This window comes from Xiphophorus couchianus, chromosome 7, assembly GCF_001444195.1.
Source record: "Xiphophorus couchianus chromosome 7, X_couchianus-1.0, whole genome shotgun sequence".
Lineage (NCBI taxonomy): Eukaryota > Metazoa > Chordata > Actinopteri > Cyprinodontiformes > Poeciliidae > Xiphophorus > Xiphophorus couchianus.
In genome coordinates this window covers 32,354,854-32,499,032 of record NC_040234.1, presented here as the reverse complement: position 1 = coordinate 32,499,032, position 144,179 = coordinate 32,354,854, and the positions used below count along the sequence as shown (strand labels likewise).

Here is a 144,179-nt window from a genome sequence, read left to right as displayed (position 1 = left end):
AGCCAAATGTAAATGTTTTCCAACCCTGGTCCTCAAGGCACACCGCCCTGCATGTTTTTGGTGTTTCCTTGCTTCAGTCCAACTGATTTCAATTCATTGCTGATTAACAGGCATTTGCTGAACTGCAATCAATTGAATAACGCATATTTAGCAGGGAAAGGCAGTGTGCCTTCAGTACAGAATAATATGATTTCCACACAGAAATAGAAATGACTTTGAACATATTATATTTGTTAATATTATATATTCACATTATATTTTATAATGTGAAGTAGGATCTTTGAAGGATCCTACTTCAAATATCCTACTTTTTATGATGTAAAGCACTTAGAACTGCCTTGTTGCTGAAAGGTGTAATACAAATAAATTCTCTTTCACCAACTCCATCTCTATACTCTTAAGTTAGGTTAGCTTAAATAATGACTGGATGAGAGAGAGCATAAACACTCTTATTCAGTTTCAGATTGCAATGTGTCTGCTAAATGTGTCACAAAGTTTACCGAAACCTTCAACTGCATGTTTGACCGGAGAAACAAGTTATCTGTCTTACACTTTGAGCAAGAGGTATTCCTGTCATCTAAAAAATCCTCACTTGTTGCCAGAAAATCTTTACTGCTCATCTACCAGTGAAGAGATGAATGTGATGGAAAACAAAACTGCCTTAAACCAGAATGAGGAAACAGGCTCTAAATCAGAACAGACATTTTTACCCACCATGTTGTGTAAGATTGTGTCTGTAAGTAGAGATTGTTTAGAGTTGCTTTTGTACCATAATAAATTAAACTGTAACTAACATTTTGATGTGTAATAATGATTACAACTTGATTGATTGATTTAATTTAGCTGCAGAAATAAAATGATCCCTGTCTCCCTGATATACGACAGAGTGTAGGCATTCAGCTAACATAGCTCTGTTCTCGGAAACCAACGGTCCTAAGTTCACTTTTTCCTCTAACCTCAAGTTCTTCTTCTACTAGTTCTAAAGCATCATGGGATATAGAGTCCATTCTGTTAAAGGTCCACAATAGTTAGTTTTGAACCAGATACTAACTATCGAATGCTAACAAGATTTATGAGACAATTGCAACTAAAATAGTTACTTATATTAAATTATAATATCCCAAATAATAAGTCCTAAGCAAATCCTGCTTAAACCCAAAACAAATTCTCAACAGCCTGTGTCTTAAGATCCATCCTGCAACTTTCATCAAATGAGTGGCTTGTTAGCAGGTCTGTTCAGAGCTGATCCTGGTCTGTTGGAGTAAGGTGCATCTAAAAGCTGCAGGACTGTAGTTCTCGAGGACCAGACTTGAGCACCCTTGGTTTAGTATTTTTGTTAGCAGCTAAAGCTAGCCAAACAACTAGGTGTAGCACGAGGTGTTGGGTGGTTGACCTAACATTAAAACTGTAAGAAAGGCCATTTGAGTTAACATTATTTAGCTGCGGAGTCGTTTTCTTGAAGTTTTTGGCTTTAGACGGCATAATGGGAAGAGTGGCTGTGCTGGAGCAGTGGGTTGATCTGTGCGATCAAAGTTAAGCCAAAATGTTTCTGTCTCTATACATACAATAAATTATGACATATTTACTGCCTTTTTTCCTTCATTAGTACGTCATGTTGGTGACTGAAGCCTGTTATGATGACTTCAACACATTTCTTCAGAAAGATTGGCACCATTTTTAATGCTTTCTAGAATGTCTCTGTAAGCTGACTAATTTCTTTAATACCTACTGATTATGTGACACTTAATGTCTGAGTTGTGTTCATGGTAATTATTTCTTACTTTTTTATGCTTTATCTTGTAGGTGGTGAAAAATGCTCTCCAGGTTAAACCGGGTGGACAGTATTTTGAATGAATATGATAGTGACACACACAGGTGGGTCTGGTTGGTTTTGCTCACACTTCTTTTTAAAATATTTATTTATTATTATAATGTTTCTGCTATTTTTCCTGTTTTTCCTCCAGGCTGGTAAAAACAGGCTTTCTTCTGTTGGTTCATGTGCTTCTTCCTACGTCCAAAGGCCACAAGAAGATTTAAAAAAGGCTCATGTCAAACTGTGGATCATGTCAGATATGTGGTTATTGTAGTGCTCCTATTTCTTGTGTAGAATCACTTTCTCATTGGCTTAGTTTGCTATTTGCTATATATCGTTAATATTTTTTTATTATTCGTCTTCTTAGCATTTTGTCAAAGATGGGAGCCAGTATTGAAGCCTTCCTTACTGATGCGGGACCAGGACAGCCCTTCCTCCTGCATGTTGTTTTCACCAACATGCAAGAGTCGTGAAAACAAGACCATCCCTGACCATCCATGGCACACAAGACCTAACAAGCTTTCGATGAACTTTCAAAGCACACTTCACCTTCAGTGCAAAGTACCATGAATTCCTCTACAACTTCTTCACCTACAGTTTTCAACATTGAAGGGACTTTTACATGACACTTGAGGTGATGAATATTCTTGCTTTTATTTTGCCTGGCAGAGTGGACAGTCTTTATTATGATCATTTAAATGCATACTGGATCAATAAGATGATTTGTTTTATGTTCTTCCAATTAAGGACTTGCTTTATTACAGTCCCTATGGCAAGCAGTTTTCTGAAATGTGTGGGAAAGAAAACATGGCAGATTGGCCACAACATCAAACGCATAATGCTGTTGGATGTTGTTCTTTCTAAATATAAGTAGATTCAAACTGCAACTTGTGTTGGTGTTTTTGTAGATTCAATTGACATCTGTTTTTTAAAGTGAATTTGGGGATTATTGACTGCCAGTATTATTTTTTTAAAGGTTTTATTGGCTCTAATGGCCTTCATTTGATAGTAACTTGATAGTAAAATGGGTAGTGAGAGAAGGGGGAAAACATGCAGCAAAAGCCAGGAAGCAAACCTGCGACAGTCACACTGAGGACTAAGGCCTCCATATGTGGATTGTGCTTAACCCCTGCACCACCACAGAACATCCTACCAGCAATATTTTAAAATTCAGATTTCTATGTTGATCTATACTTAACACTTCTGTGTTAAATTAACACATTCATAGTGTTAACTTTTGACACTACACACTAGTGTTAGGTAAATCAACACGGATGTTTGTTGATTCAACTTTATCAGATATAATACTTTCGAAAGTACGATTTTAACAAAATCAAGAGTGGATCAATCTAGACACTTTCAAAGTGTTAATTCAACTTCCTACGAGTCAGATTAGCTGAGTGTTTTTATCTTTTTAAGGGTATTTTAACAATGAGATAAAATGTATTTATTTGAACAAATAATAAAGGGTTCCACAATAAACTAGGAATAAGAATGAAGTAAAATGATGTGATTGTATCAGAAAATAAAATGAAAAAAAATATGGTGACATTTATTTAGCGTATGTGTCACATTTACTGATGGTCTGTAAACATCCCAAATGTAGAAATGACCATATTTCACATAAAATAAAATTAAAAAAAAGTTATCACTAATTTTCTTTGCATTTTCTTTTCAGTAATCATTTACAATTTCTAGCCAGTAATTACTGACTGAATCACTTTCTCTATGATGCCTGACCTCAGTCAGTTTCCTGTAGATACTGAAATTCAATAAAGTTGGATACTATTGTGCCATTTTGTCTTAGTTTTTTTCTTTTGACTCAGTTGCCAGAAAAGCTGTGTTCTGATTTTATATGTTTGCTTAGAGTTAGTAAAAGTAATAATGTCTTAGTCTACTAAAATTAAAAATATATCAATCCTTGTTTACTGATTGGTCAAATTGTTTCATATTAATAGACAAACTTCAAGAACATGTCAAAACAGAGTAATGGATTAGTTTTCTCTGCTTTTTGTTATTAAACATGACGTAGCTGTGATTAAGTAACTGGTCTATGGTGGGTCGAATTGGAATCAATCCACGTGCTGCACCTGAAGTCTTATAAAAGTCGTTAAAGGTTCAACCTGCTACTGCTTTAGCGCCATCTACACGTGTAGTAAACTCTAGCAAGCGTCTAATAGGCGCCATCTAGCGTCCAAAATGTATAACACCAAAAACACCTCTAGAGTCGCTTATCAAACAAAAACTACTTTTACTCTTGGAAGTTCGCAACAAATGCAGACAAAGATGAATTGCACATAGACAAAAATAATTTAAAAAATAATATCCATTATAAAAAACCCTTTAAAATTACACAACAGTGGTTATTATTACTGCAAAACCAGAGTTTTTAAGTCAAATTGAGCCTTAGAAAATCCACTACAAATATTTGAAGCACACACACACACACACACACACATATATATATATATATATATATATATATATATATATATATGTTTAGATACTCATTCAAATGTTCAGAAAATTAACTCTTTAGATAAAATATCCAGAATCTCTCTATCCTTTACTTAATTTATAAAATGAAGATTATAGTTTAAAAAAGTTCTGAACTTATGAAAAACGTCCTGGGTCTTCATGTCCAAACAGTCTTCACTGCAGAAGTTGCACTCAATTCTCAGCAACAGGGTATCACTATGAACTTCCCTTGGTGTTATGATTTTGTGAGATACTGTAAGCTTCAATAACGTTAAAATTGATCTATACATCAATGAAATTAGTTTTTTTCTTTATTTATTCTTATATTTCTTTCTTTGCGCTTGAGAAAAGTTCCTTAGAACCTTTTCTAACAATAGTTTATCATTGTTGCCCTTTGGATGACAAATTACAATTCACATGTTGTGTCTGTTGCAAACCCCTAAAAATAACAGAAACGTTTTGATTTAACAGGGAGAAAAAAAACTAACCGACAGAATCATTACGTTTATTGTTTATTTCTTTATTTTTAATGAGAAAGATTAATTAGGACGAGAATATTAAAACGAAAAACTCTTCAATCTGGAGAGGTTTTGCACCTAAAGATGAACAGATTATAGACTGTAACACTGCTGTTCAGAGTAAATCGTTTTTGAAGCAGAACAGATGTAAAGGCTGAACTGAAAGACTTTGACTTTAGTAGACACTAGCAAACAGGTTAAAATATGGCTTAACAGCGAATTATGCATGTCACGTACATTTGAGGGAGGACTGGTTTGGCTGACATTTCTGCAGTGGAGACTGGATTGAGTGCAGATTACCACCTGCCCTGTTGGGACCTTCCTCTTCCGCCTGGTTACGGTTCTTTCTCGTAAGCATTTTGTTTATTAAACAACCTTAACTTGTCCTCACATGTTCTTCTTATAAGGCTATTACTGTATTATAGCCATGCAGGTGACAGCTATGATAATGCAAGGACTACTCTCTCTCTCTCTGTCTCTCTCAGCGTCTGCTGCATGTGTGGAGTGGAAGGAGAACGAGTGTGAAGTTTTCTAAAGGCTTGAACTTCACTTTTTACAGTGGTGATTCACTTGTTTCGCACTTTAACACATTCTGTTTTCACCTGGTGTTTCAATAGTGTCTTTTCCGGCAGCACCAAGCTTATAGCTCAGCGCGATGGCCGGAAAAAAGTTCCGGTGCTGCAGGTTTTAGGAGCTTTTCACGTCGACGTGGTATTAAAATACCAGTAGCGTGGATTTTTCGGTAGAGGAGTGTGGTTTGGCTGTTGGGGAAATTGTTGGGTGTGAAAGTGTGAAGGCGGCGTCCAGGATGAATAATAAAGTGTGTTGCTCCTCTCGAGTTTAATTAAAGACTTAACTCAGTTCTTCGGTTATACAGCCATTTATTGTGGACACATCTTACAACGTCCCAAAAATGCTGTCAGAACTTAAAACAAGAGGTAACACAAACCCAAATCAGTTCACAATAAACTGAGCACCCACATAAACAAAAAATACAAATAAACAAAACCTCATTAGCCGCACTGACTCCAGAGGAACAAAGCTTCAGCGTCTTGAGCTTGAATGCCCCACGCGGCTCCAAGTGCGCCAGCCAACGCTTCCCCAGGCAACACATGGTCCGCGGAACAAATAAAAGGTCCCCCCACATTTGAACGTACACTCAACCGAACCCAACGAGCACCAACACAAATTCACCAAAACTACCACACACACCAAACCCAATGTTCAATATCAAATAAACTTCAACCACTGCCACCCCAAACCAAGCATCAAAACAATAAACCAGATGCAGTTGTCCCGACAGCAGCTACACAGTGGTTATGTTTTTGGACTGGATTGACAAGGTGAACAGCGTAGTTGAGAGGGGATTTGTTTTGAGAAATACGGAAACTACTGTTTTCCCTTTAATGATAAAAAGATCATCCTGTCTAATTTGCCACCTTTCATCAGCGATGATGTGTTGCTGAAGGAATTAATGTCACGTCACGGTCAGATCGTGTCGACAATGAAAATGAAAATGCTCCCGTCGGGTTGCAAATCAGCAAAGTTGAAACACTTTTCAAATTTTACCACAAAGTCTTTATTGCTTTGTAATTTTCTTAAGAATGGTCCCATTTCCAAATAGGGTGTGAGACTGACATGTGGTCCGTCCTTCCCTTTCTGTTTACTGCAGTGAGGTCCTTCTCCTAAAATCTGACACCGCTACTTTTTTGTTTACTTTTGTGAAGAAGTTTACGCTGGTCTTCTTCATAGGTTTTGTGTCGATTCCTTCAGTAATTCTTGGGGGGGGGACAGGTTTTTCAGTCAGTTTGTGTCGTTTGACACAGTGTGAATGCCAACTACAGTTATGAAAATGTATCAAATGTTGCAATTCTAGTCACCAATTGAACCACGTCTAACGTTCTCCATGGTTTGTTTTGATGTGCAGCACTTCAGAAACCAAAAAATAAATTCCATAGAATTTAATTTGTAAGCTGAATTAAAAATAAAAGTAAATTTTGTTCTAAACTGGTTTTACTACAACCTATTTTACTACCTTTCTATTTTTGTTGTTTTGGTTCTTTTTTGTAATTATTAGATCATTAATTTATGACTGAAGACTCTTTGGTCACACTTTTGCAAAGAAAGAGAAGAAAAGCAGTTTGGTTTATTGGTGTCATAACATAAGAAATCACAACAAAGTAATCACACTTCACTACACATAAAGAAGGAAAATAAAACATGTGAACTGCATTAAAATTATATTATCATAAATTGATAAATGAATAAAGCACTGAAAGATGTTCCTGATTAACTTTGCACAAAGAAATCAACTTGCAATATTTTATCATTGCCTTTGAGATCATTTCTTCTTTTTAAGAACCAGATCGACTTGGTTCATGAGTTTGTCGACCTGATCTGGATCAGACTTGCTGTTCTCAAACAGAACACACCTGTTGTCACATTTTGCAAGTATTTCTTTCAGTTTAACCTGACAGTCATGAAGAAAATCCCTGAAGCTGATCTCAGCCTGCCTCAGGTCATTTCCACGAGTGAACAGGATCACAGTTTGCTTACTAACATTTTCCCCAAACATCTTCTCTAATTTTTTCAGGATATCTCTCTCACCATCTGTAAATCTGCTGACATGCATCACAAGTACAAACACACAAGGATCTGACTCACAGAGTTCTTTGCACTTTTTTACATGTTTGTCTTTAGCTGATTTTGCCATCTCATCGTCAAACATATCAGGGGTGTCAATAACTCTTACATTGAGAAAATTTATCTGAGCTTCTTCCTTCTGACACTCTTTGGTGACTGGGATGGAACTGATTTTGGATTCGAAGACTTTCTTTCCAATGATTGTGTTTCCACTTGCACTCTTCCCCGTTCCGGCCATTCCCAGCAGAACCAGGTTCACCTTAGTGTCGGGGTGTCTTCCTGCATAAATACATAAAAAGGGAGTAATCCAAAGTTTCTCACTGCTCACATGTCAAGTATCATCAAAGTCCAGTAAAGGGTTTGCCAGCATGAACAACCTGTTTAAGATCATACCACAGTGTTTGAATCAAAAGTAAGTCCAGATTTTGACCAGGTCACAATTTAGTTTTTTAAGCCATTCAGAGGTTGGAGCTTGATGATCACAATTTTGCATTTCTTTCTAAACAAAGATTGTACCATATTCTCTGGACTATAGAGCTCACCTTACTATAAGCTGCATCTACAAAGTTTTTAAAAAATACTGGAAATGTACATATATATAAGCTGCACCGGGCCATAAGCCGCATGGTTCAAAATGTGTGTGTGAGGGGGGGTGGGGGGGGTAGCGGCTTATAGTCCATAAATAGTTTGTTTCTCATTTCTTTAGATGAGCGCATGATGTGTTACTTTTTGAGGTCTTTTAGCTTCCTGATTCTACACGTCTGACAGGAATCAGGCCAGTGTTAGTGGTAAATTTAAAGTTTGCTTCCTAATCTGGTTAATAACGTTTCCTGATTAACCCAGGGAGGTAATGACCTGGTCAAATAGGACCACAGTGGTTTGGATTTCCTCTTCTTCCCTTAATAAATAGAATCTGGTGATGATTAAACTGTTATGGCATGTTGCAGCTTACCTTTGTTTCCTTCAACTGTCGGCAAAGAACTACAGCATAAGAAAAGAACCATATGAGTTAATGTTACATGCAGTTATTTTTATTGAAATAACATCAAATTAACACTACAACATCAGAATTAAATCTGCTATGTTTTATTTCTTATCAAACTGTATAACTGTGTATCCATGTTTCACCTTTACCTTGAAGCTGTTGATTTCTTTTTGAGCTCATTCAGTTTTGACTGCAACTGGTCGAAGGTGTAGAACTTGAACAGGTAATGAGATTCAGGTACCTGTTCATGCTGTCGTGGAAGTACAACAAACAAGTTTTCTGTTTCTACTCCAGTTGTCTTGCTCAGCTCTTCAATCTGTTCCCAGACACTTTGTTTTGAGAATCCTTTTTCTACCACCACCAAATGCATGTCATAAAATTGTTTTTCAGAAAATAGTGCCTTTATTTCTGAATGGGATGTTTTAAAATCCGGCGTACATATGAACTCAAGTTCCTTGGTTTCATAAACTGTGGTAGCATTGATTTCTCTTTTAGTCAGTGAAGACAGATCTTTCTCCAGGAAATTAGTTATCACAGCTTCCTTTAGAGACGTTCCTTTTCCCAAGATCACAACTGACCTCTTATCTGTGAAAACAATTAACATAAAAGTCTGTTCAGCAACAGCACATAAGATATAAAAGTCTACCAAATGAATTCACATTCTAAACTACTTTATCGAACCCAAAGGGAAATTAAATAAGTAAGTAATCACATGTTACAAGCAGCTCAGAATCCTGAAGAACTTACTGTCAGACATTGTTCTCTGGTGAAGTGCAGCACAATCAGCAGACAGACTCTGTGGAAACTACAAGCTGACTTGGGCTCTGCCTCTTATACAGCTCACACCATTAGGGGCGGGTCACAGTTTAAGGTATAAATAAAACTGCTCTCTCAATACAATTTAAACATTTGTCTGTGGCTTGTGTGGTGTCTCCAATAAAGGAAAAATGGCCAGACCGGGTGAGCGTGAACCTTTTGTTATTATTGATATTATTGACACACTCCACATCTAAACATCCAAACTGACCCTTTTTCCTCCGATAAACTTTAAACTTATGTCGTCTACTGTGTTGCAGGTTCTGCTTTAAGAATTGTGATGATTGGAAAAACTGGTGTGGGCAAAAGTGCTGTAGGAAACACTATACTGGGAGAGAAAACATTCCAGTCTAGACCTTCGTCTACATCAGTGACAGAGTTTTGTGCAAAAGCCATTAAATATTTGGAAGGCAGAGAAGTCACTGTGGTTGACACACCTGGTATCCTTGATACTGAAAGAGCTCCAGAAATGCTTAAAAGAGAAATTGTGAGTTGCGTTGAGGTTTCATGTCCTGGTCCTCATGTCTTCCTCCTGGTGATCCAAGTTGGTCGCTTCACCAATGAAGAGAAAAATGCCGTAAGAGGTCTGCAGGAGCTGTTTGGTGAGAGGGCCAACCAGTTCATGATTGTGTTATTCACTCGAGGCGGTGACCTTGGAGGCACAAACATCCAGGAGTATGTCTACCAGGGTCACAGTGATCTTCGAGGCATCATCCAAAGCTGTGGAAGCAGGTTCCATGTGTTTGAAAACAACAACCCAGACAGAGGCCAGGTCAGAGAGCTGTTCAAGAAGATTGATGACATGGTGGCAGCCAATGGAGGAAATTACTACACAAATAATATGTACCAAGAAATAGTGCATGTGAGAAATCAGGGTAGACGAGGGGAAATTGCGTACATATTTGCTGGACCGCTTATGAAACGGATCTTAAATTTTTTGAGGATCCTCCGGGAATAACTTAGTAATATCCTGTATCTTTTAAATTTTTAAAAGAGGTTTTTAAATAATATTTTTTGCCGCTATGAGAGGACCTGCTGATTTATCCATGTCTGTACTTATGACACTGTCCAATGTTTTCAGCTGTGAGATGTCACCTGAAGGAAAATGTTTGTTTTAATTCTGTTATCAAAGCTGATAAAGAAAAATAACAAATGAACTGGTATCTTTAAATTCTTCAGAAGTTACTTTTTATTTTCAACTTTTCATTTAATAATTTTTTTGTAACATTTATTCTTGTGATTAACCAATGAAAAGCTGCTGGTACGTGTTCTTATCCCGATGTAATATTATGTGCTGTGTTGCTGATTGCTGTGGGCAGATATTATGTAATGTTGATCTAATCAAACTATTCTCTGACTAAAAAAAGAAATTTGTCCTAAAAGATGTTTAAATGTGCAAAATAAAATACTTGACTTCATGTTCATTAATTTTTTTGGCTATTGAATGAACATTGTTTGTGACAATAGTATTACGTTTGTGACATAAGAGGGATCCAGGAAGTAGACGAGCGTGATGGGGTGTGTGTGTGTGTGTGTGTGTGTGTGGGTGTGTGTGTGCGTGTGTGTGTGTGTGTGTGTGTGGAGTTACTGGAGCTGAGTTTGTTTAGATCAGCAGTCTCAAACTGCATTCCTTCAAGGCCAGAATCTTGCAACTTTTAGATGTGTCCCTTATCCTATAGTAAATTATAAAACTGTCTCAACAACATGCAGTCAAGCTCTACAGAGCCACACTAGTGAGCTAATACAAAACAAGTGGGCAGAAACAGAGAGACATCTAAAAGTTGAAGAATGTAGTATTGTAAGACTTTTAGAAAAGGAACCTTGACCTTGGGACTGATAAACCAGAGGGGATCCTTGTTGTTTTGGCAAAGACTTGATTTCCGTTTTATTCTTTGTTATTCTTTCAGTTTTTGGGATAAAGCTGGCTGGATGCTCTCAGATTGTTGCACCAGGGAGTTCACACACCTGCTACTGCTAACCTCTGGGGAAATCACCTTTGATATTCCTTTTAGGAATAGAAAAAAAACATAAAAATAAAAGCCCATTATTAATAGGCTGTTATGGGCTGGTATTATTAAAGATGAGCTAGTTGGACCTTTTCAGGTTGAAGATAGACACAAAATTAACTCTCAAACCTACTGCCAGTTTTTAAAAGGCACTTTCTTCATGCAGACCCAGAATTTCATGCAGGACTATGCTCTATGGCATGTATCACAGTTATCCACTATGTGGCTAGGCAATATACAGTATATATATACACTGCTCAAAAAAATAAAGGGAACACTTAAACAACACAATATAACTCCAAGTAAATCAAACTTCTGTGAAATCAAACTGTCCACTTAGGAAGCAACACTGATTGACAATCAATTTCACCTGCTGTTGTGCAAATGGAATAGACAACAGGTGGAAATTATTGGCAATTAGCAAGACACACTCAATAAAGGAGTGGTTCTGCAGTTGGGACCACAGACCATTTCTCAGTACCTATGCTGTCTAGCTGATGTTTTGGTCAGTTTTGAATGCTGGTGGTGCTTTCACACTCGTGGTAGCATGAGACGGACTCCACAACCCACACAAGTGGCTCAGGTAGTGCAGCTCATCCAGAATGGCACATCAATGCGAGCTGTGGCAAGAAGGTTTGCTGTGTCTGTCAGCGTAGTGTCCAGAGGCTGGAGGCGCTACCAGGAGACAGGCCAGTACACCAGGAGACGTGGAGGAGGCCGTAGGAGGGCAACAACCCAGCAGCAGGACCGCTACCTCCGCCTTTGTGCAATAAGAAACAGGAGGAGCACTGCCAGAGCCCTGCAAAATGACCTCCAGCAGGCCACAAATGTGCATGTGTCTGCACAAACGGTTAGAAACCGACTCCATGAGGATGGTATGAGGGCCCGACGTCCACAGATGGGGGTTGTGCTCACAGCCCAACACCGTGCAGGACGCTTGGCATTTGCCAGAGAACACCAGGATTGGCAAATTCGCCACTGGCGCCTTGTGCTCTTCACAGATGAAAGCAGGTTCACACTGAGCACATGTGACAGACGTGACAGAGTCTGGAGACGCCGTGGAGAGCGGTCTGCTGCCTGCAACATCCTTCAGCATGACCGGTTTGGCAGTGGGTCAGTAATGGTGTGGGGTGGCATTTCTTTGGAGGGCCGCACAGCCCTCCATGTGCTCGCCAGAGGTAGCCTGACTGCCATTAGGTACCGAGATGAGATCCTCAGATCCCTTGTGAGACCATATGCTGGAGCGGTTGGCCCTGGGTTCCTCCTAATGCAGGACAATGCTAGACCTCATGTGGCTGGAGTGTGTCAACAGTTCCTGCAAGATGAAGGCATTGAAGCTATGGACTGGCCAGCCCGTTCCCCAGACCTGAATCTGATTGAGCACATCTGGGACATCATGTCTCGCTCCATACACCAACGTCACGTTGCACCACAGACTGTCCAGGAGTTGGCGGATGCTTTAGTCCAGGTCTGGGAGGAGATCCCTCAGGAGACCATCCGCCACCTCATCAGGAGCATGCCCAGGCGTTGTAGGGAGGTCATACAGGCACGTGGGGGCCACACACAATACTGAGCCTCATTTTGACTTGTTTTAAGGACATTACATTAAAGTTGGATCAGCGTGTAGTGTTATTTCACTTTAATTTTGTGTGTGGCTCCAAATCCAGGCCTCCATTGGTTAATAAATTTGATTTTCATTGATGATTTTTGTGTGATTTTGTTGTCAGCACATTCAACTTTGTACAGAACAAAGTATTCAATGAGAATATTTCTTTCATTCAGATCTAGGATGTGTTATTTGAGTGTGTTATTTTTTTGAGCAGTATATATATATTTTTTTTCTTATTTAACGAGGTAAACCCCATTGAGATCTAGATCTCATTTTGAAGAGGGACCTGGGCAAAAAAAAATTGAAATACATAGCAACCTGGTTACAAGATAAAAACAATTAAAATAAAGGCCTTAAAGATAAAATAATAATCAGGGGTGAAAGTAGTATTAAATTCTCGGTAGTATGAAAATCATCAGTGGTTCATTGTGCGAACAAAAACAAAAAACATAAATATTTTACTGTACTATAGGCTACCTGTATGGATAATGCAGAAAAATATTCTGCCATACGGGGTGGAAAATAATTAGCTAAATTTACATTTATTGATGTAATTACAGTTTGTCTAATTTGTTCTTTAAGTTGTTCACAAAACCTGAACTTTTACTTTTACTTGAATTTGTTTTGAATAAAGTTACTCAGTTACATTTGAAATCATACTCATTAATTCATAAGGATAAACATAAGAAAACACCAGAAAAAACAGCATTAATCTTTCAAAAGGGTTTGTATCAAAATATCATCAATGGGAAGACAGATGAGCAAAACCCATCAAGTATAGTTCATGTTAACTACTGAGAAAAATAAAACATCTTGCTGTACTGAAGGCATTAATTTAACTGTAAGGCAACAACTTTATGTAGCGCAGTTGGTAGCACTGTTGCCTTGCAGCAAGAAGGTCCTGGGTTCGATTCTCGGCCCGGAGTCTTTCTGCATGGAGTTTGCATGTTCTCCCTGTGCATGCGTGGGTTTTCTCCGGGTACTCCGGCTTCCTCCCACAGTCCAAAAACATGACTGTTAGGTATATTGGTCTCTCTAAATTCTCCCTAGGTGTGAGTGTGTGTGTGCATGGTTGTTTGTCCTGTCTGTTTCTGTGTTGCCTTGCGACAGACTGGCGACCTGTCTCGCCCGGAACGTTCGCTGGAGATAGGCACCAGCACCTCCCTCTTGACCCCACTAGGGAACAGAAAATGGACGAATGGATGGCAACAGCTTTACCATACATTGTAAACGTTAATATTTTAACAACAAATAAAAATGAGTGCGACAATGTCACAAATTACTACCTTGATCTTGAAAACTATGAGAAACTATTTACAGAAAGTGACATCTACTGATAAAGTCATGTAATATTTAGACAGACACACAGAGATAATGATCTTTACCTTTGTCAAACTGAATTATATAAGGCTCCAAAATCCAATAAAAATCATTCAGTAACAGACTAAACCTAAAAACTACGTTTTACATTTTACAGCTTGAAGTAATATAGTAATATATTGTAACATAAAGACTTGCACAACAGTAAGGTACCATTAACTTTTATTATTTCTAGAAACTCATTCAGTTTACTGGTGGTTTAATAGCACATCATTAAAAAACGTCTTTGTATAGCAAAAAAGCCGACTTGCTAATGAAACGTAACTAAGCAACTAAACTGTTGCTTATTGACACAGTTTAGTTGTTAATCTTAGAAAGAATTAATTTTCTCTTAAGAATTAATTCTAAAACAAAATGCAAGGATTCAAGGATTCAAGAATGTTTTATTGTCATACCACCTTGAGAGTTTGTGGTATAAATGTTTTACTTTTTTGTCCCAGTTAAAGAAATCCACTACACTAAAAAAATAAATAGATAAATAATTAAATAAAATAAATAAATAAACAAATGAACAATAAAGTAAATTAGGTAATATATATGTAGTTATGTGTCTGTGTGTAAATAAACAATGAGGAGAAGCTGCATTTGGTATATGGCTGTATAGAATGTGTATTCTTTGTCAAAAAAATTTTCAGAGGCTTTACAGTGTTCAAAGACTTCTCACTGAACACAGTCAGGAGAAAGAGCCTCAAACAGAACACAACATACATTCCATTCACATAGTTTGACAATCTACTTAGTTACAAAACTAATTTCAAGTACAGAATTGTCTTTCATGAGGGAAATTAAACATTCAAGGACGTCATGAGAGTGCAAACAAGAAACAATTCTATAACTTTATTGAAATACAGAGTTCAGAGAAACAGCCTCAGAAGACTTTCCCATGAACATGTGCATTATATAAGAATCATAATACCGTTAATGCATTAATTTGCTCATAGTCACTCATAGTTCTTAAGGTTCATAGGAACCTTAAAATGCTCTGTCATAAGGCCTCAATAACCAGAGAAATAATAGTAAAGAATTAAAGCAGTGAGCTGCTGCTGGAACTTTAAAATACTGCTACCCTGGCAAGAATGTCCACAGGAGAAAATTTGACACTCTTTAGCCAATAAAGCAAAGACAAAAGTTCAGTTCAGAGGTATTTTGCATATATAGCAAAAAAAAAAAAAAGAAAGTAAAATCCTAAATAACCTAAAGATGACACACACTGGGTAGCACTACAACAGACATTTGAGGACAATTTAAAAAGTTATGTAAAGCACTTGTATATACAGGATTAAAGAAGTGAACCTCTCAACAAATCCTAAAATTATGTTTTTAAATATTTGGTGCTTGCAGACAGCCTCTTTATGTGTTAAGTCACTCTGATTTTAAAGTTCGTGTGAACTAATGCAGGAAAATGCCCATCAACAGACAGCTACAAAATGGTAAGAAAAGAAAAAAAAACTATCATAACCCTCTATTACTTATTTGCTCATTAGTAAAGATTAAAGTAATTATTAAAAGAATGTTTGAACATAACTTAGGAGAATCATTAGAGGGACTTGCAGTTTTATTTTTTACATTGGTATCCACAAAGGACAGCAGCAGCACGAAATTGAAACAGCAAATGTAACATAAGCTGTACACAGGTAAGTCTCTCTTGCAAGTCATTTGTTGAGTTTTCACAAATAAGCTAAAGCTTTGAGTAAAAGATTTAGACAACCTGGTGTGATACAGTAAAAAAAAAATACAGTACCTAAAAATAAAGGTTACAGTTTATGTGCAATTAAATAAAATTGTTCCCTTAATAGCAGGATACAGAGGGACTTGTTCTTAATCCTGCTTTGACATTTATCTTTCTGTGGATAAAGATAAATTTTAGAGTTAAAAGCAGCCAGGATCACGGTCACCACCTCTAAATGTAAGGCTGTGTGTCCTATCGGTTACAGTAACCCTACCCTAGCTTGAATTGTAAATATACATATTTTCAAAAAATGCTTATGAAAATGTTTATTGTTTCAAACCAAATTGTCTGAAAATTCTCAGTTTACCATGTTTTCATATTCAGGAAGATTAGAAAGAAGTAATTTTTTAACATTAATTTAGAAATGGTAGTTGCGCTTTGGTGGAAGGATAATTCATTCTTTCAGCATGTAGACCACATAACTACCTAGGTTTTATTCAAACCTCCATCGGGGTGTTTTCTAAAGCAAAATTTGTGGTGCAGCACACCACTTTGACTCTTCTCCCTCATGTTTTCAACCACGTTTGTGACTCTTCATTGTTGAATTCCATACAAGAATCCATAACTTACATCTTAGGTTTTAATAAGTCTCATTGTCTTTCTTAGTTCAATATCTGAAAGCTACCAAAAAATACTTGATAGTATAGTAAAATGTCAAAGGATACATTTTACTATAAAGTTTTTATCACATGGCAATAAACTATTAAAATAGAGAACAAGTGATAACAGTAAGAATTTCCTAGCAGAATAATTTCTTGAAGTTTAAATGTGAATCTTTAACACAGAATGGTGAAACATTGATAAGTTTAAGCATATGATAGCTTATTCCAGTAAATGCAATAAAACTATGTTGAGGTCTCTAACCTGTGTAGTTAGATTGTCTGAGTTTAATGTTGGTTTTGTTAAACATTATTTATCCACACTGACAGGCATACCAAGGAGTATTTTACAAAATCTTTATGACAACAGAACTGAAACGCATTTAAAAGTGTATGCCTTTACTTTAAGATAAGATAATTCTTTATTCATCCCATTTCAAATATCCTGTGGGATCCACAAAAGTTACACATACACATGATCTAAGTGATCAAAATACAAACAATAAAAAAACTGCAAAGTGACCATAATGCAAAAAGTCTCTCTTGCAAGTCATTTGTTTTCACAAAAAAGCAAAAGCTTTGAGTAAAAGATTTAGATAACTTGGTGTGATACAGTAAAAAAATGAAGGGAACAATAAATACTAGCCCTTCAGCCTTCCTCTCACTGAAACCTATGTATTACATTTCTTCAATATCCAAAGATGTCATAAAATCATGGACACATCCCCTCCAGTCACCTTACTATAAGTCATAGTTTTAAAGATCTTTCATTTTTTAAATAAATGGGCTATTAATTTGGGAAGTTTTCAAGTTGTTGCTTGTTGTGTCAGACTGTCAGACTATCCCAGGGCAACTGTGGCTTCCAGTAGCTTGCCACCAACAGCCTGTGAATGTGTTTGTGTGAATGGGTGAATGACTAAATGTAGTGTAAAGCCCTTTGGGGTCCTCTAAACTTGACAAAGTGTTATACAAGTACAAGCCATTTGTTACCAGTTGTTGATAACATAATTTCCTCATCATTTCTTGTCTTGTTTATCAGGTCTGGATTGTTTGGGTTTCAGTCTCTCTCAATTTGATCTAAATTGTGACATTTCTGAGTTAATTCAACACAAAAGCACATTAAAACACATATTTGTTGCTGGACTTTACACTGTACAAACATTTTGGGTTTAATCAGTGTTCCTTGATGTTGTAAGGTGTTTCACTAGCTTAGCATTAGCTTAGGCTCTACTGTAGCTATCTTTATCTTTGTTTCTCCATCTCTGCTTGAGTCATATCCTTTCTCCTGCTCTATGTGTCAGATGTTTAGTGACTCCTCTACCTCCTTTAGTCATAATGGTGAGACCCAGAAAAAAAAAAGTTTTTGAATTTTTTTTTTTTTTCACTACATGACTCTTTGGAGTGAAAAAACATCACTACAATTGAAAAAGCTTCAAAACATGTTTTTATTTATTTTTTACAGTATGTCCTTTGGAGAGGACATTGGGACTCTATTGTGGCAAATATGAACACATTTCGAGGCCCAGGATGTCCTCTCTAAGGACCAACAGGATTTAACACAGTGGCATGTATGGTTTCAGAGTTATAAACAAAAAAACCTATGTCCTCCACAGAGGACAAAAATGTATTGCTGGGTCTCAGGAGGGTAATAAATTTACTCTTCTTGTATCCAGGGGCGGGGAAAAGTTAGGACAATTCCTAGGGACCCTGACCAACAGGGGGCCCTCCACCATCCATCCATCCATTTTCTTTCTTTTGGAAACTGATGATTTTATGGTTTAGGAACAGCAGGAGTCAACATGAACATTTTAACTATGAGTGAAGGCTTCAGGTTGATGGTTTGGGTTATTAAAAACAGGTTTGTTTCTGACATGAAAATATATTGTTTTATCTCCTTAAAGGAACATATCTGAAGTGTTTTATGGAACTAACAGGAGACGCATAGCTTTTAATAAGTGTGGGACTTCATCTCCTGGGGGAGCATTAGACAATACTTTAACCTTAAAACAAAAATAAATTACAGATCTGACACCAGACTCTTATAGCCCTGCTGAAAAAAGTGACTTCTAATATTTAATGACTATTTATTTCAGATATGGTTATATCGACATATCAAATAAAGATATGGATATATGAAAATATATCCCTATCTTTATTTCAGATATGGATATATCGACATATCAAATAAAGATATGGATATATGAAGATATATCCATATCTTCATTTCAGATATGGATATATCTGAAATAAATATAGCTATATAGGAAAACATAGGATCCAAAATAAATACCTCCAGATGTATTGTTCTGCCAATATGTTAGCACCTAGCTAGCAGAGAAAATTACAAACCTTAATGAGTCATTTACTTGGTCTAAATAAAGTCCAGTGTAATCAATTTGCCTGTCACCTTCTTCTTCCAATTTAATCTTTCTATAAATGCATCTGGACTAGCAAAGGGATTCTTTGAATAAATCACAGAGCTCTGTTCAGTCCATCTTCTGGCACATTGTTACTGATACCCAATCTAGAATTTTTTTCAATTTCAGGAATGATACAGATATCGATATTGGATCGGCAAATCTCTAGAAAAGACCTGAAATTGATGTTCACAGACAAACGCCATTAAATGTCTCTGTGCTTGAGCTGCTTTGCTATCTAGTAATGGAAGAAAAACCATCCATCACGAGTTCAGAGTCCATTTCAAACTGTCTTTATGGAGAAGAAACAAGAAATTTCTTTTATTTTTAGGATGTTCACTTCTGCAAGTTTCTTCAGCTACTGTCAGGTTTATGTTTGTTTTTCTTTTCCAGATCAGCAGAGATCACCTGATCTCCTATTAATCTGATCCACCTTGTGTTCAGATGTCTCCTCTTCATCCTTCACTCCTCCCATCCTGCTGAATCCTGATTTTTCCCAGTTTTTTTTCCTAAGGAAAACATCCCAACCTCCTAGGGAGGGGTGTAATCTCTGAGTCAGGCCGGCTGTCAGCTGTCCTGCAGATTGATCAGCTGTCCTCAGATCAGCAGTCTGCAGCTCCCACAGGAAGTGACCTCAGCACCACAACCGGTCCACTCTGCTGTCCAGGGTGGGCTGACGGGACATTTGGATAACCCTTCATCCTCAGAGACCTGATCAATCCCTCCATCCTTCTGTCATCCATCCATCAGCTCTGCTCCATTTTCAGCTCAGCCACCAAACTGATGGCACTAATAGATCTTAAAGATCATCTTCAGTATTCGTTTTATTTTTTTATATATAACATATTTTCACACGTTCTGACCTCTGTGTTTTCTCTCAGCCTGTCTAACTCCAAACAGCAGCTACAGAAGCTGCTTCCAGCCTGTGATGAAGGTTTTATTTCCTGGACATCAGGATAATCAACCTGCAGCTCAGCTCTAATCCTTCTGAAGTCCACTTTTAATTCAGACAGACAAATTTCCCACTAAGTGTCCTTTAATCTGAGAACAGATGTTGCTGTGTGTAAACCACAGCTGCTCAGGACCCGAGTATTCAACAGACCGGTCATGTGACCTCCGTGGTTAACAGGCAGGTCATGTGACCTCTGACCCAGAGATGAACCTGTTGATTTTGATTCTTTCAATCTGTTTCCTGATGAAAGAGAGATTTAAGATGCAACACATTGAAGGTTTGAATTAAATTCCACAGAAAACCTGTTTCACCATTTATTATCAAATTTATATCACATCTATTGATTCATAACCTTAACTGTGTTTTTTACAGACTGAGTTCATTTCAGTATCCATATCATCAGCTCAGGTGAGGCAGTAAATCAGTTCAACTGAAATCATTTGATCAATCTTAATAGCTTACTGATTACAATGAAAAAAGATGGATGTGACAGGAAATAATATGATTTTGTGTTATTAATGGTTACATCCAAACTGACATGTGGTCATCATCACTTTGCAACAAAATGGCTTCACCTGCAGGAAACTGTGCAGCTAAAACAAGTTCAAGGTGAGAAAGTTTCAGGACATTAAAGCTGCAGTATGTAACTTTTATAAACAATATATTTTTTACATATTTGTTAAAACTGTCACCATATTTTGACAGTATGAGACAGATAGTCTGTAAAATAATTTAGGTCCTCTGCCTCCTCCCAGTGGTTCTACTGGGAGAAATACACCACTCCTCAACAGAGGACTGGTCAATAAAACAATAAAACAGTTTCTGTCAACAACTGGAGATCAATTTAACAATTTTAGAGATCAGTTTCAATGTTTGGTTATTTTGCAGACTTTAAATAAATGCCTTTAAGTCGGAACCTGAAACCAGTGAAGACCTAATGACTGAGGTTTTTTATTAACTCTCCTTCTCATCAGTTTATTTTTTAAATCTTCTTATTTAAAGTTTGTTTCCAGTCAGCGTGAACAGAAACGTCCAGTTTCAGCAGGTTTTACTTCTTGTTTTGAACTTTTATGTTTTCACAGGAAGTCTTGGTTCCATCTCAGGTTATTCTGAATCTTCCTCCTTTACGTCACCAAGAGTGTTCAGCTTTATTCAACATTTCCCTTCATATCACAGGGGAGTTTTATTTGATTTTTTTCACTGTGATTCCAGTTTTATAGGAACTTTTAGAAGATTGTTTATCTTGGTGTTACAGGGTGTTACACCCATAAGGACAAACCTTTGCCCTTATGGGTGAATCTGTCAACAGGAAGCTCGGCGCTCATTAACGAGGCCTCCAGGAGTCGGCAGGGACTTACCTCCAGTGACAGAAGGTCGGGGTCCACTGCCCTCCTCAACGCTCCATCTGCTCCCTACCGGCGTTTGGCAGTCGTTTGGATCATGTGACACCTGCAGCGCCTGCAGCTCGCCGTGCATGGTGATGTGTTTGTGTCAGAGGAAAAGTGTTGGAACAAATAAAACATCCTGAACATAACCCAACATGATCATCATGATGATAGACTGGTGTGAGTGGAGGATTTTTCTCTTTAAATATGCCAGATAAATGTTCCTGACAGATTGGTAGCAACGTAAAACCAGCAAAGTTATATTTTCTATCAGGCAGAAGTTGCATATGTTGGACCTGTCCAAATCTCTGCAGAGAAACATGTAACATGCCACATGATTCATTCATTCATTCAGCCGGTGGTGATGAACACATTGCAGCTGCTCTGAGCCCCTCCAGCAGCACACAGATGGTCAGGATTCTGTTATTCAGAGAAAACAGGCAGAAATGTTTCAGGGAGAGATGAGATCTGCTGAATCAGCCTTCTACTGTGGAAATGATCAAATATCAATTATTGAAATATTGGTGTTTAGGTCGTATGACAGATGGTACGCAAATTGTAGTGATAAGAGAAGCAGAAGCAGCAGCAGAAGGGAAACCTAACCTGATTAAAAAAATGTTCAGAATCAAAAACAACTCTATTGTAATAATGTCAGATGAAAACAAAGCAAAGGTTCAACACAAACTGAGTCATATTATCATATTTAAAAAATAGATTCACGGTATTTTGAGAAGTTCAAAAGGAGATAATAAACAAAAATGACGAAGAAGGAGCTGGATTACTGTTCAGAAGACTTACTGCTTTGGGGAAGAAGCGGTTCTGGTTGTGTTGGGTTCCTGTCCTGGTGGATCAGAACCTTCTGCTGGAGGGATGGAACAGAACGAGGTCGGGTCCGGGGTGAGAGGAACCAGGAGGATCTGTAGAAAAGACTGACAGAAATGACAGGAACATTAATGTCAGCAGCATCTTTAACACACTGGTGAAGATCAGACATCTTACTGTCATGTTAGTTATATCAGACAACATTTACAAATACAGACGCTGTTAAAGTAAGAAGTTTATTTACAGCAACAGGAACAGAAAGGAGAACTGATGGCAGGAGGTGAGGATCACTTTCCTCACCCAAAAGAAAAGTGGCTGAAAATAATGTGATTTTAGGGGGAACATTGTAGATAAGATATAATATTATAGGTAACTTAGTATCATGATGCAGTAAAGGCAAAGCAACACCAGGGGGCAGTAGCACATCCTCATGAATCATAACTCACAACTTCATGAACTGATTGTTTAGTGCTCATTGATCATAAAACTTAATTTCTACAGTTTTTATGGATCAGAGTTCAAGATGTGATGAAAAAAATCCAACCTGGAGATCTGCAGATCGCTGCTCAGATGTTTGTAAATAATCAGGACATTTTTAACCCTCCTGTTATGTTAAATTTAAAAATAGTTGGAAGTATTTTTTTTGCATGAAACTTTTTCTATTTGTCTTAATAGGTACACTTTACATATAAATTGAAAATTTATTCATTTTACACATATGCACCACCCTACTTTTTACACAGATACTGTTCGGGTCCCAGCAGTCAAGTTGAAGGGTAAGAAAGATACAAAAATTTCCAATTCTATATGTTTCCTTGCAGCTATGAACCATATAGAACCATATTTCACCACACACACACACACACACACACACACACACATGCCCCCAAGCCCACACACCACCCATATAGATGCACACATGTATGCACACAAGCCCACTTTCTCGCTATTCTCTTTACATCACTAGGAAACTGCGAGAAAGCAGGTGTTCATACAACTTTTGATGGGAACCTTTTCTGTTCCTGTAGACAAACTCCACCCACACTCTGTGATTCTGTGGGACATTTTTAGCTCCAATTGCAGAGGAACCTACTGCAACAAAACTCTATACTGATTATTGTGAAAAATTGTTTGTTTTCTGGGCTTTTTTTTCTTTTTGAAGACAGATCTTATTCATCAAAGACCCAAAACTTTTAATGGATTTTTACACATTTGCTGTATTAAAAGAAATACATCTATTGTATATTTCGGATTCTTTTGGGCTCAATTGAACAAATTCATTTTCAGTTGAAAAAAGCTGGTTTAGGTCACTTTCTTTCAAAGTACTTGCTAAATTTAGTCAAGTTTAACACATTAAGTAAGAGCTAATTTGGGTGCAGCAATATCAGCTTTTCAGTTAAAGTCTCTGAAAAGATGTGCTTCTACTTATAGAAAGCTTTGCTGTAAAAAGATACATCCTTTATGATATACTCAACATTTTTCATTCTAAGACAATTATTTTGGCAATAATTTTACCCTGATTACAATAAAAAAGGCTCCACATAGGTCAACCACTTGCTATAGTAAAATGACCAAGGGCCACAAATGGGTCCCAGGCTGCACTTTTGGACACCAGAGGTAGAATATCTGTTATGATTATGCAAAAAGACAAATGTGATAAAATAAGTTTATGGATCCAGTTGAGGTTTTGGATCTCCATCAGCAGAAAGTTTCAGCTGAACACTGAGAAGCCCTTTGTCCACATGTTGACAGTTTAATTACAGCAGATCAGTGAGATTAATGAGGCTGTGAGCATCTCTCTGAGGAAAACATATTTCTGTAAATCTGTGAAAAACCCCGGGTGTGAATCTGGAGTGAGACCAGGATCATTACGGACCAATCAGAGCCTAAAACCGGCCGAGCTTTGGGATGGTTTCAGGAAACGTGTCGGGTCCTCCGAGGAGTGGCCGACATTAGTCATGTCGCTGCTGACAGTGGTGATTTATGCTCTGTGGTGACAACAGGCCATTAGAAATCCCTGAACACCGAACTGCGTTCACAACAAACAAACAAACAGCGACACCATCGCTGATGGTCGACTCGATGGAAACTCAGGAACCCAAAAAGAGATGGAGGAGCGTCAAAGAGTCGAACAGGAAGCTTTTGACTCACCCTGAACTTCACACTGAGCTCAGATGCTAACATGTTCCTGTTTCCACCTCAGGGTTTGAATCTAAACAGATCTAATCCCACTGATCTGCTAAGGAACACTGGAAAGTTTTAATTCAGGTTGAAAACCTCATACAAAGACAGTCTGGTAAAGATCTAAAGGATCAAATCTGTGATTTAACAGCTTTCCTCAAATTGTCCTTCCTCTTTTCATGATCATGTTGCCTGACCACATGAACCAATCAGCTGATCTTCATGGCAACCTGAGCCAATTTTAGAAAGGTTGCTCAAATCTAGTCACTTGTTCTGCCTAAATTACAATCAACACACATTGAAGCTGATTTAAGTGACGTCTTCAGGATTATGTGATTTAGGTGTGAATAAAAACGTGACCTGGTTTCCTGGATATCTCTCTTCTCCATCACACAGATATTTCAGGATATTTTCATCCTAAAGTGTCGACCAGACGTAAATTAGAGACAGAAGTGCTACATGCTTATAACACACTACAGAAGTCACAATCACTTGACAGTTTCAAACCTGGTTCCCCAACAGCCAAACTCGAACTTCAACTTATTGTAAAAGACAATTAGGATCTCTATTCATCTTTATTTCTTTCATTTTATTTCTTCCATCTGTCACAGACTAATGGCTGAGTGTTTAGCTTTCATGTTCCAGTAGTTTCACCCCCCTACCCCACTCTGGTAACTCCAGGTATGGGAGCTGCAGAAACTGCAGTATATCTTCTCTTATCAACGATTTAAGCTAGTTCTGTGAAATTGAGTGTTTAAGACATGGAACAATTACATTCAAAGCTAGCTTAGCAAAATTAGGAGGTTTACTTGAATTAGATCTTATCCAAGATCAAATCTGGTTAAGATGGAAAAACAGAAATAAAGGTCTAGTTCAAGTTCTCCTGTTTTAAAGTTGATCTGAGAGGAAGATCTGTGCTGCTGTGAGGATCTCAGATGGAGTCCGACAGGTTCGGGCCACAGAGACCCAGAGAGCAGACCGTCTGAGACTGACCACATGAATAATGGATGTGAACGCGCTCAGAGCTGATTCCAACAACCGTCCAGCATGAATACAGAATCACAATCCTGTTGTTTTTCTTGTGTGATGAAACTGGAGGGCAGAAGATGTGAGGAACTCGTTTCAGCAGATAAACAGTCGATGAAAGTCATGTGTTTGGAAAAAACTGGAAAAATGTCAGTAAAGACCTCAGAGAACCTGAGAGATTCATCATCCTGCAGGTTTTATTGGAGCTCCATTGACCTCCCCCAGGAGGAAGAGCGCTCCTCCTCCTCCTCATGTCTGATGTGCAGCAGATCGCTCCAATTATCTGCTTCCTAATTATCTAAAGTGATCAGATGAAGTGGATGTGATCACCTGCAGCACTGGGGGCGGTTCTGACCCACATAAAGACAGAACCTCTGCTAACCTGCAGCTGCAGCCGAGCAGGAACTCCTCTGATGATTAAACTCATCAACACGGAGAGGAAGAGGAGAACCGATCGGGCTCCACCGGTGTGACTTCGGTCTGAGCCGGTGGGTCCCTCAGAGGGCTGACGGGCCTCTGAGTGCTAACAGGATTACAGAGTTCACCTCTGGCTCTGCTCCACCAGAACCAACCGGAGTTGCTCTGTTTCTGGCTCTGATCCAGAACCTGCTGCTCCGCCGGGGCGGGCTCAGGAAACAACAGCTGGAAGGTAATTTGTTCTGTTAGCAGAGGGTAATTACTGAGCTAATGTTTACCTGGAGGAGACAACGGGGCCCTCAGGGGCCACACATCGACCCCGAGACCACAGAGAGAAGCTGGAGTCTCAGACTCACCTGAAGGGGAAACAGATAGACTCTGGGGATCCTTCAGGAAAGCAAAGTGACAGAAACTATTCAGCAGATCAGAGCTTTGCTGATATTAATGAGGATGTTATCTTATCGAGGCACATAGTGTCATTTCATAGTAACTATGTTACCTTCAGAGTTTATAAAAATTATATTTATATATCAAAGATCACTTAAAAGAAACTTTACCCCCCTTTGCCTTCTTCAGATCAAACAAAACTGGTGTCTAATGTTTGAGCATTAAAAAGTTTTTGTGAGCTGCTGCCATTTTCAAGATGATAACACGTTTCCAGAGGTCATCGAAGGTCAACCAGTCCGCCCCACATTTACAAAATAAAAAAAAAGTGTCAATCAACTGTGCTGTGAACGTTTTAGCTGCACAAACAGCACTATTAATTTATATTAATATTGTGTGATTTTGTTGTTGCAGCACAAACTAACATGCAGCACATTTGATTTAATTGACACCATATTTTGTTTGATTGTGCAAATATACACTGGCTGGTTGACCTTGATGACCTCTGGAATAATTTGCTAATATCTTTAAAATGACAAAAAAAACATTTTGCTGCACAAACATTAGACATCAATTTTGTTTAATTTGAAGAAGGATTTGAGAGTCAATTTCTCTCAGCTGAACTGAACTTCTGTGTTCAGGAAAATCTGCTGGTTGATCTCTGAGGAGAGAACACCAACCTGAGGAATCTCACCTCTGACCTCTCCAAAGTAAAGCATAAACTATCAGCTCTTGATCTGCTTCCACCTTCATGTGAGTTTCCAGATGTGATCCACCTCATTCTGCAGGATGCTACCGATCAGACCTGCTGTGATCCAACACCGGGAGCCGACCGAAGCGTCCGCATCCCGACGTCACGCCTCCAGCAGCTGCTCACCGTTCCGACACTCCGACAACACGGCAGCGGCACACAGCAGGATTATTCCGAGGTTTAATCCCGATTTTATCTCCTGGGTTTAATCCAGTCCTGCAGGTCGGATTATTTCATCTCTCCGTCTGTCCGTGTGTAAACTGTTGGTGTTCCCCTTCGGTTTGTCTTTTTGTTTCCCGTTTGAAGTTTATTGATTCAGCAGCCTGAGAACGGCCAGACACAGAGCTGATCTGTGGTTCCAAACCTGAGGAACCACAGACTGACTGAAGACCAAACAGGAGCAGATCTGACTCCATCCAGGTAGTTTGGACTAAAATATTCTTATGAAACTTCAGTGTCTCGTTTCAGCTGATGGTTCTGATCCAAAGTAGAAAAAGTGGAAACTGATTAATTCAAAATGAAATAAGTAAATGTTCCCAACGAGTTTTTTAATGTAAAGCTTATTTAGTCAGTCATTATTTGTTTCACCGGCTGAAAGAGGAACATTAATGTGATCAGAATCTTTAATATACTGATGAACACATCAACTCTACAGATGTCAGAACATCTGGACAGTCCGGTCCTCGTCCAGAAGACGCTCCTTGCAGCCATTTTTTCTTCTGATCTCGTTCTTCCAGTCGCTCAGCTCCTGACTAAAGGTGAAGGCAACAGCATGGACTGACTGTGACAGATCTGAGGTGAACGAATAAAAGACTCAGCGCTGAAGCTCAGATGTGTCCAATGAAGGTCTGATGTCTGAGTTAAAAGGTGTTAAAGTTCCACTTTATGATAAAAAAAATAACAACAACAAAAACTAAAATCCTGGAAAAATGAAAACAAAAATGAAACCCAGAAAGATTTTGTTTGTCTTAATTAGACTTTGTTACCAGTGTGAGTTTTGAACCTTTCTCTTTGAATGTTTCACATCAGAGTGTTGACCCTCTGTTAGACCTGAGTTTCCCCTCAGGTGTCTCCCCTGATCTCCACCTGCTGCTGGATCTGATGCTTTCATCACCACGGTAACGTAAACCCAGATCTCGGTCCAGCAGGTTTCTCTCTCACTGAGCTTCCCCTGACTCCCTCCCTCATCAGCAGGTGTCTCTCTCTGATTCCTGCGCTCCCCTGACCACCAGGTGATGCTAAGCCCAGAGCTGTGTCTTCCAGGTTTCTGTCCTCTGATCTGAGGTCAGCTCCTCCTGTGGGAACATCAAACATGGCCTCCTCTTGTCTGTGCAGCAGAGGGGAGGGTGGAAGTGGTGCACAGGGGGTAGAAATAACAGCGAGGAGAGCACCTCTTCATATAAATACCCCCATGCTCCCCCTAGAGCAGGGCTGATAAGAGAGGGAGGAAGGGGAAAGAACCCTCCTCCTGCAGGAATTCAAAGCAGCCTGGATTTAATTTGCATTCGGGGAACGATAGCGAAGCGCAAGGCAGCAGTCGGAGCGCATTGAGCGAGGCGGCGCGCCCGGCAGCGCTGCCAGACAGGACAGTCTGGGGGCCACCTGGTCCTCGCTTTAATCCGGCACTATTTCATTCGGAGCGTCAGGATCGTCCTCTGCCTTTGATGTGCGTTTGTCCCGTGGACACAAAATTAAAGACTCTCCTTCAAGCCGGGGCAAATTCAAATACCGTTACCTTCTTCTAAGGATTCCAAATGTGCTTAAATATGCCCTTTAATGGTGTATTTTCCTCCATCCGTCAGCTCAATAAATTAGTTCCCCCTGCGAGGAGAGGCCGCGGTGCTGCGCGGCTCTGATTGGCTGGGAAAGGCGCGGCTTCATTTATCTGTTGTTTCTTACTTTTAATGTGACGAAGGAGAGCTGGGAGAACCGAAACAGAACCTGAGTGCAGGTCTTCATCAAAAGACGCCTCACAGAGAACAGCTAAAGCCTTTAAATAGGCCATTTGAGATTAAATCAGAACCAGAACAGCAGAACTGACGTTGTGTTTTCTCTGCCTGGCGATGATCAGAAGTCTTTCTGTCAGAACTTTGAAGATGAAGGCGACTTTAAAGATTTTACTCTGAAGATAAAAAAGATCAGAGACCATCAGGATCCCAACAAACAGGATCAGATGAATCTTGTTTACAGCTTTCATTCAGGAAAACATGAACAAACTCACTTTATGTTAGATTCAAACCCTTCTCTCTGGACTGCAGACCATAAATAATCCATTTTACAATTTTACTTTTTAGTTTGCTAAGGTTGTCCACAAACAAACAATATGCAAAACAAAAAAAATGTATGAAAGAGAAAACCTGAGGATGTCAGATAAAAACTGATGATATTACACTTGTAGAATCAAACTCACGTAATAACGCCCAACATGACTACAGCAGTTCCAGCAAGCGTCTCCAGCCGCCATCCAGATGATTTTATGAGCGTCCTGCTGCAGCACACCTGCATTAATATCTGGTGAGCACATCTTCAGGTTCTACAGAGATGGAATTATGAGCTATTAATTTGATTCAGGTGTGTTTGACCAGGGATGCATTTATAAGCTGAAGATTTTAAGAGAAGGAATTCAGGTGAAATGTAACCGGAGAGCAGATGATGTACATGTGCATTAACACTAAAATTTCTCCAACCAAATGTCACTTTACTTTCTATCAGGAAGCAATGTTGTAGTCGTACAAATCTCTCTGTCTGTGTTTTGCTTGTGAAGGTTTAACTGCACTACAAACGTTATTCCAAAGGCAGAGTCGGTCAAAATAAACTCTTCCAGTCTAGTAATAAACTGATCAGTCAGATTGTAGCAGCAGTTGAACACACTCTCCTTCACTTAGCTCAGACACAGAGAAAATAAGTCTCAACTGAAACTAATTATCAACATAGAGGACAATTATTCTGAGGGAGCAGTTATTGATCTATTTAATTAAGTAATATGTGGACCTAATTCTGTTTGTGTTTTTCCACACCCTCCTGTCGGCTGCCTTCTGAATTATTTGCATTCATTGAGTTTTACAGAACAACTCAATGTGCCGAGCTTGGATCCGCTTTTAGGTTCTCTTCAGACAGTTGTGACAATCTGAAGCTTTTTTCTCCTGTATTTATTCACCCAGACAACAACAGAAACATGGAAATGCTCCGACTTTATGGTGCCAAAGTTATGACTGATCAGAAGATCTGAAACTCTTGGTTTGCAATAGAGGAAGTATCAGAAGATGTCATCGCGTGTTTATAAAATATTGTGTGCAATAATGAAGCTGCTGATGAGGCTGTTGAATACTTCAGTTTTCCAGGGTAAAAATAACCCACATAAATAAAAATACTTCACTGTCAGCTTCTAAATGTGTTCCTATTTTGAGGCCCTACTGATTTCTTGCATACTTTGTTAAAAAGGGATTCATGTCTTTTAACTTAATCACATTAAATCCAGAAGTTGGAAAGTAATAGACTAAAACACATTTACGATTTCTAAAGGAGTCAAAAAGGCAATACTTTTCACTGAAACAGCCTCTACATATCTTCCTCTTTTTTTTAAGTGGGTTTTTTTTGTGTGTCTCTGTGGGAAAACCCTTGACCTTTAACAATAAGAAGGAACTGTGGTCTAACTATATACAGCACTGCGTCTAAAAGAGTTTATATAGCAGCTGCTATGTGGTTATTGGGTATGTTGAGCAGCAGAAACCACATAATTATTGGTTTCGGTCGGGATGGAAACAAATCATTCTCTCCACATGCATTAAATGTGTTTAGACGTGTTTTTTATTTTTATTTTTTGTTATAGTAAAGTATAGATTCTATTAGAAAATGTATATAACTTTACTTTTAGATAAAAAAAAGGCTTGTCCTTTGCACTGTTTCCAAAGCAGACCCTCTCACTCCACACTTATTACCTTCACTTGATTCACTTTACTTTGACTTGAAGATTTTGTTGGAGTGATCTGACTATATCTTTCTACATACTGCATATGAATTTGATCTGTTTGTCCACTAAAGTAAATATTGACCTGATGTTAAATTAATTAACCCCCAGTGTTTTGTTTTTTCTGAAAGAACTTCACAGCTTAAGAAAGCAGAAAATTTGAACTTTAAAATTAAAATGAACACCCTTCAGGTGGAGCGTCTGCATGCAGGACTATGGATGAATCCCAGCTGGAACATCCCACCTTGTAGGTCCCGGGTCTGACCCAGAACCAGAAGTTTAATGTCTGTGATGTTCACTTCACAATCATCTCTAAATCCTCTTAAATCTTAAAGAAAGCAGCAGCTTCCTGCAGCAGGATGATTAAACTTTTCTGACCAGAACACGGCGATGAAGGCGAGCCTCCTCTTAATCGTCCCGACAACAGGAAACCCTTCCAGCTTCAGGAGGTTTTAAAGATTAGGAAGCTCCGCTGCTTCATTCAGCCGCGAATGAAAAGCGAAGATAAGCTCCTGCAGTCATCTGAAGGAGGGGATCTCAGCAGGGACAAAGGTGAAGAGAGAAAACATGCAAACAACAAATCAGGAAAAGAGCATTTCAGAGGCATCACAGAGACACTGACAACATCATTACTGTTAAATCACAATCAGGGATGCAAAGGTCAGGATCTCCTCTCTGGAACAGAACCAGAACCACAACCACAGGATGGAGGAACCAACACTCTGCAACATCTCTGACAAAATCAGAAAAAAGTCATAAAACACTGAAATCTTAAATTCTAAAAGTCTCTTTGGTTTGAAAATGTTTATTTTATTTATGATCTCTACAGAAAAATAAAAAAAACATCTGAAAGGTGGTCAGACTAAAATAATGAACTTTAACTACAGGAATCTTGAAACACATGTTTTAGTTTACTGATATTTAGTCGGACTGTTGTTGGTTTTTAGATATTATTTTCTTTCTATATTTATTTTTACTAATTTATTAATCAGAACACATCAAACCAGAACTCAGTTTTTATATAGATACATTTTAAACAAAAAAAATGCTTTTAAAAACATTTTCTGACAAAAACTAAAAATGCCAAACAAAATACACTGAAAGTACTTTGATGATGGTGAGACTTTTAAGATATAGAAATATATTATGCTTACAATATATGTAAGAATATGTAATATATGTAACAATGATACCAAAAACACTTTTTGAAAATAACAACTTTTAAAAATGTTTATTTATTCATCTGGAGTAATATTTTAATCTTAAATGTAATATTTTTATGAGCTGTAAGCAGAAAATGATTATGATTGAAATAAACAAAACAGCCTCTATGTATAATTAACCTATTCAATGTGTTTACATTATGAATTATGTTCCTGAAATTAACGAATTTTCCAATAATATTCAAATTTTTTGAATGGAAATATAAGAATTTAAGAGTTAGAGAGTTGTGCTCTTCATTTTGTGTTTCCAGTTAGAAATACGAGGCTTTGGGTGCAAAGGAGAAGCAAAGAGTGGAAGACGGTGGCCGGAGATGTTTGCAGATGTTTTCTGAGCAGCTTCCAGCTCTTTCTGCTCTCGCTGTTTGCACCGACTCCCAGTGAAGAGAAGAAGCCGTCAGTCAGAGGCGTCTCTGAAATGAATGAAACAGAAAGAGATTCTTTAATATGACAGCAGCTGAGGGTCTTTTTTCCTCCACTAAAGTCCTGAATAATTAAAGAGCAGAGCTGCTGCCGACACTTCGCTTTAAACGGCTGCTAAATTAAACATGGACTACAGTTCTTACAGTGACAATAGGGAGCCGCGTGCTGCTCCGACTGATTTACAGGAACAAACACTTGTGAAAGTGCAGGAAAACAGTTTCATCAGATCAGGCCTTAGTGGAGGAATGTTCCCACACAATGGATCATTATCTGACGGCTGCATTCGGAAAACAATTCAGACAACAAGAAGGTTTCATTTGTCTTTGTTGTAACGGAGGTGAAAAATTAAGCACAACTAACGATTATTTTAGTATTCGTTAGTTGTGATTATCGATTAATCGGATAAGAAATTGACACATTCTGCAGATTTTTCATCTAATTGCTTCTGTCTTTTTTTATACAATATTAGAAATACATTTAAAGATTTAAGCAAACAAATAATTCAATGCCCTTTTGAATAAGAAAATAAAAATTGTACTGCCTACATTTTAATATCGTAAAATTTGCAACAACAAATGCATTTTCAGCTAATAAAATTCTCCTAACGTGTGTAGAAAACATTTACAGGGAAAGGTTTTAAATGCAAAATGTAAATAGTTTTAAATCAATCAAACAATCAATCAAGTTTATTTGCATAGCACATTTCAGCAACAAGGCAGTTCAAAGTGCCTTCTAAAGTTTTAATACAGTTTTTGCTTAATTATTGTTTTTAGTATATCGTTCAACCAGCAAATGGCCTTTATTGAGTCTGTATGATTACTTTAGTAATTGTTTCAGTACAATTAATTCTATGAATCATTTCAGTCCTACACAGAATCACTAAGATCTGCTGAAAAACATTGAATCACTCTCTAAAACAGGAGGTTTGTGTTCCTGTGGTTTAACTTGAATCCAGCTGTGATCCTGCTGATAATAACCTGAATTTATGGAAAACAAACATGTTTCCTGAAGTAAACCCAGAGATGGAGAGTTGGCATCCAGCTTGTAATCTGGGCGTTAATCCACCACCGTCCTGCTCTCTCTGTTTGTCTCAAGAACCAAATTAAAGTCACTTCAGCCCGTAAGCAGCTTTGAAGAGTGAAGCTCAAAATACCTTTCCTCTGCCGCCGAGCCAAGATCAGACCGCTAAAACCCGCAGATTAACTCCGGCTCATCTGGACGGCACGAAAGGTGCCCACATGTTGATGAGGTTCAGATCCCGGCGGCCCGGAGGTCAGCATCACCACATCATTAAGAGCAGCAGCAGCAGCTGGTCTGGGGACAAACAGATCCTTATCACCTCCACCCAGCAGCTCAGAACAAACCGGACTGGATCAGAACTCTGACTCAACAAACCTCTGGACATCCTGGAAATGATTTTATTGCTGTTCTCGGTTAGTCATGATACTTTACCACAGAAATAAACAGAGAAATCTGTTAATAGATTCTAAATGCCTGAATGGAGATCTCTTCTCACTTTTCATTTACGCTTTAGCTAAGCACATCGTCTTTTCTCAGTACTATATTCTATTTTTTTTCTTTCTGGTTCAGTTTGAGTCCAGGTTCAAGAAGGAAACACCAAATTTCAACAGAACCTCCACACAAAACCTCTTAAGATCTTCTACATGTCTTACACTAATCGTGTTTGGGTCGTCTCTGGATCAGTTCTGATCATTGGATCAGTTTGTACCAGAAATGGTTTATCTGTGGTCTGTTTTCTTCCAGCACTGATATAAATATTTTGTACCTTGACGATGATGGGAAGGAGAAGCAGCTGTCGTCAGGAACAAAACTGAAGCATCTTTTCTTCATTAGATGTTTTAATCCCTACGTCTGGCCTCACAGTTGCGGTGTTTCCATCAAATAAGAAACACAATTAAAATCAGATGTGAATAAATTTGTTCACACAATAAGTCAGTAAAAAACATCATCGTCCAACTACTTCCCGTTGCTTTCTTCATGTTTCTGCCAGTAGTAACATCCGGCTGTTGATCATGTGACTAGTCTGATGCGAAAAAAGTGTTAAATTGCATTTTTACGAAATACACAGATTTTGATGCAGCGAAAAAACCACCTTATCCAAGCGCAAAAACATTTCATTAAAAATTCTGCAGTTTTCCAAAGTTGGCATTAAGCAAATGTATTTTCATAGTTCCAGTTTCTGCATTTACATTGTCAATGGAAACGCAGCTCACAATTCTAGGTTGTCTTCTGTGGTTCTCAATAATGTCTGACCTCTGGTGTGGTTTCATCATCCGGCTGTTGTTTCTTCATTGTTGTTTTCTGTTTTCTGCAGATTGTTTGTTGCAGCAAAGATCCAAACAGCAGTTAATGATGGGAGTCTCAGCGGCGCCGTGGACACCAGATCCCGTCTTTGTTTCCTCTGCGGAGGCTTCGGGCTGGACGCTTCAAACTGGCATGAAAAATTCATCAGCTCCATTCAAACTTTTGCTTCTTTTTTATTATTTCTGCATCGTTAAAGGAGTTTTTATGAGCCTTTTGAGAAGAACCAGAGCCTCTGGCAGGTCTTTTTGTGTTTAAAACCAGAGTTGAATTTGATTTAAAGCTGAGTTGGAGACAACAACCCGAGCAGATCACACAAGCACAGAGAAACAAGTCTCAGAGGAATCAATATATGTCTAAACTAGCAAAGATTTCAGCTTCAAATGATCAGAATGAACTAACTTCAAATAAGATGAAGGTTTAAATCTGAACCATCTCGACCCGTCTGCAGCTGATGGAGTTTTCAGAACAACACGGATCCATCCTCTGTTATCCCGTCTTTATTTCCACTGGAATATTTTCCCATCAGCTCAACATCACCTGAGATTCTGATCCGAGGTCAGCGGCGGCTCCTGTTTCTGTCTCTGTTTGTGTTGGTGCCCACAGCTAGGAGGGGCCCGGGGCCCCCGAGGCCCTCAGGTGTCGATATCTGAGCGACAGGAAGTCGCTGTGTTTCAGGGCGAGGTAGAGGAGGAGGATGAAGGACAGCAGCTGCATAAATACTGCCATCCTCCTTTCCTTCCCATCAGCCACCTCTGCTGCGGTGATGCTGACACCTGATCAGGTCTGATGTCACCGCGAGCAACGGAGAGCCTGAAACAGAGACGGGTCGGAGCCGGTCCAACGGGACGCACCTCCAAGGGTTCAGGGACGAGCGAAACGGAGAAGCAGCTACATAAACAGAGAAACGATGGAGAACACAGCAAACAGCAACCCGGCACCAGGATCCAACGTTTCCATGTGTTCCTGTTGATCTCTAGGTGTTTTACTGGGATTCTTCCACACGTGTGAATTTAGTAAACGTGATCTCTGTATAAATCCAACTCTTCTCTGAAGGCCGCAGAGGTTTGTTAGAAACCATTAATGAACAAACAGCATCATGAAGGCAGAGGAACAGCAGACGAGATGGAGAACGTTGTGGAGGAGTTTAAAGCAAACTTAGAAGATTAAACAAAGCTTTGAACATCTGATAGAGCGCCGATCCATCATCTGAAAATGGAAAATATTTAGCACAACTCCAACTGTACAAAGATATGACATACCATCAAAGCAGACAGACTGGACAAGGAGATGATTACTGAATTTTTCAGACTATAAGCAACACTTTTTTTCAGTACCATGGCTAGTTTTGTGACTCATAGTCAGGTGTGACTTCTATGTTTTTCTTCCTCTTCATGATGCATTTTTTGACTGATGCATTAAATGTAAGTTGATACTGAACCAAGGATGAAATGTTGCCACCTGCAGCCATGAAAAAACGTGATCTGCACATGGATGCTTGAAGTACGTCCAGCAAGGAGAGGTCAATGGTGCCGATACATCTCCATGCTTTGATAATTGTCAAGGAGATAAATATGAAAGATTTCGCAGGCGGGGCTTCTTGGTGTTATCGCTTCATGCAATGTAATCGCCTCTCTGAGAAATGGATACTGGTGTGTCAGAGACTGTCAGCAGATTTCCAAGCCAAAGGCAACAGTTTCTGTAAGGTCATTGAAAAGAAAGTAACTAAACACAATGTGTTACTGGAAGCTTGTCAAAGGAGATCAGAAGATGGAAGAAATCCTGTCAGAAATAAAACTGAGCGACTGAGGTTGAGTTATTGCACAAAGAAAGGTTCAGATGTGTAAAGCGGCTCAGCGGGTCGAATACTTTTGTGATGCACAATAAATACTGACAGCAGGACACACAGAGTGATGGAGAGAAGCAGCTTCAGAAACACTGAAGTTTACAGAAACTTCTGCAGATGCCACTGAGATCTTTACTACTCAGACCATCAGAGTTTTTGCAAAGGCGACAGAGCAGAAGCACAGGGACATCGGGTTCCTGAGGGGCCCCTAAGGGCCCCAACAACACTCATTAACACCCAGATGAACATGTTTTTCTTTAATTACAAAGCGTTTTAGTTTCTGCAGGCAAGTTGAGCTTCGTCAGATAAACGATGAAACAATCTGAACAAAGTTTTTTTTCAATATTTATCCCATCTCTTGTTGTCCAGGGCATAAACACACATCAGGATGTTTTAATTTCATAATTAAGTGATTCTGAAGTCTGTCAGCTTCATGTGAAACCACCACAGAAACATTTCTGTGGGTTAAAAACAGACTGAATGATTCGATTTACAATTTCCTTCGGTCTGTAGGTCCTCAGAAAACATTTACTCCAGGAAATAGACATCTCCCCCAGTCTTATTATAGCTTGTTAGTTTTTAAGATGCAAACAAATCCTTTATTTATCCAGGTAAGGTATAGAATAAATAAGCAGTGCTCTTTAGATCTATTATTCTCTAACAGTGTTTAGCATTTAATAAACAATGTGAGCTGGATTTAGAGCAGAGTTCTGCAGACTGACTGTAAAATCTCTGACCTCTCACCAGAAGTCCCAGAAACACTCTTGTTGTTTCCGACTTTAATCACAATTTGATCTCCTGCAGCTTCCTGACAGATTAATCATCTCCTCGCAGCTTCAACACAAATTAACCACCCAGTCCTCGTGCTAATTTTAACCGTAATCCTGCCGTTGATGGACGCAGCCGTCGGACCTCTGAACAACTTGGAACAACTCGGAGGGTCCGTGCTGTTTGGATTATTTTGGATTAAGATGCAATTCCCTTTTTAATCTCCCTGCTTGAAGATTGAGCAGTGACACTTGGAAATCCTCGTCCGGATGCTCAAACTTTCTGATCACCGCTTTCACTCACCCCAAACCTTCTGTCAGAAGATTATCTGCTGTCGAGGATCTGAAGAACTGCTCTGAACATGAGCGTCTGCTGCTGCTTCTGGTCTTTGTCTGAGCTGATCTGATCTGATCTGCCGTTTCAGGAACTCCTCAGGGCTCCATCTCCATCTCAGGCTATTTTTATTCTAGCGTAGCCCAGGCCTGGTAGACTCAGCGGATCCAGAAAATTAATTCAATTACCTATGTAAGAGCAGGTGGATATAAAGGAATGAATGTTTAAGTAAATCTGTAAATGTTAACAAGTAAATTATTCAAATGAACACAAACCAGACGGTAAAGTTTGAAGCATTTAGATGTAGTGTCTCAGAAAATTTACCAAAGTTTTAGCTGAGAGCAAAACATTTCAACTCAAATGTATCAAAGGTTTCATACAGAAAAGAAAACCTTCAAATATGAATTCCTTTGTTTTCTGCTGTTTTTTATTATTATATATATATATATATTACAGATTCCTTAGATTAATTTTCCAGTGTGAGCTCAGATATGATGTAACTGACAGTAATCTTCATCCGGCTCTCCGTTCTCTCAGGCTGAAGCCGTCTGCTGCAGCAGATCTAATTTACTTTTACAAACAAACTAATCAACGTAAAAGGTCCAGTTAGACGTTAACGGCCCGTTAACCGTGAATTTTGTGATCAGGAAAAGGAGCGAAGGTTACAGAAAGGACTGGAGACGTCCTGTAAAGCAGAACGAGTTCAGCTGAATGAGATTTATGTCCTCTGGTTCTGGTACTGAACAGAACCACAAACAAGAAAACATCTAATTAAAGGAACGTTTTACTGATGATCACATCAGGAATCTGTTTCAGATCTGTTTAAATCTGAAACCTAAAACTGGCTTAGACGTACTCAGAAACAGCAATAATGTAAGTATATTATGGCTGCAACTAATTATTGATTTAGTTATCAATTTATAAGCTATGAATTATTTGATTATTCAACTTTTAAATGAAGAAAAAAATGTCAAATTCTGCAGGTTTGTCATTTAAGCATTTTTCAATACAAAATTAGGAAGAGATTATATATATTAATTAGAAAAGATACAAGTAAATAATTAAATTCCTTTTTTAAACAAGAAAATAAACATTTTATTTTCTAAAACGCAACAACAGCATTCATTTAGTGTATGTTTGGTCATTTGTAGCAAATCTGCAGCTGAAAAGATATTTCTACAATACTTCTAAACTCAGCCCTTTATGTTGATTTAGTATCAATAGAGTGTAAAGTTTATCTGTTGATTTGTTTTGATTAACCAATTAATAATTGGATAGAAATTGGAATTTTTTACAGAATATGAATCAGGTTAAGTTTAAGCTGCCACTTTAGGAGGTTTGGGTAGAGCAGATTTTTTTGTACAATTTTGGCCTAATTATTGCTCTGGATGTTTTGTTCTTTCAGAAATTGGCCCTTTTTTCAGTCTGTACTCCGATTAGCTATTATTCCATTACTAAATTAGTTGACAATAATTTCAATAATCAATTCATCGCGATTAATTTGGCTATTCTCAGTCCAAATTTCTCTATACATTTAAAATTTTATTTGTGATTTTAGAAACGTATTAATTTATGTAGTTTAACATTTTTATCTTATTTGAAGAAGACGACTCTTTAGGCCTTTCTAGAACCTGAACATGATTCTCTAGAGCAGAACGGATCGCCAACATTTTCCACGGAGGAGTCATGTCCCCGGCTGACCCCCACTTGGGGGCGGCACTGGTGCGATCCGGTGGAGGAGGGTTTTTCTGGACTCACCTGTCTGTGATTATACAGACACCAACTCATGTGACTCCTGTTGGGTTTCTGAATGGACCCAGATCTACGTCTGATAGATCTGGGTTCATGGAATCGGTTCTGATGGATCCGGTTCTAGAAAACTCTCCAGAAGTGACTGATTCTGACCCAGTTCCGGTCCGCCCTGCAGCATCAGCTTGTTAATGCATTCTGACGTCTGCAGCCGCTCGTCAGGAGAGGCGACACTGATCCAGATCGCATCAGCCGGGCCCGGGGCCACTGAGCATGCGCAGTGTTGCTCCTCACAACACTCCCCCGAGGGCTCATTTATTAAACAACTGAATGTGTCCACTGTTAACACACACACACACACACACCCACACACCCACTAACACACACACACATACACACACACCCACCCACTAACACACACACACACACACACACACACACCCCTGCATGGAGTCTGTCTGACTCTGAGCTGCTGAAATAAAATGTAAAAATCTCATATTTTATTTCTTTGATTGCTGGGATAAAAGTTCTGGTTCTGGTTCTTAACATATCGGTGCTACATCTGCTCCATCAGACTCTGATCCTCATCGGTTCTGATGCTGTCAAACCGGATCGTCTTCAGCTCCGTAATGAGCTGCGGGAATATTCATCACGTGCTCGCCTCGCGCGCGCGGAGCGCTGACGACACGAAGCGGGACAACATGTTTACTGTCACTGGCTGTTAACCGTTAATGGACCGGGTCAGAACCAGGACAGGCCCTCTGATGGTTCTGACCCGGTTCAGAACCACAGGTTGGATCATGAAACCATGACAACGGGCCGTCAGGTGATGGATGTTTCAGGTGAGGTTTGGTCTCTCAGCTGATGATCGCAGAGGTCACCAAACTCAAACCTGATTGGCTCTGAGCAAATGATGGAGGGAAGATTAGGAAACAATTCACAGTAATGAGGAAAACCAGAGAAAAATGTTTTTAATTGACTGATTTCAATCTGCAGTCATCGTTTAGTTTGTTCATGGGAACTCCGATCATTCACTGTCATTGATCTGCTTAATCTGATTCCATTATCAGCTTCTAATTAGTCATCAGACTCTGAGGCTTTAGCTGACCTCTTCATCATCTTCATCAGCCCCTATGACCCAGACTATGATGTGTTAGAATTAGCCTGTAGCAATGCCTCAGATCAACATGAGGATATCTGTTTCACTTAACTGGCTATAAAAAAGTGTTTTCCTCAAGAAGCTGAAATAATGATACACACACACACACACACATATATATAGATATACATATCTATATATATACATTTAAAATATCTGTTATTGATCAGGTTCTGAATCACAAAGGGTTCTGCTGTTGCTGAACTAAAGAACACCTTTAGTGACAGACTGCTGCATCCTAAATGCACAAAGTAGATCCTTCCTCTCAGACTCTGTAACTGATCCCATCAAACTCAGTGTTTACATCCATGCTGATCTGCACAATTTTACTGTTGCACATTTTTTTATTGTCACTATTGGTAAATAGTTTGTCTTTTAATGCTCAATATGCACATTTTGTACATTTTTAAATAAAAAAAATTACATATGTATTTGTTTGAGTGTCTTTGCTGTTTTTATGTGTTGGTTTCTAATGTGTGTGAGTTTTATGCCGTCCTGATGTTTGAACCAGTCAGCCCAGAGCACTTCCTGTTCACGGTGACTGTAGTTTGTGTAAATCTGCCTCTCTGTTGCTCTGTGATGAACAGACATCAGGAGGAGTTTGTTGGTTTATTGCTGCAGGAGTCAGAGTCTCAATCAGAAACGAGCAGCGTTCCTTCTGCAGCAGCATGACGGCTGCCGTTTGGTGATAATACGTCAGTCTGCAGAGAAGCCTTGAAGCAGCAAACGGTTTCTGTCTCTGATGGAAGATCTGAACCAGCCGGGTTCTTTCAATTCAAGCTGCCATATGTCTCAGACTGAACTAGGTTTTATTCAAATATCCATTTAAACATCTCAATCCTAGTTACAACATCTGAACAGAAACCTGCTGCTGTTCTGGTTCTTCTCTGCTAACGATAAAATATAAACTCTTCCAGCTTTCTGGAAGCTTTTCTTCAGAAATAACACAACTGCGGCTAGAGATTAAATGGTTTCTAAATCAGAGGAGCTCCACTTTCCTTCCAGCTTCACCTACAGCTCTGATTTAAAGTCTGCAGCTCTGGATTAAACCATCGGAGCAGCTGCTATGACTGATGACCTTCTTTGGAGGCATTCAGGCTCAGTTAGGAACACAGGACTCCTCTTATTCAGGATTTAGAGATGATTGATCAAAGACTGACTGAACCTAATCAAGCTCTTTATTTCACAAATTTAGTTTAAACTCTAAATACAACAACTGATGGTTTTTAGGAGTTCAAACCCGAGGAAACCCCCAACAAGAACCTCCCCCCCAAAAATCTGAAGCCTGAACACAAAAAACAAGACAGGAAACTTCTCTTAACTATTGAGAGAAATTTGCTACTCCCGACCAATAGGTGGCACTATGGTCAACGTCATCACATTTTGGATAAATTTTACACCATAAATCAAGTTGTCAGAAAACTTTCATTATATAATAAACCGTGGATGAGTCTACAAAGATCAAGAACTAAACAAAAACTAATTTTGCTGATTTTTTTTTTGATCCATCTCAAAACATGCAAAGCCATTTGGAAAACTCTCAATAAACACAAATTTGATTATCTTATGGATTAAACTACATAGAGGACAAATTGCAGGTTTTTAAAAATCACTCGAGCAAAGTTTTTTTTTTGCTAAACGATTAGTTAAGCAAACCTAAAACATGGTAACAAGTAGCTTCGACTTTGTAGTAAATCCAAATTGTTCAATGTAGAATTTGGATGTCAGTTTCTATACGGGTTACGTGGATGGTGTTCTTTTTTTTAGACATTAAATCAACATGTAGAAAAAAAATAAAAATAAAAAACGATTGGAAGTTTCCAAACCGGACCAGTTATAGAAGTTTTAGATTCCTTTAATACAAAAACTGATTGCATATAAAGCTGGAATTTGTCTTTTATTATCTTTGAATCTAGTCTCTGCAACTGTATGGATGTTCTCTGAGTTTCCAACACGTTATTGTAAACTAACATGCGATAATTGTTTCCAATAATCCCATGATTATTGGAAACAAATAAACTTTAATAAATGACATCAGATTTATATGGCACTTTTCAGGACACTCAAAGATGCTTAAACATCTGGATTTATTTTACATCTTTTATTAAAAAAACATACTTTGAATAAAATAAATCTTTACAGACATTTGCTCACTGAAAAACAGTCGTAAACCCATGAAAGACTCAGAACCAGAACCTGGACCTGGCTTCTTATTCCTGCAGTGACACGCCAGATTAAGAGCATAAGGAATCTCTAATAAGGACTTAGATTCCAGCCTGGGTTTGAAAGTTCACTCTGATCCAACTCAAGTCAGAACAGAACCGCTCTGATTCAGAGTAACCAGCATCATGGTGCGTTCAGGTACCTTCCGCAGATAGGAGAGCCTGGAATTGTGGTTTAAGAGAGGTCCAGGAGTACAATGAGGTGTCCACCTGCAGAATCAGAACCAGAACAATCTGTCTGTAACCTGCTTTGCCTCTAAAATAAAGAACACAACTTTCAAACAAAAAAAAAAAATGATAGGGTTACCATGACGACATGTCTACGGGCGAGGTCGGGCCTCCTGCAGAGTTCCTGCAGACGCTTACAGAGCTGCTCAGGGGTCGAGTACAGGTACTGATCTGGGACAAAAAGGAGGAAGTCAGTGGTGGTCCCAAGAGAGGGACTGGAGGGGACATGGCCCCCTCTTGAAAAATTATGACCACCCACAAGAATTATGTTTATGTCATAGAAAGGCATAGAGAGTCACCTTCTTCAGTGAAGACATGAATGGAAAACCCAATAAATAAATTGGTTATATAATTTAAATATAAACATATAATTATTATTATTTTTTTAGCTGTGAATTCACACGTTTTCTAATGGTCTAGCTACCCATATGAACATTTTCTGGGTGTCCCACTGCAGGAGTGGCAATAGGAAGAGGTCTGGTGTTGCAGCCAGAGAGGTAGAACCATCTCAGGTGTGTTTACCTGGGAATATTTCAGGATACACCAGAGCCTTTGGACACAGAGGGAAACATCCACAGTGAACTGCTTCCAACCTGAAACATCCCAGAATCATCATTCACCAACATTCATCAACACAGTCAGGCAGAATCGGGCTTTGGATCAGCTCCATTAACAGGTCAAATTTAATACTTTATAAGACTTTTCAATGCCACCTTGAATTAAATTTAAGACCAAAAACAAAGGGGTTGCTTAGGAATCCTGCTGTATTACAATTAGGCATAACAAAAGTAAAATCTGTTTGTGGCCCTCAACTTTTATCACTTGCTGTGTGTGGGATTTCACACCAAGCGGTGAAGACTTTCGTCTTTCATCTCTCACTGTCTGTCATGTGAGAAAAAAATTACATATGAGATTAAATAATTCTTTCATGACAAAATTTAAGACCTATGATAAATGTATCTAAGACAGACTTGAATTTTTTTAATTGAATTTAAGACATTTTAAAACTTTAATTTGAGGTACATGTATTTAAGACCTTTATTCATTCTGAGATCTTGGTTCTGATCCTTTCTGGATAATCTCTGATGTCGTTTTTCCTCTGCTCTCTGTGGACGATGTGTTCAGGGTCTGAGTTTTTTCATGAAGATCTGGACTTTTTGGAGTTTCGGTGAGAATGCAAACTAAAAACCAGTACTTTAAAAGAACATCTGAGAGCAGAACCTGGACAAGGGTTCCTTCAGATGCTGATCTTGGATCAACACACCAACCCAGCTATCCGATCAGAGCCGGCTCCTGCTGGCTGCAGGGCCTTAATGAGCTCTGCTGATGATCCGGATTCATCAGACAGAACCAGATTCAGACCTAATGAGGATCAAAGTGTCAGCGAGGCCTCAGGCCCAAATGATTGTGTTGTTTCCGCTCCAGAACCTCTGACAGCTGAGCCTGACTTACGGGGAGCTGCATCCTGGAATATCTGGAAGCGTTGGGAGAAAAAGCAGGAATGATCCAGAGTAGGAACGTCTACAACAGCTTCTGGGTTCCAGATGTGCAACACTTCAGAAAACCAACAACTCAGTATAAACCCAGCATGCACGGACCCAGCCCTGGTTTACATTAATAGACCTGTTTTACACTTACTTTTTCAGTTGAATCCAAGATACATCCGTAAAGGACATTGACATTTTTCATACAGGAGACCATATTTTTACCCAAAGAATAGCTTCTCGTTTCTTAAGCAACCGTGGCCAGAGACACTTTATAGAAAATATGTTAGTTTGTTTAAGAAGGGTGGAATCATTGACATCAAGCAGAAGAAACATCTACAAAGATGCAGAAACTATGAATCTTGGACTGAGAATTGTCCAACATATTGTTAAAAACTGGAGGGAAGGTTAAAGGGTTAAACAAAATATTAGGGTGATTTTTTCAGATCTTTAGGAGAAACAATGCTTTCTGAATTTTTTCAGCTGTATCAAAAATGTTTGTTTCTGTGTATCAGTATAGTTACTGTACATCTTGCTACTGTGGCAAACCTTTTTTTGACACAGGTTTGTGTGCAACAATTTTAGAAATCGATATTATTATTCTGCCCATTAATTGGATAAAAGTGCCTCATTCTGCAGATTTCTCATTTAACCACTCAAGCTTATTTAATAAAATATTGCAAATATATCAAAATATGCAAATAAACACATAATTCAGTTAACTTTTTAAATAATAACATAATAATGTTGTTGCCTAAAATAGAATAACATAGCATTCTGTTAGCTTACACTTAATCAATTACTAAATTAACTGATGATTATTGGAAAAAAATATTCATCATGATTAACTGACTAATCATTTTTGCCCTAGCTGAACTATACTATATTATTATTATTATTCATCGTTATTTAAAAACTTACAATGCCACTCCGAAGAACTCGTGCTTGGAGGTGGAGACGACGACGTCGGCGTCACACAGCACCTTCAGATACTGGTCCTTACTGGGCAGGAAGCCCCAGTTCAGGATGCTGGACTGGAGCAGCTGCTGGGCGGAGGAGAAGATCTCTGCAGGAGGAGATCACAGCTTCGTCATGTGAGGAAGGTCACAGTGTTCCTTTAAACTGATTGGCTGAACTTCCTGTTGGTTATAATTTGTGAAGGATGATGAATGCAAAAGATTGTCTGATTCTATGTGACTAAAATCTTAAAGAAACCGAGTGATTTGACTCTTGGAATATTATTTTTGATTAAAAATCAATAGAAACATTTTCCCCTCAGCCTTCAGTCTGCTAACCTTCCTCCTCCTCCTCCTCCTCTTCCTCCTGGGCTGTGATGATCTTGCAGGAGGTTTATGTTGGTAATTAGAGGAAGAGGACAGTTTGATGAGGACAGATCTCTCTGATTAAACCAGCAGAGTCCCTAACAGGTGAAAGTGATCAATACGCAGAGCTGTTAGTGAAATCACTCAGCTCCTAATGTGATTGGCTCTCGGCTGATTTACCGCCGGCTGTTTGTTCTGCACTAAAACTTTATGATCCAATAACTCAGAGTGGGCTCGGCCCGCTAAAACACACACTCATCAACACACCATCACATCGTTATTAAAACACTGAAATTCACCCGGAGGAGACACACAGACACCGGAACACAGGTGAACACACACCTGAACCGACAGTCCTGAATGGTGTGAACAGCAGCTTCCAGCTCCATGCAGTTCACTGTGTGTGTTGAGCAGGTGAGTGTGTACCTGGCACATCGGTGAACGTCTCTCCCAACACTGACAGCTGGAAATCCAGTTGTTTTTCCTTCAGTTTGATCAAAGTGTTGAAGAACAGCTCCGGGTTCTTGTCATGTTCCCTTTAAACACAGATGGCAGGAGGTTTTGTTTGGACCATGAATTCAACCTAAATGCAATATTTTGTTGCCTATATATTTTTTTTTTTATGGCATTCTCAATGGCCTATTTCTTTTTACCCCCCCAAAAAATCCAATATGTGCCACGTCCTATAGTGGTACTACGTCGGATACGTATCCTGCTGTTATTGAAACATTTCCAGTCTGAACAGTTATGCCGCATTTCAATAACTTTTATATCATTGATTTGAGAGATGCATAATTCTGCACCAGGCAGGATTATATAATGTGTTTGACAGATTCCTATTTGTTAATGCAACAAATGAGTCTTCCTCACCTTCCTCAAGTTAGTAATGGAGTCCCACAGGGCTCTGTGCTGTGATCTGTTTTCTCTACTATAAATGTGCTTCGAATTTAAAAAGTGGAAATATGGAATATATTATATTTTGTAAAGCTAATGACATTATTAGAGCTGCAACTAAGTATTATTTTAGTTACCACTTATTCTGACAAATAATCTGCAAATTGTATTTAACCACTTAAGATTATTTTATGCAGTATTAAAAACATAAAAATGCAACAAACACATATTTGTATTTCTTTTTAAGTAATAAAAATATTTATTGCTTAAAATTCAAGAACCCAGCATTCTCTTAGTTGATTATTTGTACCAAAAGAGGCATCCACAGCAAAAAATAAAAACTAAAAAATATTTCCAACATTAACATAAGAAAAAGCTCAGGCCTCTCTTCAGGATTTCAGAGTTGATTGACAGAAAAAGAAGGTTGTTAATCTTAAATGCAAAAGATACAAAAAGAAAAAAGACAAAAAAATATGATGAAAATATTTTGTACAGTTAAAACGTAATTACTGCTTTGAGTGTGCTGTTCTTTCAGCAAATTGACTTTTTGGTGTCTGTATACTCCAGTTAATTAATTAATTGGATTATTATTTTAATAATAGATTAATTACAACTAATTTGATTGTTTCAGCTCTAGATATTTTATGTTGATTCATGCAGATTGACACTTCAAATCAGTTAATTAGGCTGTGACTGAACGATGAAAGGCTGGATGAATCAGTTCAGTTCAGTTCTGCTTGTCTGATCCTGTATTCTCAAACTATTAAGTTTGCAGCAGATTGTGAAGTTTACTGGTTTAATATGTTGGTCCACACTTTCAGGGAGGTTCTGCATAGCGGCACAGAGCAGCAGTAGATCGGGTCGAACCAGAACTCACCACCTATGAGGCCACACAATGTGTAGAGGCTTCACCTGGTCCACAGGTATCAGAACGGTTCTGGGATCAGATGATGGATCCTCTTCACACCTATCAAGTCAGAACCAACAGCTGTGATAACCTACAGGCGATCCGACCCAGTGAGCTGGTCATGTGATTACCTCGACGTCTGCTGCTGATGGGTCTCTGCAGAGCGGTGAAGACGTCTCAGTTTGTGTTCAGGCAGCAGACTGAAGACAGAACCAAAACCAGAATTACACAAACAGAACCCAGACAGACAGGGACAGACAGCAGGACACAAGCGTCTCCAGGTCCGTCTGTTTCTCTGAGGACGCTGGAAAACAGGACTCAGTGATCCATTTGAGGAATGAGCAGTCTGACTGCAGGCAGTAAAACCAATCAGCTTATTGATGATCACAGTGATGATGTCACCTCTGAGTCTGATTAAAGATGAAGGTCAGCGACCGCCGAGGCTGCCGGGGTTTATAATCGGGGTAATAATCAGAGAGGGACGCCGCAGGGAGGACAGATCACTGAGCAGAACATGTAGGGACTGCAGAGTCTAAACTGCGGGACTTCAATCCAGCAGTTTGGGTCTGCAGAAATCAGAACGCTCTCTAGCTGAACAGAAACAAACTGATGTTTGTATGTTTGGACCTAAAGAGGAACGATCCAGAGTCAATGTACAGCTTCAGTTACTACAGATAGAAACTAGAGATCAGGTCTGAAATCTGGGTGTAGTGAAGAACTCTGACCTGAAGCTTCAGAGTCACATAAAGAAAATTACAAAGCCGGTCTTCTATCACCTAAAGAACATTTCCAGGAGGCACCACAATACATTAAAGATATGTTGCATCAACCTTAAAGACCTCTCCGATCTTCTGGTTCTGATCTGCTCTGCATCCGTAGAACCAGAACCAAACATGGAGAATGAGCATTCAGCTTCTATGCATCACAAATCTAAAACAAACTTCCAGAAAACTGTAAAATAGCTGAAACACTGAGTTCCTTTGAATCTAGGCTAAAACCCCTACTTGTTTAGAGTTGTTTTTGAACCATTATAAATGAAAAACTGATCAAGATATTTGATGTGTATTTGCTTGATGATGGCATTTGATAAAATGAAATGTTTATTTCTTGTTTAATTGATTACTGCATTATGTTTTTATAGTGTAAAGCACTTTGAACTGCCTCATTGCTGAAATGTGATGTACAAATAAACTTGACATTACTTGTCGAAATCAAAAAGTTTAATGCCGTTTCCACAATTGTTTCACGTGTTGTTCCATGGATCAGAACTCTTTTGCACAGTTAATCATCTCTGACTTCACATTCCACTCTGAACATGTAGAAGACTGAAACCAGAACCAGAACCAGTCCCCATCCCTCGCTGCAGTGGGGCAGTAGAAGAAGGAACACTCAGCTGTTCATGACATCCTCATTTATCTCAGAGGAGTCGGGGTTCAGCAGCAGCCATGATGGATGGAACGTCTGTCTCTCTCAGCAGGACTCGATTACTATTCAGTTACAATGAGAGGCCGACTGATGGATGGAGGTTGTCGTTACAGCAACCACAGACACGCAGCTAAGGCCCTCACACTGCCGGCTCCGCCCACATTTCATGGCTTGAGGCTGAACCTGAACAAAGCTCCAGAAATGAGAGGTCACATGACACAGGAAGTTTTATCTTAAAACTCAACAGACCAGAGCTGGGCAACAAATCAGTTTTAACAATTTATCAAATTTTTGATTTGTTAAGATTCATGAGAGGTCTGAATTTTTTGCCACTACACTCCTTGGGTTTCCAAAGTTCAGGGTGATGTCAGCATGCCCATGGTGGCCATCTTGTTTGACAAGTGTGTTACACAACTTCTTTAAATTCAGGTCAAATCTATGATGAAAGAATCTGGCTAAGATTTATTCTTTGGAAAACAAATATAAGAATACACTTACAGTATTACAAAAATAAAATCTTAATATTACTAGAATAAAGTTGTAACATTATGAAAATTAATTTGTAATTTTATGAGAAATCCAACATGAAAAATAATCTCATAATCTTGAATTGCGTCTTTTTTCTGCCAATATAAAGACTGTATTCTCATAGCCTGGCACTAATGCTCCATCATACAACTCACAGAAGGGATGATTGAAATAAAAGTCACTTTTTCAAAATATTTTCAGGAATTTTTAAGTTCTTTTTTAGAAAAAAAAGCGAGAAGAAAAAAAGAAACCTCCAAGGTTCAAATCTAAACACAGGGCGGAAAAAATGACTGAACACAAAAACACACAGATTTCTCCTTTGGAACGACTGAAGGATGCCAACGTATTTGATATTTTTATCTGATCCAATTGTGCATCCGTCTCTCTTGAAAACATTATAGGCAAATCTATGAAAACTTAATCGTAATCTTAGATGTGAGGAGTTCATTTTACATTTACTGATCCAGATCAGAACCACTTTTCTGATTGATATGTTTATTGATATTTTTGCATACAGAACCAAGGTGTTTACATATACCAGGATGCAATTAGATTCAGCATAAACGTAGTGTACACACCACTAACTTCAAGCTTCATATTTTCAGAAACAAACATGTAAAACACATAAAATACTAACACTAATAATGATAATAAAAAAATAAGATAAATACTGAAACAGATACAAAATAAGTAAAATATGAAAAAGGTGTTGTGAGGAGTTAGACTGATGCAAGAAAAAAACTACATAAATTTTTACCAATGGAAGTATAGACCAGTGAAGCACCTTAAACCCACCTGCTGACATCAGGGAACTGGACCGGGTAGTTCAGAACCACACACTTTGGATGGATCAGCCGGTCCAGGTCTTTGGGTCTGTGGTCTGGGATCTTCTTCATGAACGAGCCGATGGAGGACAGGAAGGACTCCATGTTGAAGCGGGAGTTAAAGACCACCGCATCCGACACCAGGCTGCAGAACCCAGAGACAAACCCGGTCAGAACGACAGAGGGGACAGAACCAGAGAACCCGAGGACGGGTTGGGACACTGATTGGACTCTAAGTGCCCCATCAGACGTCTGCTAATGATCCCTGCTGTAATGTGGTTAGAGAAGACGGAGCAACTGCGGCTTATTGATGAGCTGCCAGCTGATCAACAACAATCAGTTTTACAGTCAGACAGCTGATCAATAACCTGAAGTACTTTAATTAGACACAATCAAGCAATCAGATTGCTCCTCATCACTAACCAATCAGAGGGCCTTTGCATTGTCAAACTGAGCTCAGCTTATTGTGATCAATGATCAGTCGGGTTGAATGTGTTACTGGGATTACCATGAGAGCACCTGGTTGTATCCGTACTGGAAGTCTCGCTCCTGGTCTTTACGGACCGGGTAGACCAGCTGGTTCTCATGGAAGTACAGGACCTTCTTCAGACGGGCCAGATCGGGTCGGAGAGCTACCAGCTCACAAAGGTTCAGAACCGAGCTGCTAAACAAAACCCTGTGGAGAAAAACAGTTGAAATAAAAACAATAAATAAATAAAAAAATTCATTTAAGTAAATGTATATAATAGTAGAGAAACAAAAATCTCCTACTGGTCTATAAAGATGAGGAAACAGTCTTCTTGTGTAACATTTCACACGTTTGGGGCAAACAGACAGGAAGATATTTGACTCTCTCTCCCCTCCGGGTTGTGTCTTTTCACCACTTTGATTCATTTTGTACACTAATGAGTGCCAGGGTCAAAACCAGGGCAGACACTAAGGATGGACAAAAAATGACTGAAAAATGTACCATGGTACAAGCATTTCATATCAATTGATATTGATATTTATTGATTTATTTGTTTTGTTTTAATTATCTGAAATACTGGCAAACTGGTGATGTGACCTTTCTTGTTTTATCCACTGTTTCTTCTCTAGCTGTTGACATTTTCTCCTTTCAGTCCTCAGTCCATCCTGTTGTTTTTATTTTTAAACAGTTATGAAGCACGGTGGTGAAACCTGAAAGTACTGCTGAGAGAACCATTTCTTTTCCTTGGTGGTGACTGCCTGAACCCAAATATAAGGAAGACTGTAGGTATTAGCTTAACATATATGTTAATATACGTAAATTATTAATATATAATAATAATTATTATACATAATAATATATATTAAGGCATATTTGGCATCTTAGTTATTAAAATAGAATTGGTTATTGTGATTATGTGTTTTTAGAGGGGATATTTTAGCTATTTATAAGACTTCGTGGTTCAAATACCCAGGGTCTACTGCACTGCAGGGGGACTAAAGCTGAAATTGTAAGACCTTCAGATAGTTTCTGTGTATTATAAACAGAGATGAAAATGTATCAGAAACTTTAGGAATATTGGACACTGGTTCTAAAAAGTAAATATAATCAGTTTTCTGTAAGATCTCATCAATACAAACAGACACTAAAAACAAATAAACATGCTGTTTCCAACACCATTGTTTGAATGTGGATCATCCGCACCAGGACTGGACCCCTGTGACGATCAGTTCTGGGTCTTCAGGTCACACTCATCCTTATAGCTTCTCTAATCTCTGGCTGTAGGACCTTAATGTGGTTCACTGCCTCTGGTCTGGACCCAACTATTGCTATCTGTTCTCAGAAACTGGGTTGATAAAAGCCACGAGTTGTTTTTAGCAGAACAGAAACAACATTTGAACTCAGCTGATCCAAAAAGACTTACATTAAATAGTTTGGTTTCAGATTTATGCATCACGAGGTCCACAATTGCATAGAGGTTCTCCTGATCCAGTGGTTTTTACTAGAGCTGCCTAATATGTCGAAACATAATCATTGCTACATAAATGTGGGTAGGAACACAATGGCAAGGACTGCTTGGATGCAATATTTGGGAGGACCCTGAATTTCTTCAGGTGAGAGGAGTTTCTATAGTTAATCACAACAAATATATATATATATATATATATATATATATATATATATTTACGGTACAAACATCTTGTGACTCTCTCAGTCTAGTCAGAGATGAACTAAGACATCATCAGGAAGTGAAGTTCCTGATGAAAGCACTCAGAGATCTCCCACCTGTGTCTGGTTATCTTAAAGTTCAGAGCAGTGATGGTTGCCGCTCATGTTGGTGTGAAACCAGTCTGGGAATGAGTCAGCAGCAGCAGAAGCAGAAGCAGGGACAGAAGCCTCGCACATGAAACTGTTCCTGTTATCCTCCATCAGATCAGCAGCATCACATTGTCTGAAACCAGCAGAAGACTCTTCTGCATCCTGAGCCTCCAATCGAGCTCAACAGGGTATGACCTAAAAACTACTACAGACCCACACCCATAAATACACTGACTTCTCCTCAGCTTTTAACCGCATAGTACTTGCGTTCATGCAAACTGGGGTTTGTTTGCACAAACAGACCCTAGAGGTTGTAGTTTTTATCTGATGTACTTCTATCCTCCATTGGTGCCCCTCAGGGCTGTGGTCTTGTAACACTTTTATTCATTTTATACATAAATGAGTGCCAGAGTTGAAACAAGGGCAGACACATCATCAAGTTTGTTGATGACTCTGTTTGTATCTCTGATTACTCTGATTGATGACCAGAACTCTGATAATGAGGTCATGTGAATGCTCATTTCTGGCGATTAATGTCTTAAAAACCAAAGAAATGTTATTTGATTTTACAAAGATACCGTTTAGTTTTTATTTGGATTCTGGAGTCTACCTGAGGAGTTACCTGCATGATGTCACATGTGTGCCTCTCACCTGTATGATGAACAGACAGGAATGGTCTGGCTGAAGTACAGAGCTGCTGTTCTCGCTCTCCAGTGCCATTTCTTGGCTGGCAGTGTGAAGACGGAGCATCCATCGACGTTCTCCTTCAGAAGGTCGATCAGCTGTTTGTGAGAGCCGCCATAAAACGCTTCGACCAGCAGAACGCTGGAGGAGCCGCCGACCTGATGAGAGAGGTTAAAAGTCAGCAGGCACATTCATCAATATGTGAGCCAATATAATATATATCTACAGTATATATATATATATATATGTATATATATACTGCTCAAAAAAATAAAGGGAACACTTTAAGTGTTAAACACCTGTTTAAGTGTTCCCTTTATTTTTTTGAGCAGTGTATATATATATATATATATATATATATATATATATATATATATATATATATATATATATATATATAAAATCTGTGAGGTGAAGAAGTAGTCCTAGGTACACGTCTCTTCCAAAGGTATACAGATTTGAAAGGTTTTGTCATTTTCCAGTGACAAACTTCTGTGATTTTTTTATTGGGATTTACAACACAATAAAAGCTATGAAGTGGGAACAAATTAGATGTTTTGCATATTAAAATCTAAACAGAGGAATAGGAAATAAATTCAGACTTCAGATGAACAAGACTTAGAGCTCTAACTGTGGTGAAAAGTGATTCTACAAGGGAAGGTTAAACACAAATCCACACTTTCCATGTATATTGACTTTATCAATCACACAAAATACATTAAAGTTTGTGATTATAATGTGGCAGAATGAGAAAATGTTCTGAGGCTGCCTGAGCCTACGTTTCTAGTTTATAAATATTTTTTATCCATTTGTTGTAATATATTAATCCTAAATGTTGTGTTTTCATTAACTGTAAGAGGAAATTCATCATAATTAGTTCACATTTATTGAACACAACTGTATCTTTCTATGAAATTTTAGCTCAGAAATTGATCTTTTTGTCTTGTAAAATGCCTTGAAATAAAGTTTGTCATTTATCTCAGATTCTGATCGTGACCTGTTCCGTCAGTGATTTTTCACCTAAAAAGAGTTTGTTTTCAGCCGAAAACTCCATCGTGAGTCACCGAACGCTGCGTCATTATTAAGAACTGATCTGAAAGTTGAAGGAGAGTCTCATGAGAACAGCAGGAACACCAGCCTACGGTGTTTCCACAGTCTGTAAGAATTCGGCGACATTTCCACAACACGGCTCTTCCAGCCTGACAGGAATCCCCGTCAGCTGCAGAAACACAGAGCAGCTAACACGGCGAGGGTCAGAGGTCGCAGCAGACACTGTGCTAAAGTTACCATGCAGCTGAAAAACCGGCCTGATGGAGGCAGAGTGAATCCTCCTTCTTTCAGGCCGTAAAAGAAAGCCTATTGTTGTGCAGCCAGTTAACTCTGCAGTAACAAACCACAGTAAAACCCAGTAACATCCATCTATTTGCAGCACAATGTGTCCTGATAGGATCCATTATGCTGCGGGAAGGTTTACGCAGCCAGCGGCAGGAAGTGGACAGCTTACGGTCCCCTGAGCTCCCCTGTTCTTCCTCTGAATTCCCTCCCAACCATTTCCAGTCCGTTCCTCCATTACCCTGCCCACAATGGGAGCTAATGTGGCTGCAGCAGCACTCAGCGCTCGCCCACACGCGGCTCCATCAGTCCATATCTGCTCGCTGCCACTCATATCAGGAGAAGGAAATGAGCTGTTTCTTCTGCTGGAGACAGATACCAACGAGCCTTCTGCCATGCAGATGTGTCAGAAAGACAAATCTGATTGGAAACAGAAGCACAATGTCAGCCTTTGTGCTAAAAATGGACCAATCTGTTTCCTGAATGCGTCCAAATAATGTGAAATATGAAAACGTGTCAGGAGGGCTGATTAACTACGGATGGGCGACCTTTTGGCCTTCAGAAGAAAAACTGACGACTCGTTTTTCTGCCCCGGCCTCCCAGTGAACAGTTTTACTCCCCAGATAAAGAAGGTTCAGACTCCTGCAAAGCCGACAGCAGCAGAAACCTATTAAAACTAAATATCTGACTGAAATAATTCAATGTTTTGTCTCTTATTAACTCCTCAGACAGATGTCAGGATGTGAGCCACAGGCTGCAGTCTGGTCTGCAGCCTGCCGACAATTTAACATGGCAAAAATTAAATACACAAAGATGGGAAACTTAATTAGTGAAAAAGCTAGAAAAAAAAATTACATTTAAAAATAATAATTTTGAAAAGGTTTTAGAATTTTATCATTACAATCTAGCAATCATGGAATTCCATTAAAGTAGATTTGATGGTCATGTTTCTTCACACAAACATGAAAATATATAGTGTGATTATCAACATGTTATTGTTTTACTAAGTACAAAATAATTATCTTCTTTGATTCTGACAATAGGTATATTTTCAGCATATTTTCTACTAATTCCTTTCCTTGTGTGTAGAAACAGATAAACATTGAAAGATTTAATTTTTACTAGTGTCAGGGGCAAGGTGAAAAAAATCACAAGAATAAAGTCATAATGATAAGAGAATAAAGTTATAATACGAGAAAAAAATCACAATAATCTGAGAATTAAGTTGTACAAAAAAAGTGAGAACATAAGAGGAAAAGGACAAAAAAACTGATAGAAATATAAAAGCATTGAATGTACATATATTTTTCTCAATATATATACACCACTACAAATCTTTTCCAAAACATTTAAACATGCATTTGAAAAAAAAAAGACAGAAAGCAAAATACAAGAGCCGAAAAAAAAAAAAGTCAAAAAGAACAAGAATTGAAAAACGTTAAAAAGTATTTAGATTTTGTGGTAATACTATGATAATTGAACCAGTTAAAGGATTAAATCTAAATAAACTCTGATGAGATTCGGGGCGGTCGGCCAGACAGGCAGGCAGATGTGGACAACGAGGACAATGGAAAGTCAAACCGCTCTGAGCTGCTTATTGATCAACCAGACAGGAAGTGTGTTAGTAAATGTGAAATCAATCATTCCACCTTAAATCAAACAGAACCACGGTGGGGGATTCCAGTATAGACACCTTTCCTCCCACCGCCTCGAACATGGAAGGCTGCAGACACACATGAAACAAAGGGTTAATGTGGGCGTTTCCCCGGCAGGGAATCCCCCCAGCAGCTGCAGCGCCCGGGCTGAGTCAGCACCGCACCGCCTGGAAACCAAACGGTGGAATCTCTGGAAACGCTTCTCGCCGTGTTTGTCGTGAATCTGTGGGCGAGTCTGCTGCTTCATCCACGGTGACGTCCTGATGACTTCATGCCATCTCAAACTCACCACCACCACCAACAACATGTAGGTCACTCCAACTAATATTCAGCAGATTTAGGACCAAGATGACTCTGTTATGTCTGAGACTGATCTTCACCTGTCTGATGGACACAACGTGCAACAGCTTCACCAAACTCCACCAACACCAGTCAGAGAGGTAGCCAGTCAAATAAGGCTTATTGGTTCAGGTCACAACACTGGAATCTGAAGACAAGACAATGATATCCAACGAATTTAGAACTGCAATGTCTGGTCTAGACTAACTACAGTAGACTAGAACCAACAAATTGTGTCCAATCGGATTATCCACACCTTGATCAACTTGGTTGAAATGTCATTGCTGTGCTTTTATTCACCACAATATTTTAAAACCCAAAGACAGGAAAAGCAATAGACCGTGGAGTAGCCTTCCTGGGTGGACAGGATTGGCATGAACTAAAGTCTGTGACCCTTTCCAACCGAGACAGCTACCAGGACCGGGAGCTGAAGCTCAGGATGGTTCTGAGAAAATAAACAGACGTATGCTAAGAAAATCCAAATTATGCAAGGAAGTCCTCGAGTTTACATCAAATATTTATTAGCTAAAATAATTTGACAATCGTAGAAGTGACACGATGCCACGACAAGATTGTTCTGACCATGCAAAAGAGTGACTCGGGTAGAGCGGACCTCCGACAAGCAATTTGTGGAGGTAGTGATGTCTCACCAAATGTCTCAGGTACATTTTGCTTCATAATCAATATTATTTATTTTGTTAAAAAAATAAAATAAAATAACAATAATTCAAATGAGTCATACATTAGGTTTGGGAAGTTATTTGTGGTAAACCACAGAGAAATTGACGTTAATGACCAAGGGTCTGATCTGAAAAACTTCTAAATACGGACTGCTAAACTGCTTAGTGCAAAATATGAATGTTTGTCTCTGTCTCTGTCTCCACAGATATGAAATACAAACTTTGTCCAGTCAAGTGGAGATATATTTAGACTTAGGCATGATAGTTGCAAAAAAGCTAGCAAGGGAGCTAGCAAGCAAAGTTATGCTAGGAGTGAATAACAGTATGCAATAAGGATGTGTGAGTGTGACTTGGCAGGACGGAAAAGTCCCTCAAGACAAAAAATAAATAAATACATAGAATATATGAGATGAAACAGTCCTGCAAAAACAAAACTTAATAGCTGTGATTAACATATGAAATGTCAACTTACTTTTTAAAATGGAGTTACTACATTTAAGGCCTTAATTTTAGATACATGAATTAAAGACTTTTAAGGATGCATGGACATCCAGAAGTGTATAATTTCATAAAGGTGACTGTATGAATAAAGGAAACATCACAAAGTAGGTTTGGAATATATTAGTCTGACACATTCCAGTTTGGTAACTCTTCAGATAGTTATGGAGCACCACAGGGTTCAGTGTTTAGGCCATTAATATTTAAACTTTTTTAATCAAATCAATTACTGCTGAAAAAAACTTTCTGTGAATGTTGCATATACATTCTGTGAATGTTTTAGACTTTCTTAATTATCAGAAAGTCTAAAACAGTCTACAAAAACTCTTTGGTCTGTTCAACAAGCTGCATTAGAAAAAACTTAAATGAACTGGAATAAAATTAAACAATCAACCTTCACGAGTCTTCATTATGAATGGGTACTAAAAATAAAACTAAAATAAAATAAAATAAAACTAACTACATTGCAGAAACTGCAGCTTCACTGGAGAATCCCCGACATTCACTACCTTCCCCATCCTCCTCGCAGTGTTTCTTTGCAGGCTGTGCTCAGCCGTCCCGTTGTGTTTGTGTGTATTAACAGTGTGAGATGATGAAATGTTGCTGAATGAATCAGCAGCCAGTCCCCGTGTTATTTGAAGGCAGAGGTTCCTGATCTGCCTCAGCTTTCGAGTCGTTCTCACTCTGACGATGAGCTTCTTTCATTTGACTCTCTGACACTTCACGGCTCTCTCGAAGGCGGATATCTGACTAAAATCAGTTTCTTTGTACACATCACATTATTGTACTGGTTTCAGGAAAGATCAACAAGTCAGTGTTGGCTCAGCATTAAATGTCAGGGGGTAATATTTCAGCTGCCCTCTGCTGAAACAAGGAACTTTCAGCCGTATGAAGATCAATAAAAACCAACATTAATGAACTAAATAAGTCAAGTTTGATGAGTCTAATCCAGAATGTGGGAAATTTAAATACCATCATGTTTTCTGAATGATTATTAAGAGCATGAAGCCCACATTTTTCACATCAGCATCCCACAGATTTCAGTTCATAATGACTCCTCTGCATTTCATCTAAACAAAAAAAGAACAGCTGGAGGTCAATCATGCTGATATAAATTATCGACATGTGCATCACAGTGAATTGCAATACCATTAAAACGGCATTTACTTCAGTAATTTTAATTAAAAACAGAAATTTATTAAATGTAAATTCTTTGAGCACAGATTTATACATTTCAAGTGTTTATGTTCATTTTGATGATTTCGGCTGATAAGTAACAAGAATCCAAAATTAGCCATTAATTATTATTTTTTGTTTTTAATTAAGTAATGTTATATTTATGTTATGGTCCATTTCATTTTAGCCACTGCTGACTTTAGAGTTATCCAAGAGACATAAAACCCTCAAAAGGTAACGAGACCACAAAAGGTGAAAGATAAATAAGCTACCAGCTCACAAAGTGCTGTATTAAAGCATGTTAATTGAAAGTTGAGTGGAAGGAAAAACTATTGTTGAAAAAAAAAAAAAACATATAGGTCAGAGATGTTCAGTTTTTTAAACTAATTTTTTAAAGTCCAATTCAAACCTTGATTCTTTCAGGGGAGTGTCTGAATCATTTTTAATAACTCTAGGAAATCATGTTATAAATCTTTGTTTAGAACCTTTGCTCTTATGTCTAAATAGGAAATAAATTAAAATGTATACCAAGTATTGCAACATAAGCAAAGTAAGGTGTAGTGAATACATATTTTTCTGAAACAATCCAGTCAATTATACAGTAGTCAGTAAGAAAGGTATTATATGGTCATTATTATGAAACTGCAGGGAACAACCAGAGCCTAAATACTGGCATGCTATGACTCCTGATTACACGACTCAAGTCTTACACTAGGTGTTTTTGACCTTCTTAGACATTTACAAACCTTGAACTTTAACAAACTGCTCCAAGAAATTTTAACCTATCGGCTTCAAATGTGGTCAGTATGCAGTTAAAGGACGGGGGATCAAAAGTTTGAGCATGTTTAGTGGCAAGTGTGGCGTACGCGCCAAAAAATTCAAAACGCTATAATTTTCACATAGAAAGACAGAATTACACTAAACTCTGTATGATGGATCCATCTTGGATGCCCGATGATACTTTGTAGTCATCTGTTGACATTGTCAAAGCTCCTCCCTCTGAGAATAGGAAGTAATTTTTTTCACTTGGAAAGATCCATCTCTGAATTTTGACCTTTCTGAAATTGTGTCAGAAGTCAGATATCAAGATAGAGGGTTCCAGAAAACTTGCTAAGCCAGGTGGTCGGGGCGCCGAGGCAGTCCACCGGTGGCCCACCGTGTTTTTGTATTAAAAGATGTTAAGTTGACAACCTGCATGATGAGGTTAGCGCTGGTTGGTTAACCACTAACGCTCCGGCCAACCAGGACCACATACATAAACTTTGCAGGGAAGACAGACCCACATGCTGGGCAGCCTGTAAAATATATAATTCTTTGTTCACAAAGATAAATCGTTCTCACCGCTCGCTCAACGCACCTCTGAATTCGCTACTACAAGTTATTCCTGCAATTCACATAGAGCTGCACAACCAGAGCTAACGAACGGGTTTTAAACTCTTACCTTGATTTCTCCAAAGAGACATAATTTCTCACAGTAAGTCTATGTAAATATCCATACAGGTCAGTCTGTGTCCAGTTTTGAGTAAAAGGAGGCTCGCGCAATCCGCGCTGAGGTAAAGCAGTGGCAGAGCGCGAGGCAACGCACAGAGGAGCCAGCTGTGTCATGGACCTTACCAAACTCTGCCTACAACCAACCCACGTGACCGCAAGTCTCACAAACAAAGCCTCACAGTGCGTTGTTTCTATGTAAACATGACTCGATTAGTCCATCATTTCTACCGGATTTTCACAATATATCAGCTACTACAATGGACAGAGGAACTAACAAGTTCATGTCATCTTTTTTGGATGAGATCAAGGTGTTTGAGTTACGCAATGCCTCCAACATTGTTCAGGTCACAGCAAAATGTTTTCGCTAGATCAGGAAAACGTCAGATCCACACAACCTCTACATCAGAGGGACCAAAACTTTTTGAGACCAAGATCTACTTTTTCTCTCACCAGCCGGCTGAGATCTGCCTCATGACACGAAGACATAAAAGTTGTAAATTAAACTCTATTGACTTATTTTATATGCAAATATACATCAGTTATAGCAGAAATATTAAAGTGATAGAAAACCTAATGCAGTTTCTTCCTCAGTGAGACTCTGTCACTGGGAGGAGGTTACTGGTTTCTCAGTCACAAGCTGGTTGCAAACCTGAGGCCAGCAGGTGTCAGTCAGTTATGGTAGATCTGAAATTTGGTTTGATGACCTCAATATGAGAAGTTGCAGACTGATAAGAGGAACTAAAGAGTTCTGTAAAGGTAAAGGCAAATCTTCTGAAGTTGGGATATAATTAATTTAATTTCACATAAAAACATAAACAAGCAACGCTTAGCCTGGCCGGGGGCTAGTAAAGCATGGCGGGCCGCCAGGCTAATAATCCACTGGGGGAAACCCTGAGATGCTCTTGTTGCACATAGGTAACCTCTCAGGACTTAGAAAAAAAATGTCTCTTCAAGCCATGGTCTAAACCCCACAGGAAGTCGGCCATTTTGGATGAAAGCCGTCATTTTCTCTCCATTACACACGTTGCATCTATGCAAACTTCTCCTACAGCTTTTGACTTAGACTTCAAAATGACTCGGCACTGTTTAGAAGCATTAGAGATCAAAAGTTATCAAAACCTTTATACTGCAATAAAGCATGTGGGCATAGCCAAGCCTCAAAATCTAACTCCTCGGCATAAAACATGAAAGTGTATTAACTTCCACACGTAAGGTCAGAGCTGTACCAAACTTTCTGTGAGTCATTACAGACTGACTCAACACATTCACCAATCCATCACCATCAAAAGCAAAGCGACAATAATTCCTGTCTGAAAGGTCGGATTTTTGCCAAGCTTTTAAGACTTACCACTGGCTCGCCACACGGCCGTCCAAGGCTTGCTGCTATAATTTATTTTACTCTCATTTTTTTGACATCTCAAAAAAAAGGTACTTTAGCAAAGGTGTGTAAACCTTTCCCCCCACTGTAGCTCTCTACTCAAGATCTGAATTAGACAGTAACTCCAGAAAAAGGTTCTGGCTATGTGCATCACGACTGAAGAAATTATTAGTGACAGAAGTCAACTGATCTATTCTGCTTCCATGTACTTTACCACAATATGTTTTATGTAAGATAATAGCAAGAACCAACAGAATATAACTACGCTGAAGAGATCCCAATGTGGTTTTGTTTCAGCCGTCCAGAGTCGCCACACAGCTGCGTGGTAATGCACTTTAGAGGCTTGTGTGATGTAAAAACAAGAGCTTTGCTTTGCACAGTCTGCAATGGAGACACTACTGTCCCCACAACTTCCTGTAGTGCACTGGTTACTAAAAAAATGACATTTATGTGGCTGTAGACAATGTATCAACAAACTACATTTCATTTTGAGAATTTTTAGTACTCAATGAATCACTGCAGCCTTACCCTCAGTAATACAGTCTGTTGTTTAACATCATCATCTCAGATATCAGGTAAACGTTAAACTGATAAACTGTCATTTAAACCAGTCTCTCATCTCAGCGGTAACAGTTTTTTATACCGGCTTACTCCACTTAGAGCTCCTGCCTGAGACATTATGAAGTAGCTGTAATATTTCGTACAGAATCAGCGACTGAAACAGAACCAGGAGAAATCTGCTTCGATCTGAGTCGACTGGTTTCACTCTAAACCCTGAGTCACGCCAAGCAGAGCAGAGGGAAATATTCAGGATGAAAAGGCTGTCTGAACAACTATTACATGGCTTCATTGTTCAGACCAACTCATCTGAACTCATGAATTCAGATTAAGTCCATTTTAATGTCTTCATGTCCTTCAGGCCTGTTAATGTCCTCTCATTTAATTTCCGACTGAAACCAGTTTACTTTACTCTGATTATTACCCTCTAACTAACACATCTCCTCCTTATTGTCAATCAGATCATCTTTAAACCAAAATCTTTATGTTGATGTTTGACAAAAACTAATCTGCTTTTGTCAAACATCTGCTTCTCAGGATCCTTTACACTTCCTTTCTGTTTTCCTTTGACTCAACAGAAATCTGTGAAGCTAACACTGCCCTTGCTGAATTTCACCCTGTTTCATCTGATGATATTGTGAATACAGACATGAAACATCAGAAACTGCTATGTGCATAAAACAGGAACGTCTCTTTTAACTAGACTCAGTTAAAATTGTATTAAACTAGAGATTCACAGATTGCTCAGATGATTTAAATAGGTTTTTGTTCAAATTTTAGTTATTAGTTAATAGTTTTAGAAAGTTTTATATGACCAATCTAATATTTTCTTGCATTTTAAAGCATTAAGAATGATAAAAAGTACTGCTACATATTTTATTGTTTGCTATTCATATTTGATTACTACAAATTTGTTTGTATAAATAGTGCTTAGTCCTAAATCTCTAACTGGTTAATTTCTCTCAATTTTAATTAGTTAAACTGTTCAAATTTTGGACACAAACTCAATTGAGAAACTGTACTTAGAAACGACCTGTACAGACAGAAGATACTCAGCTAGAAATATTTATCAAAGAACATTGGGTAAAACTTTCAGTAACCAAAAGGATGCATACCCTAAAACTGACTTGCCTGCAGCATAACGATGAATTTTTTTTTTTATTCCATTTGTTAAATTCTGGAAAACCATGCGTAATTTTCCTTTGACATTAAATTCATAACTTTGTTTTAGGCCTGTCACACCAAATCATAAAAAAACACATGTTTGGGACTTTAGCTTGATAAAAAGTCAAATGCAGTGCCGATACTTTTGCAAAGATCTGTAATGCACCTAAAACTTCATGTCGTTTTATCCAGGCAGCAGGAATGTGGACAGCATTCCCAGAACCTCTCCATCACTTCTGCATCCAAACAGGTTGGAGTCCCAACTCACTGTTCTGCCTCATGGTAAGATAATATTTCACAGTTTTATCGTCAGATTTTTTAAGTTAAAGTATAAGTCAGGTGAACTTTTTAAGCCTCAAAATCTGCTAAATGTCAGGTTGTTTTAGCGAGATTTACAGTTATATCCTCAAAAATTAACCTGACAGCTCTGCAGGGGCCGTCTACTTCCTGGAAGAGTTACATTAGCTCCGTTAGCCGAACTGAACCCTCACTCTGGTTCCCGTTCGGAACCAGCATCCCGGGCACAAATAATCTCAGACCGGCTGAGTCCCTGACTCCAACAAAGAAGGACGAGGATACAAACAAACACATGTTTGATTCCATCTGAACACTCACCTCTGACTGCTGCATCTGACGCTCGGTTCACGCTGCACGCTAGTTCTGACGTCATCACGTCGATAGAAATGGGTAAGTTTGGTAGGAATCGTTGTTTTCCCCCTTCTGTTGTTGGGGCCTGCCTTGTTTCCTAATTAGGAATTGATTTAAAGCAAAACATAAAAAAATAAAGGCTAAATAATTTGTGATGTAATGTAGTAAATTATCCGATATTTAAGCTGAAACCGCTTTTACTACCTTCAGTTGATTTTTTAATTAACTTTAAGAATTTACAGTTCTGAGCTTTTAACATAACATTTTTTTAATTTTAGCATATTTGTGTCTTTGTTTGGTTTTTATATAAACCAAATTGTGTGTTTGATAAAGTGATGACAACACAATATTATATAAATTATGTATTGCAGTGGTGTTCAAATTTTGTTTACATAATAAGACAAAAATACTCAGTAGAAATAAAACTAAAACTTATTAAAAAATAAAGACATAACTTTTTTTTAGCTTTTCAGTAATAAATGATGCATGCAGTACTCAACTCAATTATTTTAGATAAATAAAGCAGTCAGATTTGGTAGATTTGGTGACACCTTCAAATCATGTGTAAATCATTATATATTAAAAACTTTAAAGGAGTTTATTCCTTTGTATTTTTGACTGCTGTTTTATGACAACTGTGTGGATGTTTTTCACACCCTTTACCTTTTTCTTAATAAAAATGGTATTCTCTGACCTTTCAGCAGAAAAGTGCTTCATGGAACGAAACAGAAAAGCACAGCTTCTGTTTGAGGAGTAGATTTAGCTTCGTATTTCCCCGGATCTTAATCCAATAAAGAATCTGTGGGGCAAACAAGTGGAATCCCATCACACAATTTACAAGATTTAAGAATCCACTGCTAACCATTTTAGTGTTAGATACCAAAACACCTTCAATTATCCAGAGGAGCTCATGCCATCATGGGTCAGGGCTGTTCTGGTGGAAAAGGTGGGACCAAACACTAATATGTGGAGGCTAAAAACATCATCACCGTTTTCATTAGGGTGACATTGAATTAAACAGACGTGATACAAGAAGAATAACACAGCTTTATTAAAATTTATTTTGGCTACATTTTGGCTACAACATGAAAAATTAAAAATTAAAACCATAATACTTCAGACATTTCAGAACTTCCTTCATAATCAGTTCTTCATCCTCTCTTCAGAGGTATGAATAAAGTGGATTTTTATTAATACAGTGCTTGCACAATAATTGTTGTATCAAAAGTTCCCCAAATTTAGATTTTTTTTTTCAGTAGTTTCAAATAATAAAACATGAAGAAAACAAAGATACGACCTGATCAACATTTAAGTCCCAATATTTGATGACAGAACCATTTTACTAAAATATATTTCTGTGAGGAACCCCAATACTGTACACTACAGTAGGAAATAAATAAAGACAGCAATATAAAAGGACACACATAAATAAAATGGAAAATTCTCAAATAAAAATTGAATTTTTTGTTGGTAAATCAAAAAGTAATACTGTCAAAAGTACTGTCATGAAAAAAAACAATAGAAATTGCACCAACAGTTGTAAACTACAGAATGGCATCTATCTACGGTAATACTGACAGGATGAGAGGACAGGTGTGTCACTGCACAGGGATGGCACTTCTTAGAAACAGACAGGTGAAAGGTTTGCATATAAGGCTTTCTCTGGAGAAAAAGGCTCCGTCCTCTTTTTCCAGCCGAGCCCTTTATTTTCCTACCCCTGCCTCTCCGATTTAAGACTGAAAAATCACACAGGTTTAATTATTCCTTCATAGAAAAAAAACAACTCAGGAGGCCTGGAGTTATGTGGTTAGATGGCAAAAATAATAAAGTCGGATAAAAAATATATAAAAAAAAGTCACATTAAAAGGAGACAGAATAACAACATTAACACTGACAGAACGTGACCGAGTGTTCCAGGCTTCCCAATTTAATTTTTCAATATTTTTTCATTATTTTGTAGTGATTCAGGGAGCCAAGTGCAATTTCCTGAAGTGGTTTTATCGAACACAACAACAGAGGTTAGGAACATCAGAGCACCACACAGCTTTCAGGCCTTTATAATACTGTACATTAACAAGCGCTTCACTTAGTTTATTAGAATAATTATTATTATTTATTTTTATTTTCTTCTTATTTTGCATAACATGGATTTTAAACCAGTTGGTCCTGCTTCATGATTCAGGTCATTGGTCCTCCTGCACACCTGAAGGTTAGGGTTGGTTTACTTTATAAAGGGTTAAAATTTACTGATCAAAAACTTGGTTCTCTCTTATTCAGGCTAAAATGGACACTTCTTTCATCTGAACACCTCACTCTTCAGCTCAAGATGTTAAACATCTGTAATTTACCAGCTTCAGTCTGTCAGATTTTACAGCTTTTTCCTCCAACAAAACCAGAAATGTAAAGTTCTGGTTCAACTCTGAGGAAAGTAGCTTAATTTGGCAAAAAAAAAAAAAAAGGAGAATTTTGGTGATTGATGGAACAAGCCAAAAAGTAGCTAGCTGAACAGGTAATCAGCTACAAGATAAGCTAACAAGATAGCAGTTAGCTAGCTAACAAGCTAAGAAGTGTCAATCTTAGTTGTTTTCATTCCCCCTTCATGTTTACCCAATTACCAAACTTATCATTACCTAGAGCTAAAATTTATGTTTGGGTACCAAAAGGATCTGTTTTGACACTTCAAGCCGACTATGGGCTACTTTGTAGTCCCACCAAGGAGACATTCATGCTCACTTTGATAGCTCATGAAATCTTAGTGTATTTACATTTATATTTGGAATAAATATAAATGCATTATAAAATATTCATTTATTTTATTATTATTTTGATGAAGGGTCCTAGTCCATCGTATTTTATGAGTTAACTAGGTCAAATGGACCCAAAAGAAATGGAAATTTTGAGGAATACAAATCTTTCAGAAAATATTTCAGAATTAAATTCTATTGTATACAACATGTGAGCATTTTACATGACTATCTATTTAATTCTAAATTGGATAAAAATACCTAATTATCCAACGATATAAAGTAGGATTCCAGAATTCAAACACCAGCGGTTACAATGTTTTTTCTTTTAAGGTTTCAAAACTTAAAACAGGTCGGGGACAAATCTAATTGCAAAAATAAAATAAAGATAAAAGTTAGATTTAGAAAAAAATCTGACTGAATGTGATAAACCAGAGCTCAGAATGTTTTTTTTTTTTGTTGTTGTTGTTAAAAACAACAGAATTAACTCAGTCGTAGCCTTAAAAATCCATACGTTGTCATAAAGGTAACAGGTGTCCCAGGTAAACCACACCCTCATGACATCAGTTTTGACCTTATATGGTAGTTTGATGAATAGCACAAAGCTTAAAACATCCTCCCAACCAATCAGACACTCTATTACCCTTCATCATGAAGCAGAATCTAGATCTCACAAACAAATCTTCATCTTCCCAGTTCTCTTTCCTCCATCAGTCCTCCTGCTCCAACGTTCCGTCTGTCTTCCCTTCTCGTGAACAAGTGTCCATCAGCTGTGCCGAGTCTTTGCCCCCTTCATCCATCATTGAGTCCATCTGGCTCCTGCTGTCACCCTCCTCCTCTCTGTTCCTGAAACTTGCCTCCTGTCCATCTGTCACCTCCTCGTACATCTCATTGTCCACTCCTCCCACTTCCCGTCCTCCTCCCTCTCTTCCGTCCCTTAAGATGGTACCACCGCCGTCCTCTGGCTGTTCCTCGGGATCTGAGTATCCGAGAGGCCCCAACCCTTGCAAATAGGCCCTTCTCATCAGCAACTCGGTGGGCTCCAGACCTCCAGCCAGCCCTCCCACCTTGGCCTCCCTCTCGGCCGCCTCGCGCTCCTCGGCCTCCCTCTTGCAGTAGGAGTAGCGATGGTTCATGTGCTGTGAGTACGAACCGGAATGGGAGAAACGCTTTCCACACTTGTCACACTGGTAGGGTTTCTCCCCTGAGTGCAGGCGTGAGTGCTCGATGAGGTGGTGTTTGTGTTTGAAGGCCTTCTTACAGATCTGACACTGATGTGGACGTTTACCTGGAGACACAGAGGACAGACGGAGAAGACGGTAAGGATAGAGACAGCAAGACGGTAAAGACAGAGACAGCAGCTTTAGGTTAAAGTAACAAAGAAGTAGTTTTTTTTAATGACTATCTGTGAAAGCCATCAGTAACAAAACATTTGCTTATACTAATATCTACAAGCACACTCAATTCACATTTATTAAAGTAACTTAAAAGCTTCATTTACAAAAGTAAAAAAGTGATGAAAAACTCAATTTTCTTAGTTAAAAAAGTGAATCTTTATTATTATACACAGTGTTTCTGCAGTCTTCACCAGCTCAAATCAACAACTTCTAAAGGCCGTTATAAGACCATTATGAATGAAATTTAACACATTATATTATGACAAATATACAAAAGAAAACGTACAGAAAACGTAAAGAAAATGTACTAGTGCCAAATGTTTTTGCAGAGAATGCATGTAGTATCATACAGGTTGGCATCAGCAGAGAAGCAAACTTTGTCCAGTCAATTGGCGTTATAATTACACTTATAGATATATGCAAAATAGCCAGCTAGCAGGCAAGGGTTTATGAGTAGCTAGTTAGCGGTAGCCTCGAATCACAGAATGCAATGAAGATGAAACCTTTGCCTGGGAGAAAACTCCCTCAAGAAAAATAAACTATGTGAAATATATACAAAGTTAAAGTCCTGATATGACAAAATTTAATACCTGTGCTAAACATATCTAAGACCAACTTAAATGTTTTTAAAATAATTTAAGACATTATTATAAGTCCTTAATTTTAGATACATGAAATAAAGACTTTAAGATTGCAAGAACATCCTGTATACAGATTCATCACACATCACAGTGATGTGTTTCATTTATTTCAGATGTTTTCAGCTAATGTGAACTCAAAATTCAGTTTCTCATAAAAAACTTGGATATATATAAAAGCAATATAAAAGTGTTTAGTTCAACCATCAATGGTCGGTTGTCCTGCAGGGTTTAGATGAGTTCTTGCTCCAACACAGTTGATTCAAATGACATAGAAACTGCCTCAGTGTGGAAGTCAGTGCTAAAGAGGCCTGCTAAAGATTTAGGTGTGATTAATCAGGGCAACACCTAAAACTTGCAGGACTCTGTCCCTGGAGGGCTGACTTTGGACATGCCATGGCCGTTCATACATATCATTCTGTTCTAAAAAATAATTTTCTATTGGTTTCATGCAGTATTGTCTGAAAAATTTTATCAAAGAAAAAACTTTATCACAGTTTTAACTTCAAACTTAGTTTGGTTATAATTTATTGCCACGACAACTGTGAGATGCCTCGAAATGTCGTCAGGCAGCAAGTAGCTTCGACGACATCACGGCGCCAGATTTAACCTGAGGAGGAGCACAGTCGTCTCACACACACACACACACACACACACGCTCTGCTGGATTTACTACGACTCCGTATGGGCGGAAATTTCTTCCATCTGACTGAGCAGGATGCTTCGTCTGCTGCCAACCGGCAGTCAGAACCTCATCCAATCAGGCATCCCACGCACACATGCACTAAAAGCGCAGCTCCACACACACTTGCACAGCTCTGTAGACACATGCAGGCAGGTTGTTCCTACAAACACACTGGAAACACCTGAAACATCCACCACAGCTAGCATACTGTAACACACACACACACACACACACACGTACATGCACAGTAGTAAATATCAGTGGGTGGCAGCTTTCTGCTCCAGTGTTGGGGAGTCAAATGAAGGATGATGCAATAAAGTGAAAGAGATGAAGGTAGAGCAGGTGTTCAAACACAGACACCAACCGATTGGTCAGTTCTGAAACAGACTCCAGTAGAAAAACCGATTCTAAACAGAAACACTGACATGTCTTAAGTTTTTCAATAAATTTGTTAGACATTGTTTGGTTTCTGAGAAAAGGTTTGTTCTGAACTGATGGTTTACACCAGGGATCTGCAACACTCGACTCTTTGGACCTTCCAGAACGGATCTTAATAACTTTGGGGGGAAAAAAGTGAAAAAAACCAGCTAATGTTTTAAATATTGATATGCAGACAAAACCTTGACATTTACCATGCTAATTGAGATCTGTTAGCATGGTAACAGCTCTCAGCTCTGTCTCTGAGTCTGGGATGGAGCTCTTTAGAGATATTTTGCAATTTCTCTAAACATTGCAAAGTCTAAACTTATTTGGTGAAATGTCCTCTTCCTAGAAGAATGGCAGTTGTCTTATCTTGTTTCCATTGATGAATAACCTTTCTTTCTCAAGAATTATAAATTTTGAGCTGTTAGGAAATGGAATTACAATATATTTATAATCCTTCCCAGATTGACAGATAGCAACGGTTGTTTCTCAAAGGTGATGCCTTTCATTGCTGGCTTGGTGATATCACACACCTGTAGCATCCAGAGAATCAAACTAACAAAAATTACTTGCTCTTATGAAAAAGATTTTGATTATGATTGGTATGATTTGGCGTACCTGACTGCAATTGTCAATCCTGAGAAGCAAGAGTGTGCTTAGATTTTTTTCTTGATAGAAAGCTTGAAAAAGTATCTTTCTGGAATATTAAGCAGTTATATTTAACTCAACCAATCAACAGTCAAACAAACAGATTGAAACAGTTTTCTGTTGAGCTTCAAGCTCCATATTAAAGGAAATAAACAGGAAACATTAATATGCAAAAACTTAAAACAAGCAGAGTTCATACAGGAAACTTCAAACATCCAGAACATCTAACTGAGAAACTGTTTACATAACACTGCTGAATTAAACATGAAGTCTGTGGGTTTAAATATTGGCTGCCTGTTTTTTCTGCTCAGGATTTCTGCATCTGGCCAACATGATGACGGCATGATGCAATGCAGAGAAAGACAGGGAATAAAACAGGTAGGACGGGAATGAATCACCTTCATGAATCCTGCCTTAAAACCTCCCTCAGCTTTAAAAGAAAGTCACCTCCTCGTACTGGGACTCCAGATTATATCCAGAAACAGCTTCCATTTATGAGTTGTACACAGAAAGTTCACCTATGGGCAGAAGTGACCATTACATACCGACTAACAGACTGGAAAAGTAGGTGGAACATTGCTACAAATTGATTTAGATCTTACTTGGCAGACTGTGAATATTTTGAGTCATTTAGCTAATATAAATCTAAACAGAGAAATATTACATGTGGGGTTCCTCATGGCTTCTTTTTTGGAACACTTTAGTTCAACATTCAAATGCTCCGACAGATTATAGAGAACTACTGTCTCTTCCGATATGCTTGCTGATACCATGCAACTTTATATTTTTGTTTTGCCACATGATTACACTTATTAAATGCAGCCATAATATTATGACCAAAGGGTCAGATGAATAAATAAAACGAAGTATTAATATTTTTGGGCAAAAAAACACAAGATTAGTTATCAGAACTCGGCTATTCTCAATAAGGCCTAACCACAAAGCATGCAAGAAACTGTGGTTTGGTTCTGGACCCATACCTGAATTTAAATTTTCAAATAAAGTCTACTACAAAAATCAACTTACTACCATCTTAATCACATTGCTATATTAAACGGCTTCTTGTCAAAACAGGACTGAGAAAAAGTAGTGAATACTTGTAATTAGTCAAAAAGGCACCAACTGGTTGTCCTTAGACAGATTTAATGCATGCAGGTTTGATACAGATCTTATTTACTGGTTCTTTTTTGTGTGAAGCTTAATTGTATCTTGCTGTTTTAATGTATTCTTATTTTTAATGTTATTTTCTTTACCTTATTTATTTTATTTTATTTTATGACTTTGCACTATGAATTACCTTGGTTTTGAATGATGCCATACACATGACTTGCGTTGTCTTGCAGTGTAAACGTAAAACCCCTTTGCTGTAAAAATGAGTCATGTTTTCTAAAGTTATGTTTAATGCGAGGCCTGACAGTAGGTTTACCTTTACCAGTGAAGTTTCATCACAAATTATTTCCAGGGTAAATATAAAAAGCGATTCTCTGTTTTTATTAAGTTATTCCTCTGGATCTTCACTCAGACACAAACAGGAACAAAAGCCAAATTCCCCCTTATACCACAATCTGAAACTCATGCTGCAGAACATGTTTTTTCCAACCAGCTGCTGCAAAGAAGAGAACGTGTTAAAGGCCGCAGCCTGCAGAGAAACAAAACAGATCAGAAGAGCTACGAGTTGGAAGCTAAGTAGGAAACAGAAGTAAAGAGTAGGGAGTGAAACAAAAGTGTGAAGAAATTAGAGATAAAAGGAGAACGGGGGGTTAAAAAGAAATGTCCAAGTGTTATATATACCTGTGTGCTCATATTTGTGTCTTAGGAGGGAACTGGTCTTCTGGAATGTTTTGTCGCACAAGTCACACGCGTACATACCACTTTCAGTCTTCTTAATCTTCTTCCTGGAGAGCAGCGAATCGCTGTCTGTCAGGTCGTCCAGGCCTGACAGATAGTCCGCCGTCCCGTCCAGCAGCTCCCCCTGAGACAGAGACAGAGCTGCAGTCATAATCCCACACCTGTCGACTTCACGCTCCGAGACACCTTCTGCTGCCACCCCCCTCCTGGCTCCATGATCCCAAGTCTGGACAGGGCTTAAAGGCCCAACCTGGGTAAGTCCCTTCATCCAGGAGACTTTTTAAAAACAGGTGGGGGAGGGGAATGAAACGAACAAGGGTGTGCAGAAGATGTTCAAGGTGACTTTTCACAGAACCAAACTGTGGTCAGAAACAGCTCCTCTTAAACAGGTGCTTTCAGCACAAACACTCCTTCAAGGTTGTTTTCTGTCTGCATTTACAACAGAGATTTTCTGACGTAAAGCAGGCGGCCGCTGGATCATACATCAGTCAAAACATTTAGGGTTTCCTCTCTCACAAACTTTTGATTCAATATTTAACAAATTAAAAGCTTACACAACCAACACCATCCAACATTCAACCGGTCAGCACTAACCAATACTTTACATACTCTTTGAATGTCCTCCAGTCTGTGGACACACACCAATAGCTATAAAAACAAAATGTTCCTCCATTATGAAAACTGTCCTCTGGATCTGAACAATGACCTGCTAATGAAATATTGTTAAATACTGTATTGATATTGTTATCAATTCCTTCCACACAATGCTGCCATGACTCAGTGAGCCTCAGCATTTCAATCAAACTAGTACCGGTCCATATCAGATGAGGGCATTAAGGGCAGGGAAAGTTAATTCAACTTGCACATATTGATATCTGATATATAGGTATAATTGATTGTGATTTGATGTATTGTGCAGCTCTAATCTGTTGGAATCTTTTTATGGTTCCTTTAACAATGAAGACAGTTCTTTTTTCACTGTTAGGCACACTGTCTGATTGTGGTTCAAAGAGCTTCTGAGAAGGATCCATTTCCAGTTCTACCTCAGAAAACCTTTCTAAAGGTTTGCTAACTTTGGTGCTTGGTACAAATCCTGAAGAAATGGATTGACATCAAAACTCATAACTAATGGAGTTATCTACCACCTAAAAGGCTTTTTCACTTTAACTGTAAATTGAAGGCCCACAAATATCAGACTAATCTACCAGATCATGTGCTGAAGTGATGAAAGTATCACTTTTTATGTGAAAAAAAAAAATCTGAAAAGAAATTAAAAATACAACTTTTTTGTCTCTTTTTGTCACAGTGCATAACAGGTTTTAAAAACCCATAATTATCTTACAGTCTAATCAAGAAATGTCCCTGCTCATTCACATGATCGATTAGAGACTATCAGTGCCCAAAAAGGTCCTGAACCAGTAGAAGATGCAATGCTGTGGGTAAGGATTAGAACACCTGTCTAACTTTGCAGAAGAGACCCTCAAATATTAGCGCTTGCTCTTTAAGTCTCAGCTCTTTTGAGGCCTTAGCTCTTATGTCCAACAATAATGATTCTCAGGTTTGACCACATAAGCCCAAAACTGATCATAGTGATAGAATATCATAAAAAAAAAAAATCTATATAATAACATAGTTTTACCTGGAAACCTGCTTTCCGTTGGTACTTTCTTCTATGTTGCATTTCTGCAAATGTTGCAGCCCCTGTGGCGTAGGTGTAGGCCATGTGAGGCAGGAAGCTCATGGGGTCAAGACCGGCGTAGGGCCTGAGGCCTGGGATGATGGCCTGAGCAGGACTTATGAAGGTGGGTGGGGGAAAAGCTCCGTGGGGTGGCAAGGAGGTGTACATAGGACCACCAGCAAAGGGATTAATCCCAAAAATCGGGCTGGTGCTTTTCTCCAGCTGATGGATAGAGCTCCCACCACTGTCCGACCCCAAGACCTCCTTCTTGATCTTGACCAGCGCTAGAGATCCAGAACCCTGTTCACGTACCGACACCTCACCGTTGTGCTCGGTAATAAAGCCATTTGGCTTTGGTCGCTTCTGTGCCATGTGTTTGGGCAGTGACAAATCTAGAGGAGTATCCCCATGGGCATCCTCAGACGTGAGGCTGTTTGGAGTGTAAGAGCTACTCTGGGAGTGTTTTGATGAAGTGGAAGATAGGTTTAGAGGTGACGAAGTGTTGCTCCTCAAGGAATCAGCAGGATCTATTGGTTTGTCCCCCTTTGTCTGCCTGTTGGCTGTAAACTGATTGATCTTTGTGAGTCTGTGGGTGGGATCAGTGTTAATAAAGCCATTGTGTAAATCTATAACAGGAAGGGACCCTGGAGACCGACTCAAGCTGCGGTCTGGTCTCCCACGCTCGGGAGTCGGGAACTTTTTCCTCAAACTGTCCATGTGGTTGTTTTGAATTTTCCATTGTGAAAACCAATCTTTTACCAGTTCTTGTGGAAGGCCAACTGCAAGGGAAATCTTGAGCAGTTCTTCAGAGTTGGGGTCAGCATTCATGGCAAAGTAAGCCTTTAACACTGACATGTGGTCCTTGAAAAGGTTGGTGGGACTGTGGGGCCTCTCAGTATGGGACAGTTCATCAGCCCTCGACCCCCTGCAGCCAACAGGACTGCCTTCTGGATGCTGCAGGACTGCTTTGATGTCCTCGTTCATTTTACACAGGTAGCGCTCATGTTGGTGAAGTGGGATGGGTCCAGGGAAGATCTCCTTGCAGTATTGGCAAGAAAATGTTAGGAATTGGTTCTGTCCATCAGAGAACTTTTCTTCACCGCTGAGATCAACTGATTGGTTTGGTTTCTCTTTCTTAACATCCACTTGCATCTTGGAGTCATTGATAAGGTTCTTAGCCTCATTGACCTTCTCCAGTGTGTAGTCAATGATGCTCTTGGTAGGACTGCTGCTGCCAATCACCTGAAAGCTGGCATGTGCCTCCATCTGGGCACCCAACTCCTTCATATAGGCTCTAAGCTTGGACAGCTCCTCTGGATTTCCATCCATCTTCTGCCTGCAAACAGTGTTGTCTACAATCTGGAGAACCTTCTGTACCTCACTTAGGCTGCTCCCGAGAGGTCCAGCATATCCTAGCAGAGAGAGATCAATTCCCATGCCACCCAGGTGTTGAAAGGAGTTTTGTGAGGAGCCCTGGATACCCAGTGGGCTTCCACTACGACCATTTAAGTAGACACCTGGTCCCCCAAACCCATGCTGTGAAGCCATTAGCAGCCGGTAGTCATTAAAGTCCATTGGCTCGGTTTTGATGTCCACCTGACCTTGCTGGTCTTGCAGGCCAAGAAGACGCCCATTCTCTAGTTTTTGCCGGAGGTGAGCCAAGGCGGGGCTTCCAGGTGAGGATGTTGTGGAGTTTGGAGAAGAGCTAGGTTTGCTGTTGTTCCCATTGCGTACTCGTCCATTAAGGGCAACCAGACCGATGCATTTCTTGCTGCTGATGTGGGAACTGTAGGATCCCGAGTGGGAGAAGCGCTTCTTGCAGTTGGAGCATTCATATGGCTTCTCACCTGCAATGCAACACAGGGATTACTTTACTTTCTGTCTATTTCAAAAGACTGAGATTTTTCCAGATGTTTCAAACAGTGAATAGTCTACTCATAACAACCAGGACTGTGTTTCTGACTTAGTTAAGCTCAGTGGTGGAGAAAGTACTCAGTTTCAGTAAGTTCTGTCAAAGTACAGAACATACTCTAGTAAATTTAATTCATTACCACTCGCCTCTGCTTAAAGTACTCAGTGCTTTGAAGTACCCAACTGTCTCAACCTGCCAATCACTGATTAACCAAACCAACAATCCAATTTTTGGTTCAGAATATATGTGCTCTTGATAGAGACCACCAACAATTTAATCTATGGAATGATTTTTGATAAACTGAGCTTTACAACTCGATCAATATGTCACTTTTTTAGGTTGAAATGTTAGAAAATAACATGAATCATGAAGAGTTCAGGAAATTGCTCCTGTTTTTTATTTAACTGACCTCATCTTTTATTTTTCTTTATTTGTATAAAGGAAACAGTTGCAGTTATACTTTTGGTGTACTTCCTAATGACAACAGGATATTGTGTTTTTATTACCAATAGACTGCATTGTCTGGGTTCTTTCTCTGAGTGTGTGTGTCTGGTGTTATGCCAGTGCCCAGGGTGATAAAAGTGTGTGTTTATCTGCTCTTCCACCCCTCTGCTCCACTCACCGCTGTGAATACGGAGATGCTCCTTCAGGTGATGCTTGTACTTGAAGGCTTTTCCACACTCGCTGCACTTGAACTTGCGGTTTGCAGCTCCCTCACTGAGCAGCGGTGGCTGCAGAGAGGAGAAACCGATTAGAAAAGGAGGGAGGAGGAGTGGGAGTGGAGCAGAGAGGATAGAGACAGATTCTCCTGGAAGTCTGAGTGCAAAGAGGCATTCTGAGAAACAGCGTGGGCTGACTCTGTTCACATGCTGCAGTTTCTGGTTGAGGTGCATTCCCAACATTTCAAATGCAAATACACTGATAAACAAAAACAAAGCGTAATGGGGGGTGTCCTCCCCCCACAGCAGAGTGGGAGCTCACGTCTTTTCATTTTACATGAAACGCAAACCTGAACAGTCATTTCCTTTATTCAGCCGATAAAGCTCCTCTATCATCTGGTTGCTCTGACGCTGCTTAACCACAAGTTTAACCAGAGAAAAGACATGATGATCAGGTTACACGCCATTTGGACACATTAATGACATTATTATTAGAGTTCCTCCATTCTGATTCCCTGGTAAGCTTTCTGCAGGACAGATGGAAGGACTGAAGGAGAAAACTTTTCATGACATCAGGGATGGAAGTTAATATGGAAATTGTTTTCCTTCAGCTACTCAAGGAGATGAAACCACATCCATCCATCCATCCATCCTCCTTTCCTTCCTTCCTTCTTTCCATGGAAAGGTCAGAAGTCTTGATAAGGTGTCTCATTGTCTGTTGTGTTTCATGTTTGTGATCAAACAGACATGAAAGCGAAGGATTTATGTCTCAGATGTTTTAGAGATCCAACTTGAGCGTTTCTGTGTTGAAACTTGAACTGATCTGAGTTCAGCCTCTGGTCTCAGGGAGTCCTCAGATAAACACTGAGAGGATTAGGATTCTCCAGCCCAGCAGGGAAAAGACCATCTGGTCCCAGTTCAGTCTGCGAGGAGGTCTGAGGAACCGGAGGATCCTGACAGCCGACTGCCTGGATAAGGTAATCCCATTACGATCGTGGTGTAATTGGAAAATGGAATGACTTCCAGCTTAGTTACTGACTCTAATGAGACTCCTGGATGTAAGGAGCAGAGAGCAGGCGTTCGCAGGAAGCGTTTAACACGGCCTCATCATTAGATTAGAGCGCGAAGCAATGAGCTGCGTCTAAAGGCTGCACGCCCAAACACAGCTGCTGCCGCAGGACGAGGCTCCGCCCACACAGGATGCATCTGCAGTGGCTGGGCGGGGCTTCAACTATCACCATCTATCTATCTATCTATCTATCTATCTATCTATCTATCTATCTATCTATCTATCTATCTATCCTTCCATTCTTCCCTCCATCCCTTCCTTCACCCGTCCTGTACAGGTGTGTATTCTCACCTGGTCCACAGTGGGTTTGTGTGTGGTCATGTGCCGCTCCAGCTGGGCTCTCTGGTTGAACGTTTCTGCACACAGCAGGCAGGTGAAGGTCTCCTCTGTGTTCTCATGTCGATACTTGATGTGCTCCTTCAAAGACGTCAGCCGCTTGTAGCCGCGCTCGCAGTACGGACAGGTGAGCAGCTGTGCGAAGTCGTCTGTGGCACTGGAAGGCAGATCTGCAGGGGGAGGTGAAAGGTCACATCATGAGTAATGTGTTGTTTTTGAGTAGTCATATTTTTAAGTTATTGGTTATGATCTTTTTGCTGTGACCATCAACTCACCATGTTCGCTCTCATCCTGACCGCCGGCCTCGGGCGTGCTCAGGCGCGTCACCTCCTCCGGGGCTTCTGGGTAAATGATGGCGGTGTCACTACGCTGCAGGTACTCAGCGATGGTTGCCTGGTGACCATCGTCATCCTCCAGCTTACGTTTCAGGAAGAACTCATCCAGCCCGGAGATGCCGTCCAGTCGCCTCCCTGTCAGAAAGTAGACGGAGAAAAGATGATCATCGGCATAAAAAGACACTTTCTGCCCTGACTCTTGTCTCACAGGTATACAAATCAACAGACACCTTGCAAGTCTTTCTAACTGACTAAATATTTACCAAAATTAGTGGAAATCTTCCTGTCAGATACAGTTTGACCACAAATGCAAATAGTGTTAAAGAACGGAGGCATGTTTTACTTATAATGTACTATTATGTTTGTAACAATTTAAAAACAGCTCATTCATATTTAAATAGAGGTAAGGTTTCTCAATTTTTATTGTAGTTCATTTCTGAGAATCAGATGAAAAGGTTGTGTTTAAAAATCAAATATTTTTGTAAAAAAGTGTGATTTTGGGTGTATCTGTTGTTTCACTTCATTGTATTGTTATTGATCAGAATATTGACTATTGATCTCACCTGCACCGTCTTCCACCGCCTGCAGAGAGGCCTCAGGTCCCAGAGCATCGTACTCGCTGCTGCGATCATCTAAAGGAACAAAAGACAAGCATGTTTTCTATTCCTTCTAATTCTTTAGAACTGGTTCTAAACTGGTTCTTCACTGGTTTTTATACTCCTTGTTTCTTCCTCCAACTGGTTACTTTCTTGATTTTAAAACTGGTTCTGGTTCTTTTCTTTGTTCTCTTCCTAGTATTTTCTCCTGGTTCTAATCATATATTATAGTTATATATATGGCGTTCCCGTTCTCCTCCTGGTTCTCCTCATAAATTTCCTCTTGGTTCTCCATTTTGTTTTTGTTTGTCTTAATTATCCTTCTGTTTTGTTCCCCATGTTGTCCAAGATCTTCTGCTCTTCTCTCCCTATTTCTTTGCCAGCTCTCGATATTTTTTCTCCCACTAGTGTATCTTCATTCCGCCAATGGAACTAATACTTTTTAAATATATCAACATTAAGTAATTATTTACTTAAAACAAGCCAGTATCCCATCTCCACTCCTGGTTCATACCGTTATTCTCCTCCTTTCAGACTCAGTAAACTAAGAATTGGTTTTTGCAGCTTATCTGTGTTCAGAGGAACCTAATTGATCAAAAATTCTCAACCAGAACAGTTCCAAGACATGTACGTTGATAGACAGATGATAACTATCTTCTTTCTGCTATCTGAAGCTTATTGCAGCATCTTTTATGTGCTGGAGAAGAACAAACAGCATTTTGGTGCTGATCCGATCAGAGACTCACCGATACATTCGTCCTCCCCCTGGTGCTCCGAGTCGTCCGGCTCCCGGTTGGACAGCAGGGCGTGGCCGACCCTGGGCGACGCCTCCAGGGCAGGGACAGCAACTGGACTGCCCGCCTCTTCATCATCTCCTGCTCCTCCGGTGAAGCTGCTGTCATCACGGAGCAGCGTCTGGTCGTCCTCATCTGTCTCTGAGGTTGTATCCAGAACACTGTCATAGTTCAGAACTGAAACACAGAGATGGAGGAGGAGATAAGACAGCTGGTAAAACATCTGGAACCAGCTTTTCTTCTGGATTTCCATCCAGAAAAGTCAAGTGAAATTCAATCTTTGATGAGATTCCTGAATGAACGACATTGATTAATCTCTCCTCTCGATTTCTGTCAATGAGCTCGTTAAAGTCTGTCTGCAGTAAATATACATATAAACTTGGAGAAAATGGACTTAGAAAAAAAAATCACCATACGATTCCATCTGAGAGCTGTGTGATTGATTGACTGATTTGATTGTCTTGTTATGTAAAATAGTTTAATCTCTTCTCCATTGAATAAACAGCAGAAGCCTCTTTTGATTCCATTATGACTTATTTTTAGAGCTGAACCGATTAATCAGGATTAATCATGTTGAATCAGTAATTGAAATAATTTTCAACTAATTCATTAATCAATTAATTGTTCCGCGCATACAGACTAAAAAAAAAGTCAGATGCTGAAAGAACAACAGACTCAGAGCAGTAATTAAACCAAAACTTAAAAAAATATATATTCCTTTTGCATTTAAGAGAAATAAAAACTTTGTCTGTGAATATGTTTGAGCCAAAACGCTATAAAAAATCTATTAAGCACGATTTGGGATTCAATTATTAATAGATTAAATAGTCAATAGGTTACCGCTACACCGTATTGATGTTAAGTCCAGCAACAACAGCTGAGCTTCTCACATGTTGATGTTAGAAATAATTTTTTAGCTGCAGATGCAACCATTACCACAGATGATCATGCGTTCACTAACGAAATGGTGTTATTGTATTTTAGACAACAAAATGTTTATGCTCTTAATTAAAGAAGGAATTTATTTATTTGCATCTTTTAATGAATTTTTAATATTGTATAGAAAAGCATCACTGAAAGCACATGCCAATTTTTTTATCCGATTAATCGATTAATCGTCAGAATAATAAATTAATCGATAACTATAATTGTTAGCTGCAGCTCTACTTATTTTAGTGTGATGTTTGTCAGCTGTGTCGGCTGTAGACTTGAACTGGGTTGAACCTGACTGAGGTGAATTGTGTGTGGAGGGGTGAGGGTTGGGGTGTGTGTGTTGGTGTGTTGGTTGGGGGGTGGGGAGGTTGCATGACATCATGGGAACAGCCTGCAGACGGGAGTCCAGCCACAGAAACAGCCTCAGATTTTCAGGCTCGTTCAGCGAACACAGATTGTTGGAGCGCCTCTGGTGCATCTTATCACACTTCCTGCTGCAGATTTGATCTCCCACAGGAGGCAGCAGACCCCCCCACCCACCACCCCCACCCCCACCCCCAACGAACCCCCGACCCTCTCAGCTACACGGAGATTAGTCTGTTCATAATATGATCTTTGTCTGCAGCCGCTGCAGCTCTCGCCTCCCGGACAACTGCGCAACAGGTGCAAATTAAAAAGGGAGCCACGGTGGGCTGGGCGCAAATCTGCTGACCTGGGCTGAATACCAAGAGAGGGGGAGTGGGGGTCAGCGAAGGGAGTGGGGGGAAGGGGGGGCGTGGGACAGGCCGGGCTTTAATAAGAGGTGTGACTGCTTCAGACGGGTAAAGCCCTCTGTGATCAAACATAGAGAGATGGAGCGCTCGCTGTGTGGTCCAAGGTATACGTGGGGGTCTAATGTGACCCCCCCCCCACACACACACACACCCCATAGGGCCAACACACTCCCAAACCACCCCCTCTATTATTCTATTATTTCTTTCTTTCCTGACTGAAAGAATGTGAGCTGCAGCTGAAATATTCAGCTGTTCCAAAGCAGGATGCTGATTTATCCAGCTTGATCAATAACCAGTAACCAGGATCAATAATCATTAGGTCTTAACGTACTGATGGTATCAGGTAGTGTCTCTAACCGGCTAATTTTCATTTTTTCTGATCAGAGAACTCAGCCAACTTTCAACTTTTGCCTTAATGTGAAGGAATTATGTGTTTTTCAAACACAGTATGCTGTGACTTGGGTACATGAAGCCTTAAGGGTCTCTTTCCATTCAGTGGTGCCCAGAAAACTAAGCCCTAAAGAACCTCACCCTTTTTCTAAGCCACCCTACTACTGAAGTTTATTTCAGAGGGTTGTATTCAAGATATCCGATATAGCGTTGGAACATGGCTTGATGGGTAGATTGAGGCCTGCAGATGAGGACCAAATCTGTCTATGCATCTACTGCTCTGTCCTTCCATCAACCACACACTAAGATACTTTAACTTCTCCACTTCAGACAGAGAATTGCCTCATACCTGAAGGGATGCTGATGGCTCAGCAAACCCTATTGGAGCTTGGATGGCTCATCTCCAAACGGCAGCAGGCGAACACCTTCACATGGACCCACCACATGTGAATTTTGGCTCATGAGTTGTCAAAGCTGATACTTATTGATCCAGATGCCTTCTTTTGGACCCCCAATAAGTCAAATAACCAGGATCAATCAGTGGCATAAAGGCTTGCATTAAAACTCCAGACTCTGATTGGTCAAGAGCTGCTGACCTCCCAGCAAACTGCATTCAAAGTGCTGTCTGTCGTATAGGTCACATGATTCGCTGCCACCCCACATCAGTTCCAGCAAACCTGTGGCTGCAACCCAACAACGTTTCAGAGTGAAAGGTCTCCACCGGAGAGCATCTCTGTTTCATCAGAGTGAGGCATCGCTGGAGGAGAACATCTCTGTCAGCTGTCTTTGTGTTGAGCAGAGAGCCGAGGACAAAGCTGAGACTCCTCCTTCTCCTCCTCCAGCTTCCCACACAGACACATTAATCTTCCTCCTCCTCCGACACGTTCTCTGTTGTCACAATCGTCTCCAGCTGTTTCTGAGAGGAAACTCCTCAGAGGCGGCACAAACACACACACAACTGGAATCTGAAAAGCTCAAACAGCAAACGCAAACAAATATGGAACACGCAGCTCTGAAAACAACAGCAGCAACACGACAGAAAAACAAGCCACACTGAAAACAGTGTGTCCTCTTCATGGCTCTGTAGGACATGTGACCTGGTTGGCGATTAATGACTCAACATCACGTTGAGCTCGAACCTTCAGAAACAGCAGCCCGTCTTCCAGCTGCTGCAACGCTGGTCCAGGTGCTGCGTCCTCCTCCATCCGCTCGCTGCCTCACTCTGAGGTGGAGGCTGATGCATCCTCCTCCTCCTCCTCATCATCAGCTGATCACCTGAGCAGCAGCCCGAGGGAGGAGGGGATGTGGTTCCCATGGATACCAGGTTGCTACCTGGAACTCAATGTTTGCATTTCATCCAGTTATCCTGAATCCTCTGCAATATTTTATTGTGATTTTGACCAAATATTCTCCAGGCAGTCTTAAAGTCTTTTAACTTTGTGCAGCCACTCCGTCCCTGGAAGGTGTTAAATAGAAAAAAACGATTTACAATTTATTGTAGCATCACTGCACCTGCTGCTGCTTCCTCTGAACAGGTGTGCTGTTGTGTTGTGTCCGTGGAGTTCGCTGAATGTGGGGAGTTTCTGCATTGAGCCGCTGATTGTGTTCGGTTCCTGATTGAATTAAAGTCTCATTTATCTGCAGGGACCTGTGCAACAGGCTGGAAACTGAGGCGAGGAGGGGGCCACAGCCCAACATCATCATCGTCACCCCCACAAATCAGCCGTCCTCCTCCTGAGGCCCGCCTCCACACATGGTACGACTCCCATGTTTATGGGCCCCACTCGCCACCATCAACCGTAACGGACTCACAGAAGCAGCAGAGCTGTTCCTGATACACTGTTACTCTGGTACAACATTGATTGCCTGATCTGATTCACGTTTCTCCCTGATGAGCATTATTTTATAAAATATTTCCCTCTTTATTCTTTCCTGTGCTTCCTCTGATGTTGTCAGGAAGTAGACAGAGCAGTTGTCATGGCGCTCTGAAATAATAAACCAAGATAGTTTGATAGACTTGGTTCGATTAGATGTAACAAATTGTACCATTTGTTACATTTTCAGCTGGTGCAGTTTGCTTTCACACTGCAGTGTGTCAAACAAACCAAACCATTCAAAAAACTTGTTTATCCCTCGTCTGTGGTGGCACTGCACCAAGAACTACTGAAGAGAAAGACGCAAAAACCTCTGAAGAACACCCTGAGCTCAACTTGCTTCTTCACAACATGTAAACAACAATGGAGCGGCATCAGACTTTTGCAGCTGTAGGATTTCACTCTGGTCTGGTAAACGACCACAAGCTATTTCTTTCACTAGCACTAGATATGAGTGTTTGTTTTGATTGTTTTTACCCAGAATTCCTGCAACCCTAATCCTTCTTGTTTTTGCATAAGCATTCGAACGCACCAGAGTTCACGTCAACCGAACCAAGACCTAGGTTTTTAGGCTGATCAGAGTTCACTTTTTTGGTTGATATCAGAGTTTGATTGCACATTCACACCTTCCCAAGTGAATCGGACTTTCTAGGCAAACGAAATAGAGTTAGATTAAAGCGGACCAAACAGGTCTGGTGTGAATGAACCCCAAGCCTCTCTGCAAAAAGTTACTGCAGAACCAAACCGAGGACACTAACTGTTTGTGAATCATTTCAAGCCTCCAGCTGTACACAGAATTGCAAACGTGCTCAGGAACAACAGACTTCCAACCTCAGAGCTTACCATTGCGAGAATTAAAGAGGAGAAGAGTGATGAAGAGGAGCTGGAACCGACAGCTGCTCATTTCTAAGGTATGTGCTGCCTCTAAGAATGGAGCAAAATCCCTCAAAGACAGCGCTGACGGGGGAGCAGGGAGAGATGGGGGAGGCACCAAAGGCAGAGATGTTCTGCTGGAGAATTGCTGTGTAATTACAGTTACCACAACCCCACTTTCCCATGAGGCCGAGCGCTCCAAGACGAAACCGGGGAATCTGTAATTCTGCCTGCGGGGTGGAGGGATGAAGGAGGAAGAAGTCTGTGTTCCCTAAATGTGACAAGAGGTGAAACAGAGGCATCTTCCTCAATCATCTCCAAACAGCTCTGGCAACGCGGCCCGCCGAGTCTGACCTCACTGGACATTAAGTTTACATTCAGTGACATCATACTAAAATCTAGGGCTGTAAAATGATTATTTTAGTAGGTGATGATTCTGGCGATTAATTAGTTACCCTAGCGATTAATAAATTATTCAGATAAAAGAATTGTCCAATTCTACATTTAATCACTTCAGTCTTTTTAATGCAATATTAAAAATGCATTGGAAGATGCAAGTAAGTAAGTAAATAATTAAATCTCTTGTTAAATAAGAAAACAAACATTTTATTTTCTAAAATGCAATAACCTCGCATTTCTTTAGTGAGCGCTTGATCATTTGTAACAAACGATGCATATGCAGCTAAAATCATTCTTCTAACGTGGGTACAAAACACTTGCAGGCAGAGATTTTCTTTTATCTTAAATGCAAAACGTATATATTTGTAGTACAGTTTTGGCTCAAATATTGTTCTGAGGATGTCATTTCTTCAGCAAATGGCCTCAGTTAACAATCAGTTATTAAATTTGTTGATGATTCTTTTAGTAATCGATTCATCACAATTAATCAAATTAATCATTTCAGCCCTATTAAAAATATCAGCTTTAAATCCAGCAATGTCACAGTTTTTAATGGAGCCCTGTAAACTTTTACATGCAGTGGAAATATGTTTGCAGTGACATCATATTTACATGCAGTGATGCTAGATTTACAGAAAGTGATATCATGTTTCACATGCATCACATATTACAATTACTCTTAGTAAAACAAAATTAACATGCTGTGGCATCCATTTCACTTACAGAGCCTAATATAGTGATTTAGCTTGCAATGACAACACATTTAAAAACCATGACATGACTTTACAAGTAGAGATGTCATGTTTACATGCACTGATGTTGCATTTCTGCCCTTTTTAATTAATGAACATTCAGCAGTAAAACAATAGACTCACATAGACTCCATGTACACCAATCTGAAAGAATAATTCAACAAACAGCCATCTGAGGATTTATTTTTGTGACAACAAGGAACATAAGAATCTAACAGAGAAACTAACAGAGTCGGCAAAAACTAAACTATAGTTAAAGTATGTTTAGCTGTGACAGTATAAAGCTGAGTTCCTCTTCCAACCAAACCAGTAATTCCTAATTTAACACATTCAGCATAAGTCAGTTCACACCTGGAGTGTCAGACTGACCACACTTGGATGGGTCACTTGTCAGAAAATCTTTTAATAGAAGATTTTGATCTGGATTCACAATTTGTACATCTGTTAGAATCTAAATGAGTCTTTGCAATCAGCATCTCTCACCAATCTCATCATGATGCTATGTTTACAACCTGTTCATGTGAATGAAATGAAAACCTCATAATGACTGCATTCCGAAAATAAAAGCTTTTATAATAAGACTGATATGAGAGTGGCTAATTACTATATCCTGTTTTTAAATACTATTTAAAGTTATTTTCTCCAGTTTTAGAACTGGATGGCAGTTTGTGTTTATAGATTTGACAAATTGCTAAAGCACTGTGTGGTTAGTGTACACACACACACACACAACACACACACACCCCTGCGCACGCCCACAGGATGAGAATGAGAAAAGATAGATCAGGTCATTAAATACTGAATTAAAATTATCGATGTTACAACAGATGATCTGCATTCTAGAAAAACGTGAAAACTAAATATAAATTTCTGACTGTAGATCAGACAGCAGATTTGTTAATCTGATCTACTGCAGCAATTTACCTCTTCAAGAAAGTAGTTCAAGTGATTTAAGCGCTCAGTTCAGACCTTAAATGAGCAGGGAACAAGTTGTTTCTGTCTGCAGATATGTGCAGGAGTTTAACGTTAAGTTTATCAGCAGCAAGGCGTCCGTTGAAGCCTCACCTCGGCCTCGGTGTGTCGCCTGATTAGACAAACAGAGGAGAAAACAGAGCTGCTGAGCTCTGATAAGAGGTGAAGCGCCGATATCATGGCCGCCATCCACTCGTGTGTGTGTGTTTCAGGAGGAGCAGAAGGAGGTCGGAGGTGTGAACAAGAGAGAACGCAGCCGGTGAGCCGTGAATGGGTTTCATGGTGAACATGAACACGCTCCTCTTGTTCTACAAAAACTCACGAAAAACTTGACTTTTCTACCGTTTTAAGTCACAGTCTTGTTCTACATGCATTTTGAAGCCCGTCAAACTTCGTCTTTCTGTGTGAGAAATCAATTAATCATCAGTCTCCGAGGTTTCCAGGGGGGCCATGTCCATAAAAATGTAGGTTACTTTAAGAGAAAGTCAGACTTTAGGAGTGAATAATGGATAGATTCGCTCACACTATGATGAGGAAGTTTGAGGGTTTACAGCCCAACAGCCCCCCTTGGGGGGAAGGAGGGGGAAAGAAAATCCAAAATGTCTGAATTATTTATCTTCCCAGGTGGAGGATGAATCCTTATGAAAAGAGAAAGCAGGAAGAGCGCAGTTATTAAATCCCTCCAATGAATACCTTCTTCCTGCGAGAAGCAGCGCTAGAAAAACTTTTTTCTGCTAATAATTCATGACTGCAGGTATTTTAACTTCCCGATGCTTCAAAAAGCATCACTCCAACTTCTTCTTCATCAGAGCAGCAGCAGAGGCGCACTGCAAGCTTTAAAGCTCTTTGTCAGTTTGTGCCGTCAGACTTTAATTCATCAGGATCAGCTGCTGCAGATGGAGGGAACTCTGTGGACCAGCTGAGGTTCAGAAGCGGACCTACAAAAAGGTTCAGAAAATCAGCCAAAGAGGCTGAAAACACACAAGTTAGAGCCAGAACTGAGTCACAAACACAGCACACAGCTGAAGATCAGCCAGAAACTAGTCAAGTCAAACTAACACCATAAAACACTCAACATTCAGTCCGCTGAGCCAATTCCAAGCCAAAACACATAAAGAAATCTGAGTTAAAATTGAGTCACTGCAAATCCAACCCCAGAACAAAACTAAACATCTGGTGGTCAACAAAGCTCTGCCAGAAGGAGAGAAGACGTTGTAGTTGTGGTAGAAAAATCAGTGAAAACGCAGCAGGAACATAAAAACCTGATCCATTGGAAAATAATTCATAAAACCTAAATAATATCAGACAGTAAAATAGATCACCTGGAGACTCTAAAGTTATGACATAATGTCAAGTAGTGTATCTAAATGGTTGTGGCAAAAGAAACAACACAAAAATATTTTCTTTCCACTGAGGACAGATTTCCTCAGTAAACCAAACCAAACTTTACAAACTGTATATTCACAGTAAAACTGTATAAAACTTCAATGAATCATCTGCAACCTGAAATACAAAACTGAACTACAGGCTTAAGGGGTGTGTGTATGTGTGTGTGTGTCAGGTATTGCTTCACTTCACACTGACTGGTCTTCAGAGGTATTTTCATCTGTTCCAGGAACAATTTGCAGAAGTGAAACTGCTGATCAAGTTGCTCTAATGTTGACTCACAAGACCTCCATCCTTCACCACAACCTGCAGCCGGACACCAGCACCGGGCACAGCCGAGAGAAGAAGAAGGAAAACACAGCTGTCAGCACTTCCTCAGGTCACACAAGTCGGTGTGTCACAGCGCCAGTTGTTTTCTGACAGTAAACACCAAGCTGGAGAAGCTCAGTATTACTGTTATCTGACACAAAGATGTCTTTAACTGTTAACACCACCTGGCTACAGTCACCAAAATCTGATAATAAAAGCATGACAACAAATACCTGGAAATCATTATTAAAAGCATCAACAGCCAAAATACACTTGGTTGTTGTGTATCCTGAAAACTAACAAACATCTAGTAACCAAGAAACACACATCTGCTGACCAACAAGCAAATTACTAAGCATTAAAAAAACCAAGAAACATCTAAGGAGTGAGAACCACCAGACAGATGGGATGCAAAAAGCATCTACTGACCAACAAACACTTAGGAAACAACAAACACCTGGAAACCAACAAACACACACCTGCTGACTGACAAGCAAATTATCAAACACTAAAAAACCAAGAAACATTTATGGACTGAGAACCAGCAAATACCTGGGAAACAACAAACACCCACCATCCAAAATGCATATAGGTTTATACATCAGAGTTGATCCACATACAGGTCAGACTGGGAAATTTCACCTGCTTCACTAAACTTCCCAACACCGTCATTAAATGATTGATGTTCTGCTGTCAGGTTATCAGGTTTTCAGATAAATTTCATTGTTTAGGCGATTCTGGTCACTGTTAAAACAGAAACAACATCAGCATGCAGAACTTGTAGCCAATAAGACTTCAGCTTTTCTGAGGTGAATAAGCACCCCGAAGACCCAGACTCAGAGTGTGTATCTGGATGTGTGTAATCGGGGGTGAAGGACAAACAGGAAGTGAGGTGTCATTGGAGTCAGTCAGCGCTTGCGGTTGCACCTTTGGACTGACAGATGTGCTTTTCAGTCATGTGACCTGAGAACAGTCCTGATCTACTCAGGGCCCACCCTCGCTCTGATTACCACTGAGGTGACAGGAAGTGACAGGCGCTCAGGCCCCGGGGTCCAACTTTCCAGCCAAATGAACAAGTGGCTGCAGGAAGTAGAAATCCATGCACTGACTGTCACTCAATGCCAGACTGTCAACCAATCAGATCGCAGCTCACAGTTTGGTTACCTGGGTGACAGCTGAACACCTGTTATGTCCATCCACCTGAGTCACATGACAAATTTGAATTCTTTGCTCACCAACCCACCTTAAGATTCTACCAACCAAATTATTGCATCGAAGCTGATAAAACAACAAATAAATCAATCAATTGGGGCAACAAAGCTTCCTATTTATCATGTGGGTAAGCTGGTTCCTGGAGCCCAGCAGGCCTCACTCTTAAGTGCAGCTTATTTAGGTTGCACTTAAATAAGTCTGAAGTGTTACTTTAGGGATCCACTTTTTGATTACCAATATCTGAGGATTAGTATTGGCTGATACTGATCCAATACAGAAAATCAGAGCTTGACCTTTCTTTTTTTTTAAACACAGACATAAATGTCCTGAATTACAAATTTATTTAATATCTCTGCACTGGTACAACAACTTAAATACACCAATAGCTTCACAAGCTTGGTCAATATGTAAAAACAAGACAACTTTAATTTGTTCAGTCAGTGCAATAAAGAAACTGAAACTACCTTGGTCAAACATGTAAAAAATGAATGGCAAAAAACCTTTTGGTTTTGCCATGGTTCAGAAAGCATAATTAGAAATTCCAAATATAATGTAAAATAAAAAAATAAAGAACAACGTCCCTCAGAGGACAAGAGAATTAGACATTATTAGATACCCAATCTAGAACCTTTTTCAATATCAGGACCAATAAGAAATCAGTGCATCTCTGTGAGTTTTGAACAAGATAGGAAAGCATTCCTCATATTTAAACTAAATTTTAAAAAATTATGCTTCAACTCAACAACAACAGCAGCAACGTCAGCAGAGATTTGAGATGTTTGCAGCCCCCCTCCTGTTAGCTCTGCCTGCAGACCAGTGGACATGGGGGAGGGCAGTTTAAATCCTCTCCAGCCATGCTCTCACCCCTCGCCAAAATAAAAGCCCTTTATTCTGTAGCCTCTCTGCTAATTAAAGCATTTAGGCAAAGTGGTCAGAGTTGATTCTGTCTCACTTTCCTTCTTCATGTCCCAAGTGTGTGAGACAGAGATTAGCTAAATTAGTGGGAGGAGAAGAAGAAGAGAGTTTTGTTACAGTCGACAGCATGAAGAGGCTCTCAGAGTTCTTTCAAACACAAGATGAGCTGGAAACTCTGCAGTTCATTCTGTGAACACAACCAGGACCCTGAATACAGCACAATCAGTCTGAAGCACATCAACTCTCTCATTGGAATAAGAAGAAAATAAATACAATACATCTAAAGAATTACTTATTTATTCTTTTGGTAAAATTACCCTGAAAGTGCTCTTCATGTTCTTTTTCAGAATCATCAGCAGTAAGTATGTGGTACTGGTCCCTTCTAGAAACCAACTCTCAAAATATTCCCCCCCAGCAGTCAGAATCACTACATGTGCCTTGGACTGACTTGCAGATGTTTGAACATCCTGAAAACTCAAAATATTCCTGGAACAGACACATGCAGATGACTGGAGTTAGAAAACCCGATCAGACCACAGCCTGATGTTGGACCGGTACCAGACCAGATCTGAGGACAACAGCAAAGAAGCTGGAGGTTTTCCACAGCCTCTCCCTAAAGGAGGAGTGAATGGTTGGACACCACATGATGGCTGCGATAGGCTCAGTGAGCTGTCAGTTGTCAGGATGCTGGACGGATTCTCAAATCACTGGGTCTGAAATGTTTGCATGCAAGAATATTGGACAGGCTGAGAACAGCTGCTGGATTGTTGGGAACGATGCAGCAACATCTGTGGCCATTTTCCTGAAAATGACTAGGTCTGTTTGTTTCTTGATGAAAATTACCAGAAAGATGCATCAGCGTAGCATTAGATCTTCTTGGTTTGTTGAAAACGAATTAATTTAGCTTGTAGGATGCCAAAGCATAATCATTTATTCCCACATTCTTCTATTCCTGACATATTTTTGGTCAAAAAAGCTCAGTTGATTGATTGCTACAGAAAAAGCTGAGCTGCAACTGATTAAGGGACAACATCAAGGTTGTCTATATTTAATCCTGAGGGAATAAGTGACGATATGCAGCATTTTATACATTCATTGAAAGTTTTGCACCGAACTTGTGTTATAAAATGTATACAGTATATGGTAAAATAACTTCACACTGAACAGTTCACAAAAATCATTGAAACTCCCAGACATATAGGTAATTCATGCTCACACTAAGTGAATGGAAACTATCAAAACTGTGCACAATGTAGTGAAATTATTAATCAAATATTGTTTATAAAAATAGATTAAAAAATTACAAGAATAGTCCCTAAGAGAATTTTAGTGAAAGTGTTGAGAAAACCCAGGTCTGTTTGGAGCATCTTTAGCTCTAACTTTAGAGAAGGAACTTAATTTACATTCTAAGCAAATCACAGAATGTTGGACTTTCCCTGACTGAAATTGCATTTTGATACTTTTTATTGCTTTTACACAATCATAGCTTAAGTTTCATGAAATTTTAAAAAGTTATCCTGGAATGTTGATGTCACACAGTCTAGATTTTGAAACACAGAAACTTTTTTTGGATTCAAATTACACTCATGTCCACAGTTTCATATATACGATTTATACACCAATGCACAGTCAATTTCGTAGACTTTGTCAAAGAATGTTTCCTATTTCTAGGGGACTTACAGTATTTTGTTAAATCAACCCAGAGTGCAAAGTACGCACACCCAACTAATAGAACACCATTCAATCTTAGCTTAGAATCATTCTTTCAAAAGTAAAAAAGTTGGATAAACCTCCTACATAGACCACAGCTGACAAATAAAAAATAGATAATGAGTGAACGACATTCACATAATGACTGTTGGTTAGTTATCTGTGGTTTCTTTCTGCCAATAAGAAGAAAGGGGTATTGCTTCGGACTCCCCCTCCGCCCTTCTCCCCAAAAAAGGCGGGGATCACCATGACAACCAATGACTCAACAGTTTCTGAGGATCTGGGTCGCACATTACTCAGCAGGTTGATTTTTCTGTTATTAATCCGTCATGGCTGCCACTATAATCCTTGTGTAATCTCAGCAATCGTGTCATCTCAGAGTAACGGCGGCGTTTAGCAGAGAGCTACTTCCTGCTGCTCATTGGTTGTTGACCAAACCCACAATCCTGCGCCAGCTCACTGGACCCGGATTTAGATCATGCCCCCAAGTGTGGGGTGAGTCATCAGCAGTTATTTTCTGTTGTTGCGGAGGAAGTTTGAAACATTGCAAAGTTATAAATATTAAATTAGGTGATAATGTTGGTTAAAGTCTCCTTATAGTCATACATGTAATGCAAGGGTGTGCGATGTTTCCGATGTGAGGTCAAGTAATTTCATAGATGTATGACACGTTCTTTGGGTGTTTAAATGTTTTTGAATGACAATTGGTTCATTAACATCCAAGTGCCACAAACTTGTCCTTTAATCGTTGTTGAATTGCAACATTCAAGTTCAAATCTAGTATAATGGATTTATTTCACAATTCTTCCTTTTTGTCTTTTTTTAAATCAGAGTTTTTTGCTCCCAGTTTCTGGATCAGAGGAACAAACTGTGACCGTCCTCCTCGTTAGTTTGTGTCGCCTCACTGAGTCTGAAGCCGCTGATCATCACCAAGGTCATAACCTCGGAGTCCGGGGCACTGTCAGGGTGAAAAAACACAAACTCTGTTGTGCAAACCACAGGCCTGACTCAATCTGAATCTCATCAGCACTGTCAGAAATCCAAACAGTTTGAGAGAGAGAGAGAAAGGCACTGCTTCTCTTCCAATCAGAGGATCAGTAATGGACGTCAATATATTCAAAGGTCTGAAAATAACAGGCGCTGTGTCAGAGAGAACTTTTGGGGGGGAACTTCCTAAAACCTGAACAAACTGAGTCTCAAAGTTTCACGTAAAAACAGCCAACTGCTGTGAAAGACGCTCGTCCAGCATCCGAGGAGGCGAGTGGGAAGTGAGAGCAGAAAAGGAAATAAAAAAAGAGTGCGAGGGCACCGCATGAAGGTGTGTGTATGCGTGTTCTCAGAACCAAAGGAGAAGCAACAATGTGGTGACACGGTCAACACAACTCGTGAAACAAAGTGTCAGCAGATTACGGCAAAGGGAACTCAAGGACGACGCAAAAAGAGGAAACTGGTGCAAGGACGGTTTTCTGCTGCTTACCTGCTGGTGTAGACGTGCGCACACACACAATGCGTCAAGAAAAAGACAGAGTGTTCCATGAAGCAGCAAATGTACTAACAGTTATTCAATAAATAGTTGTGTCTGCTTCAGTTGTATGGCGCCGAGGTGACAATGCACCACAAAAAACCAGCAGCTTTACCAACATTTTCCAAATCTTTTATTGTCCTTTGACATTGTTTAAAGTCACTAACATAGTTCTGATTAGACTGAACCATCACTTTTTATGTCTGATTAATATTTTCTGTCCAGTTTTCCAAGAGACAAGAAAAAATGTCTTGGCTTTAACTTTGGATAGACTCTAAAAGTGCCTGAGCAGTGTGACATATCAGCACTACCGGCACTCCTAAAACCACTATCTGCTGTCTTGCAATGTGTTCTGCGAGGTAACTTTTGGTTAAACTTCAGGTCTTCAGGGTCAAGAACGTTGCAAATAAAACTGTTAGTTTGAGATAAGAGATAAAAACATTTAAAACTGATACTGAAACCTGAGGAGCACCAGAGCAGGTCGGCTTTTCATACCAGAGAAGAACTTGAGAAAACGAAGCTCCACCTGGGGAATGAGGTCTCTTAAAAGCTTAACCAATCAAAATAACATTAGTGTTGGAGATTGTTGACCAGATACTGACTATATCAATGTACTTTTTGCTGGAAAAAGAATCAGAAACATTCAAATATTTGACACTTATAACAGATAAACCAACAAAAACCTCTATGACCTGCTTTGCACTATTGAATCTTTGGTTCTTCCTGTGAACATTCTGATTTTATCCAAATAAATGAAAAATTAAAAGAAAATATGACTATCATAAACTGCTCTGTCTCTGTCCACATGGACAATGTGAAGTTAAAACACCGGCAGCCCCTGTGGACGCCGTGTCCTTTGTTAATGACCGCAGTGGGTTGACTTGGACGGGGGCTACAGTGCAGACACATCCAGGTCTTATTGAATTTTCTTCTGCTCTGCTGCACACACACATAAGTCGGACGGTAATTATTGTCTGGTATCGCTTGGATCAATTTGCATTTAACCCAGATTTTGGGAGCAAAGAGGATTGCGGCGCGCCAAGAGAAACGGGGACAGGCGGCCGTCTTCTCCGCTGCAGCTTCTTGGGCTCAGTCATAAATCACCGTGCCTCACATTCAGCTTTCCAGACATCCGGACAAAGGAGGGACGACGTGAAGACGCCCCCTCCCCGACCCCCCAGGGCACACTGTGTCCACTGGGTCATCTAGTTCTGCCCCACGGGAGCAGGGGAACTTTTCCCAGGCTCATTAAGATGGGCACAAAACGGGGCCTGGTCTGGTGGGACCATTACTTTCAGGTGAACTGGTTTTCATGACAACTGGTCAGACTCCCAGTAAAGTGCAATATCTGCACCTTAAGCTGAACACAATCAGTTATGAGCATAGCTTAGCACAAAGATTATCAATGTAATGTTCAGGTGATGTTACAAAAATACTATAAACAGGTAAATGTCTTAGCATTTGCAGAAAGAACATAAAGTTGGAAAAACAGTTAGCATAGCTTCGCATCATTCATTTAAAAAAGGTAAAACTGTTGGCACTGGTAAGCACAAACACCAAATGTCAAAGAAAAACTCTAAATACATCCATTATCTCTTAAATATTACTAAGAAGTAACGCTGTGAAAATTAGCAAGAAAACAGTGAAGACTGTTAGCATAGTTTTGCAAGAGCACTGTAAACAAGTAAAATTAGTGTAGCGTCCTCAAACATAATATGAAAAAATTAGCATAGCTTAGCAACAGAACTATAAACAGGAAAGACTGTCTAAAGTTTCTAACAGAGGAAAGTCTGTTAATGTAGTTTACACAAAGAGAGCATTGAAAACTAAATGTGATTTAGCACAAAGGCTGTAAATATAAAGATTGCCTAGGGACCTGTTCTCTCTAAAATACACTGAAGCAACATCCAAATATTCCAAAGAAATTAAAGTATTTTTTAATGTGTTCTTAGACATTTATTAGACATCTTAATGTAGGCCTGTTTTAACCAAGATGAACAAGCATAAGAAAAAGAATAGAGTGAGCTGGCCTCAAACTCAGAAACTGACTTTATTAACACGGCAACTTTACTTGATGACCTTCATAATAAGAGAATGATATATCAGTTCAAGACGTTTTTATTCCAGTCTTGGTTTTTGTTAATGCCATATCAAATTGATAATATGCTTTAAATACACAGAGGTGAAATTGCAGTAAATTCATCTAGAAATGATGATTCTTGCAAAACAATTTACAGATTTATTTTTACGTAAACGTCCAGGAAGTTGTCTTTGATGATAATGAGGAGGGGTCTTGTGTACAACCTGTTCAACTAGAATATTTCATGACATTTCAGAATAAAAGAGATCCTGTTTTCTCTCACCAGGACAGTACAAATATGTATTTCAAAATGTACCATGGTTCTTTCTCTAGTTGGCAGTTTTGCTTTGTCTAAACATAGATTAAATATAGACGTCTAAATAAGGACGACAGACTTAACATTGACTCATCTCAAACAATGGCTACAAACAAGCAGGGATGACGTAGTGAACCACTGTAAACAACATGGTATTCAGCCTTTATAGAAATATTTTAAACAGGACCATTTGGTGTTTGTCTGCTGCACTAAAATAAGTTTTTGGTTATGTGTGATTTAATTTAATTGTCTAAATGGGACAAAAGGTTTTTTTTAAGATATTGTGGCATTCAGCTGACATATGGATGCCATAGACCCACATAGACTCACATCTGACTCATGTGTGCAACATAATCCATGTGGGGAAAATAAAGCAAATGTTTTGAACTGTGCAGAAGGATTTATGTGATCCATGTTAACAAATTAAGATATTATTTAACCTACAGTCTGATAGACTGGATTTGGCCTTTAACCCAGTGAGGTATTGATCGACCCGGTTACGCCTGTTTTCCTGTCGGATCATCATTGTCGTACCTCCATTCATGTGTGAACACATCCAGACTTTGGCATGTGTGTCACATTGATCGCTCCCACCGACCCAAAACTGATCACAACACAGACACACACTCATAAAACGCAGCATACAGTAAACACACACACACCCAGTGGGCCGTGGGAGAAGAAAGAACACACACAGACATACACTCACATCAATGAGGCCTATTGACTCTGTTCCCTCTGAGCACGCACAAAGCTGGCCTTTCAAGTTCATCTGGACTGATGTAATAAAATTGACACATGCAGTCGGCTGAATTCTGGGGCGCCTGTTACCTAAACTCTCATTTCCAAAGCACTGTCACCTCCCCTCACTGCAAATGAATCAATTACAGAGCAGCATAATCCTGTTAGGGGCCAGATGAATGCATACCTCCCCGCTGGCAGGTGCTGGCAGGCTGAAGGGGCTTATTGGAGCAGGCGATATCAAAGCTGGGGTTTTATGTGCCACATTAGAACCACTGCAGAGCAGCGAGAGGAAGCCGCTGCGCCTGCGCTCGCCACCTCAGCCTACACAGCCAAACGCTCTGCCAAGCAAACAAACCAAATAACATCGGGCTGCAGATCTGGAGACGACTGACATGATTTATCTCGTATCGGCAGCTTCACTGGAAACATTCTGCAGCGTTTTATGTCCCCTGGGTCAACCCGGGGGACATCAGACTTCTGGAAACAAAATGTTCCAGTTAGGCTTTTACCACAATATAAGATCACACTGCAGAAACACAACAACCTTACCAAGTATTTTGGATTTTGGTTGTAGTGCAAATTTCTTAGTACACCTGAAATTAGTTAGTAGTAGAAAGTAACTTTTTAGCAAGATACAGGAGCTTTTTTAAATACTTTCCTAATATTGATGAGCAAGTACTAGTTCCAAAATCAGATTTTTGACTTATAACAAGACATTTTTCCTATGTTATAAGTATGAATGAGTACTTTTTCATCAATATTAAGGAATTATTGACTTAAAACAAGCTACTTCACCTTGCTGAAAAATTACTTGTAAGTTAGTTTTGTCTAATTTCAAGTGTTCTAAGATTTTTGCACGAGAAACTGGACTAAAAATACATGCTAAGGTTTTGCAGTGCAGACTCCTTGATCTCTTATGGAAGTTTAATTCAAAATGAAGAGTAAGGCTGAAAGCATAGTTTCATTAACAAAAAGATTAACACCGATAAAAACACCATTTGTTTTTCCTCCAATTGTTTCCATGACTGATATAAGAGAAATCAGTAAGACTTTGATTAAACCAGTAGAGTAGACACTCTTCAGTTCATGGTGAAACAACAATAATGGACAACAACTGTGCATGGAAATATGTGTTGCACAGATGATGGAGTGAAAACAGGCTTCTGTCAGCTGTTGCTCTCGCCACATGAAGGATTAGAAGGAAGGGCCGTCTGGAATATTATCCAGAGTGAAAAACATTCAAACAAATCTGGGCTCAATGTGGCGCTTTTCATCTGAACTCAAAACTTTAAGAGTTTCTATGACATGAACTGTACTGAACAAGGCGTTTTCTTTGTTTTTTTCTTTTGCTTTGGTTCAGGTTTTAATAGGAACACCGGGTCAAAGTGGTGGCCTGGTTGGAGCATGCTCACCCCAACACATTTATGGCGTGTCAGAAAGTGGATTCTGAGGCACTTCGTCTTAGAACAACCACGAGCGTCGGCACGAAGAGGGACCAGAGGGGCGACTGAAGCCCCCTCCCTTCCCACCCTCCTCCCACTGCCGTCGGGCCAGCCCATTGTTCACCAGGGGAGGGGGTCTTCAGCAGATAAATGGCTGCATGTTAACCATGTTTGACAGGGCGCACAAAAGAGGACACCTCGGGTCCCATGACGAAACCGGCAGCCCCACATCACCGTCCCAGAGAAGTTTGACCCCCCGGTCCTCAAACCCAGGAGCTCCAGGAAGTTTCTACTGCTTCACTTTAGGACTGAAACATCTGACATCAGAGAACGTCTGAGTTCCTTTGGATGATAACTTTATGATAAACCAATCAGGATGTAGAGAAGGACCTCTACTATGACATCTAATTAGAGGGAATCATTTGGACTGAAATAAAGCATATCAAAACCTGTTTGTTTTTTTAGACTGACCACAAGTTGATTAGTTTGTTCATTTTATAACTCGTAGAGTTTGAGATACATTTTTTGGGGTGTTTTTGTACCCAAAAAATATATCCGGCTGATGGTCCAGTAGACTCGGTTTGACTGAGCACCAACATTGAAACATTTGTTACATTTTCAAAAGAACCAAACTCTTTGAAAAACCTGGTTACCCACTCAGAAACTTAGAAAAAAAATCTGAGTTGTGCACAACTTCCTTGTTTACAAAATGTAAACAAAAATGCAGTAGCATCAGATTTTAGTGGTTGTAGGTTTTGCAACCTGTCAAAAGACAGCAAAGCATTTTTCCAGCTAACACCAGACTTGCACTTTTGTTTTGTTATATTTACCCAGAAGGCCCTGCATGTTAGTCCGCTAACTGGTTTTGGGTTGTCCTCCTGTCCATTCGGCGTTCACATATACATTAAAATCACACCAGAGCTCACTTCAAACAAACTGAAACTAGGTTCTTAGATGGACCAGAATTTGTTTTTTCAGACCTCATCAGAGTTTGACTGAACTTTCTAAACAAATACATAAGAGTTTGATTAAAGCATACCAAACAGGGCTGGTATGAATGCATACCAAGTCTCAAATGAGTCAGCTTTCCACCATGGATGTCCAGGTAGTTTTGTATCGATGCTGTGTTTGTTTGGGAAGCTGTGTTGGAGAGTTGGTGTTATTTTTGTCATTTCTGATGTGTCACTGGGCCAGTTTTTCTGCCTCTGAAGAGTGTTTAGTTGGTTATTCTGTCTGTGACTCAGTAATCAGTCAGTTTTTCAGCTTTTGATGGAGGGGTTTGTGATTTTTCTCATCTCCGGTGGGAGGTTGGTCAGATTTGTAGTATCTGATGAAACAGTCGAGCTGCTTTGTAGTTTGGAGAACTGAGTCTGTTTTCAGTCTGCAGTAGGTTTTTTCAGTCTTTGGGGATTTTTTTTAATTGCCTGTTGAACCATTTGGTCAGCTACTCCATCTGTAACACAGTACCTTGTTAGTTTTCCAGGCTGTGATGAGTTTCTATGTCTCTCATGGAGCACTGGGTGAGTTTTTCACCCTCTGATGAATCATTTGCCCAGACTCTCAGTCTATGACAGAAGATGGAAACAGACTCTCGGTCTTTGACGAGTGTTCGGTCAGTTCTCCATCATTTGGTCAGTTTTTAGTCTGTGACAGAGTGCCACATGAGTGTGTTCAGCTGAAATGAAGCAGTGGGACAAAAGCAGAAAGCGTCTGTCAGGCTGCAGGCCGAAGGAGGGGGGGTATTTTTTAGCCAGGGAGGGGGATTATTGTCCTTTGCTAACCTTTTCAGCTCTGCTGCCTCTTTGAAGGTTGACGGGACTTACAAAGCACCTGCCCCGTCTCCGAGTGTCCCCCGCCTCCCCCCGGCTGCTCCCCCTGACCTGACCGGCATTCCTGGCCAACAGGGGGCCCTTCCCATGACTACCTTTACACCCCCGCCCTAAACAATCTCACAAAGTCTGGTAATCCCACAGCAAACACGGCTGTGAGGCTCAGAGGCGATGCACGAGACGTCTCACAGCTGAAAGGTGCTCATCACCGTGGGAACCAACAGTGAAGGAAACACTGCTGAGGTGCACAAGCTTCAAAATGTGATATATTTTCAACAATTGTCATTTTTAAAATCAACTCTTCAACATAACTCAACAAAGAGTGTGCGATATGTTTCTTTGGAATCATTTAAACTAGTTTTAGCAAAACTTGACCTAATGGCTCATCTGCAGTTCTTCCCATTAGTAAATTCCTCTTAAACTTGAGTTGATCAGGAACCTGTGAGCTTCCTCACATTAAGCTTCCCTGCTCCCATCGTCTCTGGACTCATTTGTTCGTGGTCATCATAGCGGAGACGTTTCCTTCAGACCGGACAGTGCGAGCAGCTCTGACAGGAGTGTCAGCTCTGATACCTTCATACTGTGAGGTCAGTCCAGCAGGACTCTCCCTGAGGCGACCGGGTCGCACCGAGAGGCGCTCCTCTGCCTCATTACTTTAATTGGCAGATCTGTGACCAGCAAGTGATGAGAGAAACTGATCTGATCTGGCCTGAGGAGGTTACACTGGGAGTCCAAGTGGACAGAGGTAACGTGAACAAAGTCCTCCATGAGATGCAAACTCACTGAGAAACAAAAGAAAAGTTTTTAATCGTCAAAGCAAATGTTCGAGAGCATAAAAACACTTGTGCTGACAAAATCTCAAATGAAAACATTCAAACATCAACTGCCCATCAGTGTGACATGTATTCAACACTCAGATGTCTTAAATTTCACTGGTTATCAGAGATAAAGAGCTCAGGAGACGAACATTCCTGAACTTAATCAGGCCAATAAAAACCACAACTTTCAATATCCAGATCTTGACCAGTACCAGATCAAACACAAACCAGCACCAGAATGAGCCAGCTGTCACCAGTCCAACAACATCCACGTACCAAACCCAATATAACCCAGAACTACAACAAAGCCATGCCAATAAAAGCCTTAAAAACCCAGAACAATACCAGATCAATTAGATTCTTAAAGATCCAGAAACAGCCCGGACGTTGTTACTGGATCTGGTGCACCAAACACCAGATCAATATCCGACCAATTAGCAAGACTACACTAGAGCCAATAATAAAAACCCAAAAGACCTGAAACGAGACCAACATTAGAGCAATTAAAAACCTTGACGAACCACAACAAAACAAGAAAAAGAAAAATCCAAACCCAGACAAGAGTCCAGCCAATATCACATCCCAGTAACAGCCCAATAATAACCCATTCAGTTCATTATCTGCTTAATATCCAGTCAATCAGCCCAGTTATTGTTGCTTTCCATCAATCATCCCCACGATAACCTGCGAAGAACTTGGAGGTGGACCCAGGCAGGACCATCCCAGCAGAGGTGGGCGGAGCCTGGGGGTGTCGGTGTGGGGAGGAAGGAGGTTATTCAGGCGTACAGTGTTGGTCTGGACACACAGATGTCATGACACCTTAATCCAGCCATCCGTTATTGATTGTTCCATGTGTGTGACCTTGCCGCAGGAGCTCAGCCAATCAAATGCACCTCTCCTGTTAGGTCGGGGCCTACGGACTGAACAGGTTGCTTTCTCTGGAGACTGGTCCCAGTTCACATCACTCAGGTGAACTGGAAGTCCAAATTGAATCAGAATCCAGAAGAAAGTGAAGACATTACTGAGCTGATGGAAATTAAACAGCTCAGTTTAATTTCACAAACAATTTCTCTTGAAGTTCATCTATGTAACTTTCTGTTTTGATCTAATCTCACCGCCTGCTCCTAAATGTGTGGGTGTGTGGTGTGTGTTGTTCTCTGACTGTTTCTGACTGTTTAAGTGTGTCTTATCTCTCCATGCTGATGTGCCTCTGCTGTGACCTGAGAGTGTGTGATGGTGTGCTTTATTGTCTGGTACAGTATGTGTGTGTTTCAGTGTGTGTGTGTGTGTGTTATCTTTCTGCCCTGATGCACCTCCGCTCTGACCTTGATGAAGCCTGTTTAGGCTAACGGCAACAAAATGTCACAAGTCGGCTCCGGGCGCGCTGATGAACAAAATATGCATGGTTCAGTGAAAGTGAGCGCATGTCAGTCACCTTGAAAATATGACAAACAACAGAGTTTTACTGCAAAAACATCAAATACCGAGGTGCGATGGGAGGTGGAGGAACATTGGTGACTCAGAGACGAGCTGCTTTCACAAGAAAAGAGAAGGAGACATGTTTTCCGAAGAATAAAGGTGGCGGCAGTGGGTGGGGGGGTCTTGATATGTTTTAATGCACAGAAGTTTAAAGAGGCAGGACAGATGTGAAAGTCAGTGATCGACGGAGGAGCTGTGTGGGTGTCAATAACTCTCAGACAAATTAGTTTTTGTTGGCTCAAGTCCAAACTGTTCCGTCAAAATAAGAAAGAAATCAGAACAAGATTCCTTCTTAGACAAAGGAAAAGTCTGCTGTGTTTTTTCTAATTGCTGCCCAATCCACACACCAGAACTGGAAACAAAACTAAAACCTCTCTGCTCAGAAATGGCTTCATTCACATTGCAGAACTTGATGCTCAAATCTAATTTATTCTGAAATCTGTTTTTTTTTTTTTTTGCATGGCCAATATTATTATTACTAATATTATTAAAGCTTATTTCACAAGAAAATCTCACTGAGATTAAAAAGTGTCTTTGGTAAAATAAATTCTGTCCAAGACTGGCAACAGAACACAGAGATTACAGAATATTTACATCAAAGCAGAAAAAGTTAACACCGTAATTAGTTAAAAGATTCCTCAGGTAAAACATTTGCAAACAGATGATTTCTTCTCAAAATCATGAAAGACTGTTTTAAAAGCAGCGTGACAACAGCGCCTTTCGGTGTTTTTGGATTTATTTCCAAATTCAATTCAGACTTTAGGCACCAAAAGTAAAAGTAAGTTCTCATGACAAAGAAAATATCATTCACTTAATTTTCAGTCTTGTAAGCCAACAAATATGAAAGAAGTCTTATAAAATATATGTAAAAATACTGGTTCAGAAGAGCTGGTACTTTTTCATCAATATTGAGGAATTACTAACTTAAAACGAGTGCTGATAGCTTCCTAAAAAGTTATTTTTCTCTTATATTTAGTGTACTAAGATATTTGAACTAGAAATGAGGCCAAAAATACTTGGTAGGATTTTATGTTTGTGTATTGTACTAACACCTCTCACCAGTCCACAACTATGACAAATGTCAATGGAAAGTGACGTCAAAGTCGCATCAAAACCACTTTGGTTGTTCCCACTGGAATCACATTCAAAAAGATCGGACGCTAGTCGGCTTCAGGATCTCATATGGAAGTGGCTCAAATCGGACATAAGAAATCAGATATGTGGTACATCTGAGTGTTCAGACTTATTCTAAAAAGTCTCACCTGGTAACTTGATCGTGAAAAATCTGATCTATGCCACACAACCCAACTCTGTTTATCGGGATAAATCTGAACCTGGTTCGACCTCTTCTGCTTGTTTCTGCTGCCGATCAACAGGAAACAAACGGTTTCATCACATGGTGTCCACAGCCAGAGGTCAGAGGTCAGGGACTGGTAGGATGCTGATTCTCAACCAGGATCACCTGACACACGATGATGCCACAGCCATCCTGACCTCTGACCCTCACAAACATCATCATCCCACTGTATCACACTTTCATTCAGATCAGAAGATAAAGGTTCATCATGCGAGTGACCCTCTGTCATGTGACTGTGATGTCACCATGCCTTTATTTTGGCGGAGGGTGTGAGGGAGGGGGGGCTGCATTAAGCAGGCTTCCTGTTGTTAACAAAGGGCCCTTCTTCTGAAAGCGGGGCCCCGGTTCCTCCTCTGCTGTCCAACCAGAGGTGTTTGCTGAAGTAAATCTGCCTAAGTCGTGAAGGAGGGGGCCGGGGGGAGTCTGACAGGAGGTACTGGGGGATGAAGGTGAATAAAGATAATCTGCTTTTCTTCACAATAAAAGCTTTCATGGGGGGCGGGGCTGAAAAATTACGAATTCATATCACATGCTGCATTTTAGACTTGATTCCTGACCTGTAAAGAAACAGAACAGCCAGGGGCCACCAGGGGCCTCCTACACAGTGAAGATCCGGATTTAAAAACATTACATATTAAAACATACTAAAAACAAGCAGCAGCAAATGAACTGAAATCCAAATGAAAGTGAGGAGTCAGGAGAAGTAGAGAAGCTGCAGACGGAAAGGTGGTTTTTAGGAAATTTTCTCATTTAAAAACAAACTTTCAGGAAGTTTTTAGTTTCTGATCGAAGCGTCTGCCGCTAGGGAGGAGGAGCTCCGCGAAGGCCGCAGCCGCGCCTCCTCCTGCCTCGCTTCTTCACCTCCTCCTCTCTGCGCTCAGTTCCTTTTCTGCAGCTCCTTTCATCTGGGATGGCGGCGAGCTGAGAGTCCCCGGCGGCGCTCGCAGCCTCTGAATGGTGATTAAGGAGGAGCGGAGGAGCTGCTTTCTTTGTTCAGCCCTCAGGGAGGGGGTATTTACCGAGGGAGGGGGGCAGATATGAAAGACATTCAGGTCAGAGAGCAGCAGCTCCGACCTGCTTTTAAACCGCTTCATCAGAAAACCATAAAAAGGCCCCCGTCATGTCACTTTAACATGGTTCTGCTCACCAGAACCCGAAATTCAGACAGTTTTAGATCCGAATGAAATGAGGAAGATCCTGGAGTGAAATTAACCAAGTTCAAAGTTAAGTGACAGAACCAATTTGGACCAAACATCAAGCTGAAAATCCCATCCTGACACGACACAGCTTCTTCTGCCAATCACAGGGTTCATGCAGGTTTAACCAACTCAAATTTAAGACTTTTTAAGACCCATTGAAGATCATTATGAGTCAAATTTAAGACCTATATCACAACAAAAGAAATACAGGGGACCAAAACGGAAACTTCTGGGGTCTTTTTGTGGCTTTTAGAAGCAGCTACGTGTTTCTCACATGGCATTCGACTCTCAAGCTAGCTAGCAAGTATTAGCAATTAGTTACCGGTGACCTTAAGTCACAAAACATAGTGAGTGAAGATATCTGCACACAACATATGCTTTTGCCTGATAGAAAAGTTCATCAGGAAAAAATCCTGCATAGGATTAAATAGTCCTGCCACAAAATTTGAGAAATGTAATTAACACATTTAAGGCCACTGTGCATTTTCTTTAACGAATTTAAGACATTTTATGGCCTTACTTTAGATAAATGAGTTTAAGACATTTTAAAGATGCATAGACACCCAGAATCAGATTAAAGAGACAAGACAGAAACACAGCTGAGAGGTGGGAACAATACCAAACTTAGGTCAACACACACAAGAGTTTCCACCAGCATGGAGCTCCTGAGAGTGTGAGGCAGTCAACATGTCAACATGAACAGGCCTTCTGTCAGCGAGAGTCAGCTTCCATGAAACTCCTTTCAATGTGCACAGAGCTGCTGTCAGCTTGAAAAGAGCTCCTGGTAGCTACTGTCACATGATAATCAGTTTCCTTCCATCATCAGATTTAATGAAGTGAAATTAGAGGGAAGTTGGGGTCAACTGACGCATACACACAATCAGACTGCTGTCACTCAGAGGTACCTTCATCTGCCACTTAATTGTTGGAAAACAAAATAAGACACAAACAATTACATGAACAAATGTGACCATGGCATGGTCTGTAAGTATATTTGGTCTAGTTTCTCATGCAAATATCTTGAAACATGGCAAAACTAACTCACAGAACCTTCTCAGCAATATATATAGGTATAGGAACTTGTTTTAAAAAAATAATTCCTAAATATTGATAAAAAGTACTAGTTCTATTGGTAGATAACTTCACTTATATCATGGAAAAAATGGTTTGTCAGAAGTAAAATGATCTGCCAGTGGAGCTAGTATTTTTGTTATCAAAAATGAATTATTGCCTTAAAGAAAGCTCCCATATCTTCCTAAAAAGTTTCTTGTAAGATAGTTTTGTCTTATTTCAAGTATACTTACTAACGTATTTGCACCAGAAACTAGACTAAACATATTTGGTAAGATTTTGTGTTGTTTCAGTATAGCGCGGGTGTGTCCAAAGTGAGGGCCCTGGGGCCATTTGTGGCCATCAGAACAACTTTGAGAGGCCTTTGATCACAAGTCAAGAAAAACCTACGTTTTAATATTTCACTGATGCCAGGTTGTTCAAAACATAATCATCTTAAAATTTAAAATTTAGGGTGCAATACGAACTATTAATTCAGGTTTTTGCTTTCAGTTTAATTTAATTTATACAGACCAATGTACAAAAATGCAGACTTGGGAACAGCAAATGAATAAACTTAGCAATAGAAAGTCAAAGTGAGGCATATTGCGTTATCATTGCTGATAAAACTAAAACAAAGTTAGAAAAAGATGATCAACCCGAAAAATGTAGAATGTGGTTTGCTGTTATTTTTTTAAATATTCTACAATAATTATGCATCACTTGCCAACGGCAATCCAAGTGCTTTGCTAATTTTTATTAAGATTTTCTGTTGTGTTTATTGTTTTTTTAGCAGATAAAATTTTTTAAAATAAATTTGTTTTTGTTGTTATTAAAAAGAAGAGGACAAAATATTTCAACTTGACGTTTTTGGCCCCCATGCTAAAGAGTTTGGACAGCACCGGTGTAGAACGTCAGAAGAACAGAACCGTTGGCATGAAAATGAAGACAAAAACCCAACAGGCTTGACCCGAGCTGATAGCTGACGGAGAGACACTGAGCTGTGGCAGAGACAGAATCCTGGTTTCATCCTGAATGATTCAGTTCACTCACTGCAGCTTCACTGACAGCTGTGGTTCTGGTTCTGATGGAAAGCCTCCAGTCCTCTCTGAGGGAACCATCGAACTGCATCACACACAGACACTGAGAACACACACACACACAGAACCATCCGGATTGAAAACAGTTCCATTAACGGTACCACCCATGACGGCCTCCAGCAAGAAGAACCTGATTTAACCTGAGCAAAACGCGCCGCTTCTTAAAACTCTTCAATCCAAACTGAGTCAACGAGTTAAAGTTTGTTTCATTCTGATGCAAGAAATCAAATCAAAATGTAAAAAAAAAAAAATGTTTTTCTATTTACATTTCAGATTTTAAATCTATGATTTTTGTTTTTCCTGTCCTGCTCCATACGAACAAATTAAATATACACAGAAATATATATTCTAATAAAAATCTATATTTCAACTGTAGTAATGTATTTTACTATACTATAAAAAAGAAAATTAGATTTAAGACTACATTTATTCAAAACTTGACAGTTATGGATAACAAACACGAAATTATTTTGCAGCCTGAACAACATGTGACACACACACCCACACACACACCTTCAGACAGCCAGCATCGGAGCGCCATCAGAAAACAAACGACTTTAACAAACAGCTGGAGCCCCACAGCTGGATGAGACTTCCAGAGGTGGAGGAGGCCACAGATCCTCTGACCCCTTCAACCCTCAAAAGTTAGATCTGTAGCTAACTGAGACGCCATGAGACACCCAAAGACACCCAGAGGGAGGGGGACAATAACCCCAACGCACAAAGTCGCATAAAAACAAGTACCAAAAACTATTTAAAAAAACCTGAGTAAAAATAATAAAAATAAAAATTCTGAGTTTATTTTAAATGGGTACATTTGAATAAATCAAATGAGAAGAAGTCAGAAGCAACAGAGTGTATGTTTTCCTTTAACCAAACGGATTACCTCTTGAATATGTCTATGACAATAAAGACTAAAAATAAAAATCCAAACCTCTGATGATGTGCGGTTTTTGTGTTTTTCTTTCATAAGGGCTGATCTACACTTCACGCCTAGACTGATGTAACTACGAGTTTTTATATTTTCATTTCTAATCATTTTTTACATAAAAAAACAAAACATTATCTGCACCTGTCCAGCTTGTTTAGCGTCATTTCCAATTCATTGTGTTAAATAGAACAGATTCTATATCTAGTTTCATTCACCATTAGTAATTATATATATAAATGTATATACTTTTTTAACTCTGAAGAAAAACGGGAACTCCCTCTAAGAAACAAACAAACTCTGAGTCAGAGAGTGACGAGCGGTTCCCCGGACACGCGGTGACCCGCATGCGGAGCTCCGGGTAACGGTCCCCTCCGCGCAGCGTCCCGCTCCAAACTTTCTGCAGTCTGTAACACTTAGCGGAGTTGCGGTGTGTGTGTGTGTGTGCGGTCTTACCGCTCTTTCTGCGGGGGTTGAGCTGCTTGCGCCTCTTCCATCGGGGACTCTGGGCCATCATCTCCGGCTGTCCCGGTCCTCCTGCTGCCTGAACAACGGCACAGACACACACACACACAGTCAGTCCCAGACCGGGTCCGAGTCCCAGAACTCCTGGTCCACTCCCAGAACTCCCGATCCACTCCCGACCCGAACTCTCTGCGGACTTTGTCAACACTTTGTTGGCTGGAGAGCGCGCACCGAGCCGCGTCCCCGTCAGCCTGATCTCTGATGAGGAGCGTCTCTGCTGGTCTGACAGGAGGAGGGGACACACACACACACACACACACACCCAACGCACACACACACAGAGACACTCACACACTCCCTGCTCCACCTCCTCACCGAACTACACCCAACAACCAACTTGTTGATCTGTCAGGCCTCTCCAATCACTCATCAATGAAAGTATCGATGTCATCTTTGAATATTTCCTGCTTATATAACAGTAACATTCAGGCCTGCTGATCTGGAATCAGCTGCGCTTTAAATAGGAATATTTCTGCTGCTTCACTTTCATCCACCCATTCTTCATTCCATCCATCCATCCATCCATTAATCCATCCATCTATTCATCCATCCACCCACCCATCTATTCATTCATTCATACATACATACGCTGCGGGAATTAAAGCAGATCTAAGCCCAGCAAACAGAGCTGCAGCTCGGTCACACAGTCTGTCACATACCGGTCCACTCATCCATTCACTCATCCTTTAATCCATCCCTTCTTCCATTCATCTCTCCGTCCCACCTGGAGGCTCTTCTCTCACCTGTCCGCAGGTAGAGCCGCGCAGGTAAGTGCTGCGCTCTGATTGGCTGCGCGGAGTAAACTGTGAGAAGCGGAGCAGAGAGAATGCAGAGCAGCGGAGGGTTCTTCTTACCGCTGTTTCCTGCTGCGGAATGAAAAAGTCCAGCCGGGTCTCGGTGAGTCCGGACGGGTCCAGGCAGGTCTCTCAGTCCGGGTCTGGACCGCGAGTCCGGACTGCAGGTTGGTCCGCTCCGTGTGCCGCCTCCCGCCGCCTGTCACCGCGTCTTTCTGCCTCATAAACAGCCGCGAGAACTCGTGGCCGCACGCGCCATCTATCTTCACGCGGAGGGATAATTGATCAGCTTGACTGTTCACGCGCTCCGGTCTCTGCTCCATACCTGAAGGCTGCGGCTGATTGGCTCACAGATTGTTACCTGAACAGGTGATGCGCCTCACCTGGTCAGGTGGAGCATGCGCAGAGGCTTCTGAGATAATGAGTCACATGTAGACAGCATCAATGGGTATGTCAGAAAACATCAAAGGAAAATATTTTTCATCCATTAAAAAAGGGAATTGATCATTTATTTAAAGAATCTATTATTATTATTATTATTATTATTATTATTATTATTATTATTATTATTGTTGTTGTTGCTGTTATTATTGTTATTGTGGCTGTTATTATTATTATTATTATTATTATTATTATTATTATTATCATTATTATTATTATTGTTGCTGTTATTATTATTGTTATTATTATTATTATTATAATAACAATAATAATAATAAATAAATAAAATAACAAATGCACATATTTTAATCACATACAAAATGCATTGCATCAGACTAAAATCTATTTTATTTAAATTTCATATTATTATTATTATTATTATTATTATTATTATCACTATTATTAGTATTATTATTCTGACAACAGAATATTAAACAGCATTACAGATTTTCTACTTTTATAGAATATCAATATGTGTTGTGAATATTATTGTGAAAATAAGAGGAGTTAAATTTGTATTAAGAACCCCCCTTTATTTTTTTTAAATTATTTTTATTATTATTTATGTATTCAACTTTTGCTAAAAAAAAAAGATAGAATCCCTCCTGTGGTGATGGATAGCATTTGATCACTGTAACATCTTGGGGCCTCAAGGCCTCAGGTTGCAGTCAGGTGGATTCAGCCTGGATGGCTCTCCTGACTCACAGCCAGAGCTGAACACCTGAAGGAGGTCATGTGACATTTCTGAAGTCATGTGACTGTCTGGTTTTACCTAAATCTGAGCTGTGGGGGTTGGCGGTGGTATTAGGGGTGTTTATGGGTCATAGTGGGGGGTTTAAAGGAGTATTACACTAATCACAGTGTAAGTGCTCCCATCACGCTGACAGAGAGGGCAGAACATCTGTCCTCAGCTGTGTGCAGCTGCAGGGAGTTCAGTCAGAAACAGGTGAACAGGTCGGTGAAAGCAGGTGTTGAACAGGTAACTGATGGTAATGGAGTATAAATAATTTCTCCAGACCGGACTGGATTTCTGCTTGCTGGTGTTTGACAGCAGAAAGTTCTGTCCGTATCAGGGTATATGGACTGATATGCTGTCAGAGTTGGAGAGTAAATTTAGCCCTGTGGTGGCGCGTGCAGGTTGATAAAGACCCTCCGCTTCCTGTGGAGTTCTGATGAGTGACAGCGGCTCCCAAACTGGATCTGATGGGAGGATACCTGCGTGTTTCCGCCGGTCCTTCCTGGCTGGTGCTTCAATGATTTTCTGCATCCCACAGATAACAGCGCCTACATTACGATAAATATTCGTTAGAGCTTTCCACACAACAACGCTTCTGTCAAGACCTCAAAATGCTTCAAAATCCTTTTTATTTTACTTACAACAGCGCTTCCATCCGGAGGTTAAATAGCTTACGATTCATTACATTTTTCCAGATCAGCAGCATTTGAATTTTACTGGACAGAGTTGTTGGAGTTCATTCATTCTGTCTCTGTGCAGGTTCAGGACCCGACCAGAACCCCTAAGTGTAAATTATCTGGAGAGATAATGAAATTTGGTTATATATAAAAGCAGGCTTTAATGCTGAGAAATGATCAAATGTAACAAGCCATACCTGTGTCATACAAATGGAACAGATACAGAGTTACATTCACTGTTCAGCGCTGGGCCACAATTAGCTCAATTTATGGATGAGAGAAAGATTGTAACGTGAGTTTAACTTTTTATTCTTCTCTGCAATCTGGACCCTCCCTAAAGGGTTGTCTAATCAGTGTCTAATCAGTTTCAGTCTGTTTATGTATGACTGCCAGCAGACACACATAAACATGGTAATGTAAGCTGCAGTGTGTCCATGTAAGCAGCTAAAAGAGGCTAAAAGAGACGGAGGAAAAGATAGAACCTACAACAGAGTTGGGAGAAACTGAACTTAAATAGATTCAAATTACCAGAACAGAAATTAACCAAAACAACCTGAGTTAAACTTGACAGGACTGGACTAAGCGATACTGGACTGAACTGGATGAACTAAATCAATTGACCTTGACAGGACCAGCTTTAGCAGAACTCCATTAAACTGAACTGAACTAAATTTGTCTGAACTGGATGAAGTGAAGTGAAGTGAACTGAACTGGATTAGCAAGGTGGCACAAACATGAATGAAGTGGACCGAACCAGAAAGAACTAAAATCACTTCACTGGAACTAAGCTGGATGAACTATACTGGACAAATCTGAACTGAAAACAGAACTGGAATGAACAAAATTAACTGGATTGAACTGGTCTGAAATAGATAAACTGGACAGAAGAGAACTGACCTGGACTAACCTGGACTTCTCTGGCTTAAAATGAACTTAAATGAAAGGGATTAAGCTGAACTAACTTGGACTTGGACTTGGATTTAGCTGAATGGACTAAAATAAACTAAATTCAAATTAACTAAAATTACCCACATCAAAATAACTGTTATGGACTGAACTAAAATGCACTGGACAAGACTTATTTAAACTTAACTTAATTTAACTGATCTGAAAATATTTGAACTGCATCAAATTGAAGGGAACTAACATAAATTGAAGAAAACTGGATTAAGCTAAAATAAACTGAAATGACCATAATTAGAATAACTCTGGACAGAATTAAAATGCATGAGAGTGGAGAAACTGAATGGTATTGAAGTGAACTGAGTTTAGTTTAGCAGGTTTGAAATTATTTGAACTGAACTCAGTTAAGCTGAAATGAACTGAACTAAATGAACTTTACCTGATGTGAACCGATTTGGATTCAACTGTACTGGGTGACACTGAACTGAACGAAACTGAACAGTGCAAACTTTCAGTTCACACTGAATTGGAACAAACATTAAAGAGTGTGTATTGGAAACTCAGAACAGGAAGAAGGAGTGAATTGTGGAGGAGTTTCCTGTGCTGTCTGACAAGAAACATTCCAGGTAAATTTCCTGGTTTCATCCCAACACATCTTCACTCTCACAGCAGCAATTCAATTCAGTTTAAAACTGAAGAATGCTCTGACAGGAAATGTTACCCTGCCATCAAAGCTGACCTCTGAAGGTCAAAGAGTAAGACAGGAGAACTCAGCCTGACTTATGTGACTTGTTGTGACCAAACAGCTGTCTGCTGATGTTTTCACACTTTCAATCTGATCCAACATGTTTCAGATGTATCCCCTTCCAGGCCGGTCCACCTGACTCCCTCCGACCCTAACAGTGAACTTGAAATTCTGCAGCATGTTTGCTCCACATGTTGGAGTTTCCACCTGAACAGTTTCATCAGCTCTCTGATGCTCCTGCTCCACACTGTGGAGGTGCTTCTGCAGACGGCTGATAACCGCCTCTGATCAGGTGACTCCAGGTGATAATCAGAGTCTGTGGGAGTCAGAAGGCAGATTATGGTCCAGGTGCTGATCTGAGAACAGTCTGAGTGGGCGGTTCGATCCTTCATGGCTGTTAAACGGCGCCTGGGAGGAATTTTACGCTTCATACAGGTTGTTCTGCTAACGTGTTGTGGTTCCCGCAGAGCATCAGAACCTTCGCACAAACATCAGCTGACAGAAAGTTTTACTGATGGAACCGTAACTCCAAAAGGATCAAGATGGAAACCAATTCAATCACTTTAGACTAAGATTCTTATCAGGTAAACTGCAAAAGATCAGGGATGTGCTTAAGTAGATGGCCTGCAGTAAGTTTGTTCTCTTTCTAAGCAGCCCATACCTCCATCAACAGGAAGTCATTTCACAAGTCAGAATGTTTCACAAGACAAAGTGGTCAGCAGTTTCTCACAGGTGAGGTTGACTGAATGAGGAAGTTCATCGCAATTACCTAATTTCAGCACGCCACAAGGTGTCCCAACAGCTGGGAGTGTTTCACACATCTCAGACTCAAAGGTCAAACTTCACTTGACATAAGAAAAGTCATCTCACCAACGGGAGACACAGAGTTAAAGCCTGATGTCACAATAGAAACTCATAGACCTCAAAGATTTTGTAAGTGAGACTCCAGGTGTGAGGAAATAAGTGAAGAAACAGTAACAGCAGTAGATCTGTCCAGGTTCAGATTCTGAAACAAGATAGATAGATAGATGGATGGATGGATGATAGACAGATGGATGGACGGACAGATGGACGGATGGACGGACAGATGGATGATAACCTCCATAGACATGAATTCTCTGGTTTTTGTAATGGTTGGATTAAACTGTTTCGTCTGATATTTGGAACCAGTCAGCTGTCTGGTTTGTATGCAGAGATTCTCCCAGAGCTGTAGACCCTCTGACAGATGTTCTCTGGTTCCTCTGTTTGCAAATAAGACAGAAAACTCTGAGTCAGAGAAAACCAACAGTTCATCAAACAGACTGAAGCTTCAGCAGAGAAACTCCACTGCAGCTTCACAGTCTGACTGTGCTGTTGGTCCAGACGTCCCAGCTGCAGCAGGAACACAGAGGGTGAAACAGGGAAATGATGGGAGTTTAATGGGGTCAGAGGTCACGGTGAGTACGAGCATCCTGACAGTTTTATGAGCTGAAGACTGAGGAGAAGGAAGTGCAGCTGGCAGAGAGCCCAGAGCCTGCAGGTAGCTACAGTGGAGCCTAACAGTTCAGACAAAAACCCAGCAGGTCGTGTTCTGTGTGCTATCTGTGATCCATTAGGCTAAAGTGTGAATGAAAAACATCCTGCAAACCAGAGAAACAGATTCAGAACAACAGAAACCTTTAAAGAACTTCAACTGGCATTATTCATCCCGTTATCACATAACAGTTTAACACGGTATATTAAACTCTTTCTGAACTAGTTCAAAAGAGTGCATTAAACCAGTTTATCCATTTATTCTGAACCAGTTCAACGGATTAGATTAAACTAGTTCATTAGATCTGTCTGAACCAGTTCACTCAGGTATAAGTTAGTTTTTCCAGTTATTCTGAAGCAGTTCATCAGGTTACTCTGAACCAGTTCATAATTGTGCATTAATTAGTTCACCAGGTTATTCTGAACACATTTGAGCTATATTAAACTTGTTTATTATAACTCATATTAAACTGGAATATGTTTAACTGATTAATCTACATTTCTTCAAACCAGTTCCAGACATTATAGTAAAGCAGTTAATTTCATATCCTGAATCAATTTATAAGGTTGTGTAAAAACAGTTCATCAAGTTATTTTGAGTCAGTTATCAGGTTTTATTAAGGTAGAACATGATAAAGGAATCAGTTCATCAGTTAAACCAGTTCACTGGGTTATTTTGAAATCAGTTCTTCAAACTATTTTCAAACACTACATTCATTTATTCTGAACAAGTTCCACAGGGTAAATAAACCAGTTATTGGCTCATTGTCTCTGGTATTTTCCACATGTCAAAGGTTTTCCGAGTGTTTCCTCTGGACTCCAGACGTCACAGTGCGTGTCGAGGTTTCCCTCGTGTCGGTCGCCTCTGTGATCTTGAAGGATGAAACCCGGGCCTGGCAGTCAACAGTCCGTCCTCTGACTGACTGGCTCCTCATTGTGTGTGACAGGTTACTGAGCGCGCTCAGACTGCTCACCCCCCCACTCTGGAGGCTAACACAGGCTCATCAGAGGAATTCTGGGGGAATTTATGCACCGTCTCCAGGCTAATTGAATTAGACGCATGGTGTCGACAGTGTGACCATTGTAAAGGCTGCACAATGTTGGGCTTCATCGTCCAGAGCTCAGGGAGGAACACTGCGCACCCCCCACACAAACCCCTTCCCACCCTGACACACACTCAGTAACACACAGTTATAGTCAGAAACCCTCTGACAGACCCGCAGCATCCTGGCTTCTGCCTCGTCTTTGTGCTGCAGTCGCTGATCTGCCTCAGGCTCCATCACTGCTCCATCATTAACCAAAGTGGAGGGGAGGAGTCATCTACAGGGCAGAAGGGAGGAGGGGGTGGGGGTGAAAGGTCAGAGAGGTCATGTGACCATCCATGTTCATGTAAATTGAAAATGTTATTTATAAAGCACAGATGTAAAAGTTATTGTTCTGCTGATGACATAGGGAGGTGATATTAAATCACCGTGAAATTTCCCCATCAAAGGGAAGTCTGTCTGCATCTGTTGTCAGCATGTGATTTCATCTGGTGAGGAGCGTTTAGGCTAATATTAGGAGCCCCGGATATGAAGGTGTGGCTTTTAAGCTTTATGCCCTGTTATCGCCATCGAAAAACAACAGAAATCACTGAATTGTCTTGGTTACAGAACAGAAACAAATGTCAGTGCCTCCGCCATATTGTGAGATGCAAGTTCAGCTTGGAAAGTAATACAAGTATGCATGAACTAGTTTTCCATGAAATGCAAAAGTTCAACTAATTGTGATTCTTAATACAGAACAAAATATTTGTTGGTTTTTGGCAGTGATGGTTTTTACGGAAGTAAAATCTGAACTATCACAGAACAACCAGAAGATTCATGAACTTAAAATGAACTTTTATTAATTCTGAAAATAAACCAAACCATTTTGTTTACTAGGTTTTCTTCAAATATTTCAAAAGTAGTTAATTGTTAACAATTACCATAAGAAACAAGACAATGACTGATACCACTTTCTACTCTACAACTAATTTATTTAGTCATCTTATCTTCATGTCAACTGGCAGATTGAACACATAATATAAAAACGATAGAGGATAGATGTCATGTTCCGTGTTTTTCCTGTGTATTTCTTTCGAGTTTCTGTGTCCTTGAGTCTCTTCGTTGTCCTGTCTCTCCTCGATTACTCCCAGGTGTTTCTCATTCCCTGATTACCTCCAGTGTATTTAGTGTCACCTGTGTGTCTGTGTCTTTGTCGGGTCCTCGTCTCATTTGGCGTCTTTGCTATCTTATGTGTGTTCAGTCTGTTGTCAGTCCAGTCTTTTACCTAGTTGCTACCTGTGATGAGCCCTGGTCTTCACTCAACAGTGCTGCCTTGGATTTTGGACTGTTTTTGTCTTTATTAAACTTCATTCACCTCACTACAACCTGGGTCTCAAGCGTCTGCCTCACCACCTACACCGCATTTCTTGACAATAGAAGAGAGTACTGGACTCCAGGCTTCAATAGTTTCATGTTTCTGAGCAGGACAGGATCCGCAATTTGAAACATAGTTTCCTCAACCAGAAGCAGCTGCTCTACTTTCTATAGAAAATCTGCGGGATGATCAGAAGAAAAGAAAGTATAAAAGAGGATCCAGGAATCTGAAAGACATATTGCACAGAGGGTAAAGACCAAAGGACTTTGTTGGTATATGTACGAATATTGTGAAATGTTATAGAAAAACACAAAATACTGATCAATTTCAAAAAATGTGTTGTAATACACATCAATCAACATTTGTGCCACCATTGATTTTTCTGCTGCAAATATCTTAAGGTTTGTGCACATCTTTAACAAGTGGACCAATCAAAGTAACCAATCAAATCTGCATTTCATATTGAGCATAAAGAGGCTTCAGGAACATTTTAGAGGTGACTTTGAAGTAACGCAATTAATTTAGGTTCTAATATTTTCACATTAATGTCTTAGATGTCTTACGGAAATTTTGACCTCCTGTTTTATTAGATTCTTTATTCCTTAATAAATAAACTACTGGCAGCTCCTGGCTCCCTCCAGTCCAGCGTTTCATTGGAGTTTGTGTTGTTGGTTCAGATTCCACGTTGTAAACCTTTTTTATGTGTCTCCGTCCAGGACAAACTGTGTCCCGGTCCTGGCAGACACGCAGTATGGGGGACAACAGGTCTTTGTGTGCCAACCTTTCCTTCCTGGGGCTTCGTGCTTCTTCACCAAAACCACTAATTAGCATGACTTGTTGATGGTGGCAGCGAGGAAGCTAGTAGTCACAGGATCATTCATGTGACAGGATCAGAGGATACACACCACAACATGAAGAGGAGCAGATTCTTCACACAGGGACAAAAGGACGACGGTGCCATCTTACCCCTATCCTCTGAGGCTTTGAATTAGACCTGAGACATTCTGCACCTGAGGTAAAGCTGGACGTCTGAGACGTTCTAACTCTTGAGCTCATCACAAAGAATGACTCTTATGTTGAGAGAAGCAGATTTTGTAAAATCAGTCAACCTTGGCCCATATATCCAACTCTTCACTTCAGTTTGTCCTTAATGTTTGACTCAGGATCTCACTGTGGCATGTGAATGTGTTCGGAGAATGCCAGTTTTATTTATTTTTTTATTGATTTTACTTCCACAAAGAGATTCATACCAGGTAGATGTATTTGTGGAAGCAGCATATGATACAATTAAAGTTAGTGGTTCTTTATGGTCATTTGGTGTTTTACTTATAAGATGTTCAAAACATCTCAACAATCTTATTGGCATTAAAGTGAAGAGATGTCTCTTAAATGTGTATCACCCCAGAGGTTGGGAACCACAGCTCCACATCATCATGTTGAATTGTTCTCTTGTTTTTTAGTCTAGTTTCTAGAGCAAATATCTTTGCACACTTGAAATAAAACAAAACAAACTTACAAGTACCTTCACAGCAAAATAAAGAAATTTGTATTATTATTGATAAAAAGTACTAATTCCACTGGCAGATGTTTTCACGTTTCCAACTTTTTATAAGGGCATACCATTGTTCACCCCTGCAGTGTCGTAGCATTGATCAGTAGAGTCCAAAGTTTGTCCTCAAGTTTCAGTTGTCCTTCATGTCTCCCTGTTTCAATACACCTGAATCAAATGATGGCGTGTTGAAGACGTAATAACTACCACTACGGAGGAAACTAAAATATGCAGGAGACTGACTTTCTACAGCCTTTCTCTAGATAAGAGTAAACCTTGTGACACTCAGTGTTTTGATTCCCGTGTATTGAAGCAGACATTAAACACTCCCTCTTAATGATGCCTGAACTGTAGATACTCTGGTCTGATCACCTGCTTTGCTGCTTGATTTCCTGGGTCATGCTGGTTGGAGTCTTTCTGGACCAAATCCCACTGAGCCAACTGGAGAACATAAATGGACCATCCAGTTAGTTCTAGTAGTCAGTGTGGCAATACCAGAAAACCACTAACCTCCATGAGTAGAGACATTCATGCCTCCAGCCTTAGATCACAGAAAAAAATAATGAGGCAGATAATGATAAGCGAAAGAGGAGAACAAATAGGGAATTAGACTCCAAAGATGCTTTTATCTTGTTGGTCTGGATCTAAACTGTGTGAAATCATAGTTTATTGGCGTAGAGCAGCTAAACCTTTTCTGAGCACAAAGATGACCAGAAGGAGAAATCAGTGTGAAGAACTGAGATCAGTTACTAGACTGTTTTTATGATACCTGAGGTCACACGACAACGAAGGCCTATCAAAGAGACTTTGTGGTGGATCTGCAGTTGGTCTAAAAATAATGCAGGACCTGCAGTATGACAGAATGAGGCCTTTTGTGTGGAGGCGCTCATAAATTCCTTTACGCAGCGCTGCATTGTTCACATCTGGCGTACAGTAGCGACATTATTCCCGCTCCTGCTGGAAACTATGTTTACAGACTCACCAACCCCCCAAATCCAAGTTGATATGCTAATGGGGAGCAGAGCTGAGGACCCCCGGCCACGTCTGAACCAGGGGGACACCCTCAACAGACGGTTCTTTTGTCCTTCCAGGGCCGGGGCCGGGCCTGGCCTCAGGGAGCTGTGATTCAGATGGCGTCTGGACTTTAGTGACTGAACATGACAGACACGCATAGCTCTGCTAATTCTAGAGCGCCTCTGGTCACACACAATGAATGAGGCAATAAAACCGAAGAAAACAGGGGATTGACTCTTCAGGGGGATGAGATCCACCTCTGCTACACTCGTTTGACCTCAGAGTCCCACACATGGAACTATGATCTGGTCATATTTCTGCCGCTTCAAGACGACATCTCTGACTGCAGTCCGAATCAGGTGCTCACATCTGAACTTCAGAAACCTAAAACCAATAAAAACAATAATGGGGATCAATCTAAAGTAGTCAAACCTAAATTACCCAAACCAAGTCAAATATTCTCAACAATACTAAGAATGTTTTCACACCTAGTTTGATTAGGGATCAACATTTGTTTACATTTTCAACTGGTGCGCTTCACTTTCACACTGCTGTGTCAAATGATCCAAACCCTTTGAAAAACTTGTTAACCCCTCGTCTGTTTTGCAAATGTAATCTATCATGCTACAACCAGAAACTCAATAATTTACAATCATGAACATTGATGCACATCAGTTTTTAAATTGTTCTACATATTCTCAGATGGATTTTGGTTTGGACATCGACTAGGCTTTAATCTAAACACAGGTTGTTTTCGATGACCGATGTCCTGCAACTTTAGATGCGTCTTTTCTTCAATACTCTTGAATCAAATAATTAGTCAGGAATCTGAAGAACTTCACCTCATAATTAAGAGCTACTTCAGCCATTTAATTCAGGTGTGTTGGAACAAATCTAAAATTTTCAGGACACTAGCCTGAAGGCCACTGAAAGATAGAATTAACTAAAAATGATACTCCATAATGAGCAAAATGACATATTATTACAAAATACTAAGTCCAAAGAATCACGATTCTATTCTGTTCATACTGCTTTTAAAGCTTTCCTTCTTATTTTTCCACAATTTTTATTTATTTTTTAAAATTGTTTTCTATAAATACAGTTGATTTGATGTGAATTTTTGTACTTATTATCATTTATCTAACCAGGCAAGAAAAGAAAAAGAGAGTAAGAATAAATGTCTTATTAAAACTTCTATCCCTGATAAAGACAAGGGCTTTAGAGGGAGGTGAAGAGGGATGTAAGATAAAACAACAATTTAAATGACATAAATTAGACAACATGAACATAAAAAACACTACATTTACAAACAGATAATATACAATTTTATGAACAAGTGACAGCAGAAAATATCTTTAAATGATCTGTGATTTCTCCCCATGTTTCTTCCACAAACATCAGATTTTTGGGTTGCACAGCTAATAGCCGTCCTCTCCTGAGCTCCCCTTGCCAGATCCAGAATACAGAGTGCTAAAAACAAATAAATGCCACACTTTCCAGATGATTGTTTTTTAAAATGCTTAAAAAACATTTTCCTTCTACTTCACCATCATGTGTCATTATTTTTTGGTCACTCACATAAAGCCCCGGTAAAATAAATTGCTGTTAAGTTCCAATCTGACAAAATACATTTACAAGGCACAGCATAAACCCATAAAAAGCAACAGCGTTTAAAGCTGGAGGTGGAACAAAGTTCATTACCAAACCTCAGTGTTTCAGATAAAAGGCTGACCTTTGAGACCTAAACCAGGCTTGTGCCTAAAGCATCCATCAATGTGGGAACAAACTGTAACAGCAGCGCAGTGATATAACCCAAGGTCCTAATCATTCCTTTCACCACAGTCTCCATCCCAACTTAAAGGTGACTTTCCCTCCAGTTCTTCCTGTTTTCATTAAAGTGTGTCATTCCCACAGGGAACAGCTGGTTAGACAAATAAAAGCATCTTGTTCTTTCTCAGGTGCAACAGTGGCTGCCTGAGTGGAAACCCCCCATCAGGAGGATGAGGAACGCCACCGTGGAGCCCAGCATATCAGTTTAATAAGCTCTACTTACTACTGATTAAATCATGAACACAAGCTGCTGCTGTTTTATGAGTTAATCACATTAAAATGCTGCTGCATGAATCACAAGCCAACTGATTTTGTCCCGCCATGAAACGGAAGACCACCCAGAGATCAACAGTGAAGATCTGCCACTGGAGGTCCCCGGTCTGAGATCTGCCTGAATGCAACGGGAGAGTTTCAGATCGATAAGATTCGGACGCCTGAACAGCTGGAACGTGGAAAAACGTTCCATCACAGGCGGGGAACTGTTTGGTTCTGCAGTTTTCAGAGAACAGCAGGAACGATGCGACATGAACCAAACAGAATCACAGTAAACAGCTGTTAATGATCAGCTAAAAATCTGTTGACACATAATCAATCAATCAATACAATTAAGCATATAACACTTCTGGAACTTTAAGTCTGCTATTGTTTAAATGTGGCTAAAATTCTTCAAATTACTTTTATTTCTTATCTGTTTTTTCCTCTTGTCTCATTAGCTTAACTTTATGTCAGCATCTTTTCCCTCCTGCATTCCAGGCTGCAGCATCTCCAGATCTGCCTGAATTAAGAGGCCCTGGAGCCAGTGATGTGACTACTTTTCTGCTGTTACTCTCCAGTTATTCCTGCTATTGACTTTGAGTTCTCTCTCTGCGAGTTGCTGTTTTTATTCCTGACCTCTCATCCCTTGGCCAGTAGCTGCAGATTGTTGTTTATGCTCAGCCCTGTTCTTCCAGTCAAAAGGCGGCGGTTTGGCACTGCATGCTTGCTCAGGATGAGGGATTGCTGCAAAGTCAGTAACTCAACTGTTTGCAATGACTAATATGGATAGGTTTTGTGCTGAATTGGTGCTTAGTAAATAAACCTATTTTTGAAGTATGAGGCCGCAGTTCTCAATCAGAAGAAGGTGTACATCTCCCCTCTGGTCTGGTGTCAAACATTGCCTAAGGGTAAAATGTTCTTCACCAGTGATATTAGGGTAGAATGAGACATGGAGAGATGGACTGAAGCTTTGTTTGCATGGGCTTGTGTTTTGTTTCCATCTGGTCATAAGAAATGGATCCAACTGAAGGAAGCAGTTGATTGGGAGATATTATTAGGATGTCCTCTTATTTCCGCCTTTTGGTGGTTTTCCCCCTGAGACCAGTCAGGTAGAAGGGTTTTTTTTTTGTTTTATCCCTTCCAGCTTTGGAATCAGGTACCCCAAAGTGTGTGGCAGACACCAACGGTTGTGTCATAACTCAGTTTAATGTCTCTGGTTTTTCTGAATAAAGCAAATGAAGAAATTAAATAAAATGAAGTGAAAAAAGTCCAGAAGTTGTGTTTTATCGGAGTGATGAACTTCTTCTTTGTTCAGCTTGTTATTTATGAACGTCAGACAACAGTGATACACTGTGAGTTAAAGCCTTAGGTTTCCCAGGAAACAGACCCATGTGGGCCCACCACAACCTTCTGTGGGTTTTCTATCAAGCACTGTGGGCATGGGAACCTATAACTATCTTAGACATCTACCACATAAGTCTTTAGCAATGAGCATAAAAATGTCACCACTTTACTAACAGAAATTTCTACTCAATTTGACCAAATCTATCTCTGTAGCACCTTAACCATTAAGTACTCGTTTAAAGCTCCTACGGTCCTGAATGTTCATCATTCCTAAAGTTAACTGGCACCCCGCATGCTCCAAAACAGAATGGGTCCCCATATGTAGGTAGCCCATATATGTGGACCCATGTGCTAGCATGAAATTTAAGATTCATTCAAATTTTCTATTGTTGATTATAATGCTTTAATTTAAACACTGCGGTTGCAACTTTGCTAATATGGTGTTAGCAAAGTTGGCTGATCATTTCCTGCTTAAATGGCTGGATAATGTCATTGACTGCATCACTGAATTCTAACAGAGGAAGGATTTTTTTATTGTATTGTTTGTTTTTCTTCAATGTAACCTTTTAAATGTATTAAATGTTTTATTTTGCAAAACATTTAGTTATGTAGACTAGTTTGTAAATCAGATTAATAATCTTATTCCTGTTTCTCTGTTTAGATTTTGTTGTTTTGTTTGATCTGTTCTATTTTGGTATGGTCTAATAAAGTGCAGGTGTGTTGCCAATTTGGTATAATAACAGTAAGATTTCAGATGCCCAAGATGCATGTCAGAGCCTAAAAAAATGCTAAACAATCAAATTCACCAGAAGAACCTGGAAGTGGCAGATGATGCTATTTTATGTTCACCTGTTTTGAGTATTTGACTACACCACCTCACAACCACATAGATTAGATCCCAAATGGGACCAGAGTGGACTGCCCATTTCTGGACCAGGTACCATGATGAAATGTGGGGGAAGATGCAGACTAAGAAACAGGTGGGGTCCTTTTTGGCTTCCTGTGGGGTCAGGTAACTGTCACCTTAAAGCCATCTGGTGGTGGAAACTGGACTTGCAGACAAACCACTGAGACTGTTATTTTTATTGACTGACATTTTGATCAGAACAGGATCGTTTCCCACCACTTTAAAAATGTATTCAGATTAAGGCCGTTCTCTAAATATTTCAGTTCTTCTTCTGCAATAGAAAATCAAATCAGATGTATCTAAATAATATTAAATATTGATATAAATACATTCTTTCCAGTAATTCAGTTGGAAAAGTGAATGGCATTATTTTGGTTGGCAGTGTGGACATGACCAGCTGTTGCTGGAGATTGAAATCAGCTCCATAAAGCTCATCAGAAATGCAAAGCATTAAAAACTAAAAAGTATTCAAAGTAATTAAGTTTTTAATAATATTCTAATAAAATAGTATACATGTTTACGTTTTAAGGTTTTTTACACATCGTGGATGGAAGGTGATGGACTTTTCATGTGGATGAAGATGCTTTTTACAAGGATAAAGTCTGTTGTGAAAGTCCACACACAGGGACACAAATATATGGGGCATCAAGAAACTAACTGAACACTTTAAAATAATTAATGGATTACAACACTTCACATTTGAGTCGGGTTTGCAAAGCTTTTCAAACAGTTTTAAAACAAATCAAAAATATTTGTGAATTTTTCTGGTGACACAATGTTTCAATCCAGTACAGATGTTGACCAGAAACCTGAAGGTCTGGCATTTAAACTTACAGCTTATACAGAAAAGCTCAGACATGCATCTTTATGTTTGTCTCCCTATTTGTGATCATGTCTGTCCCCTTATTTGTCTTTTGGACAACCTGCGGGGTTTATGAGGACACCTCCAACAGAAAGCCACTACAGATCAGGACCACTGAGCATCATCAGCTGCTGGTTGCCGTCGGCGACAGGCGTCCTCAGCCTGAGTGACAGCTCCGGTGGCAGTAGGTTTATCTGTCGTGGACATGGCGTCCTGCGAAGCGTCCTGTTGTCTTTGAGGGTTTGAAAAGCGTCCAGAGGAACTTGGCAGCGTGGTTCGTGGTTATTAATATTCCTGAGAAAGGCCACTTCCTGTCAGAGTCGGTTGGCATGGCGCCTCAGAGCTGACAACGCTCGCCGACTGTAGCGTCATTGTTCGTGACGAGGAGTCCAACTGCTCTTCAGACTTCAGCTTGAGGTTCCTCCTGTCAGTGTGAGGAGACAGGAAGTGTCCCACAGAGGGACACAACAGTTTGTCTCTAAAGACTTCACACACATACAGACAAACACTGAACAAGCTGAATCATTTTACTGTTGCTGTTAGACATCAGACATCCAACACATCCACTGATGCTGCACATCAGAAACTCTACAACCTGTCACCATGGTAGCCTCTGATCTTTAACCTGTAATCTGTTATCAGTGTAACCAGGAGATTGGTCTGATGTAAAAAAAACAAAACAAGAAATTCCAGAAAAATCTCACATTCTAGGAATGCCTGACTCCCTGTGATCAACTTTACTGATGAGATGGTTCCAATTCAGCTAGAAGAAGCACAATCCAACATTTCACATCAGAAGCTGATGTTTTAACTTCTTAAATGGTGGAATCAGAAGTTTTCTACCCCCAGTTTTCCTGAAGCTGTAGATGATGATTCAGCTGCTGGACCCGCCTGTCCATCTGAGCAGCTGATCATCAGAGATCATTTAAACCGTTAGTATCTGTGTGTAAATCAGGTTTGCAGCAACAGAAAGTCTGACAGGGTCACTCTGTGTGCTTCAGATTAAGAACCCCTACAGATCGTGGCCTGAAGCCGCCGTCAGCAGCAGATTATCTGGACGTCAGACTCACAGGTGGCGTCCTGCTCTCAATCCCCCCTCAAACTGATTCCAGCTGCAGGAGAAAACATCTGTCCTCTGATTGCTTTTTTCTAAGACTGATTAATGGACAGAAAGCCGGCGCTGCCTGCCTCCACCTTTCTGACAGAAACATGCAGATCAAACTAAATCCTCTGACTGCACAGCACTTTGATTTCCTGTCTCCGGGTCACATGGTTTCCACCAGCGCCAAACTTCTTCAAGAAACGATACAATCAAACATGTTTACTTAGCTCCTTATCTGAGTTAATGTTGGTAGCACATCAGATTCACTGATCCAAGGTCAGACAAAGTAATCTAAATCAACATGAAACCTCGTGACAAAGATGCTATCATCATCAGTCAACACCAAGTTTTAAGCCTGTTACTAATGATTACTGTCAGTCAGGAAATGATCTGTTGTGTAATAGAACTAATATTTTAAGAATCTGTTGTTTTGTTGAATTCTTTCATCTTCCATGTCTAGATTCTGGGATCTGAATCACCAGGAATCAGGATCAGGTGGAATCAAATGGCTTTAAAATGATCTGAGGTCAGAATCAGGTGTCAGCATAATCTGGGATTAGGATCTGGTAAATTATGCGCCATCTGGAATCAGTTGTTTGCTGTGATCAAATCTGGGTTCAGAAGAAGTATCCCACCTGAACTTGATCCCAAACTTGATCCCACGTGTCATCCAGGATCAGGAGTAAACTGGGATGAAGATTATCTGGGATCAGTATCCGATGAGGATCATTATTGTCCGAAGATCAGGTGGATTTAGGATCTAGATTGAGATAAAATGAAATGTCAACTGGGGCAATGTCCAGGTGGAGTTAGATAGGAACAGGATAATCTGGGATCAGGATCAGGCAGCACAAGATGCAGATCAATTGGGATCATTATCATACGTATGTCAACTGGGATCTGGACTGTATGAAAGCAACAGGGTCAGGTGGGTTCAGGATCAGCTGCAATGACGTGTCAACTGGAACAAGGCTCAGAAGGGATCAGGTGTTTGATAGGATCAGGATAATCTGTTGACTGAGATGAAGGTCACCTGGGATCAAGAAGATCAGCTGGTTCAGCTGTCAGCTATAATTCAGTGTCCAGTCAGATCATTAGAATCTGGAAGCAGGGTCATGAAGCATAAGGTGTCAGCTGAGATCCCAGACAATCCTGACTACGATCAGGCTTGACTACGATCAAGATTGTCTGGGATTACAGTCACATGGGTTCAGGATCAGATAGGATATCATGTCCAGTAGAAAGAGGCTCAAGTGGGATCAGGTGATAGGTAGGATCTGACTCATCTGGGATCAGGTGTCAACTGGGATGAAGATCAGATGAATCAAGTGTCAGTAAGAATCAAGTTTCTGATGGGTTCCAGATTATCTGGGATCCGGATAAGTTGAGATCAAGAGAAGGTGTTAAATGGGATCAAGACTTCTGGGACCAGGGCCAGGTGGGTTCTTGATCTAGTTGGATCAGTATAAGATTGAATCAGATATCAGAGGGAATCGGGTGTCAGATGAAATCATAATAATCTGGGATTAGTATCAGGTGTCTGCTGGGATCAGGATCTTCTCAAACCTGGGTGGGTTCAGGATCAAGTAGGATCAGGATTCAGGTGGGATTAGGTATAAACTGGGATCAAAATCATCTGACACCAGGGTCAGGTGAGATCAGGATTAAATAGGATCGGGTATGAGATGGAATCAAGATAATCTGGGATCGGTATCAGATGTCTGCTGGGTTCAGGATCCTGGTTCAGGATCAAGTAGGATCAGCATCGCTAGCTGCTCCTGGGTCGTCTGGGTGATAGCCTTCATCACTGAGCTCTTTTTCATGGCTGCCGTGGAGAAAGAATGATGCTATGCAAGCTGCTGTTTAAAATAGTTTTATCTGAGGGTGAACTGTTTGTTCCTGGATCTTCCGGTCGAGCCAGAACCCTGTTGATCCTCTGGGCTTTTTCACCCTGGGTTTTGCCCGTTCAGGCTGAACTGTAGATATATAAATAGCTCCATTGCTCAGCTGGGAATGTGTGAATCTATGAGTGTTTAAAAAACATGAACCTAACCCCTGAGCACTATCAGACTCAAGTAGTGGGTCAGTACTTCCTGTGTGAGGGCTGGGAAGCTGCTCCGGTCTGCTCTGGTACTTCCCAGAAAGCAGTAAATCTGGGAATCTTCCTGTCAGGCATGACAGACAGTTTAAGGGTGAAAAACCTTCCTCACAGAAAGATGGCAGCTTCAGGTCAAACTGATGATCAGTTCCTGGATTTTCTTCCCTTCTTCCCAGAAAGGGATTTTCTTCCCTCTGACACAGTCAGAGGGATTTGAAAGACTTTTTTATGTTTACTTAACAGAATGAAAAAGAATCTGAGGTGGTGGTTCTAGAAACATTTGAGATTATATTGATATCTGTTTCTTCTGGGAATATAATCCACCATTTGGTCGCCTTCAGGAGCAGGAATAGCTTCGATCTGACAGCTGAGACTTTGTTTCGTTTCTCTAAAGCTGTGTGTGTCACTTTGATCTGATGAAATTCTAATTAATCTTCCAGTGTTCGAGATGATCAGATGTTTGATTTGTTGTCTTTAGTCACGTTTTCTCATCTGGGATGTTTGCTCTGCAGCAACAAGTTTCTGTTATCACTTTATATCTCAGTTATGACTGTTGATGATCTGGTTTGTGTGTGTGTATTTATGTGTGCGTGTGTGTGTGTGTGTGTGAGAGAGAGAGAGAGATCAGAGTGTGTGTTGTGAATCCTGCCGCAGGGGAAGTGTTGTTCCCAGGCCCTCTCTGCATTCCTGCCTCTGATCCCAGACCTGCTCTTTGGGCCTTTTTATTTATCTTTCCTCCCAACACACACACGCCCCCACACGTGCACGCCCGCATGCGCACTAGCACGCTCACACACTCTCATGCACGCCTGCATACAGACACACATAAAATGACACATCACACTCATACAGCATGAGACCCTGAAGGTTGTAGAGTCTGCTGCTGGTGTTGTTGTCCATCCATCCATTCATCCATCTAGAAGTTCAGGTGTAGTCGGAGGTGAAGTTTCTGGATTGAGGATGGTGCAGGATTAGTGTTTACATTTTTTAGCCTCGTTTGACATTTAATGTCCTTCTTTCCCTCTGCAACTGTGAGACTGAGTATTTCTTTGTGTTCATTTGACCCTGAACCTGAAATATTCCTGAATAAAAAGAGACACTCATTCATCCAGATGCTGTAATCAGTAAGCAGGATGTGATTTTACCCTCCCCAGGTTCTGGTTCTGGTTTCATGTGTTTTATATGTTCTGTTTGGAACAAAGCACCAGTTTTCTATCAGTTTAATGAGATAAATCTGAGACATTTTTCCAGAGAACTGGGTTGCTGAGTCTGTGACCCATACAGACTTTAATCTATGCCATTTTCTGTAAAAGAAAAAAAAGGAACAGGCTGAGTTTTACTTCCTGAAAATAAGTTTGGTCCATTTTTACTTTTTATTTAGTAAAATATACGTCCACTTGGTTGATTAGAGGTTAGCTGGCCTCAAAGAATGAAGGTCTGAATCGAAGCCGAGGTGTTTCTCTCTGACACAATGTAAATCTGTTGGTCTTCCATCAAGTACTCAAATTTCTTTTCTCAAAATTCCAAAAAACTTGTTTTTAAAATTTTCTAAAATGTGTGTATGTAGGGTTTTCTTTCCTGCATGTTGTTCCTGTGATGGTTGGCAGTAGTGGCTCTGAGCGAGCCCCTCCTTCTGCACCTCCGCCATCATACACCCACCCACACATTCCTCTGCATGTAAAGTGAAATAAGCAGCTTTTATTTTGTAAAAAAAAAAAGAAGAAGAAAAACAGCTTGTACTTTTAGGGTGTGTAATCTCTGTTTGTGTAGCTAGCACCATTGTGTCAGTTTACCTTTAAAAGAAGAGTTTTTAACAATGAGGCGTCTGAATTTACAGTATAATTCTCTAAAAGGCCATTTTTAGATTATTACTCTGTTTGCTAATTGTCTTTTTGAACTTCTATGAATACAAACTCTGTGCAGGAATCAGATATTCAGCTTATCCTACTGGATAAAGATCATCATGGTGCTGAAGGTTTGAAGGTTTTGGAAACAATGCAATTGCTGTAAAAATTCTTCATACCATGACACCTTAATCTGAAGGATTTATTTCCTGAAGTTGTTTTTTTCCTCTCTTTTTTTGGAGAACAGATTGTTGAACGGACTGGATATACAATCCAACATTGCAAAAGTTTAATTTTTAACTTTCACCAAAACATAATGAGATTATATTTTCAATAAGGCATATCACATTTTAATTTAGTAAATTTAATAAATGTGTCCTTATTGAACAGTCTCTTATTCAAATTTTAATATTTTCTTTACTTTGTGTGAATATGCATGTTGCTGCTCACCTTAACTTGCTGCTGTGACACGTGAATGTCACAACAGCAAGTGGGATGGATATTTCTATTTTATGTAAACTAAAATAAGCAGAAAATTAGGTTAAAATAACATAAGTAGCAATAAATCAAATATAACAATATGAAAAACCAAGAGGCAGATGAGCTAAAACAGTTCATCCAAAAAGGGGAAACCAGACAGCCTTGCAGCAGGTGAAGCAGTAGAAACATAAACAAAGCTCTTCTGGTTCTGCTAACAAACAGCAAACCAGGTCCACAGTTCCAGTTTGTGTCCCAGTGGGGATGATCCAAAACATATAGTCTTTAGCCCAACAGAAACAGTTTAAGTTTTCCTCTTTTCAAAGCAACAGAGCAGTAATTAGCTATTAAATTCAACACACACTCCACTCCCACCGGCTCTTCCCATCTATGAGATGAACTAAGTAAGGCGAACAGGAAGTGGGGGGTGGAGCCAGCAGATGACTCCATGTAAGCATCCGGTTTATTTACTGCGCTAATTAAAAACAAGCATCTCTGAAATGGAGACGTTAAGAACAGATCTGTCCTCCTGCCTTTATGGAAATGAGCTGCTGGGATCATCCCACCTCCACTTTGATCCACCATAACCGTCCTGAACATCAAAGACGGAACCAGAGCTCACTGGGAACACTGGGAATACACATCCACATCCTGGTTTCCCTTTTTCTCCTCTGCTCTCCTAAAATTTCATGCAAATAAAATATGCTGATTAATATTTGATGTGACTGGTTTTTTTTACATTCATTTGGATTCATGTTCACCTGTGAGTCTGCAGGTAACCTCGGAACTGGGCCAGAAAAAGGCTTGAAGAGGCACCAGCCCAGGGCACTGATTTTTGGGGATGACCAAAGTATTTCATTTTATTTTATTTTTTAATCAATGCATGTTTTGTAAACATTGTAATTTATGCAAAATTCATAGCCCCAGAAACATTATTCAAATGTTTGAAAATTATAAAGATTTCTTTTGGAAACAAGATGGAGTTATTGTCTAGTGGACATGTTATACCTGCTGCTGGACAGGACTGCATATTAAAGTACTGTAATTTGCATTAGTAAAAGAAGTTTTCCTTAGTTAGCCCACTGAAACACTGATGTTTCAAGTTGACTTGAAACTTTGAAAGGCTCCACCCAGTTATTCATTTATTTATCTGTCATTCCGTTTGTTCATCCACGTGTTCATCCTCAGACGCATTTTCTGTTGTCGTTCAGGTGGAGTTGTAGGTGGAGTTTCTGAATTAAGTTGCAGTTAGGTCTTTTTGTTCCCTGTTTGATATTTAAAGACCTTTTTTCTCTCTGAAACCTAAAATTGGACATTTCTCAAAAACAAACGCAACCTGAAATTTCCAGGTAAACAAGGCCATCAGCTCACCTGCCTCAACTCTGACTTCTGATTGGTTGGATCCTGCCTGGTTGGACAGATGTATACATGCTGGCAGCCTGTGATTGTTTTCTGCAGATGTCTTTTCCAGCTGAACATCAAACTCTCCGGGGAAACGTTGCCCCAGTTTCCTAATCTGATTCCGAAGCAACTCCTCTGCCTTTGCTTTAATTTGCCTGGTTGTGGCTGAAACCACCTCAGGAAGGAGGAAAAGTCTCTGTTTGCATCCCGGAACCCCCGACGGATCCCATTCATGTTTATTTACATCTTTAATCTTTAATGATGTGTGTGTTGAAAGAGGCCCCCTTTTTTTTTTCCTCGATCTCACTCTGCGGCGGGAACACCTCGGAGGATCCCGCAGGAACGCCGCAGCGTGTTTTCAGCTCTTCATTCCTGATGAGGAATTTCACCACGAATGACTGAAACAACAGGCTGATGCTTGTGCCGCAGCCAGCTGCCTGTTTATCCTGCAGATCAACAGATTTACCCATCATGCTCCGGTCTGTTTGGACATCATCAGGTGAACGCCGCCACCGCAGAGGCAGCAGATTGTTTTTTACCTTTTAAGTCGGCATTAGTATGAAAACTGAAAGCCTCTTACAGGCTGACATGAAAATCCTCTGAGAGTTTGAGCTGCAGCCAGCAGTCTGTGTTCAGGTATCAGTGGGTTTTAAAAGCCCGACATGATGAAGATGATGATGAACCCCCTCCGCTCCCCCCGCCACTTCGCTCCTGCTGGTTGGACAGGCAGAGGCTCTGTCTAATTAAAGAGATGAAGGTCTGAGTGTGAGTGTTGGTGTTGGGATGGAGATAAACCCTGATCAGGCAGCAGGTCTGAGAGGGAAACGCTGATCCTCAGGTCTGAGAGGTGCAGATTAAAACCTGAAATCTGCTCGCTCTGATCAGCTCTCCGCCGCATGCGGAGGTGCATGGCGAGCTGCGGCCAGCTGCAGATTTTCAGCCACATTAAGCTGCAACAGATGTGTTCGGGTGTTGACATTGTTTGGATCTGATAGATCAAAATGTTTCACTCTCTAATAGGCTTTGGTTTCTGTACATTCTGGATTTGGAAGCCCCCAATCAGCCCCCTCCCCACTTCCCGGCGCTGTCTAGAGCAGAACAGATCACATGAAGCCTGCAAGGTCACATCGAGCTGCTAGTTGTTTGGTTTGAATCAAAGGTTAAAGGAAAATTACTGAAATGTTCACATGAATCCAGAGGAAACGTCCAGCTGCTGATGTTTGAGTGTGGAGAGAAAGAAAAAGAGAAAAGTCTCTTCTGCTTCTCATCTTCCTCTTGTTCCTCTCTGATAAAAAAAATCTGACTTTAACTTAGGACTAGGCGATAAATTGATTTTATGAATTTATTGAGTTAGGCCTGTCACGATCACAAATTTTGCTGGACGATAAATTATCCCAAAAATTATTATCATAAAAGATGTTATTGTTGTTTTGAGACCATTTCAAACTAATAATGATGATGGCATAATAATGCAAGTTTGCCCCCTCAAAGACCAATAAACTTTTTATAATTTTATAAAGAACGCTTCACATTGAAACTGGAAGATATTTTAAACATCCAAAATAAAATATGACAACCAAAAATAATAAATAAATAAATAAAATGGAAATAAAAAATATAACTGAAACTATTAATGACATGGATTATGATGTCTCTGCAAACAAAATTGCCCTTCAAAAATATTAATTACAATTTATTATTATTGAGCTCATTTTAATTTATTATGTGATTAACATTATAAATTGAAAACAAATGTTCTGTTTTATATTTTGGAAAATTGGGATTGTTTTTTCCACCTTTGGGTTTCCAGAGTTTAAAGTGAGGTTAGCCCATCCAACAACTTCGGTTTTTTTGACAGTCATGTTTTACAGCTTATGTCTATTTATACACTGAAAGGTCCTGTCATATCTAAAATATTCAAAAGAAAATGCACCTTTGGACACTGAAATATCTCAACACAATGCTACTCGACACACTATTGGCTGGAAAGCGTCAAGGAAAGCAGCCAATACAGGAGTGCCATTTCCTTTCTTTGATGCTGATTGGCTGCACCCCAAAAATGGGAAATAAGGAGAATATGTAGATGTTAACTTCAGTGGTAATGCAAAGATGATTTCCATTGTGTGTGTTAATGCATAAGGCATATTTTGTGTTTGAACTATTAAAACAGGCAGGCAGATGTTTTTGGAGGTAATTGTAGGAGGTTGTCGTCCCTGAGTGTTTCAATTCATTTCAATTAAAGAAACAACATTTGAAATGTTCTTGAAAACAATTGAACTGTTTCTTTAAAGAATAAAAACCAAACTGGTTTCCAGTCAGATAGGACTCATGTGGGACTGCTGTGAGAAGAGCATCAAACTGTTACTCTGAAAACCTTCTGTTTTCAGAGTAACAGTTTGACGTAACTTTCAGACCTACCAATCAATCTGATCGTGTATCAATCAGAACCGTCTCATGGATAAACAGTAGATTTTCCTCCCCTCTATCCCACCTCAGAGGCTCTTCTTCCCTCGCTCCCCTCACAGCGTCGTCGTTGTCATCCTCTCTCTGACTCGTTATCAGGACGCCGAACAAACGTGTTCTTCAGCAGTGAACAGATAAAGAGTTGATGGTGGTGCCCGCCCCCAGGAGCCCGTTTGGGGGGCTTATGAATGTGCGTCTGATTTCATATAGAGATGGAGGATGCCACCACACTGAGCTGCTTGTTGACTGTCGTCCAGATGTGCAGCGGTCAGAGCCAGCCCATCAATGCCCCCCCTGTTCCAAACACACTCAGGGTCTCATCTGCACCTCATATACCCCCCCCCCCCCCCCCCCCCCAACAGAGAGGACAGAGGCAGGGAGGGGGCCACAGAGCACAGTTCATGTGTTCACTGTCACCTTCTGCTGTTGGTTCATGTGTCTGAACAGAGGAAACAGAGACGCTTTAATCCCCTGATGTTTAACGTGGCAAGCAGGGAGAATCTTTACCCGTCACAGCTCAAACTGCTGGGAGGGTTTCCAGTTTGACCTGCCTCAGAACTGGTCCTTTAAAAGAATCCAACAAATCTGAACTGTTCAATACAGAACACCCAAACTGTTCATTTAAAAGGATCCTACAAATATCAGCTGTTCTTTACAGCATCAAAACACACGAACTGTTCCTTTAAAACACTGAAAATGTGTGCTGTTCTTTTAAGAAAACAATGCGGCCCCTTTGAAACACAAACACCTGAATTGTACATTTAACAGGGTGTCTGTATGCTTCAGCAAGTTAAATTTAAACATTGATAAGACCTTTTTAATGCAAAAATTGTAACTAATTTAAAATATAGGGGGGTTGGGATTGGGAGATCTTGCTGTATTACAATCAAACAGAGCAGAAACTGCACACAGACAGCTGAATGCTTCCTTTAACGTACTAAAATCAAGATTTGTTCTTTTAAAACAACACTCAAAAGTCTGAACTATTATTTTAAAATATTTAAAAAAACGTAACTAGTCAAAGCCTAAAGAAAATAACAAAATGAACTGTTCCTGTAAAGAGTAAAACCCCTGAAAACTCCTTTAAGCAATAAAACTAACAAATATACCTGTACTGTATCTTTAGATTAAAAAGTGTTGAAGTGTTCCTTTAAAAAACAAAATGAACCCCTTCAAAATCTGGGTTGATGTAAAGAACAGAAGGAATACACTTCCTGCTCCTTCTTCTCCTTTTCTCTTTTTCATGTTGTTAGTTTTGTTTTGAGATGTTCCAGCAGGAATCTTTGATTTTTGTCGGGATTTTCTTGACTTCTCATCAGTTCCCACCTGTTTCTGTCTCAGTGATGGATCAGTGTGTGTTTTTATAATGTCAGACGCAGATTAAAGACCACCCAACCCCACCCGCACTCATGTGTGTCAACAAAGATAAGTGCAGTCTGATAATCTTCATCCTAATGCAGAGACACCTGCTGTTGCCACGGCAGCATTCAGCATCCCATAATGTTTCTATAAGCAGATTAGGCCTCTAATGCAGGTATCCGAGGTAAATTCCTGCAGTTGGGAGCTGATGGAAGGCTGCTGTGTTAAATGGTGTCACATCCATCCATCCATCCATCCATCCATCCATCCATGAGAGTGTATCAGGTTCCAGTCAAACTTTAATTAGATGTTATTATGATGCATGAAAATGACAGAACAGCTGCAAGGTTGGTAGAATAAAGGTGGAGCTTTAGGTAAATAGGCGGAGCTTTGCATGAGCAAACAATTAGATACATGCATTAAAGAATAAAAGCATCACACCAGGTATGTTTCTGATGAGGGAATAACTTTATAACATGAGATAAAGATAAAAATAGTTGATTTTTCATAACAAAAATACAGTTGCATTTTACATAAACCATGTTTTAAGAACAGCTTTCAAAAATGTAAAAAAAACCCTATAAGTTTATATTTAGCCAGAAATTTTATTCTCTACACAGAGATATAAGCAACATAAATCTTTGTGGATGAACACTAATGTGTTTGGAGATTATAATCTGGAGTCTGATGCAGCAACAGGCTGATCAAACCAGTCACATAGTTCTGCTCTCCATTGTGTTCAATCAGCTTTCTGTAAAAAATGGGTTGAAAAGTTTTTTATATATTAATCTGACACTCACCTATCAGCAGGGAGTCTTCTGGCTGAAAATGTTTTCACAATAATAATACAGTTATTGTCCATAATGCATCCATCATACTTTCCAAACATAATGAAATCTGTCATGTGACCTGCAGGGATGTGTTGTGTGTGTTAATAAATAATAAAATTAAGCAGAGCCAAACTGATGGACAAAATGAATAAATCTCTTGCACTTCTGCAGTTTGAAGGCTGCCATATAAAACATGGAGCTGTTTCAGACCAAACCCTGGATCAGGAAGTTTTTTTTTATCTTCTTGTCTTCGTCTTGGCTGCAGCTTAGTCTGACTTGTGTGTGCAGCTCCACCTCTCACCTTGTTGCTGTGAAAGGAGAACTGGGTAAAACGGCGGCTGGTTGGGTAACATCAGTCTGACTCAAAGTGCTCACTCAGCAGCTTTCATCGCCGCGTCTGTTAGCAGGTAAGACAAACTGTCAGCAATGTGGCAACTCCAGACGACCTGCTGCTCCCACACTTCCTCTCTGATCAGTTTCAGAGGACGACAAGAGGAACAGAGTTAGATTTTACCTTCTGTCCAGCCTGCAGGAGCGTCCTGCAGACGCTTCAACGCCCTGCTGACACACTCTGCCTCATCGCTGCTCAGAAAGGGTCAGTGAGTCACTGTCGCAATGTTACAAACTACCTTAACGATCTAAAAACCACCTAAACTGCAACACTACTCTTATGAGGTTTATTAAACATGAAGAAAATAAGAAAACAGTGTTAAATGTAGAAGAAAGTAAAGTAGACAGTGTGTTGATTTCAGTTTCTAATGGAAAAAAGGACAGTAGCTGATTGTTTTGAATTTTGTCCAGTTCTGTTTAGGAAGTTATGATTAGGTTTTGTTTTGTTTTATGTCCTATTCCAAGTTCTATGTTCAGGGATTTAATGTTTGCATCCTGTTTCTGTCTGTATTTGTACAAAATTGACATACCTGGTTCTGGATTGTGATCACACACAGTCTTGGTATTTTAGTTTGTTGCCTTTATGTCTGGTTCTGGTATGTTGACAAACCACATCTAGTGATAGTTTTGCTAATCAGCTGGTTTTGATCTTGACCTGGTTTGGCAATTTGTTACTAGTTGAATAATGAGGTTGAATTCACCATTTGGTTCTGGTGAGTTCAGTGATTACAGACCTCAGTTCCTCCCTCTTTGATGTTCTCAGTTTGATCCTGTTTGCATAATGTTCTATGACCTATGACCTGTGAAGACCCAATTCTTACTCAAGATAAAGTTAAAGCATTTAGGTGAATTTGTTTGATGCTTCAGGATAATTTATGTAAGTATAAAACAACCTGCTGCTTGTAGGAGAGTCATTTAAAACTAAACTCTGTATTTACTGACTGAAACATCTACTGAGCTGCTGTTATACTTCTTGAATCAGAAATTGTTAAAACCGTCTTTCTGAACAAAACCAAATCTTATTCATGAAAATTTCCTCATCAGACTGGTTTCCACATTTCTTTATGCTTGATCTGATTTTCATCACATCCGAACTTTCCCCCAGTCTGGTGCTCTCTCCTGGTCTGGCCTTTGACCCATAAACAGAACCCTCTTAACAGGACCGGAGACAGGAGGTGCTGTCAGAGCAGAAGATCTGCCTGACCCTAATTTAAATGAACCAGAACCTGGAACTTTTCACCTGGTTTCTGTCTGTCTCATATGAAGTTATCTCCTCAAACTTTATATTCATGACCTGCTGCCCAGTTTCAGTCATTCAGGTGGTTTTTGTGTGACACAATGATTTTTTTTGGTACTTTTCCACTTATGTGAAAAAGCGGCAAAGGTCACCAGTCCAGGAGGACATGATCTGGCTCATAAAGAGATATATCACCAATCCAGAACGTTCTGGATTGGCAGTTTAGTCCTGGTTTATATACTGGGTTTCTGAGGTTGGTGTTGTCTCTGTTCAGGGTCTGCTCCTGACCCAGTTCTCAGGTCAAAACTCTCTGACCCAGAATCAGAACCAAACATGGAGAAGCAGCACTGAGCTTCTATCCACCTCAAATCCAAAACAAACTTCCAGAAAAACTGCAAAACAGCTGAAACGCTTAGTTCCTTTAAACTAGGTTAAAAACTGATTTTCTATAGCTGCCTAGAAAATATATCAAATTAGTTTGTCTTCAGAAAATCCATCCAAACTCAAACAGCTACATTGTTGCCATAGTTACCATTATACCAGAAAAAAAAATCATTGAACACATCCAAACAAAAATCTCTAAAATCAGAGTTTCAGCAGAAGGAAGATGACAAAGTGAAGTTTACTGCAGCAAGCAGCCACTAGAGGGTGCTGTACCCAGTCTGCAGGGTATTGTGGGTATTATTTGATGGACACTGTTTTCAGCTAAGAGCAGGTGTAGATCAGACATCTGAAAAGATCAGATCCTCTGCGCAGAAACAAAGACAGGTCATGTGACTGTGTCCAGTTAAACATGGAGCGTCCCATCCCCCAGCCCGACCCCACCGCCCTGACAATGTTCTGATCCAACATCTGATCTGTTATCAGCTGCAAACATCTCTGTCATCTGACCCTTTTATCAGATTACCACAGATTACAACTGAATGCCTGGCTACACACACACACACACATACACACACACACACGCCCACACACCCACACACACACAAATATGTAGACACACGCCAACCTGAAAACACACACAAAAAAACACAGCAAAACATGCAGGAACAGATAGACTCATGCAGGTACAGCTTGAGTGACCAAATAACATCATCATATTAGTCCATCAACATGACAGCAACATGATAACATCACAAGCCAACCAGCCTGCTGTGAAAATATCTGACAAGAGAAAAGCTTGCAAACCTTCTCCTCAAGAGAAATATACCTCAGTTCTGTCACCTTTCACCTGCATGACTGCAGAGATGATTCCTGTCACCACAGATCATATGACTTTACGTATTATTGAAACACTAGATTTTCATCTCCACTCTGCAGTAAGTCAGTCACAAGCTGTTGATCTGCTGTAACAACCAATCAAAGTTCAGACACCATCCATCAACTTTACTCATAAACAGAATCCAGACTGATCCAGGAGTGTTTCCAAACTGATTCCAAACTACATCAGGAAAGTACAAACCCTGAAGGTGAATCCCTAATGCCTAGTTCACATGGCAAGATTTTTAGACCAATTTTCACACACTGACAATCATAAAGCTGTTCCTATTATCACAGTGGCTCTTGAGGTAACCTTAAGTGATCTTCCTGCTGTGTGTCTTGTGCTAAGAGTGATCTGGTCTGCTCAGAAAGATATCAGGGACGAGTCGACTGGGATCTAAAATCAAAAAATTGAACATGTTGAATTGTCTTGCCTCGATATCGTGTAGGTGACGGAAACACAGAGGGAAATTCAAAGATGACAACATAACTGCTTTGGCACATTAAAAAGTCTGTTGGATGTCAGAGATGTCTTTGTTTTGTTTCTTCTCTGTTAAGCATGATCCACAAACTATCACCATTGTGCCTACCTAGTCGGCCATGTTTGTTTACTCTGAACTCACATTTGGCCTGAAGGGGTTTTGTGAGATTTCCTGTCTGACATCTGAATGTTGGTGAATGAAATTGATTTGTGCGAGGTGTGTTGCTCCTACTATACTATCAAATCTGTAACAGCTTAGACTGTGTATCATCGTGTGTGTGTGGTCTCCCAGGTTTTGAAAATTTGCTGTGTGAACCAGACACTAGAGGATTTTCTGGTTCTGGGGATCAGAATGACTGGGCTTGTTCCGGCTGCTCTGAGATTCATTTAAACTGTGTTTCTCAACTGAATATTAACAAGTCTTATCAGAGACTCTGCCTGCAAATCATCATTTTTGCAATTCTGATAGAAATCAGAACTGCAGATTTAATGAATCCCATCAGAAAAGTCTGACCTTCAGAGGAGAGAAATGGGAAACTTCAGATCAGACATAATAAACAGATGAGGTCTGGATGAGACAGATCTCACTCAAAATCTGAACCTAGGATTTGATTCAGACCAGATTAAGAATGGTTGAGGAGTTTCGCTTCCTGCAGCTTCATCTGTAAAGGTTTACTCAAACAGATAAACATACCTGCAGGAAACAGCAGAGGAGAGCTCTCCTGTGTCATTCACAAAAGGATCCAAAATCTGCAGACATTGGGAGCGAACAGAATCAGAGAGCTTCATTACTTATGTGATGAGCTGCTGCATCCAGTATCTGTGTTCATTATCTGAGCTCTGATTGGACGACAGCACGGTCCCTTCATAATGAGACAAACTAATGATGAGGAGAGGGAGGAGGATGGGAAGGTCAAGAGGTCATTGATAACATTATCACCTCCACTCTGACACAAAGCTCGTCCTTGAAGGCTGAAAGGTTCTCGTTCAGACAAAGAGCTCAGACAGCAGGAGAAACATGTCGGAATACAGATGCTGCTGAGATCTGAACTTCCTCCAGACAGAACCCACAAAGTTCACGTATGTTCAGACGGTCACGCGTGTAATTTCTGCTCACACTGCAGTATCTGCCACTCTGACAATTGGAATCTGCAGTGACGTCTTTCTGAACTTTGAGTGAGTGAACTGTAAGGCCGAAGACAATCTTGAGACTCGAAGCAATAAAATATTTTGGACCCAAGATCCAGCAAGAACATACTGAAGAAAGAGAAATGCAGTTCCTGTAGGTTAAAGCTCAACTCTGAGATTTTTGTGCACATTCAAGTGGTGTAGCCTCCCTCTCCAAAGTCAGCTCATTCTGTGTATTCTCCTGTGGTCAGCTACATTAGCTGGCAGTGTCCTCAGCAGATGGACATTCCATATCAAGCTGTCAGTCATCTTATATACATCCATGGTTTATCATTTTGTTTTAAAAAAATCAAATAAAATCTGCAAAGTGAAAAAAGAAAAGGCAAGTATACGTTTCCTGCAGCAAGAGGCTTCTGCAAAATTACTTTCTGCATTCTTAAATTTTTTTGAATTTCTATCTGGGAGAAACTATGAAGATAAGTAGCAGCTTTGTTGTCTCAGACTGGGATTCGAGAGTTTTGAGTTTCCTGGTGGTGGCGCTGCAGTGCAGGCTCTTTTTCCTGTGCTGCTCTGCAGGCTCTCTGACACCTTCTTTCTGCAGGAACAGCCTTTAAACCAACAGACAGGAAGCAGCATGACAGGAACACATCAGCCATTTTCAGCCTGTTTGTTTTGTCCCAGTTGGGCTCTCCACTTCAGAATAAAAACCCTGCAGGACGTCCAGGCACTGCCATCAGGTCACTTTTCTTCATCTTGACTCTGAACACAAAGACGGAGTCGAGGAGGACGGAGTCTGCAGCTGAAAGTCACCAATGGGCCCCTGATGTCTGCAGGATGTCTGCAGCAAAAGGCCTGAATAAAACCGAGGGTGCGTTTGGTTTTAATGTTGGCTGCAAAGGAGAGCGACCGGCGGGGAGGAGACGCTTCCAGAGCCGCAGCAGCATCTCTTAGCAACAGCACCTTTCAAACCAGACCAGAACTCAGCTGGAAGAGCCTGTCAGACAGGAACAGGGAGGACCAATAAAAAATAAATAACTTTATTAGTGACTTGCAAAAAACAACAACACATAAATCATTCACATTTTTAATACATTTCCACATTAAAACGACCAGTCAATATGTCACAGGATTTTTATGCATCTGACCAGCACCAGGAAGTCCATGGTGTTCCAAAGTTTTTAAGAAATTGGAAAAAAATGATGATCATTTGTGCATAATTCAAATGGGTCACTGTTGTGTAAACACATTTTACTGAAATTGGAGTTTCATGTTTGATAAAATAAGTTGATAATTTGCAGAATGAACTGATTTTTCTGGTGAATTCTTCACAAAATAACTGCTGCTCCACTTCTTTGCGGACTTTGACTAATCAGAAGATAATTTTCTGACCACTTTTCAATTCTGCACTATATTTGTTGATCTAAGAGAGAAAATCCATAGAAGAGAAAGGTTCACTGCTACTTTTGCAAAGCACTGTACTCCACAGTTATGACGTGGATCTCATTGTAACACTTTCAACAGGTCAATCCCATTTGGAATTGCATCCCTCAGGGTTCCTAATGGAGTCACAAGGTGGAGCTGATTGATGAGGAGAGAGCAAAGTTTTCTTTTAAATCTGTTTATTAAAGACAAATCAAGCTAAATAAAACCCCTCCATGATGTCTGAGAAACAAAAAGCTCCCAGTGGTTCCCACAAAGTGTCATAATGTTGGCAGAAGGAGCCAAGCATTAAAATAAACCTCCACACTGCTGCATTCATTAAGTCCCAGCTGGAGCAAGAACCGTTTCCTCTTCTTCACACGTTCAAATGAACAGAACACGGCAGGAGTTCCTGTCCTCCAAACAAGCTTTTATTTTGGTGGGACAGAAGCCTTTTTTCGAGGAACAAACCAAAACCACCAGAAATCTTTATGTTCCCACAAAGCGGACCTCAGATCAGACCAAAGGTTCCTGATAGTAAGTCATAACCTGCACTGGTGGATCAATGGAAGCAGTGAGGGTTTTTTAAGATCATTGTAGCTTCTCAGTATTCTGCGAACTAAGTGGATTTGGTTTAAATGGTCGCTGAAGAAGCTTCAGGTCTCCACTGGAAGGTTCTATTGGTTCTGGTTCCAGGATTTTCTTCTGGGAATTTCGTACTTTCAAAATAAAATGTTATAGAGAAAAGCAACCTTCCTCTGCTCTCCACTGAAGCTCCAAGCAACTTCCAGGTTTTCCAGAGATCCTTTATTCAATAGTTTTAACAAATGATTTCATGTCATCAGATTTGTGCAGAACATGAGTTGTACTGTGGATATATTTTAAACCATGACTCTTAGGCCCTTCAGAGACACCATGGGCTTGTTGGCTGCTCTCCATGGTGGCTCTGTGAGTTTAGTGGAGGTTGTGGTTGGTTTGGAGTTGTACCATGCTCTTTCCATTTTCACATGTTGGATTGAAAGAGCTCTGCTTGAGATGTCTCAAGCTTGGGATGTGGTTTTATACCGTACCTCTGCTTTTAATGTGAAATTTGAAGGCAGGTAGATGCCTTGTATTGTCCTTTAGAGAAGCTAAGGGAGACTGACTGCACTAATTCTTTAACGTTTTAAAAACGATGCTTTATTTTCCTAAAACTTCACAATTATATTCACCATTTTGTTGATTTATCACACACCCAAGCAAAATAAACAGTTTGTGGGTTGTTTAGAAGTTTATTTCTTATTTCTGATGATTGACAGAAAATAGGCTCCAGTTTCCACCTCCGTGTCCGTGGTGTGTCAGCTGATCCCAAATCAGATCTAGCTGTTGCGCTTTCAATGTATGTGGATGATTTTACAGCAACACATTGGTATCATACCGCCCTCTACGGGACTGATTGCAGTACTACACATTCATCTAAAAAGCATCACATTTTTTCCTTTCATCATCCTGAGGTTTAAACCGTGATTTCATCGTTCATTTTGATTACTTTTATCCAAAATGTTTCATCTTTGACCCTGATCATTTTATCTGCAGTGTTAAAAAGGCCACCATTCCATAATTTATTATCATCTGAGGCCTCATATCTTAGCTTAATTTGGCCAGTGTGAA

General features: G+C 39.9%; 4 protein-coding genes and 1 long non-coding RNA gene across 9 annotated transcripts; 2 read left to right on the top strand and 3 right to left on the bottom strand.

The window, feature by feature from the left end:
- The first annotated feature begins 1,349 nt into the window (after positions 1–1,349).
- LOC114148792 (uncharacterized) lies at positions 1,350–2,077 on the top strand. Its single transcript, XR_003596345.1, has 3 exons — positions 1,350–1,700; positions 1,804–1,875; positions 1,965–2,077. It is a non-coding gene; the product is annotated as an uncharacterized LOC114148792 (long non-coding RNA).
- A 4,845-nt stretch (positions 2,078–6,922) lies between these two features.
- Positions 6,923–9,289, bottom strand: LOC114148654 (GTPase IMAP family member 7-like). Its single transcript, XM_028024065.1, has 4 exons — positions 9,185–9,289; positions 8,587–9,022; positions 8,405–8,433; positions 6,923–7,731 (listed from the first exon to the last, which is right to left on the bottom strand). Exons 1-4 carry the CDS (start codon positions 9,192–9,194, stop codon positions 7,151–7,153), a joined length of 1,056 nt encoding a protein of 351 aa, XP_027879866.1. The 5' UTR covers positions 9,195–9,289; the 3' UTR covers positions 6,923–7,150.
- Positions 9,290–9,297: 8 nt separating this feature from the next.
- Positions 9,298–10,681, top strand: LOC114148655 (GTPase IMAP family member 7-like). Its single transcript, XM_028024066.1, has 2 exons — positions 9,298–9,397; positions 9,514–10,681. The coding sequence occupies exons 1-2, from the start codon at positions 9,385–9,387 to the stop codon at positions 10,209–10,211; spliced, it is 711 nt and encodes a 236-aa protein (XP_027879867.1). The 5' UTR covers positions 9,298–9,384; the 3' UTR covers positions 10,212–10,681.
- A 20,986-nt stretch (positions 10,682–31,667) lies between these two features.
- On the bottom strand, positions 31,668–64,452 carry gtdc1 (glycosyltransferase-like domain containing 1). 2 transcript variants are annotated; one of them, XM_028024126.1, is made up of 13 exons: positions 64,390–64,452; positions 53,471–53,661; positions 51,041–51,208; positions 50,504–50,677; positions 47,887–47,955; positions 47,726–47,815; positions 46,381–46,490; positions 45,554–45,698; positions 43,671–43,741; positions 43,228–43,319; positions 43,064–43,130; positions 33,675–33,835; positions 32,377–32,511 (listed from the first exon to the last, which is right to left on the bottom strand). In XM_028024126.1, exons 1-12 carry the CDS (start codon positions 64,402–64,404, stop codon positions 33,801–33,803), a joined length of 1,227 nt encoding a protein of 408 aa, XP_027879927.1. In that variant the 5' UTR covers positions 64,405–64,452; the 3' UTR covers positions 32,377–32,511; positions 33,675–33,800. The 2 variants fall into 2 exon arrangements, with proteins under 2 accessions (XP_027879926.1, XP_027879927.1); XM_028024125.1 differs by lacking the exon at positions 33,675–33,835 and having other exon boundaries at positions 31,668–32,511.
- A 997-nt stretch (positions 64,453–65,449) lies between these two features.
- Positions 65,450–110,082, bottom strand: zeb2a (zinc finger E-box binding homeobox 2a). 4 transcript variants are annotated; one of them, XM_028023119.1, is made up of 10 exons: positions 109,926–110,082; positions 109,003–109,090; positions 80,137–80,361; positions 79,358–79,426; positions 78,735–78,929; positions 78,415–78,629; positions 77,018–77,126; positions 74,445–76,330; positions 72,749–72,929; positions 65,450–68,454 (listed from the first exon to the last, which is right to left on the bottom strand). In XM_028023119.1, the coding sequence occupies exons 2-10, from the start codon at positions 109,061–109,063 to the stop codon at positions 67,877–67,879; spliced, it is 3,519 nt and encodes a 1,172-aa protein (XP_027878920.1). In that variant the 5' UTR covers positions 109,064–109,090; positions 109,926–110,082; the 3' UTR covers positions 65,450–67,876. The 4 variants fall into 4 exon arrangements, with proteins under 4 accessions (XP_027878920.1, XP_027878921.1, XP_027878922.1 ...); XM_028023120.1 differs by lacking the exon at positions 109,926–110,082 and adding an exon at positions 109,815–109,919; XM_028023121.1 differs by lacking the exon at positions 109,926–110,082 and having other exon boundaries at positions 72,827–72,929; positions 109,003–109,309.
- Between the last annotated feature and the right edge of the window lie 34,097 nt (positions 110,083–144,179).

Bases quoted from the DNA above. Each gene is read 5' to 3' on its own strand.
- LOC114148654 (XM_028024065.1), bottom strand. The intron at 8,434-8,586 runs GTAAAGGTGAAA...CTTATGCTGTAG, and splicing joins AAGAAATCAACAGCTTCAAG to TTCTTTGCCGACAGTTGAAG. The intron at 7,732-8,404 runs GTAAGCTGCAAC...GTATTTATGCAG, and splicing joins GACAGTTGAAGGAAACAAAG to GAAGACACCCCGACACTAAG.
- gtdc1 (XM_028024125.1), bottom strand. The intron at 51,209-53,470 runs GTGAGAGGCACA...TTTTCTCCACAG, and splicing joins CCTGTCTGTTCATCATACAG to GGTTTTGTTTAGCAGCTCGG. The intron at 32,512-43,063 runs GTACCTGAACGC...CATTCATTTCAG, and splicing joins GGCTCTCCTATCTGCGGAAG to AGACGCCTCTGACTGACGGC.
- zeb2a (XM_028023119.1), bottom strand. From the start codon at position 109,063: ATGATGGCCCAGAGTCCCCGATGGAAGAGGCGCAAGCAGCTCAACCCC. The intron at 77,127-78,414 runs GTGAGAATACAC...TCCTCTCTGCAG, and splicing joins ACAAACCCACTGTGGACCAG to CCACCGCTGCTCAGTGAGGG. The intron at 72,930-74,444 runs GTAAAACTATGT...TCTCTGTCTCAG, and splicing joins AACGGAAAGCAGGTTTCCAG to GGGGAGCTGCTGGACGGGAC.